Genomic DNA, 144179 nt, shown 5'->3' on the forward strand with positions numbered 1-144179 from the left:
AGGGTCAAAGTCTTGGACGCTCTCTCCACCTCACTACCCCTTCAGGTGACGGCAAATCTGATCAGTTATGAAGAATACTGGAGACGTTGTTGTGTTGAACGTTGGCCTGTCTGTGACGTCTCCCGCTATGGCTCTAGCTGGAAAAGGTTATTCTTCGAGAGACACCTGGAGAACCTCATTGAACGCTTTATACCTGATGTGACCGAGATACGGACCATCTGTGAGGCTGTTGAGCTCAGCAAGGACTATGTGAAGAGGTTGGACATCCAGCAGCTGCTGCCACCGGTGAGGGTGGAGATCAGGAGGGACGAGGAGTGTGATGAGATCTCTGATGAAGGAAGTGAGGTCGGTGGTGACCTTCCCTCCATGGACCACTTTGATTTCAACCTCATAGCCAATTCACTACATTGTCTAGAGGAACTGCACCTTGTCTATGGGGTTAAAGGTTGTGGCATGAACTTTGAGTGGAACCTCTTTAGGTTCACAGAGCGGGACTGCAATCTGCTGGCTGACACCTTCAAGACCTTCAGAGACCTGAAGGTAAGCGATTGGCTCTGAGGAGCTGCAGCACACCCCTTTTCCACACCTAATAGTGTTTCCAATCACACTTGGACCAACAGTTAAATGTGGAATGTGGCTTTAGGATTCTGAAAGGCTCTGCAATCTTGTTCTGGTAAGGTTATGAGAACTTTGACAGACCTACAACAGCAATAACTGTCCTGGGAGGGTAGGATGGAGCACTGGCAGGGGCAGCTAGTGAGATATATAAACAACAATAATAATAAAAGAAGTCCAGTTAGTATTTGGAAGCTAAGTCCATTTCCTTCTGGATCCAGCCCTGTAGATCTTTCGAGCTTTTGGGGCTATCATGGCATTCTGAAAGCTAACTGATCATGTGTTCTTCACAAGTCCTCCTCCACTTATATTTAATAAAATGGGTTCTAGCTTCCCTTAGAGCAGGGGTGTCAAACTCGTTTTCTTCACGATCCGTATCAGCAATACGATTGCCCTCAAAGGCCCAGTAGCATTTGTAAGACCAGATGTCCAGAGCACCCCAGTCCCCTTACATCAGATGTCAAGAGCCCCTGCACCATGAGAAGTAAAGGGTCCCCCACCATCCCTTACATCACAGCGCACCCCCCTTACCTTGTGCTGCTGCTGGGAAGAAGCTGGGGGGGCAGAGTTGGGAGGCAGAAAGTGCAGGGTCTGCAGGAGGACTAGAGGAGGGCTGAAATCAGCTGCCAGAGTCTGCTGAACGCTGAGACCAGGGGAGACGGGGGGTGCTGGGGTTGCACAGAGAAGCACAGGATCTGTAGGAAGAGTTCTGTCCTCCCTATGCTGCCAACTACAAGGTGGGGGCAGAGACGAGGGGGTTGCCACAGTTGCAGGAGAGGTGCGAGGGCCACATGAAATGGCCTGGTGAGTCAGATTTGGCCCACAGGTCTTGTGTTTGACACATGTGCCTTATAGAAACCCAGAGAACCATTAATAGCATAGAAGTGGTTTAAATAAAAGAAATGCTGGTTTTAGAATGTAATGCCTGGACAGAGAAATAAAGAAATGATGCCTCGGCCCCCTCACCTAAAGGGCCCAGGGACAGCTGCACCCTCCAAACCCCAAGTGTTGGTATAACCTAGGTTAGATATCTAGTATGTGTTTGAGAATGGTAAGCATGCCTTTTTCTATTTTTTTGCTGTAAGCACAGCTCTCTTTTTGTGATTGGTTGCTATAAGCATGACTCTCTTTTTCTAACGGGTCATTGAAATCATTGCTCTCTTTTTCTAATTGACTGTTGTAAGCACAGCACTCTTTTTCTGATTGGTCGCTGTAAGCACAGCTCTCCTTCTCTGGTCACTGTAAGCACAGCTCTCTTTTTCTGATTGGTCGCTGTAAGCACAGCTCTCCTTCTCTGGTCACTGTAAGCACAGCTCTCTTTTTCTGATTGGTCGCTGGAAACACAGCTCTCTTTTTCTGATTGGTCGCTGTAAGCATGGCTCTCTTTTTCTAATTGGTTGCTGTAAGTTTGGCTCTCTTTTTCTCAGCTCCATTTTTCACAAACATCCTCCCTCCTACTAATTAGTATTACTATTACTATCACTAATTAGCATTACTATTAATATTACTAACTAGTATTACTATTACTAATTAGTATTACTATTACTATTAGACTGGGTTCACACATATGCAAATTGGATGTGGGTTTCCCCGCAACTAATTGGCATGACATGCGAGTGTGACTGGCTCTCAATGGAGCGGGTTCACAAATGTCGGGGGGGCCGCGGTCAGGATTGAAGAAGGGTTCTGTGCGTGTTTGGGTTCGGTTCAGGTGTGAATTCAGGACAAAAATTTGGAATTGAATCGCCGCACCTGAATCGGTGAACAGACACGCATCGAACCCCAGGCACGAACCCGCACATATGTGAACCCGACCTTACTAATTAGTATTACTATTGCCTTTTCCTACTAACGATTCTCCCCACATATTCCAGGTCTTCAGGTTGCACAAAAGTAAAGTGGATGATGACAAGGCCCGTATCCTGATCAGGAGTTTACTAGACCATCCATTTCTGGTTCACCTTGACCTGTCACACAACCAGATCTCAGACCGCGGAGCTCGTGCTATCGGCAAACTGCTGAACCAGAGCCAGCTTCAGGTCCTCAACCTGTGCAACAACAACGTGGGTCTGCATGGAGCTAAGGCCATTGCTCACGCCTTGTCCAAAAACACCGTCCTCAATACGCTGAATCTACGCCTGAACCACATCGGGGATGAGGGTGGCCAGGAGCTCTCTAACGCTCTGCTGAAAAACACCACCCTAGTAACTCTGCATCTGGGGAGCAACGAGCTGTCTGAACCCACTGCAACTGTCCTGGCACACGTCCTCACCCAGAACACCACACTCAAGAGTATCAGCCTCTCCAGCAACCGCATTGGATTGGTATGTGCCCGACTCAGCCTTACCTGGTGGTGATCTGCACTGCAGATATATAGGTGCATGTGTCTTTGAAGTTCAACCAATCCCAATAAATATCCTCCCAGAATCCCCAAAGACAGTTAGAACAGTTCCCTGTAGACAAATATTTTAGTAATTAAAGTGGTTGTAAGTCCTTACATATACCCAGTGCAGTGACTGGCCTCAGGTGATACACAGAGATGAAACAAATCCTCCTACGTAAGTTGTACCTGTTTATCTGCAGTCTTCTCTTCTCTACAGCTGTTCAAAGTGCAGAATTTATAAAGCTTGTCTGAGCTGTCAGAATTCAGAGAGCGGAGATCTGAGGTTACCTCTGCAGAGCTCCTTGGGGGGAAAAATAATGGAAAAAAAAAAAGATGGCAGCTCCTTGACTGTAAAAGATAGAAGGGTTAAGTTCCACTTTAACTTGGCATAAGTAAGAATTAAAACCCCTGTCAGCGTACACCAGAAAAGGTAACTCTCCGCATACCGCTTCAATAAACTACAATCTGTGTGATGTTGACAGTCACTGCAACAGTCCCCACCCCCTGGGACTTCACTTCTAACGCATTTCACTCTAGAAGTAAGCCCTTTCGAGTGAAACGCATTCGAGGAGAGGTTCCAGGGGCGGGAACTGTTCAAGTGATTGCACCTGTATTGCTTAATTGGTTGATGCGTATTGTGGTACCTATGCCCTTTCTTTTCAAATAGCTTCTCAGCGAGTGCCCACACTCCAAAAATAGATCCTAAGGGCTTGTTAAATGATCTCTGAAGAGTGATCCAAATGCGGAACGCTCTTCAGAGATCAAAGCGCATATAAACGAGCCCTAAGCGAGAGTCCACGCTTTTACAAGGAGTGTCCATGTTTCAAAAATAGGTCCTAAAAGCTTGTTCACATGTGAGGTTGCGAGCCAACCTGCTGTTTAGCCACACTTTGATCTGACCCCCCCACCCCTAACTGCTTCCCCTTTGCTGCAGAGACAGTGGCCAAGGGTGTATACATGACTCAGCAGCAGCAGGAATTATAACCCCTGTCTGTTGTGGCGCACTAGTGCAGGGATCAAGCGGTTAATGCAAGCGGTGAGGAGGAAATACAGCGCCTCCTCGTGACAGAATCCAGACACCCTAACTGAGTATCTCGGCCAAGAAGCTGCTTCCCAAAGCTCTGGAACACAAGGCCAATGAATCTGGCTATAGTCACCCCAAGAACTAGACAACATCAGTTTTGGAGTAAACCAGAATAAGAACTGTTTATTTGAACAAGAATGCACCCCAGGAGGACATTCCCCCCTCCTGATCATATTACCCTAACAATACAACCTGCACACAGGAAAATAATTACAACAACCGACATATACTACAAACATGACCTTAATTAGACACCCGGATGTCTCCATGCCCACCCAGACTATTCAGGTCAGACTTGCCGTCAGCTAGCTCAAAAATTACAATGTACATTATCATAAGTATAAACACATCCCACAAGGGTAGTGTGCTAGTAGACAATAGTTGAGTTAAAGCAGAGTTCCACCCAAAAATGGAACTTCCGCTTTAAGGGAAGGTGACCCCCTGACATGCCACATTTGGCATGTAAATTTTTTTTGGGGGGAGGGGGGGGAACCCTCTTTTTAGAGGGTACCAGCTCCCACTTCCTCCCGGGGCACCGTGGCGCCGGAAGGAAGATCACCTCTCCCCCTTCCCTCTCGGCAATCATCTGGGACACGTCACAGATCCCAAATGATTGCCTGGCCAGTTACAGCGCACAGCGCGGCTCGCGCATGCACAGTGCGTGCACAGCCGGGCGCCCACAGTGACAATGCCGGCGCTGCAGAGAGGAGGGGGCGACGAGCAGGGCTTCGTTCCCCCGCATCGCTGGACCCTGGGACAGGTAAGTGTCCGATTATTAAAAGTCAGCAGCTGCAGTATTTGTAGCTGCTGACTTTTAATTTTTTTTTTTCAAGACCCTTAAGAGGCACACTAGACCTACTTGCAATAAACACATTATAGCAGACAACCCCAGATAGGTGGCTTGCTGATGACATCCGCATCTGCTATGAGTCACACAGTGTGAAGCCATCCTTGCTGGAAATGTGGCATATAGGCCCTTAAAATGGATCCCAGAGTCTGTGTGTCTTGGGGAAACATGGACTTGAATCCAAAGTAACATTACTCCAAGCGTCCGCAGACATACGCCTCACAAAAAGTAGTGTTCCCTTAAAAGCCAGGGCAGTAGGCAAGAGGCTAGCATTCAGTCCCCTCCAAAAGCCTCTGTCCTGGGTAAGTCTATCACACGCCTCACCGCCTTTTATATCATCTCTGCAGAGTGATCCAAATGCAGAGCGCTCTTCAGAGTTCAAAGCGCATATGAACGAGCCCTAAGTGAGTGTCCACGCTGCAAAAATGGGTCGCCAGTGAGCAACCACGCTGTATAAAATAGGTCCTTAGTGAGTGTCTACGCTCCAAAAATAGGTCCTCAGTGAGTGTCCATGCTCCAAAAATAGATCCTCAAAAAGTGTCCATGCTCTAAAAATAGGTCCTCAGTGAGTGCCCACGCTGTAAAAATAGGTCCTCAGTGAGTGTCCACGCTGTAAAAAATAGGTCCTCAATAAGTGTCCACGCTCTAAAAATAGGTCCTCAGTGAGTGTCCACGCTGTAAAAAATAGGTCCTCAATAAGAGTCCACGCTCTAAAAATAGGTCCTCAGTGAGTGTCCACGCTCCAAAAATAGGTCCTCAATAACTGTCCACGCTGTAAAAATAGGTCCTCAATAAGTGCACATGCTGTAAAAATAGGTCCTCAGTGAGTGTCCAAGTTCTAACTTTTTATCGTTAGTTAAGAAAATAGAAGAGGAGATCAAACTGTCTTTAGTTTGATGTGTCCTGACCAGGCTTCACCTCCCCCATATTACCCCCATTATTACATAGGCCCCTCCCCCATACTATCCCCATAATTACACAGGACCCCATTCCATCCATCCACAGTCCCCTGCATTGCCCCCCCCCCCAGTGGTCTCACATTGATAGTGTCCAAAGGATGTCATGCGAACACCAGGCACACCCTGAAGAACCGTCCAACGAAGAAGTTCTTCGGTGGGCTGATGGTCTGCGGCTTGTCGGACATGACGAGGGGTTAGCGTGACTGTGCTTGGGACTGACAAGACCTTTCCCTGGACAAGAATTACCTTACCAAGCTGGCCAATCACCGCACAGGCTGCTGACATAACACTCAACCTGTTACCAGCACCCCCCAACATTTAATTCCACCCTCGTCTCCTGAGTAATAGCCAAATCCACTTATCAACTATTTGATAAGTGCGGGCTCAAGGGACAGCTGCTTTGAGCCCCAAATAATGACTGGGCCAGGGACAGCTGCCCCTTCTGCCCCACGTTGCACAGAGTTAGGGCTGGAGGAAAGGGGTTCTTTCAAGTAAACCTGTCACTGTATGCATGTAAAGTCTCTGTAACCTTCTGCCCTATGGAATCAGATGTGACCTCATTGTGATGCATGAGCAGGATTAGCCTACATGGTGATGCTCAATGCACCAGATACGCAGTACATGTTATTACATACTTTACCTTGAAGCATCAGCAAATTTTATGAGTCTGATGAGAGCTTTGGAGTTCCTGTATGTCTGGCATCATATGATCTCCATTGTGTCTCCAGGATGGCGGGAAGCAGCTGCTGGAAGGGATGTCAGAGAACAAGACCCTGTTGGAGTTTGATCTACGGCTGACCGATGTGGGACAGGAGAGCGAATTCTTCATAAACCAGGTTCTGAGAAGCAATCAAGAGCGGGCCCGACTACAGAGCCAACCAAAACCAGCACCAAGCCAAACCCAGGCTCTGCCCCAGATGTACTAAAAATTATGTTTTCATCACTAGGGCACAAACATTCTGAAAATCCTCCAGTGTGATGTCCAGTTAGAGACAACCAGAGGGGTAAGGGGTCACAAACATACATACATTTACCAAGTATATAATAAATTATATGCACAAAAAATGTACAGTGTTGTTGGATTATTTAGAGAACATTTTCACATGGGGTAATGATAATACATGTACAGAAGATAAGGTAATCCCACAGGGGGGAATAAGGTAAAGGGTAGCAGTACATACTTCCATAATGATGGGAAGCACTGGAGTGGCACTATCTCCATCTTTATAAAAATCTGTGACAAAACAGGCTAAAGCAAAACAAGCCACGCCCCATTGTCTGAAACCAATCCCCAGAATACTTGACCCGCCTATTTCATTTTCCAAAACATGAGGCAGCAGCCATATTGTCAGTGATGGAAAGAGACGCCATGCTGGCGTAGCGCAGAGGAATAGAGGGACAGTGTTAAGAGTAGAAATAAGCACTGCTTCTTCCAACGGGCTGCAAAAATAAGCTGGATTTTATGGATATCGCTGGTAGGGTTTTCTGTGCATTTCACCTCTCTGATGGCTTAACACCGTGGTCCCCAAATATGGGGCCAAATGTGGCCCTTTATTTGCCTTTATCTGGCCACTATACTTCCCACTGACATCAACAATGGGGCATAATTCCTGCCACTGATACCAACAATAGGGCACTTTTCCTCCCACTGACACCAATGATGAGGCACTATTCTTTGCCTTGATACCAATGATAGGGCACTATTCCTCCCACTGACACCAATAGGGCACTATTCTTCCCACTGACACCAATGACAAGGCAGTATTCCTTCCCCTGACACCAATGATGGGGCACTATTCTTCTCACTGACACCAACAATAGGGCACTATTCCTCTCACTAACACCAATGATGGGACACTATTCCTTCCAATGACACCAATGATCGGGCACTATTCTTCCCACTGACACCAATGACAGGGTACTATTCCTTCCACTGATACCAACAATCAGGCACTATTCTTCCCACTAATACCAATGTTGGGTCATTGTTTACTCCTGTTGACGCCATTGCATTTACTACTCACACTGGTCACAGCCCGGCCCTCCCAAAGTCTGAAGGACAGTAAACTGGCCCTTTGTTTGGAACGTTTGGAGACCCATTGACTTAACAGAAAACATGTTGGTAAAGCACTGGACCCCGAGGTAGGAATAATGAAGCTTGAAATCCAAATTTTGAATATAAGAGGCAACTCTTTGTCAGTTGGTGTATCTCTGGGGGTCTCTGGAGTGGTCTCTAGAGTATAGTGGGCACAATACATTTAGCATGAATCTAGTAAGTCTCGATTGCACATGATAGGAGGTCGAATAGAACAGCCAGCACATTTTAGGAGCTCAGAACCTTCATCATACTAAATTGTGATGCTCTCATCTTTTCTTGACTCTTCAGACCTCTCTGATGTCAACATATCGACTTACATGGGATTGATTCCTGGTCTTCATCATTCTTATCAATTTGAATGCTCTGTCCAGCTGCAAGACTTTCTGCAGGTTGTAAAAGACAAAAAAAATCTTTTGAAGCAACTTTTTCGTGAGGTCCACGTTGTGAGCTGGACAGTAAGCTATATTAGGTCTAGGGACCTCTCATATATTGATGAGAATGAATGTGGAATCGTGAGTGCTTCACTCCATTTAGAGGGACAAAGCTTATAGTCTAAATGAGTGAAGAATTTAAAAGAAGCAGCGTTTCCCCAATTAGGTTGGATATTTTATTGAAGATCTAGTGGTAACTAGATGTGTTTTGGGGATTCCCTTCTTCAGGGCTAATTTATGTGTGTACATGGAGAGCAGCAGGAAAAGACAACATATAATAAAACAGCTTTACGGCAGAGATTCAGCTGGGACCAAAGTAATGATTGTTCAGCTTCTGTAAAGTGACCACACTCTGCTCAGGAACCCTGTGACTGTGAGCACATGCTTTGGCAAGATCTTTCTGCCTATCCTCCACCAAGAGCAGGAGGCAAGCCTCATCATCGGTGTCACATGTTTAAGGATTAGAAGACCTCTACTGAATTGTTGGCCTTGGGTTTAAATTGGTTAAGACCCCCTAATTCATCTTTGGAAGGGAGACCTATTCGAGGAAAATATTTATCAGACAATACCTTTAACCAGCTTCCTGCAGTATAAAATGAGGGGTCTCCTGGACAGAGCTGCAGGGGCTAAAACACTCTTTTACGGCCTCACAATCCAGGTCTCATAGCCGTACAGTCTTTTGCTGGAGCCCTGTCTTCAGCAAATACAATTTTTGGCAGATTAAAAAAAAAAAAAACATCATACATTTGTACATTATATGGCCAAAAGTATGTGAAACCCCTCCAAATGATTACGTCCAGGTGTCTCCAGTGAAGGGCACTGTTAATACTACATCATACAAAGACATTCTAGACTAGGGTTTCTCAACCAGGGTTCAGCGGAACTCTAGGGTTTCTCCAGAGGTTGCTAGGGGTTCCTTGAGAAAGGAGAAATTTCTGCCCCTCAGATAAGTTCCCACTGACACAATTGATCCTTTTAGCTATCTGTAAAGGGGGATTCTTCCCAATGATTACAAGTGTAAGGAGCATTCTTCCCACTGACCTTCATACTAATGTATTATAAGTTGTAGATATAGTCATTTTGGCAAGGGTTCCCTGAGATTGGAGAGTTATTTCAAGAGTTCCTCTGTGTTGAGAAAGGCTGTTCTAGACAGTTGTGCTCTTCTAACCTTGTGGTAACAGTTTGGTGAAGACTCTTTCCTATTCCAGCATTACTGTGTCCATGTGTTCAAAGCCAGCTCCATAAAGACATGGTGTGGCCAGCTTGGTGTGGAGGAACTTGATTGTGCTGCACAAACCCCCGACCTTAACCCTACGGAACACCTTTGTGGTGAAGTGGAATGCCAATTGTGAGCCAAGTCTTCTTATCCAATATCACTACCTGACCTCACAATTGGGCACAAACTCCCGCAGACACCCTCCAAAATCTTCTGGAAAGTATTCCCAGAAAAGTGGAGGATGTCGTAGATAGAAGGAAGGGAAGAGTTAGGTACCAACTCTATATTAATGCCCATGGTTTCTAGTGAAGGGTACTTTGAAAGCTACAGCAAAGATATTGTAGACAATTGTGCTCTTACAGCCTTGTGGTAGCAGTTTTGGAAAGACCCTTTTCTGTTCCATCATGACTGTGCCCCAGTGTACAAAGCCAGATCCATAAGGACATGATGTGACCAGTTTGGTGTGGAGGAACTTGAGTATCCTGTACAGAGCCCTGACCTCAACCCTACGCAATACCTTTGGGATGAACTGGAATGCAGATGGGGAGTCAGGGCTTCTCATCCAATATCAGTACCTAAACCTCACATATGGTCACAAATTCCCACATACAACCTTTCAAAATCTTGTGGAAAGCCTTCTCAGAAAAGTGGAAGAAGTTGAGGCCACAAAGGTAGGGAATTACATATTAATGGCCTTGAGGGGAGTGCAACTCTATATTAATGGCCATGGAGGGCTGGAGGTCATTGGCTCAACTCTTTATTAATAGATATGGAATGTCCAACAAACTTAAATAGGTGTGATGGTCAGATGGTAAGTATTTGATACAGTTTTCCATTTTCCTTACCCCACTGAACACTGCAGCCCACACCACCATTCACAGCTTATACCAGCGACATATTGGATTGATTCTCGGTCTGGCTTCCTTGTTGGTCTCTTCCATCAACATCACTCTCCAACTCTGTACATGCGTGGCAATGGAGAGCCTCACAAGTGAAACACGATATACTGGGAGCAGCAAGGGCATCACCAGAACACAATCCCAGGAAGGTGCTCAAAGGATTCAAGCACTGGGGAGATTTCGACAATGTGGCAGACCGCGTGTATGTACTAGTGACATCATAAAGTGAAAACAAAGAAGAGATACATTTTAATGACCTGACAGCTATCCATGGATACTATTATATAGTATTTTATGTTCATTTTCAGATGGAACACGGTTTTATTGGTAAGTTTAATTCTATTGTAGCATCCTTCTTAGAAACGGTTCAGGCAAATGTTGTTTTTGGCTCCTCTGTAAACAGTGGAGCAGTGTTTAATTAGTTTTGGCTGCTCTGGATCTCAGACTGCAGGCTCAGCTACTTCCCCCTGTATTATAGTAGGTTCCAGAATATGGTGGGCTGGAAGAGACTTAACCTGGGTTTGAATATTTATGACTTCCCAGCCAGTCCCTGGGGGGAAGTGCTTAGTAGGTGGCTGAGAGGGAATAAATAGATTAAGGCAGAGAACAGCAGGGCTCTTGTCCTGCAGGAGGAAGATATCCCAGCCTGAAGGGCTTCTGCCCCTATGGGCAAGTCAGTTGAATCCTGCAGAGAATTAATTGAGGTCCCAGCTATACTAGAGCTGGGGAGGCGTATTTTCCTAGAAGCAGCTTAGAGCCAAGTAAGGGGGTGCACTGAGGATCTGACCTGGAGATTCACGGTACAGTGTCTAGCCAGTATTGGACAGGAGGTATCTAAGTGTCTGCAGACAATGAGTAGAGGCCTGGAAGTGGGATCCTAGTGACTTCTGTTAACCCATTATGTCACTGCGTCAGTGCTGCCCCAGTGGGATTTGTCCAGCTGGGAGTCCCAGAAGTGCTTGTGTCTCTAGTCTCTGCAAAGAGTTGGGTTGCCTCCCTAAAGAGAATAGAAAAAGTCCCTCATATGTTTGTGCAGTAAATTCTGGAGTATGCCAAAGCTTTCCTTACACCACATCCATGTTTAACCAGCAATAAAACCAAGAAAAGGCATCCACTGCCTGGTTATTGTGAGAGACTATGCAAGTGTTGTGTACCTGGCTGCCTGGGGACCCAGAAGGGAATATAACCTGGGACAAATCAGCAGGACCAGTCAGAGGGTTTGCTCTACACCATTTAAGATAGGAAATCACTTGAGCTGTCCATTGAACCATTCTGTGCATGGTATGGCTTACCTCAGTGGCTTAGTGATTAGCACTTATGCATTGCAGCTCTGGAGTCCTCCTCGGTCCTGGTCAGGATTCTATTTACATGGAGTTTGCATGTTCCCCATGTGCTTGCGTGGGTTTCCTCCTACATTCCAAAGACACGCTGGTAGACTAATTGGCTACAGTCTAAATTGGCCCTATTATGTGTATGTATGTGTAGCCAGGTACTGGTTAACTTTGCCTGTGTCAAAGTGGGACATTTTGTAACACCAGCTGCAGTGAGCCTGTTTCCCCTCTAATACTCAGCCCGGACACTGTGTCATCATCTCCTGAATGCAGAGCAAGCAGAGACAAAATCTGAGAGCAAGGGATCATGGGATATGTTGTCCGAGGAGCCAGGATTTGCATTGGAACCAGACTGCTGCAGACTACAAGTTCCAGCCGGCTGGGAGAGAGAGAAGAATGCTGGGTGAGGACATAAATAGCCCAGTCCGGGGAAGAGTTTTTCTCTTGAGACCACAGCCTTCAGCTGAAAGCAGGGACCCAGCCGCTCCGAGGGATGCGAGCAGGTGCCATGGCCTAGGCAGTGCGGAGAGTCTTCATCAAGTGAGCGAGCAGATCCACCATTGCCAGCTCCCTGTCGGCCGAGTGACTGTCGGGGGTCACTCTTATTGTCACCAGTACAGTTACAGCTGAATCCCAGTGCCGCGGGTGCACGGCCAGGCACCCTTCACTGGTTGCAGATCCTTCAAGAGCCTGTTCTGGGACATCCTATTCCCTTGAGCCTTGGTATTATCAGGTTTGGTGAGCGGGCAAAAGCCCACTCTGTGAACACCCTACAAAGACACTGCATGTAGACACCTTTATCCCATCTCTTTACATCCCCGAAACCCGCTGGATTGCAGGAAAAAAACAAACTGTAGTGTGTACCCGGCTTTAGAGTTTAACACTGAAAGTTATCTCCCTAATTTATTCTTGTTCTTATCTGTTTTAAGAATCTTAAGTAAAAAACTTTGCTACAGTCTGGTGCCTGTGTGATTGCATTATCACTTTGAAACATGTTCGAACCCAGGGTGTCAGAGCTGTCGGAAGGCTTGCAAGGTCGGGGCAACCCTCTAGGTCGGTCATCTTCCAGCGACCCTCAAGGGGGCAGAGGTACATATGGATGTGAGATACAGGCAGTCCCCGAGTTATGAACACCCGAGTTACAAACAACGCCTACTTACGAATGGCCTCAAACGCCGGCCACTTGTGCTCCACGCTGGTCCTGGATACCCCCGGACACATCCCATACTGCAGTACTACATTTGTACTGCATGGCCAGAAGAGCCCCAGATAACATAACAAGCGCCCGGATCATTCCACATCCATGCACAGGCGGACGTTACACTTATGAATGCAGTGTTGCGACTTACGAACAACTTCGACTCACGAGCAAACCTACAGGTCCCTATTGTGTTTGTAACTCGGGGACTTCCTGTAGTGACTTTAGTCTGTAGGCTCCTTGAGGGCGGAGCCTGATGAAAAGGTACAGCCTGTCTCTGCGCAATATAAATACCTGTAATAAAGAAAAATCAATAAAGAGTTCAGAGTCCGGCTGTGTTTGTGAACCGTCTGTGACTTTATTACACAGATGTCATTTACAATCTTCAATATTGCAACCAAAAGGCAACATTGTGGTAAAAGCTATATACATATATATATGTGTATATATATATATATATATATATATATATATATATATATATATATATATATATATATATATATATATATATATATATATATATAATAAGAGAAGTAAAGAAAACACATAAAAAAATTGTCACAAAACATATTGTAAATCTGGATGTGCAGTGCAGAGACTACGGTGCCAACCCTCGCTGAATGGTTTGGGTCACATGATACTGAGAATGACGGGGGTGGGGGTGATATGTAATGACGGTACTGGCCTTCTGAGTGAAGGCGTGATATGGTGGTCACCATTGCTGGGTCCCTCAATCCAAATACATACAGGAGAAGGCCAGCTCAGGGTGTCAACTCTCAACTGCCAGAGGAAGGTGTCATGGGGATGCTCGGTAAGGCCTCATTCGCCCTGGAACCATCTGAATGAAGAAGCCTGTGAATGAGCCCAGCAGTCAGATTCTTGTATACAACACATCATCCCGCTATTAAAGAGTCACTCCTCCCCAACCTATTTTGAGGGGTTCCCAACATCCCTGTGCTGAGTTCCCAGGTCTGTTCACCTGCTGTGCCCATTATGAAGGATTCCCACCATCCCTTACCGAATTCCCGGGTCTGCACACCTGCTGTGCCCATTATGAGGGGTTCCCAGCATACATGTGCTGAGTTCCCGAGTCTGCACACTTGCTGTGGCCATTATGAGGCATTTCCATCATCCCTGTGCTGAGTTCCCATGTTTGCCATGCCCATTATGTATGATTTCCTCCATCCCAGTGCCAAATTCCCAGGTCTGTACACCTGCTATGCCCATTATGAGGGGTTCCCACCATCCCTGTGCTGAGTTCCTGGGCCTGTACACCTGCTGTGCCCATTATGAGGGGTTCCCACCATCCCTGTGCTGAGTTCCCGGGCCTGTACACCTGCTGTGCCCATTATGAGGGGTTCCCACCATCCCTGTGCTGAGTTCCCGGGCCTGTACACCTGCTGTGCCCATTATGAGGGGTTCCCACCATCCCTGTGCTGAGTTCCCGGGTCTGTACACCTGCTGTGCCCATTATGAGGGGTTCCCACCATCCCTGTGCTGAGTTCCCGGGTCTGTACACCTGCTGTGCCCATTATGAGGGGTTCCCACCATCCCTGTGCTGAGTTCCTGGGCCTGTACACCTGCTGCGCCCATTATGAGGGGTTCCCACCATCCCTGAGCTAAGTTCCTGAGTCTGTACACCCGCTGTGCCCATTATGAGGGGTTCCCACCATCCTCGCTAGATTTTTATTAGGAAAGATGTAACCGGAAGAGTAGGAACACCTCAAGCTGGCCAGAAACCAAACCAGGAACTGGGCTTGGAAGATCTCACCTCTCGCAAAAAAAAAAACAGCTATGGAGTGATTTGACCCATTAGACTTCGCTTGCAACTGAACTATTAGTCAGTGAACTGGCCCTTTAATACAGTTTTATGGCGGCACTCCTCCCTGGATCGGGGCGGCACGGCTCCTGTTGGATCGTAGCGGTTTTCGCTCAGACATCACTTTATTACCATCTGCAATACGTTTTGTAAATAAATTCAGTGGAGCTCTGAAGTCATGGCGGTGATGTGATTTCCCGCCAGTGACCTGAAACGCACCGTTCCCCATTCACACTCTGGTCAGCTCTAAGTGATAAGTCCCAGCGCTCGTTCACCATCCATAAATACTACAAACGGGGTCACCAGGACCGTCTATAGCAGACTCGACTTTCTGGGACAGAACCTTTTCCATATATATCTGGAACTGTGGGGGGAAAAAAAATCCATTAACGCTCCCTTCACACCTCAACGCTCTGGTTCATGGCGGTAATGTGACACAACATGCATTATCCTGCGTTGGATTAAGGCAGCTCATTCATCTTGAATGGGCCGGCAACAGACCACAACACAGGAATAAGAACTGCAGCTAATGTTTATTACAAGGCATGGTATGAGCAATGTAGCATCAGCTCCTACAGAGTGGTGTGCATTGCCATGGGATTCGTATATATGTGCAGTACAATGCCTTGTATACTGTGCCTTAAAGTGGTTGTAAGCCCTTCCATATACCCAGTGAAGTGAGCCGCCCTCAGGTGATAAACAAATCCCCCTACATAAGTTGTACCTATTTATCTACAGCTGTCTTTCCCCTACATCCATTCAAAGTGCAGAATTTACAGAGGATCTCTTACAGTGGCGGCTGGTGGTACATTTGGGGGGTGGGGTCAGCAAACAATCCCCCCCCCCAGTCACTCGGTCACAGGTAGCAACCCCAACCCCCCCCCCCGGTCGGTTACCAGCCCTGCATTTACCCATCTAGGTCGCGGGCAGCCAGCACTTCCCCTGGGTGCTGAGCGGCGTCTCCTCCTCCAGGTGCTTCACGGCTGCTTCCCCTGCGTCTCCTCCCTCCTCCTCCTTGGTGGCCAATAGAATCCCTTCTCCTCTCGGCCAATCGGCTAATGGGTCTCAAGACCCGCTTCCTGATTGGTCCGGCGCCCTGTATGTAGATTAGGGGCCGGACGCATGGATTAGGGGGCCGGTGCCCCTACACCCTGCATTACGGGTCGCCAATGATCTCTTAGCTCTGAAAAGCAGGGGGCTGTGAGTTACATCAGTGAGGAGAGCTCTGAGAGCTGATTGGAGGGAGCTGACACCCCCCCCCCCTTTTTACACAGCTTGAAGCTGTCAATCAGCTGGAGGTCCCTCCCCTTTCTTGATGTCAGGAAAACTTGTGAGAAGTGACTCGTTTTGATAGCAGATGAAGAAAGCAGCAGACAGAAATGACGCTTAGTGCTCTGGACTGAGACAAGCACAAACTATAGAGGGATATGCTTTGTTCATTTTTCATGTTTACAACCACTTTAATACAACGCATAGGTAGGTAGGTAGGGTGGCAGCCTAAAGGAAACCTTTCCTGAGAGACATTTGGGAGCTGCCACTGTGCACCCCTTTTTGAAGATGCTGCATGCCTGGCTACTACACTGACCAGCTAAGTTTAAACCTCAACCATCCTTATCTGCATGCTTGTTACAGGTAAGGGACACAAAGTATTGAAGCCAGTAGGTAAGACGGGTAGGAAACCAGCATTACAGCGTAGCAATGGCTACCTTCCATGTCTTTCTTGTATGTATAGCCAAAACTTTTATTTTTGCATTAAAGCTGAAATCCAGGTACAAAAACTTTCACTTAACTATATGCCACAAAAAAATATAAATCCACTGTTATCAAATGCCTTTGCAAACCCAGCTATTGCCTTGTAAAAGTAGCAGTGACATCATCACTGGGCTGCACACAGCCTGTGCAGAGAGCAGAGCTGTGGGAGGGGCCCAGTAGGCTCCACCCACTTCAGGCTGCCTGTAGAAAACTACAGGAGGGGGCGGAGACAAGACCAGTTACCCTGGAGAAGGAGAGAGAGCAGCACACCAAGATTCAAAGAAGAATACACATGGCTCTTGCGTTTGGATAATATTTTCTTAAACTGGAGTTCAGCTCTAAGTAGTGGAGGGCTAAAAAACCTCTCTGTTCAAAATTTTGTGTCCCATTGGGGAGATTTTGCTTTACTTCCTGTACCAGAGACACAACAGGAAGTGAGAGGGATTTTTTTGCAAAATGAGAAGAATTCCCCTCTCTGGCACAGGTGTCCACATTGGAAGATTTCCCATCACCTTCCGTTCTGGTAACACCTGTAAAATTTTATATTCCTTTTTTTTTTATGTTTCGAACTCAATGGTTTTCAGGACAAAAGGCGGGGGTGAATCTCCCCAACAGGGGCACAGACAGCAATAAAAAAATGACCAGAGTTCTAATCTTCCAAAACGTTAACCAAAATTACAATAAAAGTTTTGGCTGTACATATACTTTAATGACCTTTGGCCCATATTTCCCTCATGCTCACTTCTATCCCATATAGTCTGCTCCTGAACGTGGTTTTGAAATCCTAAATACAGTGAAATGACCATCAGATCTCTTGTTTTGCTCCCCTAAAATTGTTAACTTCAGGATATCAGCATTGGGGGACCATCAGAATCCATCCTAGAGCACCCCAACATCCCTCTTTCCAGGTTCCGTTCCTTCTTTGGTACTGAATGTTTAAATGTTGGTCCCCATGCCATGACATCGGATCATGAGGGACCCCAATCTGAGCACTCCAAAGCTACGGTGGCGGACCTCCTGACATATCATACTCATTACATTGTCTAATAAAAGCACTTAATAACAGATAATCCCTCTGTGCCGGGATTTTATAAAACATTCAGTAGTGATCTCACATACTACGTGATATCTAATAACCAGAATTCACAATAATCTACAGGAATCCAAGGTCACATAAATGATAAACTGGAACACATTACTGCATCAGTCTGTATACCCTATCCATCGCCTGACCTGGATCCTGGTATCCATCAAAATGCCCATACCCAGAATGCTTTGCTGTGTCACCATATGGAGTTCCTGTGGGAGGATAAACTATGGAGCTATACTCACTGCGACCGATGTGTTGTATCCTTAATTCCCTTATACTGGTTGATATTGTGGCATACGTTTCTGGGTACTGACCCCAGGAGGCCCCCACAGGTAGCCCTCCTATGGGTCATATATGGGTCATGGAGACTGCGTAGAAGTAATAAGGACACCTTCACCTTGAGACTCCCAACCCACTGACCAGCCAACTCAAGACTCCTAATCCACTGACCGGCAAACTCAAGACTCCCAATCCAATGATCTGCCACCTTAAGACTCCCAACCTGCTCACCTGACACATTGAAACTTCCTACATGATGACGTGCCACCTTGAGACAACCAGCTCACTGATCTGTCACCTCGAGACTCCCAACCCACCGGCTTGCTACTTCAGGACTCCTAACTTACTGACTTGCCATCTCAAAAATTTCAGCCCACTAATTCAAGACTCCCAACCTGATGACCTGCCACTTCAAGACATCAAACACATTGACCCACCACCTCAAGACTCTCAAGTCAATAACCTGTCATCTCAAGATTTCTAACCCGCTGCCACCAGCTCAAATTCCTGGTCCGTTGATCTGCCACTTTAAGACTCCCAGCCTGCTGGCTCCCAACTTGCAGCCTGCTGACCTGACACTTTGAGATTTCCTACCTGATGACCAACCATGTCGAAGCACCAAACTCACTGGTCTGCCACCTCGAGACTCCCAACCCACTGACCCACCACCTCAAGTTTTCTAATTTGCTTATTTGCCATCTTGAGAATCCCATCCAGCTGAGTTGCTATTTTGAGACTCCCAATTTGATGACCCACCACTTCAAGACATCAAATCCACTGACGCACCACCTCAAGACCCTCAACTCGATAACCTGCCACCTCAATATTCCTAACTCACTGAGCTGCCACCTCAAGACTCCCAGCTCACAGACTGGCCACCTTGAGCCTCCAAACCCGCTGACCTGCCACCCAAAGACTTTCAAGCTGCTGACCCACCACCTCTATATTCCCAGCCACTGCCATGCTACCTTGAGACTTCCAACCTGATGACCCAACACTTCGAGACTCCAAACCTACTGATCTGCTACCTCAATATTCCCAGCCACTGACTTGCTACCTCAAGACACACAACCCACTGGCCTGCAGAAAGTTAGCCCCCATTTGGTTGGCATACACAGCAACTTCTGGAGTTGTTTGTTTTAATACATTTTCTGTAACTTTACATGATGTTGTAGAACTAGAGGAAGGGTCTCCCAGTGTGACCATCAATGACCGATCTGCAAATCATGTTCTAGATAACCAGGCAGGGACCACATTCATACGTATCACCCTACTGCAATACAAACTGAAAGGATGTTATTTTTGGGTATGCAGTTGCAGTCACTGTGTACATTGGTCGCTGGCCAGACTTAAAGGGAGACTATAGCCTTTTTTCTTTTTGGATACACATCGGAATGTAATAAGCCTAATGTCCATAATCCTATCAGTCTGTGTTAATGTACCAAGAACTGTGCTTCCGTGTTTGTTTATTTTTTAAACCTTTTTGTCTACAGTGCCATTCATATTGTTTTTTTTTTAATATATGCAGCATTTGCTTCCTGCCTATTGCACAGGGATTGCGCTTTACTGTTCCTCCCTGTGATCTAATTATATGAATACAATTTCTCAGCACTGATTGATCAAGGAGGATGATCTCAGAAAAATACCAGATGGATCATCTACATATCTGAGTTTGTAGTACAGTAATGAAAATGTGGCATAGCAAACATAAAGATTTAGCTTAGACATTATATAGTATGTTCTCACTGAAAATATAGTTTCCCTTTAAATACTGAGTATAATATGCTAGGTCGGGGGTCCCTGCTGTCCATCGGGCAGTGCAGTCTGCATTATGCTAGACCAAAGGGGACGAGAATGAGAGATAGTATTAAAATCTTGCCATGTTGTACTCTAAGTGAAATATTTCTGCAGGCAGTGAGGGGGATCCACATAAAATGTCTACACCTTCCATAGTAAATAAATGGAGTCCTCCAGCACGAGGGACCTCTGTATGGTGTGATTAGGTCTACAATGTCTTATTTGAAGGCCCTATTCCATCTACCATCCCCATATTTCTATTACATCTACTATATATACACATAGGAAAAAATATAAATTTCCCAACAAAAACATTCATTTGAGTCTTTATTGACATTTCATTATCTGTGTACACAGGAGGGAAGTGCGCCACCTGCAGGAGAGGCCAATAGGGCCTAGGTGGAGGCCACTGGAGGGGCTGATGGGACTTGGGCGGAGGCCACTGGAGGGGCTAATGGGACCTGTGAAGAGGCCACTGAGGGTGGGTGTAGGACCTGTTAGAAAGCTGCCGGATGGGGGTGATAGGACTGAGTCAATGGCCATCGGAGGGGGTGATGGGACCCAGGGAGAGTTTATGAAGAGGCTGTAGGACCAGTAAAGAAGCTGCTGGACAGAGCTGATCAGACCTGGACAGAGGACACTGGAGGGGCTGATGGGACCTAGGGAAAATTGATGGGGCGGCTGTAGGACCAGTGAAGTTGAGTCTTTAATGACATTTCATTATCTGTCCACACAGGAGGGAAGTGCGCCACCTGCACCTCCAGAGGCCAATAGGACCTGGGCGGAGGCCACTGGAGGGGCTAATGGGACCTGTGAAGAGGCATCTGAAGGGGGCTGTAAGACCTGTGAGGAATCTGCTGGATGAGGGTGATGGGACTACGGTGGAGGCAGCTGATGGGACTGACTGGACCTGAGTGGAGGTAGCTGATGGGAATGACTGGACCTGGGTGGAGGTCTCTAGAGGGGCTGATGGGACCTGGGCAAAGGCCACTGGAGGGGCTGGTGGGACCTGGGTGGAGGTTGCCAATGGATCTGACTGAACCTAGGTGGGGGCCCCTGGAGGAGCTGATTGGACCAGGACGGAAGCCACTGGAGGAGCTGGTGGAGCCTAAGACAGAGTTGATGGAGGGGCTGTAGGAGAAGAAGAAGCTGCTGGATGGAGCTGATCAGATTTGGACAGAGGCCATTGGAGGGGCTAATAGGATCTAGGTAGAAGCTGGGAGATGTAAATTATACTGTATGTGTATGGCGGGGGTTCCAACTCAGAGTCATTCTTGAACCAATGCCTCTGTAAAGTGAATCAGTCATGACAGAATTATGAGCTACTGCCACTGCGGACTTCTTTTGAGAGGTGCAAGCTTTGGAGCTGTCATCCTCATCCTTCTTTCATTACTTGATAGTTACAGCATATTAGATGTCCCGACAATTCACTGGCTGCATGCTTGTTCCAGGTGATCGACTCACTGACTAATTAGGCAAGGATGACAGACCTGGACCTCATGTCCCTGACTGTTGGAGGCAAGGATGAAGACAACAGACCTGGACCTCACGTAACTGACTAGTGCAGCAAGGATGATGATGACAGACCTGCAGTTGCGGCGATGACAACCCCCATTTTCTAGCCTGATAATGTATGTGGACCCAAAATTACTATAGAAGGTCCTTGCTGTGGCATCTTGCACTGACATTATTTTGAGGGAACGTTCCATAGCTCTGTAAGGACGTATAAAATGTCTCATCAGCATTTTCTAGGTCTGAGATGTCTCCCTCGGTAGATCTCAGTGTAGAAGAGCGAGTGCTCAGCAATGACAAGATAAGGGATCCCCTTACAGGTTAGGGTTGGTCTTAGGTGTCATAGTTGGGGTTACAAGGGGAAAAAGTTAGGGTTAAAGCTGAACCCCAGGCAAAGATTTAAAAAAAAAAAACACACAGTTTATTCCAGTTATGTATTCATTGAATACACACTACTGGAATGTGTAGCTGAATCCGTCTTGACATCAGCCTGCTGTAATCCTCTGCAAAGCTGGGATCGGGAGAGAGCGGGTACTCTCAGCCAATCAGAGCTTTGTTGCTTTGCATAGTAATGTCAGTCTAACGCTTATAGGAGGGGTGAGCACTTGGATGACCCCATCAGGCATGCTGCTGCTTCTTCCTTGTCCAATCATAGGCTGTGGGTGGAGGGCAGACTATGGAAGTAGCAGTGAAGCAACCATTTTTTTTCTGTAGTCACCCATAGGTTTTCGGTGGGGGGGGGGGGGGGGGTATTGAAGTGTGCACACAGAGGATAGTCGCAGCTATAAAAGTGAGGTAGGGCATATAACTGAGAACCTGAGATTATGTTTTTGCCTGGAGTTGATAGGGGAAGTATTGGGGTTAGGTTAGGGTGAAGCCTTACTTTTAGGGGTTCAGGTTTTAAGGTTGGGTTATTTTTTTTACATATGATCACCTAAAACAGGCATGTCCAAAGTCCGGCCCGCGGGCCATTTGCGGCCCGCGTTCCGGTTTGATGTGGCCCCCACTTGGAATTTACATATGCATCCATCTGTGGCCCCCCAAGCTCGAGCGTGTTATGTTTTTTTTGCTGTGAATATATCTTCTTTAGCTGAACAAATCCCTGAGCGCCGGGCTAATTGTTGATGAGCCGGGGGGGGTGTGGCTGGGCGTGTTCAGAAATCAATGTGCCCGAGCCGCTATGAAGCTGACAGCGCGCAGAGCCAATCACAAGCACTATGACTATTCCCGATCTCTGCATCTGCAGTCCGCAGATCGGGGAAATGTCACAGTGCCTGTGATTGGCGGTGGCGCTGTGCGCTGTCAGCTTTCTTCCTTGCAGGCTCGGGCACATCGACTTTTAACAATGAACACGGCGCTCGGGGATTTGTTCAGCTAAAGAAGATGGGTATATTCACAGTAAAAAAAAATAACATGCTTGAGCTTGGGGGCCACAGATGGATATACTTGGGGGGGCCACAGATGGATATACTTGGGGGCCACAGATGGATATACTTGGGGGGGCCACAGATGGATATACCTGGGGGGGCACAGATGGATATACTTAGGGGGGCACAGATGGATATACTTGGGGGGGCACAGATGGATATACTTGGGGGGGCACAGATGGATATACTTGGGGGGGCACAGATGGATATATATGTAAATTCCAAGTGGGGGCCACATCCTTTCAGTCAGTGAGAGGCACTGGTGGATTAGGCTGGCTAAAGAAAAGATTATTATTTAAAAAAATAATAAACGCTCAAGCTCATCCTTTACACCGAGAGGTGCTTGGGGATTGGTCAGAGACTAAAGAAGAGATATATATATAATTTTTTTTTTTTAAACATGACACGCCTGAGCTCATTGTTACCCTGAGAAGAGAAGATATATATATTATATATCATCATATATTGTCATCAATGTTACGACATGAATAGTATTCCATTTGCAATAAACTTTGCATAAAATATTTCATTTGCATTTAATTTTAAAAGTCAGGCAAAATGGTCGGCCCTCACGCATGTTCACTTCATGAAATCTGGCCCTCTTTGAAAAAAGTTTGGACACCCCTGACCTAAAATCACCAACCTACAATTGTATTCTTTTTAGATAGGTCATCAATAAACATGTAATCCTCCCATTGATCTTATAAGTCGTGATTGGATGGACAGACACTTGGAGTGGTCACATGGTGGTGGTGGGGGTCTCGTGTTAGGGATTTGGAGCGTGCACAGGGCTAGACATGTGCAATTAGTTTTGTTCCAAATTCGTTTTTTTAACGTATTTCGACAAATTCGTTAGTTCGAAAGTATCCAAATTTTCTAATTTCCGAATTTTTCCGAATATTTGGAAATTCTAAAATTTGGAAATTCGAAATTTCGGAAATTCGAAAATCCGAAAATTCAGAAATTTGAAAATTTGAAATTTCGGAAATTCGAAAATCCGAAAATTCTGAAATTTGAAAATTCGAAATGCGAAAATCTGAAAATTTGGAAATTCAAAAATAAGAATGAAAATCCAAAAATTCAAAAGAGCAAAAATACGAAAATAAGAACAAAATCCCGAAAACTCTAAAAATCTGAAATAATTTGGCTGTTATTGAACATAAAGAATATGAATTTATTATTTATATGAATTATTATTATCATTGATAAAAACTTTTTTATTATTACTATTATTATATATATATATATATATATATATATATATATATATATATATATATATATATATATATATATATATATATATATATATTTGATTCCATTTGTTTAGATGTGCCATTTGTTATTTCGGATAATTCGTAACTTCAGATAAATTCGTATTCGTTATGTTCACTAATAGCCTAATTTGAAAGGAAATTCCAATACCTATAATTTAATAGTTATTATTAGTTATTATTTGGAATTTTTGGATTTTCTTTCTTATTTTAGAATTTCCGAACTTTAAAATTTTCTGATTTTCAGATTTTCGAATTTTCGGATTTTTGAGTTTACAAATGTTTGAATTTAAGAATCTTTGAATTCCGAATTTTCAGATTTACGAATTTTTGGATTTTCAAATTTTTTGAATTTCCGAATTCAGAATTTTAGAATTTACCAATTCCGAATTTCTGAATTCCGAATTCCGAATTTTCGAATTTATGAAATCCAAATTTTTGAATTCCAAATTCTGAATTTTTTGAATTCCGAATTTTTGAATTTATGAATTCCAAATTTTCGAATTCCGAATTTTTAAATTCTGAATTCTGAATTTTTGAATTTACGAATTTTCGAATCTATGAAAAAAAAAAAAACAAATGAAACAAAAACAAATTTTTCGGCAGTGCACATGTCTACATAGGGCTCCTTCTGTTCACTCCTCCTCTTAAAGCTGAACTCTGGGCACAACAAACTTTATTTAAATACATTCCTCAATTGCCGCACTGGCTATATATATATATATATCCACTTTCTGTGCACTAATTGCCTTAGGGAACCCAGTTATAACCTTGTGAAAGTAGCAGTGACATCACTGTTCTGTAACATCAGCCTGTGCAGGGAGCAGAGCCATGGGAGGGGCCCAGCAGGCTCCACCCACTACAGAAAACTACAGGAGGGGGCGGAGACAAGACCGGTCCCCCTGCCCAAGGAGAGAGGACAGCAGTGAGCGGTCTTTATTACAGGAAGTCTCACACTGGATTATTGCCCAGATCTGGAAGAAATTTACAAAAGTTCAGCGAGATCCAAGGAAGGATACACAGGTCTCTTGTATTTAGACAATATCTAATAATCCCCGAGTTCGGCTTTAGGCTGGGTTCACACTGTGTGCGGACGTGGCAGGGGTCCGGTGTGTCCCTGTTCTCCGTTTCAGGGACGAATCAGCCCCAAATGTTTTTTTTTTATTTTTAAATTCGGACCTGAAACGCAGAGGACCCCCTGTGCAACGTGCCCCGCGGCTGCCCCGGAGATGTGTGAACCGGCTCTATTGATAGCCAGTCTCCCGTCATGCGAATTGTGGGAAACCCACATTCAATTCACATCAGTGTGAACCCAGCCTTAAGGAGGGTTCTACCCACTGCGGGTGCCGCCATTAAGGTGAACTTGTTGCTTTACTCATCACTTTAAGGACAGGATCACAATTATTTTTATTTTTTCGGCTAAAAATCACAGCGTGTATGTTCACAATGGAGCTGATGATCCTAAATCATATTGATGGGACTGCGGGAATGAAATCCCGTCACATGACCCCAGCCAGTCCCTTTAATACCTGCACAGGTCAGTCGCAATGATGGTGGAGGTCATTGGCAGGTAATTACAAAACAACACTGAATTGCATCATTGGGACAGAAGTTAGAACGGAGCACAGGGTCACTCAGCACTCCTGCATGTCAGAGATTGGCCAGAAGAGCCAGTATGATCAATGCAGAACCATGGCCAATGCAGAACCATGGCCAATGCAGAACCATGGTCCATTGAGAACCATGGCCAATGCAGAACCATGGTCAATGCAGAACCATGGTCAATGCAGAACCAAGGCCAATGCAGAACCATGGTCAATACAGAACCATGGTCAATGCAGAACCATAGTCCATGCAGAGCCATGGCCAATGCAGAACCATGGTCAATGCAGAACCATGGCCAATGCAGAACCATGGCCAATGCAGAACCATGGCCAATGCAGAACCATGATTAATGCAGAACCATGGCCAATGCAGAACCATGATCAATGCAGAACCATGGCCAATGCAGAACCATGGCCAATGCAGAACCATGGTCAATGCAGAACCATGGCCAATGCAGAACCATGGTCAATGCAGAACCATGGTCAATGCAGAAACATGGTCAATGCAGAACCATGCCCAATGCAGAAACATGGTCAATGCAGAACCATGGGCAATGCAGAACCATGGTCAATGAAGAACCATGGGCAATGCAGAACCATGATCAATGCAGAACCATGGGAAATGCAGAACCATGGCCAATGCAAGAACCAGTGTGGCCAATGCAGGGAGACTACAAGACCTAAATCAGGGGTAGGCAACCTGGGGCCCTCCAGCTGATGTGGAACTACATTTCTCATGAGGCATTGCAAGGCTGGAAGTTACAATTACTCCCAGAGGCATGATGGGACTTGCAGTTCTGCAACAGCTGGAGGGCCCCAGGTTGCCTACCCGTGTCCTAAATGATGAAAAATCTGCTTCAAATTGCGCACACTTCTAATTCTGTCCCTGCTCTTGTTGTGTATGACCTCATCAGTTGTATTATTTGCCTAAATAAATCATAAGCCAGTCCCAACTTTGACGACCCAGAACTGCAAGAATCAGCATGTCCACTGCAGAAACACTACAATAGTAAAGTCAATGCAGGGACTCTACATGAGCCAGCTGGTCAACTGCAGAGACATTACAAGAGCCAGCATGGCCAATGCAGGGAGACTACAAGAACCAGCGTGGCCAATGTGAGACTACAAGGGCCACCTGGTCCACTGCAGAGACACTACAAGAGCCAGTATGGCCAAGGCAGAACCATTACAACAGCCAGCATGGCCAGTGCAGGGAGACTACAAGAACCAGTGTGGCCAATGCAGGGAGACTACCAGAACCAACGTGGGCCAATGCAGGAACACTACAACAGCCAGCATGGTCAATGAAGGGACACTACAGGAACCAGCATGTTCAATGGGACACTACAAGAGCCAGCTGGTCCACTGCAGAGACAATACAAGAGGCAGCATGGGTAATGGAGAAACACTACAAGAACCAGCATGGTCAATGCAGGGAGACTACAAGAACCAGCATGATCAATGCAGAAACACTACAAGAGCCAGCATGGTCAATGCAGAAACACTACAAGAGCCAGCGTGGCCAATGCAGGGAGACTATAACAGCCAGCGTGGTCATTGCAGGGACACTACAGGAACCAGCATGGTCAATGGGACACTACAAGAGCCAGCTGGCCCACTGCAGAGATAATACAAGACCCAGCATGGTTAATGCAGAAATACTACAAGAACCAGCGTGGTCAATGCAGAAACATTACAAGAGCCAGAATTGCCAATGCAGGGAGAATACAAGAACCAGCGTGGCCAATGCAGGGACACTACAAGAACCAGTGTGGCCAATGCAGGGAGACTATAACAGCCAGCATGGTCATTGCAGGGACACCACAGGAACCAGCATGGTCATTGCAGGGACACTACAGGAACCAGCATGGTCATTGCAGGGACACTACAGGAACCAGTATGGTCAATGGGACACTACAAGAGCCAGCTTGCTCACTGCAGAATCACTGCAACAGCCAGCATGGTGAATGCAGGAGCACTTCAGGAACCAGCATGGTCAGTCAAGAGACACTACAAGAACCAGCATATCCACTGCAGAAACACTACAACAGCCAGTATGGTCAATGCAGGGACACTACAAGCAGCTGGATAACATTTTGTCTGTACTGGAACCCCTTACTGATTAAAGGGAATCTTTTTTTTTTTCAGATAAAAGGGAATTTTTTTTTTTAGATAATATGTGGAAGGATCAAATAAAAACAGTGTTATAAAATAATCCACATTTAGACTAAATTACTACACCAGACAGCGCTAATGTTGAGCAATTGAAACTTGTGGCCAACAGCACATAGGGACAGTCTTATAGCAGAAAAGAGTCCTTTAAAAGAAATCCCTTATAAAGGGAAGTGATGAAAAGTCCAGGGTATAAATGAGAAAATCTACAGGTGATCTTTAAGAGAAAATCCTCCACAAGCACCTTCCACCGATCACTTGTAAAATCCACCCGGTGACAAGCACTCGCCCCCTAGGGGGTTAAACTCACCAGAAAAAGGGGAGTAATAAAGCCTTCAGCGATAGTAGGTTGTCATCATCACTATAAACAGGGTCACAGGCTAGCAGGGCTCATAATGAATCAAAAAACAAAAAAGAGATGCACATAGCGTAATCCTATTTAATGATTCCTGCCTGTTTGATTGCTTGCTATATATTTTATCTGATGTACGTATATTTATTGAAGGGGGGTTTGTGTCTGTATACAAGGGGTTTGAATCATTAAATAGGATTACGCTATGTGCATCTCTTTTTTGTTTTTTGATTCATTATGAGCCCTGCTAGCCTGTGACCCTGTTTATAGTGATGATGACAACCTACTATCGCTGAAGGCTTTATTACTCCCCTTTTTCTGGTGAGTTTAACCCCCTAGGGGGCGAGTGCTTGTCACCGGGTGGATTTTACAAGTGATCGGTGGAAGGTGCTTGTGGAGGATTTTCTCTTAAAGATCACCTGTAGATTTTCTCATTTATACCCTGGACTTTTCATCACTTCCCTTTATAAGGGATTTCTTTTAAAGGACTCTTTTCTGCTATAAGACTGTCCCTATGTGCTGTTGGCCACAAGTTTCAATTGCTCAACATTAGCGCTGTCTGGTGTAGTAATTTAGTCTAAATGTGGATTATTTTATAACACTGTTTTTATTTGTATTTTTTACTTGGTTCTTTTGGTATGAGACAGCTGCTGCTTATTAGATTGTCTCTCTGCCTAGACAGACACAGTAGAGTTCAATCATATTTTTAGTTTGTAAGTGTTTACTGATGTATATTTATGGTAACCACCTTTAATTATTCTTCTTAACTCTATCTACATCTTGGGCTCTTTTGGGTGTTTGGCGCTGAGTAGTGGTTTCTGCAAGCCTGGTGAAACGCTATTTTTTTTTTTTTCTCATGTGGAAGGATCAGCTTAAAAAAAAAATTCTCACTGATGTGTTTTTGTGGTAAAACTTATGTTTCTGTCTGCATGGAGTAATGTTTCTGTCTGCATGGAGTATGTATATAGACATCTATGGGGGCGGCCAGGTCCACTCATTAGGTATGAAGTGTTTCTTTTTGGGGGAGTTGCACGTGGACTGGTCATAATCTGCCATCCCCCTCTCTTATCGCAAGTCAGATCTGACTGATGGAAAATAATAAAACTCTCTATAAGGCTGTCTCGGCTATCCTTAAAGGGGACCTGTTAGCATAGGAATATGGGGGCTGCCACGTCTGACTTGTGTTCAAGGTGCAGGCTCCTGGGCTGTCCCCATTATCCCGGCGTCTCTGACCTAGAACAAGCATGCATCCACTGAAGCGTCTGGAACGGCTGATATAACTGACGCGTTTTGCCGGGCCAGTGACTCGCTAAGCGGTGGATGAAGGATGGGGATGAAAGCGCCAAAGCTTGAACCTTCTAACAAAAAATCAGAAGCACCATCTTCCCATCCTGGTAGATCCCCTTTTAACCAAGGCAGCCCAATCACATTCCCTGATATACAAAATGCCCCATCCAAAAAGGAAGCATTTACACATCTGGATATGAAATACAACAATTAAAAATATGAAACAGCAAAAAATAAATAAATAAATAAATAAAAAAAGTGAAAGTCACATCAAACCTTACAGTGATAACGCAAGAATGTGACTCACTGAAATACATTATAGTTTCCCTTTAAATTGCCAATGGTAAGGCATGCTGGGACGTGTAGTTCATAAGCCACCATAAAGGATTCAATGGAAATCTATCCCCGTTTATCCATCATTGATCTCCCTATATACAGAAATCCGGTATTGACAGCCATACCTGTGGTGGAACTCTAACCACACAAATGCACGCCTCCAGTTTGCTGACTCCCGCGGCCTGCAGTGTATGGTGACTCTGCACTTTGTTGCAGCCCCTTTTGGAGAGTGAAAGGGTTAAGGCAGCAGAGAGACATTTGGTAGTGATGGTAATTCCACACACTGCAGCCCGGGGAGGGGGGGGGGGACACATGACACCCAAGTAGAGGAGTGTCAGCGTTTCATGTTACATAACTGAGGGGAGGGAAATGGGTGACATGCAATATGAAGCTCAATAACAATGTTGTAAGAGGTGAGATAATTCTTCGTAATCTGTGTATATACAACCTGAACATTCTCATGCTGAATATACTGTGAGTGGATGAGGGAGTAATAACCACATGTGAAAAGAAGAGAGAGAGAGGTCCGCAGTGATCCATTAATCCCACCAACTTTCATCCCGCTTATTGGCCTCCAGGGGCCGGTGACGCCTCCATTAACCATCGTGTAATGGAGATATTGCACATTCGTCAGTGAGAAATGCTGAGTTTAGTGTCTCCTCTTCTCGGAATCCAGTTCCTGGCCCACAATTCCCTGCGCTATCCCGTGTACAGCTCACTGGTTGACCATCGAGGGCAGACCCGTCCCGAGAACATGACTAAACACCTTGGAAGATGATCCAATGGATGGACAGGAACTAATGGATGAACTATTGCCTAATTTTCTGCTACTGAATATCAAATATCCAGTCCTGTGATGTCCACCTGGTGCCACATTCAACCCTCATCCAGAGTATAGCAGACAAGAGCAAGTGGAAGAACTTTCCTTGGTCACCTTTGTCCTCCAATGGTCCGTGGTTTGTATTCTTGGCTTTGTACATCATTGTGGACATTGTACAGGACCGTTATGGCTCAATCCATCAAAGTCTTAGTGTATAAATGTCTTCATGTGTCTCATCCACATTCCACCCTTAGCCGCCAGTTTGGCAGCTTCCTCAAGATCTGTTTGCTTTTAGCACCTGTACTTCATTGATGCCATGATCCGTTGGCGTTTTCCGTGTGCCATTGGTATTTTTGCATGTTACTGGGCTCCTTATGACCATAACAATGAAGTCATCTCCTCTGTGTTTTGTGATGATAACACAACATTTTATTTTCAGCTTTTTTTTTTTTTTTTTTAAACTCTATCACAGTGAGGTTTCTACACAAGAACCGTTGCGGTGGAGGCGTCGGTGGTCGTGATTTGTGCAGCCTTCATTGCGGTGGACAATGAGGATAGGGAAATAGAGAGCATCCTGGTATGGAGGTGGCTCCTCCTCTTCCACCGTTACCTGGCTGGACAGCCTGGTCTGCTCAGTAGGAGCGCTTTGCTCATTGAGGCTTTCGCTGCGGCTTTGCCACAGGCAGCTGCGGCGGGATCCGTACAGGCGCCCAAGGGAGAAGCGGCTGCTGCTGAACGGAATCCTGGGGCTGCCGTTACATATGCTGAGAGCGCTACGGGAAAATATGGAGGAGCTGCTGATTGTACGGTGGCACCTATCGCAGTTCTGGCGATAGCCCTGGGTATATCGGCAGGCAGTGTAGTTACTGTTAGTAGACATGCCCGCCAGATCCATGAGAACAGCTTCGGAGTAGCTGGGCACCAGCTGCTGGTTGGACCGTATGTGCCACTCCAGCTCGGTGCTATCGATGGTGTTGACCCGGGGCATTCTCCGGCACAAGGTCCGGTCATCGGCAGGCGTGACCGGTGTAAAGTCAAAGCCAAACAGCTTCTCCACGTGATAATGGACACACGATGTTCGGTACTCGTTCAAGACTCTTAGTGGCCAGGAGAGCGTTAGAAGAGCCGCCACCCAAAATACATAGTGGGAGACGTACCACGGAAGGTTGTCAGGGTCAGAAAATGCAACCATATATTCCTTGAAGTCCACGTTTTTTAAGTGCATTCCCTCCCGAGCTTCCATGTAATCATCCAGGCCCTCATTCTCCGTAAAGAACCTTGCCCTCTGGGTCAGATAAGAGTTCTCAGACTCCACATTTGCAAAGCTAAAGCACTTTGTAAAACGCAGCCGTGTGACCGGATAGCTGTCGAGGCCTGCCAGTTCTTTCGAGACATCCTTTACTCCGCAATTGGTATAGTCAAATTCTGATTCCGCCACGTGGGTGTTGACCCGCTCGTGGTAGACCTGGGTGGTGGTGTAGGCATCTCCATTTCTGTAACGGGTCACCTGCCGAGTCCGACGTACGTAGTGGTAGCTGATGGCCTTCCACCAAATACACGGTGTGGCTTGCTGCATCCTCTGCACACGTTCCTGCACGCTCTCCAGGTCTACTTTATACTGCATCTCATTCCGCGTGTAGCAGTGCCAACATTCCACCAGGTAGACCACGTACAGCATGACCAGGAAGGCCAGGGGGATGTAGACGTAGCCATTGGAGCAGGGACTGTCATGATACATCATGGAGTTGCCTTTGTAGGCGGTGTCGAAGGTCAAGCGGGTGACTTTGGTAACGTGACACCAGGTCATGGCACCCATGCAGCTGTAGATGAGAAGCGACAGAAGTAGACATTTCCAGTGGGACTCCCGGCACAGCGACTTGCTGAATGACTGCTTCACCGGCGTTTGCTGCGGAGATAAGAAACAAGAGAAGACTGTAAAAAAACTGATCATTTAGAATTATCAATTTGCAGATATTCTATATCTATGTGTTCTTCTCAGCACTATCTGTAAAATCAGTCTTTATTCATCTTCCTATGCTTGTAAATCATAAGGAGCACCTACTGCTGTCTTCTGAAAACATCAGTGATAGGATGTAATAGAAGCACACTGGGAGAAAGGGGAAGGGTCCAGCTCAGTGCCAGGAGCCAGTAGTTTGTCAGGAGGAGGAGTGGAGTTCTATGTACTCAGGTTACATGCTCCCCGTTCATTCTCATTTTGGCTTTCCTATAGGATTTGCACCCCATATATACAGGCAGTTCTGTTTCTCTACTGAATAGCTCCCAACTGTCCCTGATTTGGAGCAATGTCCCTCTGTCCCTCTTTCCCCCTCATTTTGGTCTGATCTTGTATATAAAATGCACTTTTTATCTTTCAAACATTGTTTCCCAGCGCTAAACCTTTCATCCAAATTCTAAATTGCTGCATTTGTAAATGTTAAAAGCCAATATAAAAGGAATAGTAGTGGTAAAAAAAGCCTTTGTGGATTTACTGAACCTTTTTTTTTTGGTTAATTCTCCTTTAAGGGGGGTGTGACAGGGGGGCGTATCCTATGCCTACATCGTGCCCCAGATTGACGTCCGGTGTGGCGAAACGCGTGGGGAGGAGCGACGTACTGACGTCACCGCAATACCCGGAAGTCCCGGAATCACGGGCTGTTACAGAGAGCCGGCCGGCTTTATTCTTTACTCTGCCTTGATGCATGTACTCTGCATATGATGTTTTTACACAAATGTAAGTGCAATACTTTTTACTTTTTTTATAAAATAAATACCGTATGGTTTTACGCTATGGAAGCTCTTTTATCATTTTTTTTTCTGGGGAAATATCTGCCACTATCCTCCTGATTGAGCCACATACTCCTGCACAGGCGCTGGGATCCTGACTGTGGGCAACCAAAGGCCTGGGTTGGGTATCAAGCCACAGGCGCACATGATCTCCTATAATTAAGAGATCTATACGAGTTGGTAAGCGGCAGTCTGTGTGGAGGTGGAAGACAGATCCTTTTCTTTTATCACTACTCTTGGGTGTTGTGTGTGATAATTGCACCGAGGATATCGATTATCAATTTGAATGGACTATTAATCATTCACTATTTGATTAGCTATATTTGACTGTTTCATTTTGTATAAAGTCACAATATCATATGTGTCACTTGCTTAGTTTACAGCGTGACTTGATATTGGAAAACTATGCCTACATATGTTTGTGTCCCTCATTCCCATCTCAAAATGTTGGGAGGTGTGCTACTGGGTGGTGGAGCCCTGACTCTATGGAAATGTCCAGACCCCAATTCATTATCTATTAGACATGTGCGCCGTCAATAAATTAGTTTAGTTTCGTTCCGTTTCGTATTAGCCGTTAATTCGTATTTCGTAATTCGTGTCCGAAATTCAATTTGGATTTGTACGAAATATGAATTTTCGTTAGGTTCGTTAACTTTTCGTAACAATTACGAACGTTCGTTATGATGGATTTAAAAAGCAAAAAATACCTTTCTCAATATGGCAGTCGTCGACTCATTATGCTCATTATGAGGGGCTCCTCCCATCCCTGTGCTGTGCTCATTATGAGGGGCTCCCACCATCCCTGTGCTGTGCTCATTATGAGGGGCTCCCCCCATCCCTGTGCTGTGCTCATTATGAGGGGCTCCCCCCATCCCTGTGCTCATTATGAGGGGCTCCCCCCATCCCTGTGCTCATTATGAGGGGCTCCCCCCATCCCTGTGCTGTGCTCATTATGAGGGGCTCCCACCATCCCTGTGCTGTGCTCATTATGAGGGGCTCCCCCCATCCCTGTGCTGTGCTCATTATGAGGGGCTCCCCCCATCCCTGTGCTCATTATGAGGGGCTCCCACCATCCCTGTGCTGTGCTCATTATGAGGGGCTCCCCCCATCCCTGTGCTCATTATGAGGGGCTCCCACCATCCCTGTGCTGTGCTCATTATGAGGGGCTCCCCCCATCCCTGTGCTCATTATGAGGGGCTCCCACCATCCCTGTGCTGTGCTCATTATGAGGGGCTCCTCCCATCCCTGTGCTCATTATGAGGGGCTCCCACCATCCCTGTGCTGTGCTCATTATGAGGGGCTCCCCCCATCCCTGTGCTCATTATGAGGGGCTCCCACCATCCCTGTGCTGTGCTCATTATGAGGGGCTCCCCCCATCCCTGTGCTCATTATGAGGGGCTCCCACCATCCCTGTGCTGTGCTCATTATGAGGGGCTCCCCCCATCCCTGTGCTCATTATGAGGGGCTCCCACCATCCATGTGCTGTGCTCATTATGAGGGGCTCCCCCCATCCCTGTGCTGTGCTCATTATGAGGGGCTCCCCCCATCCCTGTGCTCATTATGAGGGGCTCCCCCCATCCCTGTGCTCATTATGAGGGGCTCCCACCATCCCTGTGCTGTGCTCATTATGAGGGGCTCCCCCCATCCCTGTGCTGTGCTCATTATGAGGGGCTCCCCCCATCCCTGTGTTCATTATGAGGGGCTCCCCCCATCCCTGTGCTCATTATGAGGGGCTCCCCCCATCCCTGTGCTGTGCTCATTATGAGGGGCTCCCACCATTCCTGTGCTGTGCTCATTATGAGGGGCTCCCACCATCCCTGTGCTGTACTCATTATGAGGGGCTCCCACCATCCCTGTGCTGTGCTGACTTCCTGGGTTTTTAACTTCATCATAATGAATAACCGTAATTGTTATGACAATAATAAAACGATATTAACGAACACTCTTATTTTGTCCGATTCTGAATCTCCCATCGACTACCAGTACCAGTCTCCCACTCCCATATTAAAAAAGGCCATTTTCCCAACCCTCACTCAGCAGCAGAAGAAAACCTCTGATTGGTCAACAAAACACCAGTCACGTTTCCGTTGTAACGGAATTTGGATCCGAAATTCGTCAACGAAATTTCATATTTCGTATAAAATTTGGAAGCATAGTAATTCGTATTTCTTTTAGTTTTTAATTTGCCTTTTGCTGTCACTTTTTAAATAGCTTTTTTTTTTTTTTTTTTTTTCTTGTTTCATCAGTCTATCAATTAAGGGGTGTGGTTAATTGCTCACAGGTGCCTATTTAACTTGTTGTAGGACTCAGTCTGAGCGTGCTCAGTTTGAAGCTGTGGAGCTTGGTGTAAGTGGAGCTGGATTAAGTGGGAGTTAAAAACAAGTGTTTAAAACAGGAGGTTATAACAGGGGTCATAGTACCTGTGTAGTGTGAGTATCTGAGTGTTGTCTGAGTAGTGTGTGTGGATTGTTAGTACTTGTGTATTGTGTACCTGTCTATTGTCTTGTCGTGTACCTGTGTATTGTCTTGTTGTGTACCTGTGTATTGTCTTGAGTATTAGTGCCAGGAAGCTAGTTGTTAGGTAATTTGGACAGGGTAAAATCCCCAAATCCGGGTGTGGAGAGGCGACTCTTTGTACATCTTGCCGCATGTATGCGTTCCTTGATCATCCGATCGAGGGCGAATACTGCTGTGCAAAATGTAAGCACATTGTTTCCCTGGAAGCCCAGGTTCTGAATCTGGGGAAGCAACTGTCAGCACTGAGAAGTCCCTCCATACTAAAGGTGAGCCAGGAACGTACACGGCAGGTGCCGGCAGGGGCCAGCACAGAGGCGGGTGGAGACAAAGAGGCGCAGGCACTAGCAAAGAGTAGATGGGTGACAGTCAGGAGGGGTAGAGGGGGAAGTGCCAGGGAGGCCGATCCAGGACTGGAGCATCCCAATAAGTACGCTCCATTGAGTGACATTGGTGTAACCAGTCAGGGACCAGCACTGCTGGAGATGAGGGACTCTCCTAGCTGCCAGGGGAAGAACTCCTCCAGTGAGAGTGGGGGGGCAGCAAAGGGAAAGGAAAGACAGATTCTGGTGGTAGGGGACTCAATTCTTAGAAGGACAGAGAGGGCAATCTGTAACCAAGACCTGAAGCGCCGAACAGTATGTTGTCTACCGGGCGCTCGGGTTCGGCACATCACGGATCTTGTGGACAGATTACTGGGAGGGGCTGGGGAAGACCCAGCTGTCATGGTGCACGTTGGCACCAATGACAAAGTCAGAGGCAGATGGAGTGTCCTAAAGAACGATTTTAGGGACTTAGGAGCTAAATTGAGGAAAAGGACCTCCAAGGTAGTGTTCTCAGGAATACTACCGGTACATCGAGCCACACCAGAGAGGCAGAGGGAGATTAGGGAAGTAAACAAGTGGCTGAAGAGCTGGTGTAGTAAGGAGGGGTTTGGGTTCCTGGAGGACTGGGCCGACTTCTCAGTCGGTAACCGGTACTATAGAAGGGACGGACTGCACCTAAATGAGGAGGGTGCAGATCTGCTGGGAATGAAGATGGCCAAAAAGTTAGAGGGGTTTTTAAACTAGGCGATGGGGGGGAGGGTCCAGAGACAGTGATAGCCAGCGCGGAAGATATTCCAGAGGGTAGTATTGGGGGCATTAGTGGTAGGTTAACCAAAGCACAAAAACACAAGGTGAGTATAGTAGCAAGTTTAAGTTGCAATCTTCAAACACCCAATACGAGGACAATATGCGACCGGTCTAAACTATGTGGCATGTTCACCAATGCCAGGAGCCTGGCGGACAAGATGGGTGAACTAGAGATACTGTTGTACAAGGAGGATTTGGATTTTGTGGGAATTTCAGAGACCTGGTTCAACAGCTCTCATGATTGGCTGGCAAACATTCAAGGGTATACCCTATACCGCAAGGACAGAGAGGGTAAAAAAGGGGGAGGGGTATGCCTATATATCAAGAATAATGTACAAGTGAATGTGAGAGATGACATCACTGAGGGGGCTAGGGAGGAGGTGGAATCTTTATGGGTAGAGCTCCAAAGGGATGAAGCTAAGGGGAAAATAATACTGGGAGTATGCTATAGGCCCCCTAACCTGAGGGAGGAAGTGGAGACGGATCTCCTATCACAAATTGGATTAGCAGCAAGGATGGGAAGTGTTATCATAATGGGGGATTTTAATTATCCAGACATAGACTGGGCGGAGGGAACCGCTCATTCATTTAAGGCTCGCCAGTTCCTTAGTGTCTTGCAGGACAATTTTATGGGTCAGATGGTAGACGCACCAACTAGAAATAAAACATTACTAGATCTACTGATTACCAACAATACAGACCTGATAACAGATGTGGAAATACGGGGCAATTTAGGTAACAGCGATCACAGGTCAATTAGTTTCAGTATAAATCACACAAATAGGAGACATGAAGGGAACACAAAGACACTGAATTTCAAAAGAGCCAACTTCCCTAAACTACAAACCTTGCTAAAAGGCATAAATTGGGATAAAATATTAGGAACAAAGAATACGGAGGAGAGATGGGTTTGCTTTAAGAGCATATTAAATAAGGGCATTAGCCAATGTATCCCATTGGGTAATAAATTTAAAAGAGCGAACAAACATCCTGGATGGCTTAACTCCAATGTAAAAATGCATATAAAAGCAAAGGAGAAGGCCTTCAAAAAATACAAGGTTGAGGGATCATCCACAGCATTCAGAATTTATAAAGAATGCAATAAGAAATGTAAGGGTGCAATTAGGATGGCTAAGATAGAACATGAAAGACACATAGTGGAGGAGAGCAAAAAAAATCCCAAGAAATTCTTTAAGTATGTAAACAGTAAAAAAGGGAGGACAGACCATATTGGCCCCATAAAGAATGAGGAAGGACATCTGGTTACAAAGGATGGGGAGATGGCAAAGGTATTGAATTTATTCTTCTCCTCAGTCTTCACGAGTGAATCGGGGGGCTTCAGTAACCAAAACTGCAGTGTTTATCCTCATGACTAGGGATGAGCTTCGAGTTCGAGTCGAACTCATGTTCGACTCGAACATTGGCTGTTCGCAAGTTCACCGAACAGCGAACAATTTGGGGTGTTCGCAGCAAATTCGAATGCGCGGAACACCCTTTAAAAGTCTATGGGAGAAATCAAAAGTGCTAATTTTAAAGGCTAATATGCAAGTTATTGTCATAAAAAGTGTTTGGGGACCTGGGTCCTGCCCCAGGGGACATGGATCAATGCAAAAAAAAGTTTTAAAAACGGCCGTTTTTTCAGGAGCAGTGATTTTAATAATACTTAAAGTCAATCAATAAAAGTGTAATATCCCTTTAAATTTCGTACCTGGGGGGTGTCTATAGTGTGCCTGTAAAGGGGCGCATGTTTCCTGTGTTTAGAACAGTCTGACAGCAAAATGACATTTTGACGGAAAAAACTCATTTAAAACTACCCGCGGCTATTGCATTGCCGACAATACACATAGAAGTTCATTGATAAAAACGGCATGGGAATTCCCCAAAGGGGAACCCCGAACCAAAATTAAAAAAAAAAAATGACGTGGGGGTCCCCCTAAATTCCATACCAGGCCCTTCAGGTCTGGTATGGATATTAAGGGGAACCCTGGCCAAAATTTAAAAAAAAAAATGACGTGGGGTTCCCCCTAAATTCCATACCAGACCCTTCAGGTCTGGTATGGATTTTAAGGGGAACCCCGCGCCAAAAAAAAAAAAAAACACGGCGTGGGGTCCCCCCAAAAATCCATACCAGACCCTTATCCGAGCACGCAACCTGGCAGGCCGCAGGAAAAGAGGGGGGGACAAGAGTGCGGCCCCCCCTCCCTCCTGAACCGTACCAGGCCACATGCCCTCAACATTGGGAGGGTGCTTTGGGGTAGCCCCCCAAAACACCTTGTCCCCATGTTGATGAGGACAAGGGCCTCATCCCCACAACCCTGGCCGGTGGTTGTGGGGGTCTGCGGGCGGGGGGCTTATCGGAATCTGGAAGCCCCCTTTAACAAGGTGACCCCCAGATCCCGGCCCCCCCCCTGTGTGAAATGGTAAGGGGGTACATAAGTACCCCTACCATTTCACGAAAAAAGTGTCAAAAATGTTAAAAATGACAAGAGACAGTTTTTGACAATTCCTTTATTTAAATGCTTCTTCTTTCTTCTATCTTCCTTCATCTTCTGGTTCTTCTGGCTCTTCTGGTTCTTCTGGTTCTTCCTCCGGCGTTCTCGTCCAGCATCTCCTCCGCGGCGTCTTCTGTCTTCTTCTCCTCGGGCCGCTCCGCACCCATGGCATGGGGGGAGGCTCCCGCTCTTCTCTTCTTCTCTTCTTCTTTTCTTCTTTTCTTCTTTTCTTCTCTTCTTCTCTTCTTCTCTTCTTCTTCATTTTCTTCTCCGGGCCGCTCCGCAATCCATGCTGGCATGGAGGGAGGCTCCCGCTGTGTGACAGCGCTCCTCGTCTGACAGTTCTTAAATAACGGGGGGCGGGGCCACCTGGTGACCCCGCCCCCCTCTGACGCACGGTGACTTGACGGGACTTCCCTGTGGCATTCCCCGTGACGTCACAGGGAAGTCCCGTCAAGTCACCGTGCGTCAGCGGGGGGCGGGGTCACCGGGTGGCCCCGCCCCCCCCCGTTATTTAAGAACTGTCAGACGAGGAGCGCCGTCACACAGCGGGAGCCTCCCTCCATGCCAGCATGGATTGCGGAGCGGCCCGGAGAAGAAAATGAAGAAGAAGAGAAGAAGAGAAGAAAAGAAGAAAAGAAGAAAAGAAGAAGAGAAGAAGAGAAGAGCGGGAGCCTCCCCCCCATGCCATGGGTGCGGAGCGGCCCGAGGAGAAGAAGACAGAAGACGCCGCGGAGGAGATGCTGGACGAGAACGCCGGAGGAAGAACCAGAAGAACCAGAAGAGCCAGAAGAACCAGAAGATGAAGGAAGATAGAAGAAAGAAGAAGCATTTAAATAAAGGAATTGTCAAAAACTGTCTCTTGTCATTTTTAACATTTTTGACACTTTTTTCGTGAAATGGTAGGTGTACTTATGTACCCCCTTACCATTTCACACAGGGGGGGGGCCGGGATCTGGGGGTCACCTTGTTAAAGGGGGCTTCCAGATTCCGATAAGCCCCCCGCCCGCAGACCCCCACAACCACCGGCCAGGGTTGTGGGGATGAGGCCCTTGTCCTCATCAACATGGGGACAAGGTGTTTTGGGGGGCTACCCCAAAGCACCCTCCCAATGTTGAGGGCATGTGGCCTGGTACGGTTCAGGAGGGAGGGGGGGCCGCACTCTCGTCCCCCCCTCTTTTCCTGCGGCCTGCCAGGTTGCGTGCTCGGATAAGGGTCTGGTATGGATTTTTGGGGGGACCCCACGCCGTTTTTTTTTTTTTTTTTTGGCGCGGGGTTCCCCTTAAAATCCATACCAGACCTGAAGGGTCTGGTATGGAATTTAGGGGGAACCCCACGTCATTTTTTTTTTTAAATTTTGGCCGGGGTTCCCCTTAATATCCATACCAGACCTGAAGGGCCTGGTATGGAATTTAGGGGGACCCCCACGTCATTTTTTTTTTTTTAATTTTGGTTCGGGGTTCCCCTTTGGGGAATTCCCATGCCGTTTTTATCAATGAACTTCTATGTGTATTGTCGGCAATGCAATAGCCGCGGGTAGTTTTAAATGAGTTTTTTCCTTCAAAATGTCATTTTGCTGTCAGACTGTTCTAAACACAGGAAACATGCGCCCCTTTACAGGCACACTATAGACACCCCCCAGGTACGAAATTTAAAGGGATATTACACTTTTATTGTTTGACTTTAAGCATTATTAAAATCACTGCTCCTGAAAAAACGGCCGTTTTTAAAACTTTTTTTTGCATTGATCCATGTCCCCTGGGGCAGGACCCAGGTCCCCAAACACTTTTTATGACAATAACTTGCATATAAGCCTTGAAAATTAGCACTTTTGATTATTAATGTTCGTGTCCCATAGACTTTAACGGTGTTCGCATGTTCGAACGAACTTTTTTCCTGTTCGCATGTTCTGGTGCGAACCGAACAGGGGGGTGTTCGGCTCATCCCTACTCATGACACAACACAGGAAGCACCTACATGGTTAACAGAGGACGGAATTAAAATTAGACTTGAGAAACTTAACATTAATAAATCACTTGCATCCGAGGGTACTTAGGGAACTCAGTCAGGTGATTGCCAGACCGTTGTTCCTAATTTTTACAGACAGTCTATTGACTGGAATGGTACCAGCTGATTGGAGAAAAGCCAATGTAGCACCAATATTTAAAAAGGGCCCAAAAATACATCCCTGGGAATTACAGACCAGTTAGCCTAACATCAATAGTATGTAAACTCTTGGAGGGGATGATAAGGGACTATATACAAGATTTTAGTAATAAGAACGATATCATTAGCAGTAATCAGCATGGATTCATGAAGAATCGTTCTTGCCAAACCAATCTATTAACCTTCTATGAGGAGGTGAGTTGCCATCTAGATAAAGGAAGGCCCGTAGACGTGGTGTATCTGGATTTTGCAAAAGCATTTGACACAGTTCCCCATAAACGTTTACTGTACAAAATAAGGTGCGTTGGCATGGACCATAGGGTGAGTACATGGATTGAAAACTGGCTACAAGGGCGTGTTCAGAGGGTGGTGATAAATGGGGAGTACTCAGAATGGTCAGAGGTGGGTAATGGGGTTCCCCAGGGTTCTGTGCTGGGACCAATCCTATTTAATTTGTTCATAAACGACCTGGAGGATGGGATAAACAGTTCAATCTCTGTATTTGCAGACGATACTAAGCTAAGCAGGGCAATAACTTCTCCGCAGGATGTGGAAATCTTGCAAAAAGACCTGAACAAATTAATGGGGTGGGCGACTACATGGCAAATGAGGTTCAATGTAGAAAAATGTAAAATAATGCATTTGGGTGGCAAAAATATGAATGCAATCTATACACTGGGGGGAGAACCTCTGGGGGAATCTAGGATGGAAAAGGACCTGGGGGTCCTAGTGGATGATAGGCTCAGCAATGGCATGCAATGCCAAGCTGCTGCTAACAAAGCAAACAGAATATTGGCATTAAAAGGGGGATCAACTGCAGAGATAAAACGATAATTCTCCCGCTCTACAAGACTCTGGTCCGGCCGCACCTGGAGTATGCTGTCCAGTTCTCGGCACCAGTCCTCAGGAGGGACGTACTGGAAATGGAGCGAGTACAAAGAAGGGCAACAAAGCTAATAAAGGGTCTGGAGGATCTTAGTTATGAGGAAAGGTTGCGAGCACTGAACTTATTCTCTCTGGAGAAGAGACGCTTGAGAGGGGATATGATTTCAATTTACAAATACTGTACTGGTGACCCCACAATAGGGATAAAACTTTTTTGCAGAAGAGAGTTTAATAAGACTCGTGGCCACTCATTACAATTAGAAGAAAAGAGGTTTAACCTTAAACTACGTAGAGGGTTCTTTACTGTAAGAGCGGCAAGGATGTGGAATTCCCTTCCACAGGCGGTGGTCTCAGCGGGGAGCATTGATAGCTTCAAGAAACTATTAGATAATCACCTGAATGACCGCAATATACAGGGATATGTAATGTAATACTGACACATAATCACACACATAGGTTGGACTTGATGGACTTGTGTCTTTTTTCAACCTCACCTACTATGTAACTATGTAACTATGGATCCTTCCGAATGTACGAATTTTAGGAAAATTCTTAAGAATTTTCGATTCGCACGAAACAAATCGCACACGTCTATCATCTATTATGTCCTATAATATCTTGGCTAGATGTTGGCACATGCAATGTTTAAAGGTCAAAGTAAATATTCCTTACTGAGCCTTAATATGCATCAGGAACAATACAGGAACTCACAATTAATATAGAATAAAGTTACATCATACAAAAGGGCAGTATTTTTTTTCAACTTTTCATCTATTAAATCTTCTGCCCTTGTTGTTGTTGTTTTAACTTTGGATAGTAAAACATTTTTTTCTGCCAGTAAATCTCTTATACAGCCCACTTCCTGTTTCTTGTCTGGTCATTAGCCTAGGCTTATAACATCATGCACAGCTCTCTCTCTCTCACTCTCTGGAGTTTGCCAGGAAGGGAGGGGGGGGGGGGGTGAACCATAAAAGGGCCAATGAGAGCTGCGGAGCTGGAGGCATTCCACTGTGTGTCTGCGTAAATCCAGGAAGTGAACAGGCAGCAGCTTCAGCTGCCCACAGTTAAAATGGCTGCAGCCAGACTCGGTGGAGGGAGATTTCTGCAGTATATTTGGCAAGTACAGAATCACAGTATATATAAAATAATATGCAAAGTGGTTGGGGGGAAGCTTCAGAATGGCAAAGATGTTTTTTATTACAAATTAAGTGAGCAGACTGCAGTTCCTCTTTAAAGTGTTACTAAACCCAGGACTCTGCATTCAGTATATCTGGTCTCCCACAGTACACAGAACATGGAAATTCAATCATTTTAGTAAATATAAACTGCTAAACACCTTTTCTCATCAGCAGTATATAGCAGTCTTGTGACTTCTATCAGTGTCTGGTTAAAGCTTGTAGGAGGAGTTTTCATACTGCACTGAGCTGTCCTATCAGGGTCCAGGACCTCTGACCCTCTGTCTGACCCTGTGCTGATCACATACACTCTCCCAAGAAAAAAAAAAAAAAAAAAACAACAACAACTCTCTAGCAATATACACCCAACTGAGCATGTGCAGAGTGACTCCATAGACTCTGTCTTATCAGGACCTGTTTTGGAGTCAGTGGAAGAAGAGGAGGATCTGTGCATACAGGATCAAACAGCCTTTTTACACAACGCGGAGGACTGACCCATTAGGTTCCACAGTGAGTATAACAAGCATGCTTTACTGCATATACAGACTGATTTTACTGTTGTGGGTCTAGTAAAACTTTAATAAAGTGACCACAAGGTGGCAGCATAACCAAAAACAATCAATTAGTGAAAGGGCATAAGCTATCATGTTTATCAATATTATCAAAATGCAAAATAGAGAGTCTCCATTTAATCGACATTTTGATGAGAATTGGGAGATTTTTTGGCAATATTTTGGCAACATGCATTGGAATCAATGGAGAAGAGAAAGTTTGATGTTTTTTTGGTTGCTTTTGAGGTAGGGTTGCCACCTTTTCTTCAAGTCAAACCCGAACACTTTAACGGCAAACTGCAAAAAAAAAAATTATAGTATAAACTATACATATATTTTGATATTAAATAACATTTGTAATCATATGAAGTTAATTACAAGAGTCTGTCTTTACATCAGAGTCCCCAGAGTTCCCCTTTTACATCTGAACTCGCAGAGTTCCTTTCCACTGTAAGGGGGGGACTCTGCAGACTCTGATGTAAAGGAGAACTCTGGGGACTCTAACATTAGGGATCCTCTGGGAACCCTGATTTAAGGGGGGACACTCTGATGTATGGAGAGGACTCTGATGTAAGGGGGAACACTGTGGCCTCTGGTGTAAAGGGGAACTCTGATGTAAGGGGTGCTCTGAGAACCCTGATTTACCTTAGTGTACTCACTCATAGGCAGGAGAGAGAAGGGGGGAGGCTTCAGTTACAGACAGAGATGGATGGTGAGCTCACTCACCCCTTGGCACCTCTCATCCAGATGTATCTGAGGCTGCTGGACTTCAAATTTCTAGCCCCCATGTTCCTTTTCTGAGGCACAACGCTGCGTATTGGAGTGGGGTGGAGTGGGGTAGAAGGAAGAGGTGCAGATCAAGCCCTCTCTCCTCTCCCACCTGTGTGTGTTTGGGGGGGGGGGGGGATAGTTAGTGGTAGCTTTGGGCAGTGTGAAAGAGAGTGTAACAGACACTCTCAGCTTAGACAACTGCAGCCAGCAACCCTGCTGGGAAGCCTTAGTGCAGTCTGAAAAATGTGTCTGGGTTTCAGGCAGTCTGAAACCTGGACGCACGGTTCCAAACCCGAACTGTCCGGGTGAATCCCGGACAGGTGGCAACCCTATTTTGAGGGCCAATCGACACTCCCAAATTGCAGTAATATGCCTAACCTACCTGTAATGCGACATGCCGCAAAGTATAGTAGTGCATTGAGTTTGAAAAAAGGGTCATGTGCTTTCTCAGACATGTTAGGGTGTGTTGGCAGCCCATCGACTGCTTTAACGCAACATACATTAATATGCAACATAAGGCACATTGACACACATGCAGTAATTCACTGCAAAGAAGTAAATGGGCCCTAAGAAAGGAGTTCTCTGTTCCCAGGTTACTGGTTCATTCTCTCCAGCTGCCTCCAGCAGTTATATGGGCAATGCAACTGCATCTATGTGTATAGCTTATGCTCTTTCGCTAGTTGATTGCTTTTGGTTATGCTGCCACCTTCTGGTCATTGCATTGACTACATGTAGTTTTTTGTAACTCCTTCCCTTTTGAATGATGCAACTTCCTTCCTTGTTCATTGAGAGTTCCTGTAAGATGCATATTAAGGCTGGGTAAGAAATATTTCTTTTGACCTTTAAATATTGCAGATGCCAACATCTAGTGCATTCAATTGTTTTCTTCAACTCTTTTGCATGCAATAAAGATATTCATGGCTGCCAAGTGTCTGCTACGTTCAGGCCAGGCATGGAGGACTCAGGAAGGCATAAGCCAATATTACGGCTGGAATCAGAATTAAAAGAGCAGACTTGGCCCAACCTATTGCATTCATTGAAAGTCACCTGCTATTGGAGCTTGATGGAAGGCAGCCTAATTTAATGGAGGCTGCCTTCCGCCATTGTTATTGGAGGTTGATGGACGGCAGCCTTATCTAATGGAGGCCGCCTTCCGCCGTTGCTATTGGAGGGTGATGGAAGGATGTCTTATCTAATTAAGGTTGCCTTCCACCATTGCTATCGGTGGATAAGGCATACGCCAATATTACGGCTGAAATCAGAAATAAAAGAGCAGACTTGGCCCAAGCTGTTGCATTCATCGAAAGTCACCTGCTACTGCTATTAGAGGTTGATGGAAAGCAGTCTTATCTAATGGAGGCTGCCTTCCACCATTGTTATTGGAGGGTGATGGAAGACAGCTTTTTCTAATGGAGGCTGCCTCCAGCCATTGCTATTGGAGCTTGATGGAAGATAGCCTTTTCTAATGGAGGCTTCCTTCCGCCATTGCAATTGGAAGGTGATGGAAGGCAGCCTTATCTAATGGAGGCCGCCTTCCGCCATTGTTATTGGAGGGTGATTGAAGGCAGCCTTATCTAATGGAGGCCGCCTTCCGCCATTGCAATTGGAAGGTGATGGAAGGCAGCCTTATCTAATGCAGGCTGCCTTCCGCCATTGTTATTGGAGGGTGATGGAAGACAGCTTTTTCTAATGGAGGCTGCCTCCAGCCATTGCTATTGGAGCTTGATGGAAGACAGCCTTTTCTAATGGAGGCTGCCTTCCGCCATTGCTATTGGAGGGTGATGGAAGGCAGCCTTATCTAATGGAGACTGCCTTCCGCCATTGCTATTGGAGGGTGATGGAAGGCAGCCTTATCTAATGGAGGCTGCCTTCCGCCATTGCTATTGGAGGGTGATTGAAGGCAGCCTTATCTAATGGAGGCCGCCTTCCGCCATTGCAATTGGAGGGTGATGGAAGGTAGCCTTATCTAATTAAGACTACCTTCCACCATTGCTATTGGAGGGTGGTGGAAGCCAGCCTCATCTAATGGAGACTGCCTTCCGCCATTGCTATTGGAGGGTGATGGAAGGCAGCCTTATCTAATGGAGACTGCCTTCCGCCATTGCTATTGGAGGGTGATGGAAGGCAGCCTTATCTAATGGAGGCTGCCTTCCGCCATTGCTATTGGAGGGTGATTGAAGGCAGCCTTATCTAATGGAGGCCGCCTTCCGCCATTGCAATTGGAGGGTGATGGAAGGTAGCCTTATCTAATTAAGACTACCTTCCACCATTGCTATTGGAGGGTGGTGGAAGCCAGCCTCATCTAATGGAGACTGCCTTCCGCCATTGCTATAGAAGGGTGATGAAAGACAACCTTATCTAATGGAGGCTGCCTTCCACCACTGTTATTGGAGTATGATAGAAGGCAGCCTTATCTAATGGAGGCCCGGGGTGAAGATCAGGACATGCTTAAAGTTTCAGTAAACCTGGAGTGGAAATCCCATCCAGAGAGAAGAGAAAACCGCTCCGCATGCCATAGTGTCGGGAATATCCCGGGGATCTTTGCTTTCACCTCTACAGTTCTCGGTCCCCACCAACGATCAGTAGCTGGCAGGACTGGATCCCTATCATGTGACCACTGTGACAGCCATTTACAGTAGTCACATGATCTCCGATTCTTCCCGCCCCTGGGGGTTCAGAACTTTTTAAAGGGACACCTGGGTGGGCGGGGATTAACCTGTCACTTTTTATGGGTTGTTATGCAGGTGAAGCTTTATGGCCGTCCCACTTGAACTGCACAGCCAGGAACCTATTGCTCTTGTTATCCGCAGCCTTGAAACTATCCAGTTCTTTGCTGGCATGAGCCACTTTACAGCTTTTTTAAAGCCACTCAAAAAAACATAAATTCATATTTATTGCTGGTATGTGAGCAATAACATAACAATCACTGAGGTGTTTAGAAGTTTAAACTATCAGGGATGAAGGAAGAGGGAAGCTTGTTTGGCCTGAGCTGCCTGCCTACCAACATGCAGGGAAAACACAAATCTTTATCTGTCCTTTATGAAGAGGTTCAACGGAGGCTGAATAACTATACAGGAGAGCTAAAACCTTCCCCATATAATACTATAGATTCATCTCCTGATACGATACTTCTGTGAAAATATGATGAGCGACGGGAGAATCGCTGTGCATTAAATTCCTAAATTCCTTAATTACTCTGCTTAGTCCCGGGCTGTAATCCAGCCGGTAATCCATTAAAATGGTTTAGGATTAACGAGCGGATTGTGTGGATGTGTAAAATAGGCAGATGTGACGCCTTTCTCTCACATACAGTGGGGCAAAAACATATTTAGTCAGCCACCAATTGTGCAAGTTCTCCCACTTAAAAAGATGAGAGAGGCCTGTAATTGTCATCATAGGTATACCTCAACTATGAGAGACAAGATGTGGAAACAAATCCAGACAATCACATTGTCTGATTTTTGAAATAATTTATTTGCAAATTATGGTGGAAAATAAGTATTTGGTCAATATCAAAAGTTCATCTCAATACTTTGTTTTATATCCTTTGTTGGCAATGACAGAGGTCAAACGTTTTCTGTAAGTCTTCACAAGGTTGTCACACACTGTTGCTGGTATGTTGGCCCCATTCCTCCATGCAGATCTCCTCTAGAGCAGTGATGTTTTGGGGCTGTCGCTGGGCAACACGGACTTTCAACTCCCTCCAAAGGTTTTCTGTGGGGTTGAGATCTGGAGACTAGCTAGGCCACTCCAGGACCTTGAAATACTTCTTACGAAGCCACTCCTTCGTTGCCCGGGTGGTGTGTTTGGGATCATTGTCATGCTGAAAGACCCAGCCACGTTTCATCTTCAATGCCCTTGCTGATGGGAGGAGGTTTGCACTCAAAATCTCAGGATACATGGCCCCATTCATTCTTTCATGTACACGGATCAGTCGTCCTGTACCCTTTGCAGAGAAACAGCCCCAAAGCATGATGTTGCCACCCCCATGCTTCACAGTAGGTATGGTGTTCTTTGGTTGCAACTCAGCATTCTCTCCCCTCCAAACACGACGAGTTGTGTTTCTACCAAACAGTTCTACTCTGACCATATGACATTCTCCCAATCCTCTTCTGGATCATCCAAATGCTCTCTAGCAAACCTCAGACGGGCCCGGACATGTACTGGCTTAAGCAGGGGGACACGTCTTGCACTGCAGGATCTGAGTCCCTGGCGGCGTAGTGTGTTACTGATGGTAGCCTTTGTTACGTTGGTCCCAGCTCTCTGCAGGTCATTCACTAGGTCCCCCCCCGTGTGGTTCTGGGATTTTTGCTCATCGTTCTTGTGATCATTTTGACCTCACGGGGTGAGATCTTTCATGGAGCCCCAGATCGAGGGAGATTATCAGTGGTCTTGTATGTCTTCCATTTTCTAATTATTGCTCCCACAGATGATTTCTTCACACCAAGCTGCTTGCCTATTGCAGATTCAGTCTTCCCAGTCTGGTGCAGGTCTACAATTTTGTTTCTGGTGTCCTTCGACAGCTCTTTGATCTTCACCATAGTGGAGTTTGGAGTGTGACTGTTTGAGGTTGTGGACAGGTGTCTTTTATACTGATAACAAGTTCAAACATGTGCCATTAATACAAGTAATGAGTGGAGGACAGAGGAGCCTCTTAAAGAAGAAGATACGGGTCTGTGAGAGCCAGAAATCTCGCTTGTTTGTAGGAGACCAAATACTTATTGTCCACCATAATTTGCAAATAAATTCTTTCAAAAAATCACACAATGTGATTGTCTGGATTTGTTTCCACATCTTGTCTCTCATAGTTGAGGTATACCAATGATGACAATTACAGGCCTCTCTCATCTTTTTAAGTGGGAGAACTTGCACAATTGGTGGCTGACTAAATACTTTTTTGCCCCACTGTATATCAGGATGTGTGGTTATGTGAACCCAACAGGTGCCAGCAGGGGAGACGGCCACATCTGATTGGATAGAGCAACACCAGCAGGTGACCAGAGAGGAGATGGTCACATGTGATTGGACATAGGTGATTATAGAGGAGACAGTCACATCTGATTGGATATAGCAACACCAGCAGGCGATTGAAGAGGAGATGGCCACATCTGCTGTAATTGGATAGAGCAATGCCAGCAGGTGACCAGAGAGGAGAGGGCCACATCTCATTGGATACATGAACGCCAGCAGACACTCTGGAGAGGAGGCGGCCACATCTGATTGGCTGTGTAACCTTCTACTTTCCACTGTCCAGCAGTTGTGTTTCCCACCATCTGTGCCGGGTGGTGAAGCCTGGATTCTGCGGCAATGTCCAGGCCCTGATCCTTCAAGTGGAGACATTGCTTATGCCCAATGGCTTGTATACACCTGATACAGTTGAAGGCATTTTCAAGAAAAATGAATGTCTTTTTCACTATTGTGGTGCTTTTAAGAAAAATACAGCATGCACTGCAAATGCAAATTAGGAAAAATAAATAAATAATGGCAACAAAAAAATCACCACAACCGCACCACAGACACATCAATGTGCATGTTGAACCACACGCCGAACGCGGAGATTATGTTATATAGGGTATATTGTGTAGTGAAGTAGCACTAATATAGCACGTACGTGTGCCACTTCACTACACGATATACATTTTTAGAGGTGTTGGTTACACTATAGAAGTTTAGCTGCTTTTTTCATTTAGCACTTTATATGTATGCACTTTATTAATTAGCACTTTATTTGTATTGATACACTGTTGGTAGCGCATTAGTGCTTTGCCATATATGTTATATAGGGGCCTAAAAAGTGGTCTCTCGATACTACCATTAGGGATAAGCAAAGTTGGGAGTTTCATTGCAATTTTTTAAAAAATCAGGAGATTTTTGGCAAAATTTTGCCATTTTGGCAAAATGGTTTGGAGTTATTGGGTGAGCGAAAATTGGAAGTTTTTTTTTGTGGTCCTTTTGACACTTCTGCATAGCAGTAAGGCCATGTGCACACGAGTGCTGCGCTCAGAGCTGCTCCTCCCCCACCCACATGCCTGTCAGATTGGGAAAACTGGCTGTGTGTCATGGCAGTGATGTCATCCCACGCCTGCCAATCGAGACGCCCAAAGACTGGCACCCAAAAGAAGAAGGCAGGGAGAAGATGCTGCCGCTGGCGAGTGACGGTGCGGGCATCAGACTGTTGTAACAAAGGTAAGTATTTTTCCATCAATTAGGAATTCTGTTGGTGAAATCCCTGTGCTGAGTTCCCGGGTCTGTACACCCGCTGTGCCCATTATGAGGGTTTCCCACCATCCCTGTGCTGAGTTCCCAGGTCTGTACACCCGCTGTGCCCATTATGAGGGGTTCCACCATCTTTGTGATGAGTTCCTGGGTCTGTACACCTGCTGTGCCCATTATGAGGGTTTCCCACCATCCCTGTGCTGAGTTCCCAGGTCTGTACACCCGCTGTGCCCATTATGAGGGGTTCCACCATCTTTGTGATGAGTTCCTGGGTCTGTACACCTGCTGTGCCCATTATAAGGGGTTCCCACCATCCCTGAACTGAGTTCCCGGGTCTGTACACCCGCTGTGCCCATTATGAGGGGTTCCACCATCTCTGTGATGAGTTCCTGGGTCTGTACACCTGCTGTGCCCATTATAAGGGGTTCCCACCATCCCTGAACTGAGTTCCCGGGTCTGTACACCCGCTGTGCCCATTATGAGGGGTTCCACCATCTCTGTGATGAGTTCCTGGGTCTGTACACCTGATGTGCCCATTATGAGGGGTTTCCACCATCCCTGAACTGAGTTCCTGGGTCTGTACACCCGCTGTGCCCATTATGAGGGGTTCCCACCATCCCTGTGCTGAGTTCCCGGGCCTGTACACCCGCTGTGCCCATTATGAGAGGTTCCCACCATCCCTGTGCTGAGTTCCCCGGTCTGTACACCCACTGTGCCCATTATGAGGGGTTCCCACCATCCCTGTGCTGAGTTCCCGGGCCTGTACACCCGCTGTGCCCATTATGAGAGGTTCCCACCATCCCTGTGCTGAGTTCCCGGGTCTGTACACCTGCTGTGCCCATTATGAGGGTTTCTCACCATCCTTGTGCTGAAGCCCCCACTCCAGGGGAATCTCTGGTCCCCGGTTCCAGCAGTGAAACTTTTTCAAATACTTTAAAGGAATGAATGAATTCTGCTCTGCTGTAAGTGCGTTCTCCGAGGACTCAGCACTCCGTGTGCCCACTTACAAAATGCATTAAAGTAACCCGTACATCTCTTCCTGCATGGTAATGCTGCCCATTAATCTCTATACATAATGTATAACAAGGCGTACATCTGGCTGGTATTATTCCGGGACTCTGCTGGTGAGGATGGACATAGAGGGACATTTCCAGGGACAACACTTCCCAAATAAAGGGGCACCAAGTTTTATCTATAGGGAGCCATTTGTGGGGCTGAATGTTTATTGCCCCCGTCATCCCTTCCCTACCTTCCCCTTATAATATCTGAGATATGACAGACAACCTCCTACCCCCAATGTCTGACAATAACTGCAGACATCCTATAATATCAGATACCAGGCTGGAGGGTCACATCATTATATGACAGCCCAGTCCCTCTTTATATACCAGCATACAGCATTATATAAACACTCAGTCTACCATGTAATCATATAACACCTGATAGTGGCCACACACTGGGGGCGATTTTTATATACGAGCGCATTAACTATCGATCTTATTTATTAAGCGAATGTCACAAACATTCGCCCAGGCTGCTCGAAATATTCCTCTTATTTTCTTTAATATTTTGACTCCCTATGTACGTCGGCTCCATCTAGTGGCCAAAATGTGGTACATTGTGTACTATTCAGAAAAATATACCGCATTTTGACCACTAGATGGAGCCGACGATCATAGGAGGTCATAGTAAAATGGACAAATGCTTGTGACATTCATCCAACAAATGTTTTTAAAATAGACCCCTAACTGCCTGGGGTAAAAAAAATACAATCGGAACATCAATCAGCCACCGAGTAGAGTGAATCAGAAAATACAGCATATATATATATATATACCATCTAGTGTTCATATATACCATATATGACTACTAGATGGAGCTGATGATCATAGGGAATAAATATTTATTAAGGTTGTTAGCTGCACCCAGCGGTCATAATGCGGTATTTTCCTTATTCAGTATCAGTCTGTTCTTTTGAATGGGGTGTGCCTTCAGAGGTAAACAAAGCCTCTAATTGGCTACCTCATTGACAGCGAAACCACTGACTGGTCAATAAAGGTGCTTTGCGGGGATGGGCCTTGTGTTGGAAGCTTTGCTGCACCCATTGCAAGGCACACCCCCCCCCCCCCCCCCAGAGCATGTGGACTGGTATGGTACAGGACTAGGGATGGGGGATGGGGAGGGTGCATGCTCACTGCTCATGTTGGAATATTAAGGGGTCTCCAAACTTTCTAAACAAATGGCCAGTTTACTGTCCTTCAGACTTTTGGGGGGCCGGACTGTGGCCATTGGGAGTACAAAATGTCCCAGCATTAGTGGGAGTAACCAATCCCCCATCATTGGTGTCAGTGGGAGGAATAGTGCCCCATCATTGGTGTCAGTGGGAGGAATAGTGCCCCATCATTGGTGTCAGTGGGAGGAATAGTGCCCCATCATTGGTGTCAGTGGGAGGAATAGTGCCCCATCATTGGTGTCAGTGGGAGGAATAGTGCCCCATCATTGGTATCAGTGGAAGGAATAGTGTCCCATCATTGGTGTCAGTGGGGGGAATAGTGCCCCATCATTGGTGTCAGTGGATGGAATAGTGTCCCATCATTGGTATCAGTGGGAGGAATAGTGCCCCATCATTGGTGTCAGTGGGAGGAATAGTGCCCCATCATTGGTGTCAGTGGGAGGAATAGTGTCCCATCATTGGTGTCAGTGGGAGGAATAGTGCCCCATCATTGGTGTCAGTGGGAGGAATAGTGTCCCACCCATCATTGGAGCACAGGTGTGTCAGGAGGAAGCTGTCTGGAGCTGCTGCAGGTGATCGGTGTGAGAGGGGACTGGTGAGGAAATCTATCCCAGCTCTCCTGGCCCCTTTCTGGGGAAGCCATGGAGGCCAGCAGGGCCTCTCCTGCTGGAAGCTCACAGCCATCTCCTGGGCCATCAGGTAACATACCTGCCCCTATACAACCCATGGTTGGTGATCTCTCTGCCCCTGGTGAAGATGAAGGTTCCGGGGCCATCCGGGAGCGAGTGGTGGCCGGGATTAAGGTCCTGAATAGGGAAAGAGACAAGCTCTACAAGCTCAGAGCGGAGCTGAAGCGCCTGAGAAGGCAACGTGAGGGCTTGCATAGCCAGAAACGTGGATCCATGGATCCGGAGATCCAACTGGCCAAGGTTCGGGTGGAACACCAGGAGACCATTGTGGCCATGATGGAAGGCAGAGATGGGCCATTTAAAGAAAAGTTTTGTAACGATAAAAGATTTGCGAGGATGACAAAGATGGAGGTGGAGGAGGAGACCCCCAGTTCTGACCCCCTGCCCCCTCAGGGAGAGGTAAGCAGCCCCATGCCTTCCCAGGACTCAGGAGGCATGCTCAGGGCCATCCAGGTAATGGAGTCTCCTATGCGGGGGGATCAGCTGGCATTTAATGATGAGGACATTACAGACAATGTGCCTGACAAGGTAAAGCCTGTCAAGTCCCATATTGTGGATAAAACAATTTTTGTGCCATTCAACACTGTGACTGATACAGACAATGTGCCCAGTGAGAGTCAGGCTGCTAGTCCTATGTGTAGTAATGCTGTGCCTGCTGATGCTGCAGTACAGCAAAGTTTGCTTTTAAAAAATGACATTCCTGCAGATGAACTACAAGATTCAGCAGAGCCTATTAACCCCCCTTTGGCTGAAGCTGTTTGCCCCACAGCTGCTGAGGACTCTACAGCACAGCTTCAGGAGACAACTGGTATTGCAGCAGAAACTGTGATTATTCCTGATGGGAATGTGAAGTTTTGTGTGACTGATAAAAATCATCCCAGTACCAGTGTGATGAACAATGGTCCCAGTTCAAGTGTGGACAGTCCTACCAACTCCGTTCAAGCAGTGAATAATAATAGTAATGTACAGACTGCTGTGACTTCAGTGTGGGGCCTTGGCCCTGAAAAACTTACCTTTGCTCAGGTGGTACGCTCTGCTCCTGGTAGCTCTGCCCCCAAGCGGGGTTTTCCCCTACAGGCTACCACTTTGAGCACCCCAGGATCTGGTCTTGGGTCTCTGGCTTCTGCTGGGGGTCCCAGACGTAATGTTGTTATTCTGAAATGGGAAGGTGGTGCGATCCCTCCAGCACGGCGTGCAGTGGTGGACATGATTTTAGAGATGGGTTTTGGGGCAAATGATCTGTATGCCTTTATACATGTAGCTGGGACACGGGATTATACAGTTAGCTTCACCAGGCCAGAGGGTCTTGACCTGTTCTGGGAGAGATATGAGGCTCGTTGCAGGTCAAGACCTGAATGGGAAGGTCTGGCCCCAGTTGCAGTTTCTCAGAGGTCTACAGTAAAAAAATCACAATTATCCTCACTAATGAGAGTGTCCCTGCCCGGGATCTAGAGGTTTGGTTAAGGAACTATGGGGAGGTTTTGACCAAGCCCAATAAAATCCTTGATGAGCGTAACATCTGGACTGGGGGTTGGTCAGTTACAGTCAGGTTGGCCAGGGATGGGAATGTTGTCCGTCACCTGCCCTCCTCAGCTTTTATAGGGAGGGATAGGATGACTGTTTTTTACCCTGGTCAGCCGAAGCTGTGTCACCGCTGTGGAGAAAAGGGGCATTTGAGTTCCTCCTGTTCAGCCTTGATATGTTCAGTGTGTCGGGGTCAGGGTCATATGGCTAAGGACTGCACCGAAATGATCAGGTGCAACCTGTGCCTGCGCCTTGGCCACCCCTACAGCAGATGTCCTGAAGCCTGGCACAATATGGAGAAGGAGGTAATTGATGACATGTCAAGGCTGGACAGGATGGAGGGTGAGGCCCCTGGTGTACCATCCTCCTCTGCGGTGACTGACTCCCCTGGTCCTGCTCAGGATCCCTCTCCAGTTCCTGTGGCCACCCCTCATGTGTCTGTAAGTATTCCTTCTGTATCTGTATCTGTCTCCCCCCAGCCTACTGTACCCTCTCCTCTTGTGTCTGAACCTTCCAAGTCTGTGCCCCCTGAGTCGGTTACCCCCCAGGAGTCTACCCCTCCTCAGTCTGATTCAAAGGGTGCACCCCCCCCACCAGCAGTGGTAGTGGGTACTAAAAAGGTTGCTTCTTCCTCTGTAAAGAAGTCTTCTGTAAAGACTTCACAGAAAAAAGTAAGAGATGAGGGCATCTCTGAAGCTGACCTGCAGTACCTGGAGGAGAGAAGGAAGGTTGGGAAGCGGAAGAAGCAGGTGGTGAGGACAGAACAGGCTCCAGTGCCTGTCTCCAACCGGTATAGGTCCTCCAATTGGGATATCTCTTCATCTGGAGCTTCTTCGGAGCGAAGTTCTGATTCTGAAATGGAGTTTGAGGCGGCCTCAAGAAAGAGAGAGGCTTCTGGTGATGAGCAGCAGAGGGGAGCTAAGAAGCAAACCACCCAATAACCCAAATGGCGGTTCCCCCTCCGTTAAAAGTGGTGACAATAAATGTCGCCAGCATTAAGTCAGTAAGAGCTCGTTCTATGGCCTTCTTTTTGTTCAGCCAATTAGATGCTGAAATTTTATTTTTGCAAGAGACTAGGCTCACCTCCTTGGCAGATATTCATATGGCCAAGAGAGAGTGGAGGTATGGTCCATCTTACTGGTCTCTTGCGGCCGAGCCTTACGGCGGTGTGGCGGATAATGTTTAAAACCGGCATGGTAACTGTCCGGCGGGTTATTGAGGTGGAGATTGGGAGATGTATGGTCTTAGACGTCCTTGTGGGAGGGCAGGACCTGCGCCTAATTAATGTTTATGGACCGCACACAAAGTGGGACAGGAAATGCCTTTTTACAAGGATCAAGCCATTTCTTTTTACATCCCGGCAAGTGGTCTTTGGAGGTGACTTTAATACAGTAACTAGGCCCAAGGACAGGAAGGACTTCAAGGACAGGCTGGGATATGATAGCGTTTTTTTAAATAGTATGGTTAGGGATGCTGGTCTTGTGGATGTGCACATTAAGCACCTCCCGGATGACACTGGGTTCACCTTTCATCGAGGTAATAGTCAGAGTAGAATAGATAGGTTTTTTTTGAAGGAGACCTCTGCTTTCTCACCCCCAGTGGTGCAGGCAGTAGAGTTCTCTGATCACTGTATGCTATCTGTGGTCCTGAATGCTTCAGACGCCCCTCAGAGGGGCAAGGGCATCTGGAGATTGAATTCGACTCTACTCAAGGAAGAACATGTTAGACAATCCTTTGAGGAATTCTTTCAGGCACAGGTGACCATCCTGGACTTTTGTAGCAGCAAGGCTGAGTGGTGGGAGCTGACCAAAAAGAGGATCGCTGGATTCTTCAGGGGCCTAGCCAATAGAAAGCAGTTTAATAAATACATGACCTACCAACGTTTACGGAGGAAGCTGGATATTCTTGTCTCGAGAGGAGGAGATCCTGGGGCAATCTCCGAAGTGAAACTCCTTCTCAGGAAGTGTCAATATGACCGGCATGCCTCTTTGGTTCTGGAGAGGGACTATGGGAAGTACCACTCGCCTGACCCTTACCAGAACTGCAAACAAGGTGTAGCTGTTAAAACGGTCGTTGGCCTTAAGGACAGTACAGGTTCCTTGACAAAGTCCAGGTCAGGGATTCTGGAGGTCGTGAGGTCCTTTTATGCTGACCTTCTTGGGAGGAAAGAGCTTGACCGTGACAAGATGGAAAGCTTTTTGGACTCTACTCCAGGTCTAAATGATGAAGATGTCCCATTGATGAATTTGACAGAGGAGATCACAGTTGAAGAGGTGATAAGGGCAATTGAACAGCTTGCCATCAAAAAATCACCTGGACCGGATGGCTTGACGGCTGAGTTTTACAAAGCTTTTAAGTCTATTCTGGCCCCACATTTGGTAGAGGTTTTTAACAGTTGCCTTGCTGAGGGGGTACTTCCTTCTTCCATGAGGCACTCAGCTGTGATTCTTCTTTCAAAGGGTAAAGATCCTTCGATGATTGAGAATTGGCGCCCCATCAGCCTTCTTAATGTCGATAGAAAGATACTGGCAAAGATCATTTTCTGGCGCCTATCGTCAGTAGCAGAGTCTTTGCTTTCTCACCATCAGCACTGTTCGGTCCAGGGTAGGTGCACCTTCACAGCAGTTTTAGCTGTCCGGGAGGCCTTGGAGCGGTGCAGGGCTGCAGGCTGGGGAAAGTATTTGCTGACATTGGATCAGGCAAAGGCTTTTGATCGTGTTAACCATGAGTACCTGTGGTTGCTCCTTAGTAAGTACGGTCTGCCGGGTGGTTTTGTCGATTGGTTAAAAGTCTTGTATGAGGGGGCAGAGAGCTTTCCTCTTGTTAATGGTTGGGTTGGGCAGTCCTTTGAGGTTGGCTCCGGGGTGCGCCAGGGTTGTCCCCTGAGTCCCCTGCTCTATGTGTTTGCAATCGACCCCTTCATCAGGAGGCTAGAGAGCGGCATGTTGTGTGGGGTGCCAGTGGGGCTTCCGGGTGAGCCGCCTTTGAGGGTTGTTGCCTATGCGGACGATGTGTCGGTGATTGTCACTGGGGCGGATGAAGCAGAGGAGGTGGTCTCTCTGACATCACGGTATTCTGAAGCATCAGGCTCCAAGATCAATCAGGAAAAGAGTGAAGTTTTCTGGATGGGAAAGGAAGGTGAGGGGTTTGATCTCCCGGACACCTTTCCAGTGCCCCAGGAAAGAATTAAGATTTTAGGCATTGAATTTGGACCTGGCGATTATGGCCTCAAAAACTGGGAAGGCAGACTGGAAATTGCCAATACTAAGGTGGTCAGCTGGAAGAGATGGAAGTTATCTATGAGGGAAAGGGTTGATCTGATTAAGACTTACCTGATTCCGATCTTCTTGTATGTCAGCTTTGTCTGCATCTTGCCAGTGTCTCTCTATGCTAGGGTCAGTAGTGTGTTCTTCCAGATGTTGTGGGGGAACAGACTGAACCCCATCAAGAGGAATGTCACCTATCTATCCAGGAGGGAGGGTGGCTTAGGTATGGTCAACCCAGTTCTTTTCTTTTCACTGCTTTTTCTCAAGTTTAATATTGGTAATATGCTTGCAGTGGAACCTCCTGTATGGGCAGGCATATTTAGATCTTGGTTTAGGCCTTTTCTACGACTTTGGGAAGAAGGTGGCCAAGTGAAGAATCTCAGGGGTCATCGTGGTCAGCTACCAGCCTATGTCGCTCCGTGCCTGAAGTTACTACGGCAGTGGCGATTGTCGGCTGAAGATCTCAGATCGGTTCCGAGGAAAGTCCTTATGAGTCGAGTCGTGAGCGAAGTCTTTCATGACCCACTGGCCTTAAGGGATTGCCCAGGCCCAGTTTTGAGGGCAGGGTTAAGACTTATTAATTTGGACAGAGTACCCCCTAAATTCAGGGATCTGGCCTGGTTGTGCTTCCATGGGAGACTCTATGTTAGGGGCAATTTGAAATTCCGCAGTGGGGTGGATCGTAGCTGTCCTCGGGAGGAGTGTACAGGTGAGGAGGAGACTATGGACCATTTTCTGCTTCATTGCCCTTTTAACATAGAGGTGTACAAACAGGTGGGACGGGCCCTCGGTGTCCCTTTCCTCTCCAGGCTGGGTTATGCTGAGTGGGTGTATGGAGCATTCAATACTGGTGGGGTTTTTTGTTTAGATACACTTTTTCTAGTTAGCCTAGTAGTCCGTTATTTCACTTGGAACGCACGGTGTCAGGTCTGCATTCGGCGTAAAATCCTTCCTGTTCAGGTGGTGGTGTATGACATTCTGCATGAGGTGGAGAAGATTCGGGTGCTCGAGAGAGACAAGCGGAGTCAGGGGGCTTGGTTGAAGGCGTGGAGGGGTTTCAAGCCTCCCTGACTGCCAGGAGTCTCTTTCCCGGGTGTGGCTGTCTGTCTCTTATCACCCTAGATTATTATTTTTTTGGATTAATTTTTGATAAATGGCTGCGTACATAGGTGATGGGTTGTGCCTCTTAGGCCCTCTCTGCTGCTTTATGTAAATAATTTTGGTAGTGGATTATGTATATATTGTATATATTCTGAACATGGATGTGTATTCCTTGGATTTCTGTTGAAGTTTTGTACTATGGTTTTGTTTTTTACTTTTGTATAAAATTGGTTGCTTGATTCTTTTAATAAAAGATCAATAGTGTCCCATCATTGGTGTCAGTGGGAGGAATAGTGTCCCATCATTGGTGTCAGTGGGAGGAATAGTGCCCCATCATTGGTGTCAGTGGGAGGAATAGTGCCCCATCATTGGTGTCAGTGGGAGGAATAGTGTCCCATCATTGGTGTCATTGAATAAAATAGTGCAACAAAGCCCAGATAATAGCAAGCAAAGGGCCGCATCCGGCCCCCGGACCTCAGGTTGGAGACCCCTGCACTATACCCTCCACATCTGTGGGCCAAAGTCTTGTTGGTGACTATGTATGTATTGCTGAATTCTGTACCAGCCCTGTAGCGGTTTAATAATTTAATAATGTAAATACCCCCCCCCCCCTTGCTGAGTTTAAAGGGCCACACACACAATTATATGTGCATTATTCCTGCCATATACATAGAAATAAGCACGCTGCGTGGCTTTCATTCAGAAAAAATGGTTGCTTATACAGTGGCTTGAAAAAGTATTCACACCCCTTGAAATTTCCCACATGTTGTCATGTTACAGCCAAAAACGTAAATGTATTTTATTGGGATTTTATGTGATAGACCAACACAAAGTGGCACATAATTGTGAAGTGGAAGGAAAATGATAAATGGTTTTCAACATTTTTTACTAATAAATATGTGAAAAGTGTGTGGGGGGGGGGAATTTGTATGATGCCCCCTTTACTCTGATACCCCTAACTAAAATCGGAGAAAGAATCTGCTGGCGCCGGATGGTCACCAGTCATCTCTATGACCTTCGGAGGCCCGGGCGCGCCGTTATGACGTCACGCCCGGGTTCCCGGAAATAAACAAAGCCGCGATCGCGGCTGTCGACATGAATATTTTTTCTCGATCTCATGCTTTCCAGCCTGGAGGAGAGATGTGAGGTCTTATTGACTCCGAATCGCTCCATAAAGAGGACCTGTCACAATAGATTCCTATTACAAGGGATGTTTCAAAAAAAATATATAAAAAAAGTGTAAAAATAAAAAAATTAAGTAGAATAAAAAAAAAATTTAAAACGCCCCTGTCCCCGGTATCTTGCGGTCAGAAGCGAACACATGCGTAAGCCCCGCCCACATATGTAAACGCCGTTCAAACCACACATCTGAGGTATCGCCACGTGCGTTAGAGCGTGTGCAACAATTCTAGCACTAGACCCCCTCTGTAACTCTAAACTGGTAACCTGTAAAAATTTTCAAAGTGACACCTATGGAGATTTTTAAGTACCGAAGTTTGGCGCCATTCCATGAGTGTGTGCAGTTTTAAAGCGTGACATTTTAGGTATCTATTTCCTCGGCGTAACACCATCTTTCACATTATACCAAAAAATTGGGCCAACTTTACGGTTTTGTTATTTTTTAATTTATGAAATCTTTTTTTTTTTTTTTTTAAAAAGGCGTTTGAAAAATTATTGCGCAAATACCGTGCAAGATAAAAAGTTGCAATGACCGCCATTTTATTCCCTAGGGTGTCTGCTAAAAAAAACATATATAATGTTTGGGGGTTCTGAGCAATTTTCTAGCAAAAAAAATGATGATTTTTACATGTAGGAGAGAAGTGCCAGAATAGGCCCGGTATTGAAGTGGTTAATCTCAGTATACATACAGCTGTTCTGTGAAGCCCTCAGAGGTTTGTTAGAGAACCTTAGTGAACAAACAGCATAATGAAGACCAAGGAACACACCAGACAGGTCAGGGATAAAGTTGTGGAGAAGTATAAAGCAGGGTTAGGTTATAAAGAAATATCCCAAGCTTTGAACATCTCACGGAGCACTGTTCAATCCATCATCAGAAAATGGAAAGAGTATGGCACAACTGCAAACCTACCAAGACATGACCGTCCACCTAAACTGACCGGCCGGGCAAGGAGAGCATTCATCAGAGAAGAGCCAAGAGGTCCATGGTAACTCTGGAGGAGCTGCAGAGATGCACAGCTCAGGTGGGAGAATCTGTCCACAGGACAACTATTATGCCCCGTACACTCGGTCGGAATTTCCGACAACAAATGTTCGATGGGAGCTCGTTGTTGGAAATTCCGGCCGTGTGTAGGCTCCATCAGACATTTGCTGTCGGAATTTCCAACAAAAAAAAAAATTGAGAGCTGGATCTCAAATTTTCCGACAACAAAATCCTTTGTCGGAAATTCCGATCGTGTGTACACAATTCCGACGCACAAAATTCCACGCATGTTCGGAATCAAGCAGAAGAGCCGCGTTCGGAATTTCCAACAAGATTTGTGTGACCGTGTGTATGCAAGACAAGTTTGAGCCAACATCCATCGGAAAAAAATCCAGGGTTTTGTTGTCGGAATGTCCGATCGTGTGTACGGGGCATTAGTCGTGCTCTCCACAAATCTGCTCTTTATGGAAGAGTGACAAGAAGAAAGACATTGGTGAAAGAAAACCATAAGAAGTCCTGTTTGTAGTTTGTTTGTTCGGACTTTGGTGTGATTGTGTGTAGGCAAGTCCGTTCATTCGGAAAGTCCGTCAGACCAGTCCGGTCGAAACGTCTGACCGTGTGTACGGGGCATTAGAGTTGGCGAAAGACTTGAGACTGGAGTGGAGGTTCACCTTCCAGCAGGACAACGACCCGAAACATACAGCCAGAGCTACAATGGAATGGTTTAGATCAAAGCTTATTCATGTGTTAGAATGGTCCAGTCACAGTCCAGACCTAAATCACATTGAGAATCTGTGGCAAGACCTGAAAATTACTGATCACAGACGCTTTCCATCCAATCTGACAGAACTTGAGATATTTTACAAAGAAGAATGGACAAAAATGTCCCTCTCTAGATGTGCAAAGCTGGTAGAGACATCCCCAAAAAGACTTGCAGCTGTAATTGTAGAGAAAGGGGGTTCTACAAAGTATTGACTCCGGGGGGCGCTATACAAATGTACTCCACACTTTTCACATATTTATTTGTAAAAAAAAAATGAAAACCATTTATCATTTTCCTTCCACTTCACAATTATGAGCCACTTTGTGTTGGTCTATCACATAAAATCCCAATAAAATACATTTACGTTTTTGTTTGTAACATGAGAAAATGTGGAAAATTTCAAGGGGTGTGAATACTTTTTAAGGCACTGTAACTGTAAAATTTACAGTTATAATCAAAGTGTGTAAAAAAAAAAAAAAATAAATAAATAAAATCCTCATCACCTCCCCAGAGTAGTGCATTGTTACTATGGTAACACTGTATTGCTCTGGTTACTGTATGTAAAAAAAAAAAGAAAAAAAAAAACGTAATAAAAAATAAAAAAAAAGTTAAAATAATAATTACATTTTTTTTTTTTTACATACAATGACCAGTCAGTGTCCCTGATCATCGCCAAACCAGTTCTATGGTGAGGCTGCACTGTACAGCGAATGATTGGGAAGTGCTCTATTCTGAGCGGCTTCCTGTTCATTCACAACCTGAAGCATAGTAAACACGCCCCCTGCACACACCTATGTAGTTATATATAAAATGCACTTTTTTTTTCTTTCAAAAACTGTTTCCCAGTGCTAAACCTTTCATCTGATTTCTAAATTGCTGCATTTGTACATTTCAAAAACCAATATAAAAGAATAATAGTGGTAAAAAAAGCTCTTGTGGGTTTAACTAATCATTTTCTTTTTTGTATAATTTTCCTTTAACCGTTTCAGCCCCGGAAGAATTTACCCCCCTTCCTGACCAGAGCACTTTTTTGCGATTCGGCACTGCGTCGCTTTAACTGACAATTGCGCGGTCGTGTGACGTTACACCCAAACAAAATTGACGTCCTTTTTTTCCCCACAAATAGAGCTTTCTTTTGGTGGTATTTGATCGCCTCTGCGGTTTTTATTTTTTGCGCTATAAACAAAAAAATAGCGACAAGTTTGAAAAAAAAAAAAAACGCATTATTTTTTTACTTTTTGCTATAATAAATATCCCCAAAAAATATTTAAAAAAACATTTTTTTTCCTCAGGTTAGGCGTATTGTTCTACATATTTTTGGTTAAAAAAATTGCAATGAGCGTTTATTGATTGGTTCACGCAAAAGTTTTATAGCGTCTACAAAATAGGGGATAGTTTTACGGCATTTTTATTGATAATTTTTTTTTTTTTACTAGTAATGGCGGCGATCAGCGATTTTTATCGGGACTGCGACATTATGGCGGACACATCGGAAGCTTTTGACACATTTTTGGGACCATTGTCATTTTTACAGCGAACAGTGCTATAAAATTGCATTGATTACTGTAAAAATGACACTGGCAGTGAAGGGGTTAACCACTAGGTGGCGCTGTAGGGGTTAAGTGTGTCCTAGGCAGTGTTTCTAACTGTGGGGGGGAGGGGCTGTGTGTGACACGACACTGATCACCGCTCCCGATCACAATAAGCAGAGATCAGTGACACTGTCACTAGGCAGAACGGGGAGATACTTGTTTACATCAGCATCTCCCCGTTCGTCAAAAAAAGCACTTGTGAGTTTAACCAATCTTGTTTTTTTTGTACAATTCCCCTTTAAGGGGGTGTGGCAAGGGGTGTGTCCTATGTCTGCATACTTTTGCTGATAGGTAATCCTCATTCCCATCTCAAAAAGTTGGGAGGTATGATATATGTGAACCGAGCCTAATACATACCTCCCAACTTTTTGAGATGGGAATGAGGATTACCTATCAGCAAAAGTATGCAGACATAGGACACACCCCTTGCCACACCCCCTTAAAGGGGAATTGTACAAAAAACAAGATTGGTTAAACCCGCAAGTGCTTTTTTTTTACCACTACTATTCCTTTATATTGGCTTTTGGAATTTACAAATGCAGCAATTTAGAAATCAGATGAAAGGTTTAGCGCTGGAAAACCCTTTTTGATAGATAAAAAGTGCATTTTTTTATATACAACTATATGGATCAGACCAAAATGAGGGACAAATGGTGGGGAAAGAGGGACAGAGGGACATTGCTCCAAATCAGGGACAGTCCCTCGAAATCAGGGACAGTTGGGAGCTATGCCTAATACAGTGATCAGTGATAATACTATACACTGTCACTGTACTAATGACACTCACTGGCTCGGAGGCTGACCATTAATTTCTATGGAGGGGCCACTCTATTCTGTCCCAATACTGGGACACTCCGCTGGCATATGGGACAGTTAGGGGTGCTCATGGGTAAGATGATATCCTTATGCTACAGTTCCAGTGTTTGTTGGCTGGAGCCCTTCTCACACCAGCAGCATGCACTACTGCGCTACCACCCGGGTGTAATGTGAAGGCAGCGGTGCCCATGATGCACATCACAGAGACGCCGGTGCCTCCAGAATCCCCTGTATTCCTGTGACTGCCCCCCGCACTCCTCTACCTCCAGAGACTGTTACACCTGTGATTGGGGTGCCCCCAGTCAGTGTCTCCAGGGACCCCTGTACTTCTGTGTTCCTCCTGTGTTCCTGGCGATCTTTGCGACTCCAGTGACCCTAGGGTCTCCAGGGACCTCTGTGTCTCTATTGGTATCTCTATTGATTCCAGTGTCTCCAGGGACCTCCCCAGACATCTCTGTGACCAAAGTATCTCCGGCAACCACGGTGACTCCAGTACTGCCTCTGTCTCCAGGCATCCCAAAGTCTCCAGTGTCTTCTGTCACTCCCAGGACTAGGACTAGGGACCTCTTTGTCTCCAACGACCTCTATGGCTCCAGTATTCTCCAGTGACCCCTGTGCATCCCAGAGTATCCCGTGTCACCCTGTGATCCCAGAGTATGCCGTGTCACCCGGTGATCCCAGGGTTTTCCATGTCACCCAGTAATCCCAGAGTATTCCATGATCCCAGAGTATTCCGTGTCACCCGGTGATCTCATATTATCCCGTGTCACCGGTGATCTCAGAGTATCCCGTGTCACCCGGTGATCTCAGAGTATCCCGTGTCACCCTGTGATCCCAGAGTATGCCGTGTCACCCGGTGATCCCAGGGTTTTCCATGTCACCCAGTAATCCCAGAGTATTCCATGATCCCAGAGTATTCCGTGTCACCCGGTGATCTCATATTATCCTGTGTCACCGGTGATCTCAGAGTATCCCGTGTCACCCGGTGATCTCAGAGTATGCCGTGTCACCCGGTGATCTCAGAGTATGCCGTGTCACCCGGTGATCTCAGAGTATGCCGTGTCACCCGGTGATCTCAGAGTATGCCGTGTCACCCGGTGATCTCAGAGTATGCCGTGTCACCCGGTGATCTCAGAGTATGCCGTGTCACCTGGTGATCTCAGAGTATGCCGTGTCACCTGGTGATCTCAGAGTATGCCGTGTCACCTGGTGATCTCAGAGTATGCCGTGTCACCTGGTGATCTCAGAGTATGCCGTGTCACCTGGTGATCTCAGAGTATGCCGTGTCACCTGGTGATCTCAGAGTATGCCGTGTCACCTGGTGATCTCAGAGTATGCCGTGTCACCTGGTGATCTCAGAGTATGCCGTGTCACCTGGTGATCTCAGAGTATGCCGTGTCACCTGGTGATCTCAGAGTATGCCGTGTCACGTGGTGATCTCAGAGTATGCTGTGTCACGTGGTGATCTCAGAGTATGCTGTGTCACGTGGTGATCTCAGAGTATGCTGTGTCACCTGGTGATCTCAGAGTATGCCGTGTCACCTGGTGATCTCAGAGTATCCCGTGTCACCTGGTGATCTCAGAGTATGCCGTGTCACCTGGTGATCTCAGAGTATGCCGTGTCACGTGGTGATCTCAGAGTATGCCGTGTCACGTGGTGATCTCAGAGTATGCCGTGTCACCTGGTGATCTCAGAGTATGGCGTGTCACCTGGTGATCTCAGAGTATGCAGTGTCACCTGGTGATCTCAGAGTATGCCGTGTCACCTGGTGATCTCAGAGTATGCCGTGTCACCTGGTGATCTCAGAGTATGCCGTGTCACCTGGTGATCTCAGAGTATGCCGTGTCACCTGGTGATCTCAGAGTATGCCGTGTCACCTGGTGATCTCAGAGTATGCCGTGTCACCTGATGATCTCAGAGTATGCCGTGTCACCTGGTGATCTCAGAGTATGCCGTGTCACCTGGTGATCTCAGAGTATGCCGTGTCACCGGTGATCTCAGAGTATGCCGTGTCACCTGGTGATCTCAGAGTATGCCTTGTCACCGGTGATCTCAGAGTATGCCGTGTCACCTGGTGATCTCAGAGTATGCCGTGTCACCTGGTGATCTCAGAGTATGCCGTGTCACCTGGTGATCTCAGAGTATGCCGTGTCACCTGGTGATCTCAGAGTATGCCGTGTCACCTGGTGATCTCAGAGTATGCCGTGTCACCTGGTGATCTCAGAGTATGCCGTGTCACCTGGTGATCTCAGAGTATCCCGTGTCACCTGGTGATCTCAGAGTATCCCGTGTCACCTGGTGATCTCAGAGTATGCCGTGTCACCTGGTGATCTCAGAGTATCCCGTGTCACCTGGTGATCTCAGAGTATCCCGTGTCACCTGGTGATCTCAGAGTATCCCGTGTCACCTGGTGATCTCAGAGTATCCCGTGTCACCTGGTGATCTCAGAGTATCCCGTGTCACCTGGTGATCTCAGAGTATGCCGTGTCACCTGGTGATCTCAGAGTATGCCGTGTCACGTGGTGATCTCAGAGTATGCCGTGTCACCTGGTGATCTCAGAGTATGCCGTGTCACCTGGTGATCTCAGAGTATGCCGTGTCACCTGGTGATCTCAGAGTATGCCGTGTCACCTGGTGATCTCAGAGTATGCCGTGTCACCTGATGATCTCAGAGTATGCCGTGTCACCTGGTGATCTCAGAGTATGCCGTGTCACCTGGTGATCTCAGAGTATGCCGTGTCACCGGTGATCTCAGAGTATGCCGTGTCACCTGGTGATCTCAGAGTATGCCTTGTCACCGGTGATCTCAGAGTATGCCGTGTCACCTGGTGATCTCAGAGTATGCCGTGTCACCTGGTGATCTCAGAGTATGCCGTGTCACCTGGTGATCTCAGAGTATGCCGTGTCACCTGGTGATCTCAGAGTATGCCGTGTCACCTGGTGATCTCAGAGTATGCCGTGTCACCTGGTGATCTCAGAGTATCCCGTGTCACCTGGTGATCTCAGAGTATGCCGTGTCACCTGGTGATCTCAGAGTATCCCGTGTCACCTGGTGATCTCAGAGTATCCCGTGTCACCTGGTGATCTCAGAGTATCCCGTGTCACCTGGTGATCTCAGAGTATCCCGTGTCACCTGGTGATCTCAGAGTATGCCGTGTCACCTGGTGATCTCAGAGTATGCCGTGTCACCTGGTGATCTCAGAGTATGCCGTGTCACCCGGTGATCTCAGAGTATCCCGTGTCACCCGGTGATCTCAGAGTATGCCGTGTCACCTGGTGATCTCAGAGTATCCCGTGTCACCCGGTGATCTCAGAGTATGCCGTGTCACCTGGTGATCTCAGAGTATCCCGTGTCACCCGGTGATCTCAGAGTATGCCGTGTCACCTGGTGATCTCAGAGTATGCCGTGTCACCGGTGATCTCAGAGTATGCCGTGTCACCTGGTGATCTCAGAATATCCCGTGTCACCTGGTGATCTCAGAGTATCCCGTGTCACCTAGTGATCTCAGAGTATGCCGTGTCACCTGGTGATCTCTGAGTATGCTGTGTCACTGGTCATCTCAGAGTATGCCGTGTCACCTGGTGATCTCAGAGTATGCCGTGTCACCGGTGATCTCAGAGTATGCCGTGTCACCTGGTGATCTCAGAGTATCCCGTGTCACCTGGTGACCTCAGAGTATGCCGTGTCACCTGGTGACCTCAGAGTATGCCGTGTCACCTGGTGATCTCAGAGTATGCCGTGTCACCGGTGATCTCAGAGTATGCCGTGTCACCTGGTGATCTCAGAGTATGCCGTGTCACCTGGTGATCTCAGAGTATGCCGTGTCACCTGGTGATCTCAGAATATCCCGTGTCACCTGGTGATCTCAGAGTATCCCGTGTCACCTGGTGATCTCAGAGTATCCCGTGTCACCTAGTGATCTCAGAGTATGCCGTGTCACCTGGTGATCTCAGAGTATGCCGTGTCACCTGGTGATCTCAGAATATACCGTGTCACCTGGTGATCTCAGAGTATCCTGTGTCACCTGGTGATCTCAGAGTATGCCGTGTCACCGGTGATCTCAGAGTATGCCGTGTCACCTGGTGATCTCAGAATATACCGTGTCACCTGGTGATCTCAGAGTATCCTGTGTCACCTGGTGATCTCAGAGTATGCCGTGTCACCTGGTGATCTCAGAGTATGCCGTGTCACCGGTGATCTCAGAGTATGCCGTGTCACCTGGTGATCTCAGAGTATGCCGTGTCACCTGGTGATCTCAGAGTATGCCGTGTCACCCGGTGATCTCAGAGTATGCCGTGTCACCCGGTGATCTCAGAGTATGCCGTGTCACCCGGTGATCTCAGAGTATGCCGTGTCACCGGTGATCTCAGAGTATGCCGTGTCACCCGGTGATCTCAGAGTGTGCCGTGTCACCCGGTGATCTCAGAGTATGCCGTGTCACCCGGTGATCTCAGAGTATGCCGTGTCACCGGTGATCTCAGAGTATGCCGTGTCACCCGGTGATCTCAGAGTGTGCCGTGTCACCCGGTGATCTCAGAGTATGCCGTGTCACCCGGTGATCTCAGAGTATGCCGTGTCACCCGGTGATCTCAGAGTATGCCGTGTCACCCGGTGATCTCAGAGTATGCCGTGTCACCCGGTGATCTCAGAGTATGCCGTGTCACCCGGTGATTTCCATGCACACTGTTCACCTCCATGAGATCTGTTCTCTATTTCCTGGACGGTCTCTCCCTGTGGACACGAATTGTCGTCCATAATAACCACTTTGTATTCAGGAAAATTTTAATTGTGCAACCCTCCATAAAACTTTAGTCTGTATTAGGATTTGAGCTGAGCGTCTCGGTCATTTTTGAGTCTCCGCCATTTCCAGTTCTTGGGGGACCCCTGAGAAAAGTTTTCTGACCCTCAGCTCACAGAATATACAACGTAACAATCCAAAAACAAGGCCGGTGAGGAAGTCGTTTTATTTAGGGATTAGATTGAGTTTAGCTGAGTCAGCAGAAGTCGGGATATCTGGGAGGTCATCTGTAAGACGACTCCGGAGAAATTTGGGGGAATATTGTCCGCATTACGGCGTCACCTTAGCCGTGCGCAAAGGAGGCGTCTGCCCGAGATTCGCAGAAGGTGGTGAAAAGAGACAAGTAGGGTTACTTGATGTCAGGAGCCGAGGAGGCCCCTTCACAGCAGCGGGGGCGTGCGTTATGGTGCGCCTAATGCGCCCGTGTGTTGTGCAATGTGTTGCAGCGTTTCCTCTTTTTTATCTTTAAAAAAGTTAATTCAAACTCTATGCACAGCAGTCCGCTAATAATGCATTTTGCGTCTTCAGTGCGTTTTCCATGTGTTGCTATTGACTAACGTGTTGCATACACAGTCCCATCATCCATTGACTTGGATCTGTAAATGGAAGACTACAAGTCCCATCCACCTCCAGGGCAGAGAGATTGGCAGGGCTGGCACATGTGGTCCATTGTGTACTTCTCTAGTCCCATAACGCCCATTCCATACCTTCAATGCCATTCCAACGCTCTGCAGGCTTCAGTTTTTATTTTTTTAATGCGGCTGCATTTTATACATTTTTACAAAAGGTGGACTGTACCTTTAAAGAAGAACTCCGAGCATCACCAGCATCTGCCTGGAATAAAGGAACTCTGTATATATCGTATTTGGCCAATGCCACTGGAAGCTGGAAATTACTGTAGTAGACACCGCTACTATACTGCCACTACATCATTACTACTTTGCTACTATACCGCTACTTCACCTAAACCACTGTTACATCGCTACCACACTGCCAGTACGCCACTACTAGATGGCCACTATACCGCTACTACAGCTAAATTACTACTACATCACTACTATAGTGCCACTACTACATCACTGCTACATGGCCACTATACCGCTACTACACCTAAACCGCTACTACACCTAAACCACTACTACACCACTACTACATGGTCACTATACCACTACTACACCTAAACCACTACACATTGCCACTATACTGCTAATACACCTAAACCACTACTACACCACTGCTACATGTCCACTATTACACCTAAACCACTACTACATGGCCACCATATCACTACTACACCTAAACTACTACTACAAGGCCACTATACCACTACTACACCTAAACCACTACTACATTGCCACCATATCACTACTACACCTAAACTACTACTACAAGGCCACTATACCGCTACTACACCTAAACCACTACTGCATCACTGCTACATTGCCACTATAACACTACTACATGGCCACTATACCACTACTACACCTAAACCACTACTACACCACTGCTACAGTGCCACTATACCACTACCACACCTAAACCACTACTACATCACTGCTACATGGCCACTATACCACTACTACACCTAAACCACTACTACATCACTGCTACATGGCCACTATACCGCTACTACACCTAAACCACTACTACACCACTACTGCATAGCCACTATAGTGCTACTACACCTAAAACACTACTACATCACTGCCACAGTGCCACTATACTGCTACTACACCTAAACCACTACTACACCACTGCTACAGGGCCACTATACCGCTACTACACTACTACTACATGGCCACTATACCGCTACTACACCTAAACCACTACTACATGGCCACTATACTGCTACTACACCTAAACCACTACTACACCACTACTACATGGCCACTATACTGCTACTACACCTAGACCACTACTACACCACTACTACATCACTGCTACATGGCCACTATACCACTACTACACCTAAACCACTACTACGTGGCCACTATACTGCTACTACACCTAAACCACTACTACATCACTGCTACAGTGCCACTATACCGCTACTACACCTAAACCACTGCTACAGGGCCACTATACCGCTACTACACCACTACTACATGGCTACTATACCGCTACTACACCTAAACCACTACTACATCGCTGCTACATTGCCACTATACCACTACTACACCTGAGGCTGGGTTCACACTGATACGACACGACTGTTGTACGACTATCATCCTACTTTGCCCTGCTACACACCGGTCCTACTTTGGTCCTACTTCCATCCGCCTTGAATGAACAAGATAAGATTTTGCTCCGACTTTGAGATAGTCTGACTTGTCTTTTGACCAATCAATACAATACCAGTGTGAGATAAATTCATTTTACTGCTACTATAGGCCGGGTTCACACAAGTACGACACGACAGTCGTACCCCTTTGGATCCGACTTTGCCCTGCGTCTTGAGGTCTGACATGCGTCCAAATTCAATGAACGGGGATCCGACTTTGATCCCTACAATACCAGGGACTGTCTGGTATGAATCTTTAGGGGGAACTCCAGGCACAATGTAAAAAAAAAACGGCATGGGTTCCCCCTCCAAGAGCATACCAGGCCCTTCGGTCTGGTATGGATTTTCAGGGGAACCCCCACGCTGAAAAACGGCATTGGGGTTCCCCCCAAAATTCATACCAGACCCTTATCCATGCACACAGCCCGGCAGGTCAGGAAAGGGGGGGGGGACAAGTGGGCGCCACCCCCCCTCCTGAACCGTACCAGGCCGCATACCCTCAACGGTGGGGGGGGAGGATGGGAGTCCTGTGCCCCCCACCCCAAAGCACTTTGTCCCCATGTTGATGAGGACAAGGGCCTCTTCCCGACAACCCTGGCCGTTGGTTGTTGGGGGGGCTTATCGGAATCTGGAAGCCCCCTTTAACAAGGGGGGCTCCCAAATTCAGGCCCCCCACCTTATGTGAATGAGTATCAGGTACATTGTACCCCTACCCATTCACCTGAAAAAAAATGTGTCAAAGATAAAACACATTACACAGGGTGTTAAAGTAATTTATTAGGCAGCTCCGGGGTCTCTTCCGATCTCTTCTCCCCTCTCCGGATCTTCTCCGCTCTGTCCGCTGTCTTCTCCCTCTGTTCTCCTTCCGATGTTGACTCGACGCTCTCTCCCGCTCTAATGCCGGGTGCGCGGTTTGCCACTACTTATATTGGCATGGGGCGGCGTCACCGTGTGACAGCATCCAGAGGCCCCGCCCCGTATGACGTCACCGCCCGGGGCATGATGGTTGGTGATGCCATAAGGGGCGGGGCCTCCGAATGACGTCACACGGAGATGCCGCCCCATGCCAATATAAGTAGTGGCAAACCGGGCACCCGGCATTAGAGCGGGAGAGAGCGTTGAGTCAACATCGGAAGAAGAACAGAGGCAGAAGACAGCGGAGAGAGAGGGAAAAGAACCGGAGAGAGAGGGGAGAAGAACCGGAGAGAGAGGGAGAAGAACCGGAGAGAGAGGGGTGAAGAACCGGAGAGAGAGGTAGAAGAACCGGAGAGAGAGGGAGAAGAACCGGAAAGAGAGGGGAGAAGAACCGAAGAGAGAGGGAGAAGAACCGGAGAGAGAGAGGGGAGAAGAACCGGAGAGAGAGAGGGGAGAAGAACCGGAGAGAGAGGGAGAAGAACCGGAGAGAGAGGGAGAAGAACCGGAAAGAGAGGGGAGAAGAACCGGAGAGAGAGGGGAGAAGAACCGGAGAGAGAGGGAGAAGAACCGGAGAGAGAGGGGAGAAGAACCGGAGAGAGAGGGGAGAAGAACCGGAGAGAGAGGGGAGAAGAACCGGAGAGAGAGGGAGAAGAACCGGAGAGAGAGAGAGAGGGGAGAAGAACCGGAGAAAGAGGGGGAGAAGAACCGGAGAGAGAGGGAGAAGAACCGGAAAGAGAGAGGGGAGAAGAACCGGAGAGAGAGGGAGAAGAACCGGAGAGAGAGGGAGAAGAACCGGAGAGAGAGAGGGGAGAAGAACCGGAGAGAGAGGGAGAAGAACCGGAGAGAGAGGGAGAAGAACCGGAGAGAGAGAGGAGAAGAACCGGAGAGAGAGAGGGGAGAAGAACCGGAGAGAGAGAGGGGAGAAGAACCGGAGAGAGAGAGGGGAGAAGAACCGGAGAGAGAGAGGGGAGAAGAACCGGAGAGAGAGAGGGGAGAAGAACCGGAGAGAGAGAGGGGAGAAGAACCGGAGAGAGGAGAAGAACCGGAGAGAGAGGGAGAAGAAACGGAGAGAGAGGGAGAAGAACCGGAGAGAGAGGGGGGAGAAGAACCGGAGAGAGAGGGAGAAGAACCGGAAAGAGAGGGGAGAAGAACCGAAGAGAGAGGGAGAAGAACCGGAGAGAGAGGGAGAAGAACCGGAGAGAGGGAGAAGAACCGGAGAGAGGGGAGAAGAACCGGAGAGAGAGGAGAAGAACCGGAGAGAGAGGGGAGAAGAACCGGAGAGAGAGGGGAGAAGAACCGGAGAGAGAGGGGAGAAGAACCGGAGAGAGAGGGGAGAAGAACCGGAGAGAGAGGGGAGAAGAACCGGAGAGAGAGGGAGAAGAACCGGAGAGAGAGGGGAGAAGAACCGGAGAGAGAGGGGAGAAGAACCGGAGAGAGAGAGGAGAAGAACCGGAGAGGGCTAGAAGACATCAGCGGAGAAGAGCCGGAGAGGGGAGAAGAGATCAGAAGAGACCCCGGAGCTGCCTAATAAATTACTTTAAAGTGATTGTAAAGGATCGTTTTTTTTTTTTTAAATAACAAACATATCATACTTACCTCCACTGTGCAGCTCGTTTTGTACAGAGTGGCCCCGATCCTCCTCTTCTGGGGTCCCCCAGCCTGGTACGGTTCAGGAGGTGAAAGGGGGTGGCGCTCGCTCGTCCCCACCCCCTTTCCGGACCTGGCGGGCTGTGTGCTCGGATTTTGGTATGGATTTGGGGGCGGGGGGACTCCCACACCATTTTTTCGGCACGGGGGGTTCGCCTTAAAATCCATACCAAACCGAAGGGCCTGGTATGCTCTTGGAGGGGGAACCCACGCCAGTTTTTTTTTTTTTTTAATTTGGCGCGGAGTTCCCCTTCAAGATCATCAGAGCACAAGTCACGTGCCAAAGTCAGATCAGTTAGGACGGCGATCGCCATTTTATTCTCTGGGGTCTCTACTAATAAAAAAAAAAAAAGTATATATGGTTTGAGGGTTCTAAGTAATTTTCTAGCAAAAAAAAAAAAGAAGAAAGATGATTTTTACGTGTAAACAAAACGTGCCAGAAAGGCCGGGTCAGCAAGTGGACAGAGTGGAGTGGGATTAGACCCCCTGTCAGGTTTTTACTGTCTGTGTCCCCCCATTACGGAGGGTCACCCCTCTTTATTCACCCCGTTTACTGTTATCAGTGAGGGTGAAAGAAAAAAAAAATCCCAACTTTTTTCTTTTGTCACCAGAAGAGGAACAGAGGAGAAATCTTCCAATGGGGACACTAGTTCTTGTATTTTCCTCACTTTGGAGGTATTTCCTCTCACTTCCTGTTTTGGCTATGGGACAGGAAGTGAAGGGAGATCTCCGCAATGGGGACAAAGATGGCAAAAAAATAAAACCTGACAGGGGTTATAGCTCTTCCTTAGTAAAAAAAGTTTTGCCTTTAGTTCTACTTTAATATAAAGGGGATGCCAAAGCCAAGGTGGTCCTGAATGTGAGAGGACTAATGTGGGGCACAGATGGGGATCACTGGGGGTCACCCCGTCCTAATGTGACACCGCAGAGATCCAATGAAGTGGACCTGTCATCAGATATATATATTAGTACTGTATGCTGAGTAATGTGTCATTGTAACTCTTCCAGGTATTTATCACCTTTCACAGAGATCACAACACTGCCCCCGACAATGACATCATCTGATCTTTCTCTCCAGAAGGACGGCGCCGACTTTGTTCAGGTATTACCCAGGGTCACCATCTGGTGTCTGTACAGTTCTCGGCTGTGTTCACAAATGTCTTGACACAGATCAGCCCCTGCTGCAGCCTCTCATCTTGTGATTTGCTGCCAAGTTACAATGTACAGTCTGATCACTGGGGGGAGGAGACTGAGGAAATTACTCCTCCCCCTTCTACAAAGTTACAATGTACAGTCTGATCACTGGGGGAGGGGAGACTGAGGAAATGCCTCCTCTTCCTTCTACAAAGTTACAATGTACAGTCTGATCACTGGGGGAGGGGAGACTGGGGAAATGACTCCTCCTACTACAAAGTTACAATGTACAGTCTGGTCACTGGGGGAGGGGAGACAGAGGAAATGACTCCTCCCCTTTCTACAAAGTTACAATGTACAGTCTGATCACTGTGGGAGGGGAGACTGAGGAAATGACTCCTCCTCCTTCTACAAAGTTACAATGTACAGTCTGATCACTGGGGGAGGGGAGACTGAGGAAATGACTCCTCCCCCTTCTACAAAGTTACAATGTACAGTCTGATCACTGGGGGAGGGGAGATTGAGGAAATGACTCCTCTCCCTTCTACAAAGTTACAATGTACAGTCTGATCACTGGGGGAGAGGAGACTGAGGAAATGACTCCTCTCCCTTCTACAAAGTTACAATGTACAGTCTGATCACTGGGGGAGGGGAGACTGAGGAGATGCTCCCTTCTGCTTGCAGCAGACTGATCTCAGCCTAGGCCAAGTCAGCAGCTGGAGCTGAAGTCAGGTTCTCTTTACTGTATTTTTGTACTGATATCAGATTGCCCCTCCCACAAGCACCTCGCCCTCTGGGGATGATCTGATTGGTTGTTCTGGCGCTGTGCTGGCGGTGTGATCCTCACCTGGTGAGTTAATAATAAAAATGACGCTGAATATATTTACAGCTCTATAAATAGTCAGCACTGTGTATAGTGAGGGCGTTCGCACAGCGCCACGTCCCGTGTCCCACAGCCATCGCGGGGGGGGGGGCAGGATAGGGGTGATGTATGGGCACCTGGGTGCAGAGTGTGCGTTGGAAGCTGTATCTGATCCTTTCTTTTCTTTTCTGTGTGGGAGATGTAAATCCTTCCGGAGAAAAATGACATTTCTTCTTTTTATAGAAAATTCACCCTGAACAGAGTGGTGAGCCTTGAAATCTGCCCTATCAGGTCCAGCCGCCAGGGGGCGCCACAAGACCATGTTATGTTCTGAGGAGCAAATGGTAAAATCTGAAGAGTCTGATAATAATACAATGTAGAGATCTACAGGAACTGTACAAAGGTGAGATACTGGGAGGAGTGGCCTACAGAGATACAGTGCCTTGAAAAAGTATTCATACCCCTTGAACTGTTCCACATTTTGTCAGGTTATAACCAAAAACATAAATGTATTTTATTGGGATTTTATGTGATAGACCAACACAAAGCGGCACATAATTGTGAAGTGGAAGGAAAATGATAAATGGTTTTCAACATTTTTTACAAATAAATATGTGAAAAGTGTGGGGGGGGGGGGGGCATTTGTATTCCGACCCTTTACTCTGATACCCCTAACTAAAATCTAGTGGAACCAATTGCCTTCAGAAGTCACCTAATTAGTAAATAGAGTCCACCTGTGTGTAATTTAATCTCAGTATAAATACAGCTGTTCTGTGAAGCCCTCAGAGGTTTGTTAGAGAACCTTAGTGAACAAACAGCATCACGAAGGCCAAGGGACACACCAGACAGGTCAGGGATAAAGTTGTGGAGAAGTATAAAGCAGGGTCAGGTTATAAAAAAATATCCCAAGCTTTGAACATCTCACGGAGCTCTGTTCAATCCATCATCCGAAAATAGAAAGAGTATGGCACAACTGCAAACCTACCAAGACATGGCCGTCCACCTAAACTGACCGGCCGGGCAAGGAGAGCATTCATCAGAGAAGAGCCAAGAGGTCCATGGTAACTCTGGAGGAGCTGCAGAGATCCACAGCTCAGGTGGGAGAATCTGTCCACAGGACAACTATTAGTCGTGTTCTCCACAAATCTGCCCTTTATGGAAGAGTGACAAGAAGAAAGACATTGGTGAAAGAAAGACATAAAAAGTCAAACATGTGGAAGAAGGTGATCTGGTCAGATGAGACCAACATTCAACTTTTTTGCCTAAAAGCAAAATGCTATGTGTGGAGGAAAACTAACACTGCACATCACCCTGAACACACCATCCCCACCGTGAAACATGGTGGTGGCAGCATCATGTGGTGGAGATGCTTTTCTTCAGCAGGGACAGGGAAGCTGGTCAGAGTTGATGGGAAGATGGATGGAGCCAAATACAGAGCAATCTTAGAAGAAAACCTGTTATGCCCCGTACACACGATCGGACATTCCGACGGGAAATGTTCGATGAGACCTTGTTGTCGGTAATTCCGACCCTGTGTAGGCTCCATCAGACAATTTCCATTGCAATTTCTGACAAACAAAATCCGTTGTCGTAAATTCTGATCGTGTGTACACAATTCCGATGCACAAAATTCCACGCATGTTCGGAATCAAGCAGAAGAGCCGCACTGGCTTATTGAACTTCATTTTTCTCGGCTCGTCATACGTGTTGTACATCACCGCGTTCTTGACGTTTGGAATTTCCGTCAAGATTTGTGTGACCGTGTGTATGCAAGACAAGCTTGAGCCAACATCCGTCGGAAAAAAATCCATGGATTTTGTTGTAGGAATGTCTGTTCGTGTGTACGCGGCATTAGAGTCTGCAAAAGACTTGAGACTGGGGCGGAGGTTCACCTTCCAGCAGGACAATGACCCGAAACATCCAACCAGAGCTACAATGGAATGGTTTAGATCAAAGCATATTCATGTGTTAGAATGGCCCAGTCAAAGTCCAGACCTAAATCCAATCGAGAATCTGTGGCAAGACTTGAAACTTGCTGTTCACAGACGCTCTCCATCCAATCTGACAGAGCTTGACCTATTTTGCAAAGAAGAAGAATGGGCAAAAATGTCCCTCTCTAGATGTGCAAAGCTGGTAGAGACATCCCCAAAAAGACTTGCAGCTGTAATTGTAGAGAAAGGCGGTTCTACAAAGTATTGACTCCGGGGGGCGCCATACAAATGTACCCCACACTTTTCACATATTTATTTGTAAAAAATGTTGAAAATCATTTATCATTTTCCTTCCACTTCACAATTATGTGCCACTTTGTGTTGGTCTATCACATAAAATCCCAATACAATACAGTTATGTTTTTGGTTGTAACATGACAAATTTCAAGGGGTATGAATACTTTTTTCAAGGCACTGTATGATGGTTTACAGAGGTAGGTCTGTAGTTGGTATATACAGATAGGTAGAAGATGTGCAGAGATAGCTAAATATCTCTGCACCTATAGTATACAGAGGTAGGTAGGAGGTATATAGTGGTAGGTGTAGATTTATCCACAGCTCCCAACTGTCCCTGATTTGGAGCAATGTCCCTCTGTCCCTCATTCCTCCTCATTTGTCCCTCATTTTGGTCTGATCTATAGAGTTGTATATAAAATGCACTTTTTATCTTTAAAAAAATGTTTACCCAGTGCTAAACTTTTCATCTAATTTCTAAATGGCTGCATTTGTAAATTTTAAAAGCCAATATGAAGGAATAATAGTGGTAAAAAAAAAAAGCACTTATGGATTTAATTAACCTTTTCTTATGGTTAATTCTCCTTTAAGGGGGCGTGTCCTATGCCTACATACATTTGCTTGTAGGTGTCCCTCATTCCCATTATAAAATGTTGGGAGGTATGGATTTAGCTAATCTTCAGAAAGAGGTGAAGGTAGACAGTATACAGGGGGAAGTGGATGGTATACAAAGGCAGGTGGTATACAGCGCTAGGTAGGTAGGTGGTATGCAGAGGAAGGTAGGTAAATAGTATACAGAGGAAAGTAGGTATATGGTATACAGAGCTAGGTAGGTAGGTGGTATACAGAGGAAGGTAGGTAAATAGTATACAGAGGAAAGTAGGTATATGGTATACAGAGCTAGGTAGGTAGGTGGTATACAGAGGAAGGTAGGTGGTATACAGAGGAGGGTAGGTAAATAGTATACAGAACTAGGTAGGTAGGTGGTATACAGAGGAAAGTAGGTATATAGTATACAGAGCTAGGTAAGTAGGTGGTATACAGAGGAAAGTAGGTATATGGTATACAGAGCTAGGTAGGTAGGTGGTATACAGAGGAAGGTAGGTGGTATATAGAGCTAGGTGGGGAGATGGTATACAGAGGAAGGTAGGTGGTATACTGAGAAAGGTAGGTGGTATACAGAGCTAGGTGGGTAGATGGTATATAGAGGTAGGTAGTATACAGAGGTAGGTAGGTAGTATACAGAGGTAGGTAGGTAGTATACAGAGGTAGGATGGTAGGTGGTATACAGAGATAGGTAGGTACATGGAATACAGAGATACATAGCTGCATAGGTGTGCACCCCAAAGCTCCAACACATATATGCTATGCGTTTGACATATTTACCGGCCTCTTCCCCACTTTCCACCCTGAAACAATGGGAGGAAGGGGGAGCCAGGGAGCACATGGGGGGACCCGGGCAACAGAAGGAAGAGGAACAGGGAAAGGAGGGACGGCGGGGGGTGGCATATATTGGTTCAGCTACCCCCTGTATTTTCCTCCTGTGGCAGCTGAATGTTAATGAGAGGGAGATTAGAAGAAGCCTACTTTCAGCTGCTGCAGGAGGAAAATACAGATTGGTTCCACTAAACTCCACCCCTCTCCTGTCCAGCTTCTGAGGGTCAGCAAGGAAGGATTGTGGTTTACCTGTCACCTACCTGTCCTTGGCGGGTTGCCAACCACAGGATTAGGGTGTGCCCAGGCACACCTGGCACACCCCCTGCGCACACCTATGCATAGCTGATATACAAAGCTAAGTAGGTGGTATACAGAGGTAGATAGGTAGATACCCTGTTTCCCTGAAAATAAGACCTAGCGTGATTGACGGTGATGGCTGCAATATAAGCCCTACCCCCCATATAAGCCCTACCCTGTTTCCCCGAAAATAAGCCCTACCCTGAAAAGAAGACCTACAAGGACTTTAACTAGGGCTTATTTGGGGGTAGGGCTTATATTGCAGCCATCACCGACAATCCCGCTAGGTCTTATTTTCAGGGAAACAGGGTAGTAGGTGGTATACAGAGGTAGGTGTAGAGTTAGGTGATCTTCAGAAGTAAATGAAGGTAGACAGTAAACAGGGGGAGGTAGGTGGTATTTAGTGATAGGCACATGGGTGGTATATAGAGGTAATTGGTATACAAAAGTAGGTGGTATGGGGAAGTAGGTAGGTGGTATAGATAGGTAGCTGGCATATGACATATACAGGTAGGTGATGTACAGAGGTTGATGGGGGTTAAAGGAAGTTAGATGATATACAAAGTTGGTGGTGTACAGTGATGGGGGGGGCATATAAAGAGGTAGGTAGGTGGTATATAGAGATAGTATATTGTACACAGAGGTCATTGGTACACAGGGATAAATGGTGTACAGTGTTAGCTGTACACCATTTATACCTGTGTACCATTTACCTCTACCTATATAGAGGTAGGTAGGTAGTGTACATAGGCTGATATGTGGTATATAGAGGTAGGTAGTGTACATAGGCTGATATGTGGTATATAGAGGTAGGTAGTGTACATAGGGTGACATGTGGTATATAGAGGTAGGTAGTGTACATAGGCTGATATGTGGTATATAGAGGTAGGTGGTGTACATAGGCTGATATGTGGTATATAGAGGTAGGTAGGTAGTGTACATAGGCTGATATGTGGTATATAGAGGTAGGTAGTGTACATAGGCTGATATGTGGTATATAGAGGTAGGTGGTGTACATAGGCTGATATGTGGTATATAGAGGTAGGTAGTGTACATAGGCTGATATGTGGTATATAGAGGTAGGTAGTGTACATAGGGTGACATGTGGTATATAGAGGTAGGTAGGTAGTGTACATAGGCTGATATGTGGTATATAGAGGTAGGTAGGTAGTGTACATAGGCTGATATGTGGTATATAGAGGTAGGTGGTGTACATAGGCTGATATGTGGTATATAGAGGTAGGTAGGTAGTGTACATAGGCTGATATGTGGTATATAGAGGTAGGTAGTGTACATAGGCTGATATGTGGTATATAGAGGTAGGTAGTGTACATAGGGTGACATGTGGTATATAGAGGTAGGTAGGTAGTGTACATAGGCTGATATGTGGTATATAGAGGTAGGTAGGTAGTGTACATAGGCTGATATGTGGTATATAGAGGTAGGTAGTGTACATAGGGTGACATGTGGTATATAGAGGTAGGTAGGTAGTGTACATAGGCTGATATGTGGTATATAGAGGTAGGTAGGTAGTGTACATAGGCTGATATGTGGTATATAGAGGTAGGTGGTGTACATAGGCTGATATGTGGTATATAGAGGTAGGTAGGTAGTGTACATAGGCTGATATGTGGTATATAGAGGTAGGTAGTGTACATAGGCTGATATGTGGTATATAGAGGTAGGTAGTGTACATAGGGTGACATGTGGTATATAGAGGTAGGTAGGTAGTGTACATAGGCTGATATGTGGTATATAGAGGTAGGTAGGTAGTGTACATAGGCTGATATGTGGTATATAGAGGTAGGTGGTGTACATAGGCTGATATGTGGTATATAGAGGTAGGTAGGTAGTGTACATAGGCTGATATGTGGTATATAGAGGTAGGTAGGTAGTGTACATAGGCTGATATGTGGTATATAGAGGTAGGTAGTGTACATAGGGTGACATGTGGTATATAGAGGTAGGTAGGTAGTGTACATAGGCTGATATGTGGTATATAGAGGTAGGTAGGTAGTGTACATAGGCTGATATGTGGTATATAGAGGTAGGTGGTGTACATAGGCTGATATGTGGTATATAGAGGTAGGTAGGTAGTGTACATAGGCTGATATGTGGTATATAGAGGTAGGTAGGTAGTGTACATAGGCTGATATGTGGTATATAGAGGTAGGTAGTGTACATAGGGTGACATGTGGTATATAGAGGTAGGTAGGTAGTGTACATAGGCTGATATGTGGTATATAGAGGTAGGTAGGTAGTGTACATAGGCTGATATGTGGTATATAGAGGTAGGTGGTGTACATAGGCTGATATGTGGTATATAGAGGTAGGTGGTGTACATAGGCTGATATGTGGTATATAGAGGTAGGTAGGTAGTGTACATAGGCTGATATGTGGTATATAGAGGTAGGTGGTATACATAGGCTGATATGTGGTATCCTGTTTTCCCAAAAATAAGACCTAGCGTGATTGTCGGTGATGGCTGCAATATAAGCCCTACCCCCCAAATAAGCCCTAGTTAAAGTCCTTGTAGGTCTTATTTTCAGGGTAGGGATTATTTTTGGGGAAACAGGGTAGGGCTTATTTTGGGGGGTAGGGCTTATATTGCAGCCATCACCGACAATCACGCTAGGTCTTATTTTCGGGGAAACAGAGTATATAGAGGTAGGTAGGTAGTGTACATAGGCTGATATGTGGTATATAGAGGTAGGTAGGGGATATACAGAGGTTGACAGATGTTATACAGATAATGTACATTAATGGTAGTATGTAGAGAACGATAGGTGATATATGGAGGTAGGTATGTGCGTGGTATACATAGGTAGTTAGCGGTATACAGATGTAGGTAGGTGCGTGGTATACATAGGTAGTTAGCGGTATACAGATGTAGGTAGGTGCGTGGTATACATAGGTAGTTAGCGGTATACAGATGTCGGTAGGTGCGTGGTATACATAGGTAAGTAGCGGTATTCAGATGTAGGTAGGTGCGTGGTATACATAGGTAAGTAGTGGTATACAGATGTAGGTAGGTGCGTGGTATACATAGGTAAGTAGTGGTATACAGATGTAGGTAGGTGCGTGGTATACATAGGTAAGTAGCGGTATACAGATGTAGGTAGGTGCGTGGTATACATAGGTAAGTAGCGGTATACAGATGTAGGTAGGTGCGTGGTATACATAGGTAAGTAGCGGTATACAGATGTAGGTAGGTGCGTGGTATACATAGGTAAGTAGTGGTATACAGATGTAGGTAGGTGCGTGGTATACATAGGTAAGTAGCGGTATACAGATGTAGGTAGGTGCGTGGTATACATAGGTAAGTAGCGGTATACAGATGTAGGTAGGTGCGTGGTATACATAGGTAAGTAGTGGTATACAGATGTAGGTAGGTGCGTGGTATACATAGGTAAGTAGTGGTATACAGATGTAGGTAGGTGCGTGGTATACATAGGTAAGTAGCGGTATACAGATGTAGGTAGGTGCGTGGTATACATAGGTAAGTAGTGGTATACAGATGTAGGTAGGTGCGTGGTATACATAGGTAAGTAGCGGTATACAGATGTAGGTAGGTGACATAAATAGGTATGAAGGTAGTACACAGAGGTAGGTAGGTGGTGTATATAGCATACAGGTAGGTAGTCAGTGTATACACAGAGAGGTAGGTAGCTCACCAGTTCCCGCACGGCCTCGGGCTCCTCTCGCGGTACGGATCCGGTGCTGCTCTCGCTGGCCGCAGACGCCGGAGGGGACATGACCGAAGTCGGGAGCAATCTGCCCAATCCAGGGGCAAATCCAAGCTGTGAGAGGCAGAACCCAGCAGAGAATCATACCCCCACCTGGGGCCCGGGGCCCTCACACACCTGAGGCCTGCGCCCCGCGCTGCGCTCCATGGATGTGCGGTCACACGTGTGTGCCGGTGTGCGTGACATGAGGGGGGGGACAGACACACACGCCTGTCACACGCACCAACACACATGCAGCGTGCGACACCGCCTGACACCGACGGGGGATGTAAACACACCGCGCTCATATACACACACCGCACACACACGTATGTACAGATAAACACCCCGTATACACACTGTATACACTCACAGTATATCACATCGCACACACTGACTCCATACACCACACAGGTAAACAAACACACAGACTGACAATGGCACACCGCGGTGTCACACCGTCCTCACACACACACATAGACATACATACAGACATACAGACAGACGGATGGATGGACGGACGGACGGAGCGGTGCGGGGGCAGGAGGGAGGGGGACGGGGTAAGGAGGGAGTGGAGGGAAGGATGCTGCAGGAGCCGGAGGATGGAGAAATTCCCGGGGAAGATGGGAGGGAGAGCGAGGACCAGAGGAGGAGGAGGAAGAGGAGGAGACCAACCTGACCTTCACTCATCCCAACACTGCCTGCCTCATCCCACAGCATCTGTCTCATCAGCATCTCTGCCTGTCTCATCTGTCTTCTATCATCTCTGCCTGTCTCATCTGTCTTCTATCATCTCTGCCTGTCTCCTCTGTCTTCTATCATCTCTGCCTGTCTCATCTGTCTTCTATCATCTCTGCCTGTCTCATCTGTCTCATCATCATCTCTGCCTGTCTCCTCTGTCTTCTATCATCTCTGCCTGTCTCCTCTGTCTCATCATCATCTCTGCCTGTCTCCTCTGTCTTCCATCATCTCTGCCTGTCTCCTCTGTCTTCTATCATCTCTGCCTGTCTCCTCTGTCTTCCATCATCTCTGCCTGTCTCATCTGTCTTCTATCATCTCTGCCTGTCTCATCTGTCCTCCATCATCTCTGCCTGTCTCATCTGTCTTCTATCATCTCTGCCTGTCTCATCTGTCTTCTATCATCTCTGCCTGTCTCATCTGTCTTCTATCATCTCTGCCTGTCTCCTCTGTCTTCTATCATCTCTGCCTGTCTCATCTGTCTTCTATCATCTCTGCCTGTCTCATCTGTCTTCTATCATCTCTGCCTGTCTCCTCTGTCTTCTATCATCTCTGCCTGTCTCATCTGTCCTCCATCATCTCTGCCTGTCTCATCTGTCTTCTATCATCTCTGCCTGTCTCATCTGTCTTCTATCATCTCTGCCTGTCTCCTCTGTCTTCTATCATCTCTGCCTGTCTCCTCTGTCTTCTATCATCTCTGCCTGTCTCATCTGTCTTCTATCATCTCTGCCTGTCTCCTCTGTCTTCTATCATCTCTGCCTGTCTCATCTGTCTTCTATCATCTCTGCCTGTCTCCTCTGTCTTCTATCATCTCTGCCTGTCTCCTCTGTCTTCCATCATCTCTGCCTGTCTCCTCTGTCTTCTATCATCTCTGCCTGTCTCATCTGTCTTCCATCATCTCTGCCTGTCTAATCTGTCTTCCATCATCTCTGCCTGTCTCCTCTGTCTTCTATCATCTCTGCCTGTCTCATCTGTCCTCCATCATCTCTGCCTGTCTCATCTGTCTTCTATCATCTCTGTCTGTCTCCTCTGTCTTCTATCATCTCTGCCTGTCTCATCTGTCTTCTGTCATCTCTGGTTGTCTCATCTGTCTTCTATCATCTCTGCCTGTCTCATCTGTCTTCTATCATCTCTGCCTGTCTCCTCTGTCTTCTATCATCTCTGCCTGTCTCCTCTGTCTTCTATCATCTCTGCCTGTCTCATCTGTCTGTCTCCTCTGTCTTTTATCACCTCTGCCTGTCTCCTCTGTCTTCTATCATCTCTGCCTGTCTCCTCTGTCTTCTTTATTCTCTGCCTGTCTCATCTGTCTTCCATCATCTCTGGTTGTCTCATCTGTCTTCTATCATCTCTGCCTGTCTCCTCTGTCTTCTATCATCTCTGCCTGTCTCATCTGTCTTCCATCATCTCTGCCTGTCTCATCTGTCTTCTATCATCTCTGCCTGTCTCATCTGTCTTCTATCATCTCTGCCTGTCTCATCTGTCTTCTATCATCTCTGTCTGTCTCCTCTGTCTTCTATCATCTCTGCCTGTCTCCTCTGTCTTCTATCATCTCTGATTGTCTCCTCTGTCTTCTATCATCTCTGCCTGTCTCATCTGTCTTCTATCATCTCTGCCTGTCTCCTCTGTCTTCTATCATCTCTGCCTGTCTCCTCTGTCTTCTATCATCTCTGCCTGTCTCATCTGTCTGTCTCCTCTGTCTTTTATCACCTCTGCCTGTCTCATCTGTCTTCTATCATCTCTGTCTGTCTCCTCTGTCTTCTATCATCTCTGCCTGTCTCCTCTGTCTTCTATCATCTCTGATTGTCTCCTCTGTCTTCTATCATCTCTGCCTGTCTCATCTGTCTTCTATCATCTCTGTCTGTCTCCTCTGTCTTCTATCATCTCTGCCTGTCTCCTCTGTCTTCTATCATCTCTGATTGTCTCCTCTGTCTTCTATCATCTCTGCCTGTCTCATCTGTCCTCCATCATCTCTGCCTGTCTCATCTGTCTTCTATCATCTCTGCCTGTCTCCTCTGTCTTCTATCATCTCTGCCTGTCTCCTCTGTCTTCTATCATCTCTGCCTGTCTCATCTGTCTTCTATCATCTCTGCCTGTCTCCTCTGTCTTCTATCATCTCTGCCTGTCTCATCTGTCTTCTCTCATCTCTGCCTGTCTCCTCTGTCTTTTATTATCTCTGCCTGTCTCATCTGTCCTCCATCATCTCTGCCTGTCTCATCTGTCCTCCATCATCTCTGCCTGTCTCATCTGTCTTCTATCATCTCTGCCTGTCTCATCTGTCTTCCATCATCTCTGCCTGTCTCATCTGTCCTCCATCATCTCTGCCTGTCTCATCTGTCTTCTATCATCTCTGACAAGAAATCAATGCACACCAACTCTATTGGTCCCTGGCTTTGAAGATGGCCCGTTGGGGCTGCCCTGCCTGGTAAGGTTTTCCTCTGAATGCATCTGATGCAAGAGCGACAGTAAATTTCCACCTCAGTTCTCATGGACGGCCAGTAAAATCTATCCATAACTAACTTGAAGGTTCTATCTGGGCCTAAGTGACCATGATCATCATGAAGAGCAGTCAACACTGTTAGTCGGTGTTTCTCAGGTAGGAACAGTTGACGAACACCTGCTGGTTCTTCAGATGGACTTCTCCTGTATATGACTCCATCTTCCAACCGCATTCGTTCCCACTCTCTATGGACTACTTTGGCCCCCTAAAGGGGGCTTTTCAACAGTATCTGGGGGTCCTGGGTGGCTAATGATTTCCTTATAAGACTCCCCAACGGATCTTCTCGTTGGTCCAGTCTCATATCCTCTCTTATCAGCTGAGGCAATTCTTGGCTGAGCACTTGAGTCAAATCACAGTAATTTCTTGGTACTCCCGCAGGGGTGACTCCCACAGCTTTGGCCCCTATGGCCCCTCTGTGTTTATGCTCTACTCCTTGACACACAGCCCATACTCCTTCCAAGGGTAAATGGACCCAACTCTTCTGACCAGCGTTGGTGAAATGAGGCCTTTGGGAAAGAGCGTCAGCGTCTCGATTTCCCATTCCTGGTCGGTATTTAAAACTGAACTGGAATTCAGACAGAGCTGCCAACCACCGATGTCCAGTGGTATCCAACTTGGCAGTGGACAGTAGGTAAGTCAAGGGGTTGTTGTCAGTCTTCACCACTAAGGTAGCTCCGTACAAATAGTCACGTAGCTTATCTACCACAGCCCACTTGAGGGCCAAGAACTCCAATTTGTGTACAGGATAGTTCTTCTCAGGGGGGTGAGACTGCGACTCACATAGGCCACCGGGCGGAGTTTCAACTCCGACTCCTGGTACAACACTCCCCCAAGGCCATCTCTACTGGCATCCACGTGCAATTCATAAGGTTTAGAGATGGATCAGCGTAGGCCAACAAAGGTGCTTCAACAAGGCTCCTCTTCCGTCAGTCAAAAGCCCTTTCACCCTTCACCGTCCACTGCTCTTGAATAGACTCACGGGGCTTCCTAAGGCCTCCCTTCTGAACTCTTTGCTAATCCCCCTTCGTTTGTTTCTGTAAAAGCTTGTTCAACGGCCGAGCAATCTGTGAGAAGTTCTTCACAAATTTTCTATAGTAAGAGCTGAAACGACCTCAACTCAGTGACGGTGTTTGGGCAAGGCCAGGAAGTAACAGATTCCAACTTCTGGGGATCAGTAGAGACTCCCTGTCACTACATGCCCAAGATACGTGACCAAAGTCTTGTAGAATTGGCACTTCTCCAGTGACAGCTACAGCCCCTCAGTGTATAATCGTTGGAAAACTTTCTCCAACGGAGCTTCATGCTCCTCCAATGTTCTGCCAAACACGATGATATCATCAAGATACACTAGCACTTCTACCAAATTCATATCACCCACAGTGTTCTCCATCAGTCTCTGGAAGGTGGCAGGAGCCCCTGTCAATCCTTGTGGCATTCGGTCAAACTCGAAAAAACCCTAGGGGGCTGATGAAGGCTGTCTTTTCTCGTCATCCAGATGCATGGCTGTCTAGTAGTATCCACTCTTTAGATCCAGCACACTGAACCATTTAGCCCCTGATAAGCATTGCAGGGCCTCTTCTATGCGGGGGTTTGTGTACTGATCTGGGAAAGTCCTTTGGTCAAGGATCGGTAGTCAATACACATCCGGAGGGACCCATTCTTTTTTCTCACTACCACAATCGGGGAAGCATAAGGGCTCCGGAATTCCTTAATGACCCCTGACCTCTTCACTTCAGCCAACTGTTCTCTGAGATCCTCCAGATCACACAAGGTAATCCGCCTGGCCCTTTCACAAAAAGGCTTATCTTCAGTTAGCCAAATTCAATGTTGAGCACTCCTAGCACAGCCCAAATCAAAGTCATTTTTGGAGAACATTTTCTCCCATCGGGCTATTTGAGCTTTGATCCTCTCCTCCCAGCCAGAGGGCAGATTTGGGCAGTGGACGGTAGTCCCTCTTCCATCATCCTTCTGAACGAGCTCATCCCCCGCCACTGGGGTGGCAGCACTCACTTTCCCAATCACCAACTCGGGGCTTCAGGCTGATTGGGTGATTAGTGACGTCTGACACTGGAATTCGGTCCCCGCTTCTTAGTAAGGCCCTAGTGGGTATGAGCTCCAGGACCAGTTCTATTCCAACCTCCTCCTCTGCTGAATCAGCTTCCACAAATCACGTAAGGACCCGGCTGGTCCAACGACAGCTTAACCGTGGCTTTTAGATAGGCCCTCTCACCAGACTTCAACACCCTTTCATGGGTATCCAATGGCCACAGTCTTCCTACTCCTTCTGCGGGTGCCTTCTGCTCCTACAACATTCACTGGAACGCCTGCCTCAGCTGAGGATGGATCTTCCCTACTGGGGCACCCTCCAAGGCCAGTGGAGTGAGTAGCCTCCTCACAAGGTTGGTGTTAGTGCCTATCAACAAGGATATTCGGCCTGCCCCAGGAGGTCAGGGGCAGACAACAGTCAATTTATCAAAAGTTTCTGGTTTTCCAGCCAGGGCAGTATCAAAGGTTGTCTTGATGGGTATGTATCCATTGTATGGGCACTTCTAAGTCCCTATGCCCCAAATCTCTAACTCCTCGAGCTTGCAAAAAAGGGATATGCTTCAAGTACTTGTGGTAAAAGTCTCAATACAACAAAGTAACCTGAGCTCCTGTATACAGTAGGGCTTCAGTATAGGCTCCCTCTACTTGTACCAATACTATAGGGGAGGGCCCCACTAAGTTCTTTGGCAGGTTTCCAGCTGGTGACTCTATAGTTTGTGCTCTAAACAGCCTCTTTGAAATCAGTGGAGTTGGTCTAACTACTCGCTCAGTAAGGTGTGCATTGATTTCCTGCCCTGGTCTTCCCTTCCTTGAGGGTTTTGTTTCTTTTGTGCTTCTGGGTAAGGAGGGTGGAGGGGCAGCAGATGGCTTGTGTCCCTTTTTCTTCTTATATCTTTTCTTGGTTTTGGGGCGCAGTTTTCCCTCGGACTCTCAACTAGCTCCTTCACTGATGTCTCCTGAAGTTTCCCGCCGGCTTTGGGAAGAGTAATTTTTGTAAGGCTCTCAGAACTTCAGTGAGTAATTGAGGGCTGATGCCAGTCTTGGGGCACTCAGCTCGGAAGTGTCCAACCTCTCCACACCCGTAACATCTCTTATCTCACCCTTGAGACAATTTTTGCTCCCCTTGACGAGTCCCTTGTCCTTGAACCTTCGCTTGAGTCTCCATCACTCGCATCAGAGCATGATATATCTGGGTTTGTGCCTGAGCTACCTGGGCCATCAGTTCGGTTTGCCCAAGTTCAGTCACTGCCTTATTAGTGTCAGGAATGGCTAATCCCACCGTTTCAGACTCAGTTCCACTATCCTCATCCGAGAAACCCATTTCCGCATGAACAGCTCAAGCCACCACTTTCTCTCTGTTGCCAGCAGTAGGGCCCGATTCTCTTGATCTTTGGTTTTTCTCTTCTAATAAGGCCTCCTCCTCTCGTACTTTTCTTATCAATGCAGGGTACGTGGGCACGACCTGGGTTCTCTCCAGTAGCACCTTTAACACAATAGGATGGTTTGGCCGAGCCTCTTGCAAAACCCATTCTAGGCGAGCTTGGTCAACATCTTTGGGGTCAATACCCCTCTTGAGGATGATTTGATGCAGCATTCTGTCTACGTGAGATGTTTATTCAAACAGATTCTCTCCCTTTTGTTGCAGAGTGTGGTTGAACTTGTACATCATGTCTGCGGTAGTTTCTACCCTCCCAAACACAGCATACAGAGCATCTATATGGTCCATGGAAACACAAGTTTTCTTGCCCATCCTCAGATTACGGATCACATCAGCCACCAGGCTCTCACTAAGCCGTTGCCGTTTCACAGCCTCTGAAACACTCCACTCTTCCATGGCCTGGAGGGCCTGACTCATCCAGGTTTCAAACTCATCTTTCCCCACAGGAGTCTGCAACTGCCCTGAGAAAAATCCGAGTCTTCGATAGCTCTGGTTGGCATTTCCAGACCCATTCTTTACTAAGCTATCAACTAGCTGGTTCATATCCGTGTAGAACAGGGGTCTCAAACTGGCTGCCCTCCAGCTGTTGCAAAACTACAAGTCCCATGAGGCATTGCAAGGCTGACAGTTACAAGCATGACTCCCACAGGCAGAGGCATGATGGGACTTGTAGTTTTGCAACAGCTGGAGGGCCGCCAGTTTGAGACCCCTGGTGTAGAAAGAGAGGGGGGGGGAGCATTGGCCCCTTGAGAGTCGGCTCCCACAGATACATGATTTCCTGCCCTGGTCTTCCCTTCCCTGAGGGTTTTGTTTCTTTTGTGCTTCTGGGTAAGGAGGGTGGAGGGGCAGCAGGTGGCTTGTGTCCCTTTTTCTTCTTATATCTTTTCCTGGTTTTGGAGAGCAGTTTTCCCTCGGACTCTCAACTAGCTCCTTCACTGATGTCCCCTGAAGTTTCCCGCCGGCTTTGGGAAGAGTAATTTTTGTAAGGCTCTCAGAACTTCAGTGAGTAATTGAGGACTGATGCCAGTCTTGGGGCACTCAGCTCGGAAGTGTCCAACCTCTCCACACCCGTAACATCTCTTTTCTCGCCCTTGAGACAATTTTTGCTCCCCTTGACGAGTCCCTTGTCCTTGAACCTTCGCTTGAGTCTCCATCACTCGCATCAGAGCATGATACATCTGGGTTTGTGCCTGAGCTACCTGGGCCATCAGTTCGGTTTGCCCAAGTTCAGTCACTGGCTTATTAGTGTCAAGTATGGCCAATCCCACCGGTTCAGACTCAGTTCCACTATCCTCATCCGAGAAACCCATTCCTGCATGAATAGTTCAAGCCACCACTTTCTCTCTGTTGCCAGCAGTAGGGCCCCATTCTCTTGATCTTTGTTTTTTCTCTTCTAATAAGGCCTCCTCCTCTCGTACTTTTCTTATTAATGCAGGGTACGTGGGCACGACCTGGGTTCTCTCCAGTAGCAACTTTAACACAATAGGATGTTTTGGCCGAGCCCCTTGCAAAACCTGGTCTAGGCGAGCTTGGTCAACATCTTTGGGGTCAATACCCCTCTTGAGGATGATTTGATGCAGCATTCTGTTTACTTGAGATGTTTATTCAAACAGATTCTCTCCCTTTTGTTGCAGAGTGTGGTTGAATTTGTACATCACGTCTGCGGTAGTTTCTACCCTCCCAAACACAGCATACAGAGCAGAGGCATGATGGGACTTGTAGTTTTGCAACAGCTGGAGGGCCGCCAGTTTGAGACCCCTGGTGTAGAAAGAGAGGGGGGGCATTGGCCCCTTCAGAGTTGGCTCCCACAGATACGGAGTCTTTCTCCTGAGCCCTGGTCGATGGCTGTCTCTCTGCATGCTCTCCCCCCACTTTGAGTGGGATCACTTTAGCAATCACCCCTTCAGCGAGACGTACCTCTTACTCCTGAAAACACACAGGTATCTCTTCCTGCCACTCCAGTAGTACCCTGACTTGATCCAAATCATATGTGGCTTCAGTTTCCACTATGTAGGCCCGGTGGGGCCAGAGCTCTCAGCCACCTTCTGAACTCTCTCTCAGTGTGCTCACTTCCTGAGATCTCCAGAACAGTGCTCCTCTCCATTTGAGCTCCCTGACTTCTGCTCCAAGCAACCGCGGCCGCTGAAGCAGCCTTCCACATAGACTGTGGCTCATGTCTAGGTTGACTAGGGCCGGCTTCAAATGGCATCCCGGACGAGCCCCCAAATGTAGCATGACCCCCTTGAGGATTGCTTGGATTTACCTGCTCATCTGCACTGTCATGACCTTGTGAACATTCATCTCTACCTGTCTCATCTGTCCTCCATCATCTCTGCCTGTCTCATCTGTCTTCTATTTTCTCTACCTGTCTCATCTGTCCTCCATCATCTCTGCCTGTCTCATCTGTCCTCCATCATCTCTGCCTGTCTCATCTGTCTTCTATCATCTCTGCCTGTCTCATCTGTCCTCCATCATCTCTGCCTGTCTCATCTGTCTTCCATCATCTCTGCCTGTCTCATCTGTCCTCCATCATCTCTGCCTGTCTCCTCTGCCTGTCTCATCTGTCTTCTATCATCTCTGTCTGTCTCATCTGTCTTCTGTCCGTTGATTGGGACAGGGCACACAGACTGTAGATTGGGACATGGCACATAGACCGTAGACTGGGACACGGCACACAGACCATAAACTGGGACACTGCACACAGACTGTAGACTGGGACACGACACACGGACCATAGACTGGGACACGGCACACAGACCGCAGACTGGGACATGGCACACAGACCATAAACTGGGATAAGGCACACAGACCGTAGATTGAGACATGGCACAAAGACCGTAGACTGGGACACAGCACAAAGACCGTAGATTGGGACAGACTGTTGACTGGACTAGACCTGTTTTTTTTACATGTGTCGCCCATTCACGTGCATAGGCCAGTTATGATTGAGGTGGTTGCCATTTGTGCTCCTAATAACCACTGGTCTTTCCTCTCTGGAGGACACGGTGTTCCAGGCTATGATGAAAAAAAAACATTATAACTATAGCACGACCCCCTTAAGGATTGCTTGGATTTACCTGCTCATCTGCACCGCCATGACCTTGTGAACATTCCAACCCACCTGACACTCTGGGTTCAGACATCTTTGCACGACCTTAAAGTAATAAGTCAAACAACTCAACAGATTTATATTCTACTAACGTTTACTGAAATAACTCAAACAGGATATTGTTACACAGAGGGGGTGATAGATCCACTGAGCTTTGGATAACAGTTCCAGCTCAGCAGAGGAATTCCTCTACAATAACACAAGTTAAGATAATTTGGGTTGTAAAAGTAAATTATATACATGTACAAAAGAATACCACTGGTATATAACCTGAAATGATAAGCAAGAGTTAAACATTAATGCTGGCAAAACCTCTAAAGGGGGAACCCAGGCCAGCCTATTCAACCTTTAATCCTAATGAGAGATCAAGTTTAATAGGAATGATATGAGGGCCCTTTAAGTAGTAATGACAGCAATGTCCATGTTGCAGGCCTGATGGTCTTCACCGGCAGTCGGAGCTCATTTACTATATCCAAAGAGGTGCAGAAACAAGCCAATGGTATTTCTTGAAATGGATGCAGCTAAAGATGTCTATGTACAGTGTTCAAAGATAAGTGTAGAAAAGCATTCCCAAGGTAGAGCTGTCTGTACACAGTGTCCCAGTGAAGTAATAAGAAAAAGTGGACAATTACCCTCCCACCAATGACCAGGGCGATTCAATGCCTTCTGGACAACAGCTACTGGACCAACGTCTCTGCATCGGGTCCGCTGTGACGATCTCCCAATGTGAAGCTCAAAGTACGAGTGTTGGTTGACCAAGATGGTGCTGGATGGATGTCGGACGAACAGCAAGCAGTGTTAGGCCCTTCTCATCCGGGTTGGAATGTTGTACCCCGCCGTGGTAGGCCGCGACCTCACCCTCCCTGCGCGGAGAGGCCTGTCACGCACGAGGCCCAGGAGGAAGAGAAAATGTGGGGTGGGTCTCTGGCTTCTTTTATAGCTCCTCCCAACAATCTCTCTGATGATAGCAAAGATCCCTGGGATATGTAGTCCAGGTGTATAGTCATGCGGAAGAAATTTCCATTCTGAGGAACTACCAATCCCACAATCCCTTTGGTTTGGCTCACAAATATGATGTCAGTTAGTGATACTGGGCACTAGAGGGACAACACGATATACAGAAACAACGAAGAATCAATTGTAGTCCACATTGCTACATCACAATTTTAAAAATTCGATATATATAAAGTATATAATTTTTTAATAGAAATAAAAACACAAAGTATATCAAAATCGAAGAACAAAATTTTTTTTAAATTTTACAGCTTACCTTTTCTTAGATGGTGGTGGCTGCATTAGTTTTCACTTTTCAAGCAAGTACAAAAAATACAATGTTATCAACAGTGGCAGTTCTACAAAACCCCTCCTCCCTTTGTAATGGAGATAGGGAGTAGACATGTGCACAGCCAAAAAATTTGTTCATTTTCATTTTCGTTTCATTAGTTTATTATTTTTTTAGTTTTTCGGGTCATTCGTTATGATCGCGATTCGTAAATGCGTTCATTCATACAATGCGTACATTCATAAATTCGAACATTCGTTCATTCGTACATTCGTACACTTTTACATTTGTACATTTGTAAATTCGTACATTCGTAAAATCGTACATTTGTAAATTAGAAAATTCGGAAATTTGTAAATTCGAAGTTTGAAAATCCAAAAACCCGAAAATTAAAAAATCTGAAATAGTAACTAAGTGTTAAATTACAGGTATTGTAATTTCCTTTCAAATTTGACTGTCAGTGAACGTAACAAATACGAATTTATCCGAAGTTACGAATTATCCAAAACGAATGGTGCATCTAAACAAACGGAACGGAACAAATTAATAATAAATGATAATAATAAAACATTGGTATTATTATTATTGTTATTTATTATTATTAATTAATTACGTTCCATTCCGTTTTTTCGGATCATTCATAAGATATTATTAGTTAACTATTATTTCAGATTTCCGAATTTACAAATTTACAAATTCACTAATTTCCGAATGTACGAATGCCCGAATTTACGAATGTCCAATTTTATCGAATTTCCGAATAATCGGAAAAAATTCATTAAACGGGTTTTCGTTAATTCGGATATTCGGTTAAAAAACGAATTCGGAATGAAACGAATTTTACATGCCTAATAGGGAGAGGGGGATGCTTGTAGTTCAAGCAGAGAGTTCTAGGGTAACAGTGCTGCCCCTCATAGAGAGCAGTCAGTGAGCTGTGTCACCCTAGCACAGGAAGTATCTTACTGGCAGGGTCACCAAGTGAAAATGAAGGGAAAAAAGCCTGCAAAATGAAAACGAATGCAGCCACCACAACTAAGGGAAAGTAAGTTGCAATAAATGACATTTCTGTTCTTGGGTTTAGATGGGCTTTATCTTTTAGTTACTTCTTAAAGAGGAGGTCCAGGCTCCTTCAGAAAAAAATAAAAGCAGCAGCTACAAATACTGTGCTGACTTTTAATATTAGGAAACTTGCCCGTCCAGGGATCCCGCGATGATGATCGGCTCTTGGGTGCTGTCGCCGACATTGTTTCTAAGGGAAACTGGCAGCAAAGCCATGCGGCTTCACAGCCGTTTCCCTACTGCGCATGCGTGAAACGCACTGCGCTTTCTCAATGGCGCGGCAGTGGGGGAAGGAGGAGGGGGCTGCAGCGAGATCACCTGTAAATGGTAGCTGGTACCTGTCAAAACTAGGTACCCCCTCCCCCCCCGAAATGTGCCAGATGTGGCACCGGAGGGGGGGGGGGGGTGACAGATAAGCAGAGATTCCCCTTTTGGGTGGAGCTCCGCTTTAATAAGTCGTAATTACCTCTTTCCCCCTGTTCTTCCTATTTTTGTATTTTTATTTTTTTTATCATTCATACAAACAATTACAAAATAAATAATAATAATATTAATAACAATAAATAATAATGAAATAATCAATGAGAACAATAACAAAATAAATAATAATAATAATAATAATAATAATAAAATAATCAATGAGAACAATAACAAAATAATAATAATTAATAATACTAATAAATAATATTAATTACTAAATAAATAATAATGAAATAATCCATGAGAACAATAGCAAAATAAATGATGATGATAATAATAATAATAACAATAATAATAAAATAATCAATGAGAACAATACAAAAATAATAATTAATAATACTAATAAATAATATTAATTACTAAATAAATAATAATGAAATAATCCATGAGAACAATAGCAAAATAAATGATGATGATAATAATAAATAATAATAATAATAATAATAATAATAATAACAATAATAATAAATAATAATAAAATAATCAATGAGAACCATAAAAAAAAATAATAATTAATAATACTAATAAATAATATTAATTACTAAATAAATAATAATTCAATAATCCATGAGAACAATAGCAAAATAAATGATGATGATAATAATAATAATAATAATAAAATAATCAACGAGAACAATAACAAAATAATAATAATAATAATAAAATAATCAACGAGAACAATAACAAAATAATAATAATAATAATAAAATAATCAGTGAGAACAATAACAAAATAATAATAATAATAATACTAAATAAACAATATTAATTAATAAATAATAATAAAATAATCCATGAGAACAATAGCAAAAGTGCAGATCTCAGTGGTGACAGGTGATAATGACGGGGGGTCTCCGGGGTATTCAGATGACGCAGCCGGGGACTCTGATTGGCCTAATTAATTGCAGTTCTCAGCTGGACGCTGATAAATTAGACACGTCTAGTCAGTGTGCAAATCTGCAGATAATGATCTCCAGTTCTCTGGTTCTCATCTCTATTATACCATCACTACGACACCGAATTACTGGCTGCTACTATTAACCCGCCCCCAGAAGGTCTGTGTATCTTAAGGTGGCCAAAGATGGGTGGAAATCTGGCCTATTCAGCAGGGAACGGTCGAATTTCAAACCATGTGCGGCCACTGAAATATAGATCGACTTTCTGTTCAACTGCCCTGTCAGATCATGGCTGTTCAATCAGCACTGCAGGCAATAGGCTGCAGCGCTGATCTGTGTTTTCTGACAGAGGAGTCTCCCTGCTGTCAGGATACAATCGCTCAGTGGGGAGGATTCCCTCATGCACTGTAAATGGGGGAATATATGGTCAGCTTTAGACAGGTTCTCTTCATTGACAGGACAGGTCAATGCATCACTCCTAGGGTGGCCGCCTGCCCGGGATTCACCCGGACAGTCCGGGTTTTGAATCATGTGTCCGGGTTTTCAGTCCACCTGAAACCCGGACACATTATTCAGACAGGAATGTGTCTCAGAACAGGTCCTGACAGGAGGGTGAGGGGGGGGGCACTATGTGCGCCGCATTAATATTCTCTTTGGAGCGCCCAAAGGTGTCTCAGGTCTATAATAATCCTATAGTGTACATTAGAACAAAAATATTCGATGTGCTCCTCTAAAGTGTTCGGGTTTGGCTTGAAGAAAAAGTGGCAACTCTAATCAGTCCCTCCAAATAAATCCTCTCAGTGCCGTCATCCACTTCATTGAGGGACTTATTCTCTAAGAGCACCATAGATTTCCTAACGGAGGCTCTTTACCACGTGATCAGCCGTGTCCAATCACAGCTGATCACGATGTAAACAGGAAGAGCCGGTGATTGGCTTTTCCTCACTCGAGTCTGACAGACGCGAGTAGAGGAGAGCCGATTGTCAGCTCTCCTGACAGGGGGGGTCTGTGCTGATTGTTTATCAGCACAGCCCCCCTCGGATGCCCGTCCAGGACCACCAGGGAAGCCCCCAACATGTGGATGGCCAGGTACATCCTCCATGGCCATCCACATGTGCAAATTAATTCCCAATCTATGCCAATTAGTGCCCACAAAAGGGCACTGATTGGCACCATTATGGAACAAATTAATTCAGTGATGCCCAGCAATGCCACTTATCAGTGTCATCAGTAACACCCATCAGTGCCCATCTGTGCCACCTATCAGTGCCACCCATAAGTACCCATCCGTGCCGCCTATGAGTGCCCATCAGTGCCGCCTATGAGTGCCCATCAGTGCCGCATACCAGTGCCCATCAGTGCCGCATACCAGTGCCCATCAGTGCCCATCATCAGTGCCCATCAGTGACACCTCATCAGTGCCACCTCATCGGTGCCCATCAGTGCAGCCATATCAGTGCCACCCATAAGTATCCATCAGTGATGCCTATGAGGGCCCATCAGTGTCACCTATGAGTGCCCATCAGTGCCGCATACCAGTGCCCATCAGTGCCACCTCATTGGTGCCCATCAGTGCAGCCATATCAGTGCCCACCATTGAAGAAGAAAACATACTTATTTACAAAAAAATTTAACAGAAACAAAGAAAAACTTTTTTTTTTTTTTTTCAAAATTTTTGGTCTTTTTTTATTTGTTGCGCAAAAAATAAAAATCGCAGAGGCGATCAAATACCACCAAAAGAAAACTCTATTCGTGGGGAAAAAATTATAAAAATGTGTTTGGGTACAGTGTTGCATGACCGCACAATTGTCATTCAAATTGCGACAGCGCTGAAAGCTGAAAATTGGCCTGGGCAGGAAGGTGTATAAGTGCCTGGTACTGAAGTGGTTAAAAACGATCGTTTTGTTTTCTCATCAATCTCTTCTGTTAGGAATAATTGATTTATAGTCAGCAACCCATTTGATCGATATGCCACACAGAGAGAAGTGGATTTCAATCCAGGCCAATCAACAGAGTTTGATTGAATCTGATCAAAATTCAGTCTAAATCGATCCGAAGGGAAGTTATGGCCTTTCAATTAGACACGTGCACTGCCAAAAAGTTCTTTCGTTTTCATTTCATTTGTTTTTTTGTTTTTTTGTTTTCGGTGATTTGATATAATCGCAATTCGTAAATTTGAAACTTCGGAAATTCTAAAATTCTAAAATTCGAAAGAACGAAAATCTGATAATTCTAAATAATAATAACTAACTGACTAACTAATAATAATTACTATTAAATTATAGGTATTGGAATTTCCTTTCAAATTTGGCTGTTAGTGAACGTAACAAATACGAATTTATCCGAAGTTACAAACTATCCGAGATAACGAATGCCGCATCTAAACAAATGGAACGGAACAATTATTATTTTTATTAATTATTATTATTATTATTATTATTAATTTGTTACGTTCCATTTGTTTAGATACAACATTCGGTATTTCGGATAATTTGTAACTTCGGATAAATTTGTGTTTGTTACGTTCACTAACAGCCAAATTTTAAAGGAAATTCCAATACCTATAATTTAATAGTTGATAATACATAAGTTATTATTAGTTAGTTATTATTTCAGATTTTCAAATTTTTGGGTTTTCGAATTCCGAATTTTAGAAATAACGGAATTTTCGAAATTTACGAATTTTTGAATATTCAGAAAAATTTGTTAAACGGGTTTTCCTTAATTCGGATAATTTGTCAAAATTTGTTAAAAAACGAATTCAGAACTAAACGAATTGCACATGTCTACTTTTGATTGTTTCCCGATTTGATTGTTTTTAGACATGTGCGGTTCGTTTCGTTACGAATTAAAATTCGGATGAATTTTGGTTATTCGGAAATTCGCATGTATCCAAATTTCCGAATTAGAATAGTAACGAATTTAAGCTAATCCGAAATAACTTCCGTAAATTCAAATAGTTTTCGAATTCAAATCGTTTTCCAAATTCCAAAGAGAATGAAATAGAATAGAAAATAAAGGAATAGAATAGAAAAAAAAAATATTCCTTTATTTTCTATTCTATATTATTCTTTTTGGAAATTGGAAAACTATTTGAATTCGAAAACAATTCGAAAACTTTTCAAATCGATTAGAGAAACGAATAAACAAAACGAATCCTGAAAACGAATTAAACGAATGAAACTAATTTAACTAAACGAATTTATGTAAATAACGAATCGAAACAAAACCAATTTTTTCATTCTGCACATGTCAATTGTTTATATCAATGCGTATGTATATATACGCAATTTACTAATATACCTATAAATATCTACTGTGTATAAACGGTATATAAATATAGATATATATATCTATAGATATAGATATATAGATATATCTATATCTATATATATAGATATATATATGCACACTGTATATCCATCAGTATATGTATATGACCAGTGAGGTTTAAGTACATTGCTGGATTTTTGGTGGTCATACCGGGATGATGTCTGCAGCCTGTACCGTTTTCTTAGAGCCGGCATTCGGTTCTCTTGTAAAAGCAATCCCAGTGGCTATCTAGCCACTGGATTGCTTTTACAAGCAGCATGAGGGGACGCTCCACTCCCCCTCCCACGGCTTTTTCGGGCTCTCCCATCCCACCGGAAGACCAGAACAAAGTCCGGATTGGCTTTAATCTGCTCTTAAATATAATAACCCAGATGCAATGACCTGACATCACTTTTGGTTTACTTTTGGTATATAAGTATATATATATATATATATATATATATATATATATATATACATATATACACAGTATCTCACAAAAGTGAGTACACCCCTCACATTTTTGTAACTACCGTATTTATCGTCGTATAGCACGCACTTTTTTCCCCTTAAAATCAGGGGAAAATCGTGGGTGCATGTTATACGCCGATCCCCTGCGATCCCCCGCTGACCATGAGCGGAGCGATCGCCGGCCGCCGATATACAGATAGCTGAGTTTGAAAATGGCGCCGCGGGCGCCGAAATACATAGCCATGACTTGCGGCCGCTCTCGGCCACTTTTGGCTCCACTCGTAGTCCCGCCCGGGATGGGCGTGACTGTGAACGGAGCCAGCGCCGCCCATATGCGGATAGCCGAGTGTACTCGGCTAGTTTCGGCTAGCTCCGCTCACAGTCACGCCCAGTCCCGCCCTATGATGGACACAGGGACTGGGCGTGACTGTGAGCGGAGCTAGCGGAACCTAGCCGAGTACACTCGGCTATCTGTATATGGGCGGCGCTCGCTCCGCTCACAGTCACGCCCATCCCGGGCAGGACTACGAGTGGAACCGAAAGTGGCTGAGAGCCGCCGCAACTCACGGCTATGTATTTTGGCGCCAGCGGCGCCATTTTCAAACTGCAGTGACACTGACAAGTCACTGCAGTTTAACTGCAGCCTGGGGAAGGCTGCAAATGGACACAGACAAAGCTGCAGGGCTGCAAATGACTGCAAGGCTGCAAATGACACTGGACAAGCATGCAGATGGACACTGAGCAAGGCTGCATTGATGGGCATTTAAACGTAAGTTTTTTTCCTTAAACTTCCCTCCTAAACTTGGGGTGCGTGTTATACGCCAATAAACACGGTATTTTCTTCTATCTTTTCATGTGACAACACTGAAGAAATGACACTTGTCTACAATGTAAAGTAGTGAGTGTACAGCTTGTATAACAGTGTAAATTTGCTGTCCCCTCAAAATAACTCAACACACAGCCATTAATGTCTAAACCGCTGGCAACAAAAGTGAGTACACCCCTAAGTGAAAATGTCCAAATTGGGCCCAAAGTGTCAATATTTTGTGTGGCCACCATTATTTTCCAGCACTGCCTTAACCCTCTTGGGCATGGAGGTCACCAGAGCTTCACAGGTTGTCACTGGAGTCCTCTTCCCCTCCTCCATGATGACATCACGGAGCTGGTGGATGTTAGAGACCTTGCGCTCCTCCACCTTCCATATGAGGATGTCCCACAGATGCTCAATAGGGTTTAGGTCTGGAGACATGCTTGGCCAGTCCATCACCTTTACTTTCAGCTTCTTTAGCAAGGCAGTGGTTGTATTGGAGGTGTGTTTGGGGTCGTTATGTTGGAATACTGCCCTGCGGTCCAGTCTCTGAAGGGAGGGGATCATGCTCTGCTTCAGTATGTCACAGTACATGTTGGCATTCATGGTTCCCTCAATGATCTGTAGCTCCCCAGTGCCGGCAGCACTCATGCAGCCCCAGACCATGACACTCCCACCACCATGCTTGACTGTAGGGAAGACACACTTGTCTTTGTACTCCTCACCTGGTTGCCGCCACACACGCTTGTCACCATCTGAACCAAATAGGTTTATCTTGGTCTCGTCAGACCACAGGACATGGTTCCAGTAATCCATGTCCTTAGTCTGCTTGTCTTCAGCAAACAGTTTGCGGACTTTCTTGTGCATCATCTTTAGAAGAGGCTTCCTTCTGGGACGACAGCCATGCAGACCAATTAGATGCAGTGTGCGGCGTATGGTCTGAGCACTGACAGGCTGACCCCCCACCCCTACAACCTCTGCAGCAATGCTGGCAGCACTCATACGTCTATTTCCCAAAGACAGCCTCTGGAGATGACGCTGAGCACGTGACCTCAACTTCTTTGGTGGACCATGGCGAGGCCTGTTCTGAATGGAACCTGTCCTGTTAAACTGCTGTATGGTCTTGGTCACCGTGCTGCAGCTCAGTTTCAGGGTCTTGGTAATGTTCTTATAGCCTAGGCCATCTTTATGTAGAGCAACAATTCTTTTTTCAGATCCTCAGAGAGTTCTTTGCCATGAGGTGCCATGTTGAACTTCCAGTGACCAGTATGAGAGAGTGAGAGCGATAACACCAAATTTAACACACCTGCTCCCCATTCACACCTGAGACCTTGTAACACTAATGAGTCACATGACACCGGGGGAGGAAAAATGGCTAACTGGGCCCAATTTGGATATTTTCACTTAGGGGTGTACTCACTTTTGTTGCCAGCGGTTTAGACATTAATGGCTGTGGTGAGTTATTTTGAGGGGACAGCAAATTTACACTGTTATACAAGCTGTACACTCACTACTTTACATTGTAGCAAAGTGTCATTTCTTCAGTGTTGTCACATGAAAAGATAGAATAAAATATTTACAAACATGTGAGGGGTGTACTTACTTTTGTGAGATACTGTATTTATACCTATATTAAGGTATATTAACAAAAGATATTCAAATGACACAAAAAATAATAATTTTTGTACATTAATATGAATTTTTAGTTCAATCCTAGGACAGAATATTGCTTGGATGGTGTTGCGGGAAGATTGTATTTATACCGATCGTACTTCTGGTGTGTACTCCGACGTATGGCGCCATGTAAGAACCAGGAAAGTGACTGCGAGGAAGAGATTCATAAATACATTGATTTCAGTGTCTCCTCTCCACCTGCCTCTAAATTCACCCCCATCCCCCCGCTCGCCCATCCACCCCCACACACAACTGTTCACACTGCCTTCATGTGACTGGCAGCACACTAACATGGGGGGAGGGGGGGGGGATAATGAGCTTTTTCTCTGATGGGGGTCTGGGGTGTTAATGAGGAGGGGGGGGAGGGTAGATTAACCCTTTATACAATACAATACCAGAGACGCCTTGTAAATAGCACCAACACTGTCCGTAGTGATGTACACGTTTGTACAGATAAATGCTTGTTGTCATTTTAGCTTAAACCGGCAGAGGTTTGGATGAGGCTGGATTTTTTTTTTTTTTGGGGGGGGGTTGCTTTTATACATATGTGCCTTGAAAAAGTATTCATACCCCTTGGAATTTTCCACATTTTGTCATATAACAACCAAAAACGTAAATGTATTTTATTGGGATTTTATGTGATAGACCAACACAAAGTGGCACATAATTGTGAGGTGGAAAGAAAATGATAAATGGTTTTCAACATTTTTTTACAAATAAATATGTGAAAAGTGGGGGGGGGGGGCATTTGTATTCAGCCCCCTTTACTCCGATACCCCTAACTAAAATCTAGAGGAACCAATTGCCTTCAGAAGTCACCTTATTAGTAAATAAAGTCCACCTATGTGTAATTTAATCTCAGTATAAATACAGCTGTTCTGTGAAGCCCTCAGAGGTTTTTTAGAGAACCTTAGTGAACAAACAGCATCATGAAGACCAAGGAACACACAAGACAGGTCAGGAATAAAGTTATGGAGAAGTGTAAAGCAGGGTCAGGTTATAAAAAAATATTCCAAGCTTTGAACATCTCACGGAGCTCTGTTCAATCCATCATCCGAAAATGGAAAGAGTATGGCACAACTGCAAACCTACCAAGACATGGCCGTCCACCTAAACTGACCGGCCGGGCAAGGAGAGCATTCATCAGAGAAGAGCCAAGAGGTCCATGGTAACTCTGGAGGAGCTGCAGAGATCCACAGCTCAGGTGGGAGAATCTGTCCACAGGACAACTATTAGTCGTGTTCTCCACAAATCTGACCTTTATGGAAGAGTGACAAGAAGAAAGACATTGTTGAAATTAAGCCATAAGAAGTCCAGTTTGCAGTTTGTGAGAAGCCATGTGGAGGACACAGCAAACATGTGGAAGAAGGGGCTCTGGTCAGATCAGAACTTTTTGGTCTAAAAGCAAAACGCTATGTGCGGCGGAAAACTAACACTGCACATCACCCTGAACACACCATCCCCACCGTGAAACATGGCGGTGGCAGCATCATGTGGTGGGGATGCTTTTCTTCAGCAGGGAAGCTGGTCAGAGTTGATGGGAAGACGGATGGAGCCAAATTGTCAGGATCACTTAGTGCTCCTGCTACTCATTCCAGCATCCGGGTGTTGGCTGTTGTATTCCCTCTGTCTGTGTTCACCTGGAAGGTGATTGATCTGGTCAGTCACCTGATATAAGCAAACCGAAACACTCTATCCCTTGCTTGTGATAGAGACAGAGTTACCCGCATTGTTCCCAGTTAAGCCTCCCGTTTGTCTGCTCTGCTTCGTTAATCTGGATTTCCCTGTGTATGACCTGGATTGGATATTGGACTATTCCCTGAACTCTGCCTGCCCTTTACCTGGACTGTTATAGAACCACGCTATCTGTCTGCTAATCTGCAGGTATCTGTTTGCTTTGCTCAGTTTGCGTCTGCCTTGTCATGGTGTGGCCAGGCACTATAGCATTGTGTATAAGTTCTGGGGGCAACCAAGTACCGGTAGGCCTGCTTGGCTTAAGGGAAAGGGGGCTGCTATAGGTGAAGCACACAGTAGCTAGCTATAGTGTCTGACCACCTGCGTTGGGGTAGATGTGACATTCGTGACCTTATCACAAGCCTTTAACAAAAAATTTTTGTCGAGATGGACTCTTCACAGGCTCGATAATTTGCTGAGGAACTGTGCAAACTGTCACGTCAAGTCCAGAAACTGTCTGTGAGTGTAAACACACCTCCAGCATAAACGCAGGAGCCAGATCCCAAAGTTAACCCGCCTGACCGTTTTTCTGGTGACCCCCCCGTGTGTTTTCTAGCTTTAAAAATAGTTGTATGCTATATTTTAAGCTTAAGCCACACTCCCCTGGTTCTGAGGCACAACCGGTCAGCCTGATTATTACATGGTTGCAGGGGGACCCCCAGTCTTGGGCGTTTATTCTCCCCACAGCTGACCCAGTCAGAGGGTCAGTTGAAGCCTTTTTCAAAGCCTTAGGTTTACTGTATGATGATCCTGACCGTGCCTGAAGCTGAAGCTAACCTTAGGTCATTACGTCAGGATAAACGCACCGCTGAACAATACTGTTCTGATTTCCGCCGCTGGGCATCTGACTCCATTCCTGGATGGAATGACCCCGCTCTAAGAAGTCAGTTCAGGTTAGGCTTATCAGACTCTATCAAAGACTCCTTAGTACACTACCCTGAACCAAAGTCTTTGAATGAAGCCATGCAAGTAGCCATCCATATAGACAGGCGCCTACGGGAAAGGTGTACAGAGAGATTTGTTTCTTTGCCCCTGAGTACGCTGCCCACCTTTTCTTCATTTCCTGAGCCTTCTCAGCCTCTCCAGGAGGATGAGCCCATGCAAATTGGCGCTACCCATTTATTCTCTGGGGAAAAGGCTAGAAGGAGATCTCAGGGTCTCTGCTTATATTGTGGCAACCACGGCCACTTTGTCACTAGCTGTCCTAATAAGCAGAGAAACGCCAAGAGTCTAGTGCGGGTGGGGTCTGCTTCTATAGACCATACTGTGTCTGTTTCCCTCAGGGATGGCTTATTTGTTCCTGCACAACTTAGTTCTGCCAAGTTCTCTCACCACCATTCCGCTTTCATTGACTTCGGTGCTGCGAAAAATTTCATTGATAGGGACCTAGCACCCCGTCTACAGATTCCGGTGACTAAGGTGCACAGACGCTTCTCAGTGTTAGCCATTGATAATTCTCCCTTGTCCATGGGCCTGGTGACCTTGTGCACTGTACCCATTACCCTGACCACTGGGGAATTTCACAGGGAGACAATCAGCTTCTACCTGATCTCTTCTCCTGCTTATCCTCTTATCTTGGGGTATCCCTGGTTAAAACTTCACAACCCGCACATAGACTGGGCTGCAGAGGAGATGGTCCCAGACCTGCATCCAGAATTGCATTAAAACCGCTGACCAGTTGCCCATTTATAACTCTTCTGTGGCCTATACCAGTCACGTGCCTTTAATCCGGTCCTATTCAGATCCTGATCATGACAATGTTTCAAATTGTGACTACAGTTTACATAACCATGTGCCTTTATATGACTCTGTTATAGCAAAAAGCCACTGATAAGTCTATTGAATTCTCTACAGGTCACCTCTCCAGCCAATTGCCACAGCCTGAACCCTCAACCTCTCCCGCTCTAGTGGCATCTTCCCAAACTCTCTAAAACATGCGCTAGTCACCCCCATACTTAAAAAGCCCTCACTGGACCCCACCAATCTTAACAACCTACGTCCCATCTCCTTACTCGCCTTCTCCTTCAAACTTCTTGGAAGACTGGTCTACAACCAACTAAGCGACCATCTGACCACGAATAAACTTCTTGATCCCCTTCAGTCCGGATTTCGCCCCCAACACTCCACGGAAACTGCTCTCCTTAAACTCTCAAATGACCTACTAACGGCTAAAACCAGTGGACACTATTCTGTACTACTTCTCCTGGATCTCTCTGCTGCCTTTGACACAGTGGACCACCCCCTCCTCCTCAATAAACTCCACTCCTTTGGTCTTTGGTCTCCGTGACTGTACTCTTCGCTGGTTCTCATCCTACCTATCCCACTGCTCCTTCAGTGTCACTTAAACAACTCTACTTCCTCCTCTCCTCTTCCTTTCTCTGTTGGGGTCCCGGGTCCCCCAAGGTTCTGTTCTTGGACCTCTCCTTTTCTCAATCTACTCCACATCCCTGGATCAGTTGATTGCCTCCCACGGCTTTAAATATCTTCTCTACGCTGATGACACCCAAATCTATCTCTCCACCCCCCAGCTCTCTCCATCTGGCTCCTCACGCATTACCAACTTACTAGCAGACATATCAGCCTGGATGTCACATCACTTCCTCAAACAACCTATCCAAAACCGAGCTCATGATATTTCCTCCCTCAGGTGCCACTTTCCCTGATTTCTCTGTCAATATCAACGGCTCAACTATCAATCCATCCCCCCACGCCAAGGTCCTAGGTGTAATCCTGGACTCTGAACTAACCTTTCGGCCCCACATTCTATCACTATCCAAAATTTGCCACCTCAACCTCGGCAACATCTCCAAGATACGCCCCTTCCTAACCAATGTCACCACAAAGCTTCTAATCCACTCCCTGGCCTCGACTACTGCAACTCCCTCCTCATTGGCTAAGCTCTAAATAGGCTATCCCCACTTCAGTCCATCATGAAGGCTGCTGCCAGGCTCATCCACCTCACAAACCGATCAGTGTCTGCTATACCCCTCTGCCAATCCCTCCATTGGCTGCCACTCAGTCACCGAATTAAATTCAAGATACTAACTATAACTTACAAAGCCATCCACAACCTGGCCCCCAGCTACATTTCTAACCTAGTCTCAAAATACCAACCTAATCGTTCTCTTCGCTCCTCCCAAGACCTCCTGCTCTCAAACTCCCTTGTCACCTCATCCCATGCTCGCCTTCAAGACTTCTCCAGAGCCTCTCCCATCCTCTGGAATGCTCTACCCCAATCCGTCCGATTTTCTCCTACTTTATCCACTTTCAGACGATCCCCGAAAACTCATCTCATCAGTCAGCACATCACCCACAGTTATTACCTCTTGTATCTCTTGACCTTCCCTCTGTAAGTTCTAAGGAGCAGGGCCCTCTGATTCCTACTGTATTAAAGCGTATTGTATTTGTACTGTCTACCCTCAAGTTGTAAAGCGCTACGTAAACTGTTGGCTCTATATAAATCCTGTATAATAATAATATTGAATTCTCTACAGGTCACCTCTCCAGCCAATTGCCACAGCCTGAACCCTCTCCTCCTAGAAATCGAGCATATCTGTTGCCTCGTAGCCTTGAGCCCTGTTTGGAAACGTCCTCTAATTCCTCATAAGTCAAGTCCCCTGGATTACCCCTACCTTTGCCTGTCGCTAAACTCCATTGGATGCACAGCCAGGCTAACTTGTCCGCGAGTTCCACCGTCGATACACCTGGTGATGCAACTCAGACAGTCGTTACAACCTGGTGATGCGATTCAGACAGTCGCTACAACCTGGCGATGCGATTCAGACACTTGCTGCGCCTGGTGATGCGATTCAGACGCTACACCTGGCAATGCAGCCCAGTTGGCCACTGCATTAGTTATGCCAGTCCAGTCTATGCCCATTGAACTTCCTGTTTTTTCTTATTCAGGACTTTCTGGTGATGCGATTCAGACAGTCGCTGCGTTTGGCAATGCGGCTCGGTCGGCCACTGCATCAATTGTGCCAGTCAGGCCCATGCCCATTTACCCTCCTGCTTTTTCTTATTCAGGACTTTCTGTAACCTGGCCTCACCCTACTTCTACTACACCCATTCTGACCGGTCTAAGAGGTTCAATCCACCCTTTAGATAAACTGCCTCATTCGGTCAGGTGGGGCTTTCAACCTGTTTTTCAGGGCTCTCTGTATTCCACTCATGTTTCAGCTGTCCAGCTTGACCCCTGTGACACGTCCCCTGCTAACCAGCCTGACCTCATGTATCCACAGACCTCTGCCCAGTCTGATGGTCTTGTGTTGGATGTCCTGCTTGTCTTTGAGGGTCTGGGGGCCCCTCCTCAGAGGGGGGGGGGGGTAATGTCACTTGGTGCTCCTGCTACTCATTCCAGCATCGGGGTGTTGACTGTTGCATTCCCCCTGTCTCTGTTCACCTGGAAGGTGATTGATCTGGTCAGTCACCTGATTTAAGCAAACCGAAACACTCTATCCCTTGCTTGTGATAGAGACAGAGTTACCTGCATTGTTCCCCATCAAGCCTCCCGTTTGTCTGTCCTGCTTTGTTAATCTGGATCTCCCTTTGTATAACCTGGATCGGATATTGGACTATTCTCTGAACTCATCTGTTTGCTTTGCTCAGTTGGCGTCTGCCTTGGCGTGGTGTGGCCAGGCACTATAGCAGTGTGTAAAAGTCCTGGGGGCAACCAAGTACCGGTAGGCATGCTTGTCTTAAGGGAAAGGGGGCTGCTATAGGTGAAGCACACAGTAGCTAGCGTTGGGGTAGATGTGACATTCATGACATTATCACAAGCCTTTAACAAAAAATTACTGTCGAGATGGACTCTGCAGAGAAAGGTGGTTCTACAAAGTATTGATTCAGGGGGGTGCTATACAAATGCCCCCCCCCCACACTTTTCACATATTTATTTGTAAAAAATGTTGAAAACCATTTATCATTTTCCTTTTCCTCTTTCCACCTCACAATTATGTGCCACTTTGTGTTGGTCCATCACATAAAATCCCAATAAAATACATTTACGTTTTTGGTTGTAACATGACAAAATTTGGAAAATTTCAAGGGGTGTGAATACTTTTTCAAGGCACAGACAGCTTTATACATCTCTCATGCCATGTACACACGACCGGTTTTGCCGTCGGAATAAACTCTGAAGAAGTCACACCAAATTCCAAGCATCCAGAACGCGGTGACGTACAACACGTACGACGGGACTAGAAAACGGAAGTTCAATAGCCAGTAGCCAATAGCTTCCGCCTCGTACTTGCTTCAGAGCATGCGCCGTTTTTGGTGTGTCGAAACAGCATACAGACGAGCGTTTTCTCCAATAGTAATTTGTTCCGTCGAAAAAATTTAGAACATGTTCTCTATCTAAGTCCATCTGAATTTTCGATGGAAAAAGTCCGATGGGGCATGCACACGGTCGGAATATACGATGAAAAGCTCCCATTAGACTCTTTCTGTCGGAAATTCCGCTCGTGTGTACACGGCATTAGGGCACAGTGCAGAGTTTCCCAAGTCGGGTCCTCAAAGATCATGAACAGGTCATGTTTTCCAGAACTCCAGGAGTTTGTACAGCGGCCTTTATTAGTCGCAGGGATTATCAGAAGGGATGGACCTGTCGTTCATCTCTCAGGACTGAATTAGGATTGGGTAATGTTCCCCCTCTCTCTGTTTTTGAGGCTCACCAATGGTTTACATCTTGTGGTGAACCCTCTGTATTCACTCTGGTGAAGTCTTCTCTTGATTGTTGACTTTGGCACACATACACCTACCTCCTGGAGAGTGTTCTTGATCTGGCCAACTGTTGTGAAGGGTGTTTTCTTCACCAGGGAAAGAATTCTTCGGTCATCCAGCACAGTTGTTTTCTGGCCGATTGAGCATGCATTTCACTTGCTGAAGACAAAACTGAAGGGAAAATGCCCCAAGAACAAGCAGGAACTGAAGACAGTTGCAGTAGAGACCTGGCAGAGCATCACCAGGGATGAAACCATCGTCTGGTGATGTCTATGTGTTCCAGACTTCAGGCTGTAATTGACTGCAAAGGATTTGCAACCAAGTATTAAAAAGTGAAAGTTTGATGGATGATTAATAATCTGTCCAATTACTTTTGGTCCCTTAAAAAGTGGGAGGCACATATACAAACTGTTGTAATTCCTACACCGTTCACCTAATTTGTAAATACCCTCAAATTAAAGCTTAAAGTCTGCAGTTAAAGCACATCTTGTTGTTTCATTTCAAATCCATTGTGGTGGTGTATAGAGCCAAAAAGATTAGAATTGTGTCGATGTCCCAATATTTATGGACCTGACTGTACAATTCAACACTGCTACAAATTTGTGGCACGTTATCATTGCTATATGGGGAAAATAGTGGGCCCCAGGGGAGCATGACTCAAAATCTTTGGTATCACTAATATAGTAGTGGGCCTCCAAGGAGAATGGCCTCCAAATAATTGAGGCCAATTGGATAGTGGCCCACAGGGAGAATAGCGTCTCAAATCATTAGTCTCTTTGGGAAAGTGGCTCCCAGGAGAGAATGACCCTTAAATCATTGATGTTAGTGGAATAGTGGGCCCCAGGGTAGAATGCTCCCCCAAATAATTGGTGTAAGTGGAATAGTGGGCCCTAGGGGACGAATGGCCCCCCAATAGCATGGGTGTCAGTGGGATAGTGGCCACCCAGAGTGAATAACCCCTCAAAACATTAGTGTAGGTGGGATAGTGGCCCCAGGGGGGAATGGCCTCCCAAAGTATGGGTGTCAGTGGATAGTGGCCACCAGAGGAGAATAGCCCCTCAAAACATTAGTGTAGGTGGGATAGTGGCCCCAGGGGGAAATGGCCTCCCAAAGTATGGGTGTCAGTGGGATAGTGGCCACCAGAGGAGAATAGCCCCTCAAAACATTAGTGTAAGTGGTATAGTGGCCCCAGAAGAGAATGGTCTCCCAAATCATTAGTGCCAGTGGGATAATGGCTACCAGGGGTGAACAGCCTCTCAAAAAGTTAGTGGTAAGTGGGATAGTGGCCACCAGGGGAGAATAGCAATTCAAATCAGTCTCATTGTGAAAGTGGGCCCCCAGAGGAAGTGGCTCATTGATGTCAGTGGGATAATGGGCCCTCGGGAGAATGGTCTCCAAATCATTGGTCTCAATGGAATAGTGGGCCTCAAAGGAGAATGGCCCCGGAATCATCGGTGTCAATAGAATAGTGGCTACCAGTAGAAAATAGCCCTTCAAAACGGTGTAAGTAGGAGAGTGGTCTCCAGGGAAGAATGGCCTCAAAATCATTGGTGTCAATAGAATGGTGGACCCTAGGGAGAAAAGCTCCCAAATCATTGGTGTCAATGAAATAGTGGCTCCAGCAGTGTCCCCAGGGGAGAATGGTCAACAAAGCATTGGTTTCAGTGGTGGTGCTTATCTTATGATAGGAACCAGCGCCACCTCCAGATGAAGACTGACGATCCTGCACGCTGCCGGCCAGTGCCTCCTTTAATGATGTATTTTTATGTGCAGGTGCATCTGCATCGGTATCATTTCAGATCTGTTGGGTGCAGATAAATTTACCCACTGATTCATTTCAGCCAGGGTACTTTCCTACATAAAAAGTAGTAGTAGTAACACCTTGTGTCCTTAATCGGGCTAGTCTGAGCCTGGTGTGACAGATGTAACTGTAGAAGAAGGAGCAGACAGGAAACTGAGGCCTGGCAGGAGGGAGGCCACAGTCCAATGCTTAAGAACCATTGCCCTAGAGCAGTGGTCTACAAAGAGCGGTCTGCGGGCTGGATGCCGACCTTTGTTTGCCTTCACCTGGCTCTTGGAGCATTATTCCTCCCACTGATACTGAGGCAACATTCCTCCCATTGGCACCTCCCACCGACCACCAAGCCTAAAGCATTGTTTAATCTCACCGATGGACATTTACTATTCCCCCTGGTCATAGTCTCCCTGAAGTCTTCACCTCAGTAAACTGGCCCTTTGTGTAGAAAGTTTGGAGACCCCTCCAAGAGAGAGGTCCCGTATCATGGTCAGTGCTCCTGGCCAGCGATTATTTTCCAAGATGCCAGATCTGTGAGGATGGACCATGTCTGAGACGGGGAGAACATGGTGAGATGATGAATGGTCAATATCTTCTTACTGGTGTTCTCAGTAAGATATCTGCTTGTCTATGGTCAGTCTGATGCCCTTAAAAATATGGCTGTAAACCCATCAGAAGTGTACAACATGGCTAAACCTGCTAGTAGTAGCAAAGCACGGCAACACTGACCTGAGAAGATATACCCCCTGCAGTATAGTAGGGACTTGGGATGGTGAGCTAACCCAGTGTTTCTCAACTCCAGTCCTCAAGGCGCCCCAACAGGTCATGTTTTCAGGCTTTCCATTATTTTGCACAGGTGATTTGATCAGTTTCACTGCCTTAGTAATTACCACAGCCATTTCATCTTAGGGGAATCCTGAAAACATGACCTGTTGGGGCGCCTTGAGGACTGGAGTTGAGAAACACTGAGCTAACCCACACCAAACACATTGTGCCCATCACTGGTGTAGGATTGTAAGAAATTAGCTCCGATTGGCTGCTAAAGGTGTGGGCACAAAGCTCTGATATTTCTGTGAATTGTTTGGATTTTTTACTGGTTTTCTACCCGCAATTTCTCGTCTTGCCAAAACAGCCATTGGTAGCTATGACTTGCAGAAGAGCAGTGGCCACTCACAGCTCCAATTTTCTTTTAAATTTCCGTGTGTGTGTGTGTGTGACTGTTTGAACCCTGGGGTCCCCATTGGCCCAGGTCCTGGAGGCCTTTAAATATGGATCATTCTCAAGTCTTAAGTGATTCTGCTATAATGGTTACTAAGATAAGCAGCTACACCTGTGTCCACTAGAAGGAGGAATCCTGCACCCGAGATGCATTGTTTGCTGCAAGAAGTAGAGAAATCTTGGCGTCTGTGCAGTTCTTGGCTGTGTTCACAAATGTCTGACAAAGATCACTTTTGTGACCTGCTACAATGTTGCATTCTGATCATTGGGGATAAGAGACTGGGGAAAGGCTTCCCGCTGCCTGCAGCAGACTGATGACATCTCAGCCTAGGTAAGGTGACTGGTCTGGAGCTCAAAGATGGCTTATTCATTTTTGAAGGAGGAGCTTTTGTGGAAAATGATACCGTTGCTGTATATTGTGAGATGTCAGGAATTTATTTATGGGCGATTTACTGACAGTTCTACTATAGAGGACAATGCAATCTAAAGCCTCGCCCAACACGATCAGATTTTCGGACGACCGTTCGTCCGTTTTTTTGTTGCATGCGAGTCTCATGTCGAAAGTAAAGAGCTTACTCGCCATACGAAGATTCTCGTACGGCAGAATACAACTTCAGAAGTGACGTCATGTGTTGAATAGTTTTATATGGGTTCTTTTGTTTCTGAGCATGCGTAGTCTTACTCTTACGATTTTTTTCGTACGAAAACCGTACTAATGAAACGAAAATCGGACATTGAGTTCACATCTGACAAAAATGTTATAGTCTGCACATCCAGCTTTTGTCTGACGAAAAACCGTAATCGGCCATCGAAAGCACCGCAGATCGTTCGTCGGACGAAATTTTACTTCCGATTTTTGTATGGTGTGTTACGGGGCCTTAACAGTGTCAATAGTGGAGAATTTCTAATGTGAAGATGCCACAGACTGACACTAGAGGGCACCCATAGCCAGCAAGAATATAGTACTATAGTACAAGCTGAGATAGAAAATAATGAGAATCCTCGTTATGTCACTAATATACATCTACAGTGCCTTGAAAAAGTATTCATACCCCTTAAACTGTTCCACATTTTATCATATTACAACCAAAAACGTAAATGTATTATATTGGGATTTTATGTGATAGACCAACACAAAGTGGCACATAATTGTGAAGTGGAAGGAAAATGATAAATGGTTTTAATTTTTTTTTACAAATAAATATGTGAAAAGTGTGGGGGGGCATTTGTATTCGGCCCCCTTTACTCTGATACCCCCTAACTAAAATCTAGTGGAACCAATTGCCTTCAGAAGTCACCTAATTAGTAAATAGAGTCCACCTGTGTGTAAGTTAAACTCAGTATAAATACAGGTGTTCTGTGAAGCCCTCAGAGGTTTGTTAGAGAGCCTTAATGAACAAACAGCATCACGAAGGCCAAGGAACACACCAGACGGGTCAGGGATAAAGTTGTGGAGAAGTATAAAGCAGGGTTAGGTTATAAAAAAATATTCCAAGCTTTGAACATCTCACGGAGCTCTGTTCAATCCATCATTCAAAAATGGAAAGAGTATGGCACAACTGGAAACCTACCAAGTCATGGCCGTCCACCTAAACTGACCGGCCGGGCAAGGAGAGCATTCATCAGAGAAGCAGCCAAGAGGACCATGGTAACTCTGGAGGAGCTGCAGAGATCCACAGCTCAGGTGGGAGAATCTGTCCACAGGACAACTATTAGTCGTGTTCTCCACAAATCTGCCCTTTATGGAAGAGTGACAAGAAGAAAGACATTGGTGAAAGAAATCCATAAGAAGTCCTGTTTGTAGTTTGTGAGAAGCCATGTGGAGGACACAGCAAACATGTAGAAGAAGGTGCTCTGGTCAGAGGAGACCAAAATTGAACTTTTTGGCCTAAAAACAAATCGCTATGTGTGGGGGAAAACTAACACTGTACATCACCCTGAACACACCATCCCCACCGTGAAACATGGTGGTGGCAGCATCATGTGGTGGGGATGCTTTTCTTCAGCAGGGACAGGGAACCTGTTTAGAGTTGATGGGAAGATGGATGGAGCCAAATACAGGGCAATCTTAGAAGAAAACCTGTAATGCCGCGTACACACGGTCGGACTTTACGACCGGACTTGTCCGACGAACGCCAACGAACCAAATCTGGTGGACAATCCGATCCTGTGTGGGCTTCACCGGACCTTCAGTGGACTTTTCTAGTCGCAAATCTGACTGACTTTAGATTTGGAACATGCTTCAAATCTTTACGTCGTAACTTCGCCGGACCCAGAAATCCGCTCATCTGTATGCTAGTCCGACGGACTAAAACCTAAGCTAGGGCAGCTATTGGCTACTGGCTATCAACTTCCTTATTTTAGTCCGGTGTTCGTCATCACGTACGAATCCATCTGACTTTTGTGTGATCATGTGTAGGCAAGTCCGGTCGTTAGAAAGTCTGTTGAGAGTCCGCAAAAAGTCAGTCGAAAGTCTGTTGGACGGCTGTCGGACTTTTGTAGCTGAAAAGTCTGACCGTGTGTACGCGGCATTAGAGTCTGCAAAAGACTTGAGACTGGGTCGGAGGTTCACCTTCCAGCAGGACAACGACCCGAAACATCCAGCCAGAGCTACAATGGAATGGTTTAGATCAAAACATATTCATGTGTTAGAATGGCCCAGTCACAGTTCAGACCTAAATCCCATTGAGAATCTGTGGCAAGACTTGAAAATTGCTGTTCACAGACGCTCTCCATCCAATCTGACAGAGCTTGAGATATTTTGCAAAGAAGAATGGGCAAAAATGTCCCTCACTAGATGTGCAAAGCTGGTAGAGACATCCCCAAAGAGACTTGCAGCTGTAATTGCAGAGAAAGGCGGTTCTACAAAGTATTGACTCCGGGGGGCGCCATACAAATGCCCCCCCACACCTTTCACATATTTATTTGTAAAACATTTTGAAAACCATTTATCATTTTCCTTCCACTTCACAATTATGTGCCACTTTGTGTTGGTCTATCAAATAAAATCCCAATAAAATACATTTACGTTTTTGGTTGTATCATGACAAAGTGTGGAAAATTTCAAGGGGTGTGAATACTTTTTCAAGGCACAGTATATATACAGTGTGTGTGTGTATATGTATATGTGTATATATATATATATATATATATATATATATATATATATATATATATATATATATATATATATATATATATATACACACTATATTACCAAAAGTATTGGGACGCCTGCCTTTACACACACATGAACTTTAATTACATCCCAGTCTTAGGCTGGGTTCACACTGGTCCGACAAACGCTCCGACATTGGGAGCTCATGTCGCATGACGTGTGAAATTTAATGTTTCCCTATGGGAGCCGTCCTAACTGGTCCGACACAAGTCGTTCCGACTTTAGAAATGCTCCCTGTACTACTTTGGTCCGACTTTGATCCTACTTCATCCTATTGACTATCATTGAAGTCGGATCAAAGTCGGATTGCCGTCTCGCATGATCTGACTTCGGCACGCGACTTGTGCTCAGATCATCTTGAGGGGGAACTCCGTGCCAAATTTTAGATAAAAATCCGGCATGGGTTCCCCCTCCAAGAGCATACCAGGCCCTTGGGTCTGGTATGGACCTTGAGGGGAACCCCCTACGCCGATAAAAACGGCGTGGGGGTCCCCCCCAATCCATACCAGACCCTTATCCGAGCACGCAGCCCGGCCGGACAGGAATGGGGGTGGGGACGAGCGAGCGCCCCCCCCCCCCCCCCCCTGAACCGTACCAGGCCGCATGCCCTCAACATGGGGGGGTTGGTGCCTTGGGGGAGGGGGCGCGCTGCGGCCCCCCACCCCAAAGCACCTTGTCCCCATGTTGATGAGGACAAGGGCCTCTTCCCGACAACCCTGGCCGTTGGTTGTCGGGGTCTGCGGGCGGAGGGCTTATCGGAATCCGGGAGCCCCCTTTAATAAGGGGGCCCCCAGATCCCGGCCCCCCACCCTATGTGAATGAGTATGGGGTACATGGTACCCCTACCCATTCACCTAGGGAAGTGTCAATAAAAAAAAACACAGTACACAGGTTTCAAAATTAATTTATTGGGCAGCTCCGGTATCTTCTTCCGACTTCTCCCGGTGTTCCGCCTCTTCTCCCGGGCCCCGCCGCTATCTTCTTCCAGCTCTATTGCCAGCGAGGGGCCCGGTCTGCTGCCGCTGCCTTGTCGCCGCTGTCTCGCCGCTTCTTCTCTTCATCTCTTCTTCCGATGTTGACACGACGCTCTCCCCGGCTGGAATGCTCTCTGTGCGCTCTGCTCTGACTTATATAGGCGGTGACCCCGCCCCCTTATGCCGTCACAGTCTCTGGGCATGCTGGGACTGTGAGGTTTTAGGGGGCGTGGTCATCACCCGATTTTTTTATTGACACTTCCCTAGGTGAATGGGTAGGGGTACCATGTACCCCATACTCATTCACATAGGGTGGGGGGCCGGGATCTGGGGGCCCCCTTATTAAAGGGGGATCCCGGATTCCGATAAGCACTCCGCCCGCAGACCCCGACAACCAACGGCCAGGGTTGTCGGGAAGAGGCCCTTGTCCTCATCAACATGGGGACAAGGTGCTTTGGGGTGGGGGGCCGCAGCGCGCCCCCTCCCCCAAGGCACCAACCCCCCCATGTTGAGGGCATGCGGCCTGGTACGGTTCAGGAGGGGGGGGGGCGCTCGCTCGTCCCCACCCCCATTCCTGTCCGGCCGGGCTGCGTGCTCGGATAAGGGTCTGGTATGGATTGGGGGGGACCCCCACGCCGTTTTTATTCGGCGTAGGGGGTTCCCCTCAAGGTCCATACCAGACCCAAGGGCCTGGTATGCCCTTGGAGGGGGAACCCATGCCGGTTTTTTATTTAAAATTTGGCGCGGAGTTCCCCCTAAAGATTCATACCAAACACAGTGCCGGGCATTGGCGGGGATCCAAGTCGGATCCCCGTTCATTGAAAATCGGACACATGCCGGCTTCATGTCGCAGGGCAAAGTCGGATCCAAAGTAGGACGGCTGTCGTGTCGCACCAGTGTGAACCCAGCCTTAGTCTGTAGGGTTCAATATTGAGTTGGCCCTCCCTTTGCAGCTATAACAGCTTCACCTCTTCTGGGAAGGCCATCCACAAGGTTTAGGAGTGTGTCTATGGGAATGTTTGACCATTCTTCCAGAAGCGCATATGTGAGGTCAGGCACTGATGTTGGATGAGAAGGCCTGGCTCGCAGTCTCTGCTCTAATTCATCCCAAAGGTGTTCTGTCGGGTTGAGGTCAGGACTCTGTGCAGGCCAGTCAAGTTCCTCCACCCCAAACTCGCTCATCCATGTCTTTATGGACCTTGCTTCCATTTGGTGGAGGGGGGATTATGGTTTGGGGTTGTTTTTCAGGGGTTGGGCTTGGTCCCTTAGTTCCAGTGAAGGGAACTCTTAAGGAGTCAGCATACCAAGACATTTTGGCCAACTTCATGCTCCCAACTTTGTGGGAACAGTTTGAGGACGGCCCCTTCCTGTTCCAACATGACTGCTCACCAGTGCACAAAGCAAGGTCCATAAAGACATGGATGAGGGAGTTTGGGGTGGATGAACTTGACTGGCCTGCACATGATGGGGTGAGGTGTTCCTATGATTTGGGGGGGGGGGGGGTTGGAAGGGCAGCACTGTGAGACCCTAACTGACAGCCCGGTGTACAGACATTTCCTCTCTGTGTCGGTGTTGTTTCTCCTATGCTACAGTTACTGCTGGTTTTGGATCACAGTGGAAGTGAATGACCCCCACAGTCTGACTTTGGGACATTACTCCGTTCTGCCCGCGGTCCTCTCACCTGAACATCCTCTGTGTCTGTGTTCCTTGGAATTATTGATATTGTCACCATATTAGTGGAATCTCTGACTCCGGTCCTCCTATGGTATGAGTCAGAGCCGTTTGGTGTGATTACTGACATATTTACTGTCTGGGATCTCCAGACTCGTTTAAGGACTCGTATTTGTCCTGTTTTTCTTTTCTGTGTAAGTCATTCAGTTTAGTCCAGACTTTTCTTAAAGTGACACTAAACTCTAGTCTACTCAAGGTATGTAATCTTGGATTTCGACCTCTTCTTTCAGCGCCATATCCAATCACTGTGCAAACCTCTTGCCTTCACCGCCATAACATTTCTAAAATACGCCCCTCTTTACCAATGGCAAAACCCAACCTATCACATCACTCCCTGGTTATTTCTAGCTCTGTCTACTGCAGCTCCCTCCTCGTTGGCCTGCAGGAGGCAGTAGGCAGGTGATGATGGGCCTTTCCTCCATGCTTCCTGTCAACTTGTTGGGTGCCAAGTTCTGGGTCACATGAGAGGACTACCCCCAGGGTGGGTTCTTTGGCCTACGGCAGGCGGTGTCCCGGGGTCACTCGTCCTAGCACAGGATAACACCTCGCCTGAAGGCGTGCTCACCAATGCTCGGGATCAGGCGGGGGGGCGCCACGGTCAAGACACGAGTCAAACATTAGGGCAGTCCACTAACTTAGAGATGTGCCGCTTGTGTGTATTGGTATTGTATGTGGCGTCCCTCCAGAAGATGTTGTCCATTGTCCTATTTCCTTCTGTGGTTACCAACGGCAACTTGGACGCACACAGGCGTTGCAGAGATATTCACAGACCCCCAATGTGCTATTTCAGAACCCTGGTTCCTTGAAGAGACGCCAGGACCCCACATGTACCCCTTGAGTAACTTCAGACCAGGCCTTGAGCACTTAAGACAACTTTTGGCAGAACATGACTAACATGCAGTAACGTCTTTTCCCTAGCTGAACCTACCTGTGGCTGCCCCAGGTTACCTGCACAAGCAAAGTCTTTTGGAGAATAGTCCAAACTTGACGGTGCTCCAACAGGGAATTCCATGTTCCAGGTTTCTTCCGGTGAATCGGCATTCCATAGCAGACCAGAGGGCCCAGCAAGTCTTTAGCGAAGGTTCCCCATGCGTTTTCCAGTGTTCCCCAGAGCCCCTCTAGGATCCGGACCTCTTCACTTTTATAGAACACGGGAGGGAGGCTGGATCCCAGCGAAAGCCAGCGAACATACCAGGAAAAAGGCAGCAAAACATTAACCCTTTCTTCCTGACCTGGGCAGCAGGGTGCTGACAAGATACACATAGTAGACAACTGGCCTACAGGCCGACCTCTACACCACCTATCACCTCTTCATGAGTTCTGCTGCAGACTCATCCACTTTGGATGTGTCCACCACCCCCTCTCTGCAAAATCAGTCCACTGGCTTCTGATCACCCAACTAATAAAATGTAAGATACATACCACAAAATACAAAGCCACCCATATCTCTGCCCCCAGCTACATTTCCATCCTTGTTTAAAACTGTCCCCCTCACTCTTCCTAAGATCTCCTGCTCTCTAGCCCCCTCATCTCCTCCTCTTATGCTCACCTCCAGGCAGGGCCGGGACAAATGGTGGGCCGGAGGGGCAGCTGCCTTGGGCACTGTCGTATCATTTGAGGTGGGGGGCACCACAAAGAGATTGAGAGGGGAGGGGATTTGGGGGTGTTTGTGATAGGAGGGGGATGGGGAGGATATTTGTGCTAGGAGGGGGAGAGAATATGTACTAGGAAGAGAAATTTGAAGGGGTGGAGTCTTGGGGGGTGGGCGGTTTGGGTTTCTTTGTGCTGGTAGGAGATTCCAGCAGGGGGCAGATTTGTACCTGGAGGAGGGGGAATTTTTGCTTAGGGGGTAATCTTGCAGATTAGTGCCCAGTTTTTTTTTTTGGGGGGGGGGGGGGGGGGATTTTGCTAACACATATTGTATACATCTTGGGGGAGGGGCACAGTTTGTCATGTTCGCCCTGGGCTCTAGGTGATCTTGTCTCGGCACTGCCCCCAGGACTTCTCTATTAACTATGGATTTTGCAAAAGCATTTGACACAGTTCCCCATAAACGTTTACTGTACAAAATAAGGTGCGTTGTCATGGACCATAGGGTGAGTACATGGATTGAAAACTGGCTACAAGGGCGTGTTCAGAGGGTGGTGATAAATGGGGAGTACTCAGAATGGTCAGGGGTGGGTAGTGGGGTTCCCCAGGGTTCTGTGCTGGGACCAATCCTATTTAATTTGTTCATAAACGACCTGGAGGATGGGATAAAAAGTTCAATCTCTGTATTTGCGGACAATACTAAACTAAGCAGGGCAATAACTTCTCCGCAGGATGTGGAAACCTTGCAAAAAGACCTGAACAAATGAATGGGGTGGGCGACTACATGGCAAATGAGGTTCAATGTAGAAAAATGTAAAATAATGCATTTGGGTGGCAAAAATATGAATACAATCTATACACTGGGGGGAGAACCTCTGGGGGAATCTAGGATGGAAAAGGACCTGGGGGTCCTAGTAGATGATAGGCTCAGCAATGCCAAGCTACTGCTAACAAAGCAAACAGAATATTGGCATTAAAAAGGGGATCAACTCCAGAGATAAAACGATAATTCTCCCGGCTCTACAAGACTCTGGTCCGGCTGCACCTGGAGTATGCTGTCCAGTTCTGGGCACCAGTCCTCAGGAAGGATGTACTGGAAATGGAGCGAGTACAAAGAAGGGCAACAAAGCTAATAAAGGGTCTGGAGGATATTAGTAATGAGGAAAGGTTGTGAGCTCTGAACTTATTCTCTCTGGAGAAGAGACGCTTGAGAGGGGATATGATTTCAATGTACAAATATCGTACTGGTGACACCACAATAGGGAGAAAACCTTTTCGCAGAAGGGAGTTTAATAAGACTCGTGGCCACTCATTAAAATTAGAAGAAAAGAGGTTTAACTACGTAGAGGGTTCTTTACTGTAAGAGCAGCAAGGATGTGGAATTCCCTTCCACAGGCGGTGGTCTCAGCGGGGAGCATCGATACTTTAAAAAAACTATTAGATAATCACCTGAACAAACGCAACATACAGGGATATACAATGTAATACTGACATACAGTAGGGAGGGAAAGTATTCAGACCCCCTTAAATTTTTCACTCTTTGTTATATTGCAGCCATTTGCTAAAATCATTTAAGTTCATTTTTTTCCTCATTAATGTACACACAGCCCCCCATATTGTACACACAGCACCTCATATTGTACACACAGCACCCCATATTGTACACACAGCACCCCATATTGTACACACAGCACCCCATATTGTACACACAGCACCCCATATTGTACACACAGCCCCCCATATTGTACACACAGCCCCCCATATTGTACACACAGCACCCCATATTGTACACACAGCACCCCATATTGTACACACAGCACCCCATATTGTACACACAGCACCCCATATTGTACACACAGCACCTCATATTGTACACACAGCACCCCATATTGACAGAAAAACACAGAATTGTGGACATTTTTGCAGATTTATTGAAAAAGAAAACCTGAAATATCACATGGTCCTAAGTATTCAGACCCTTTGCTGTGACACTCATATATTTAACTCAGGTGCTGTCCATTTCTTCTGATCATCCTTGAGATGGTTCTACACCTTCATTTGAGTCCAGCTGTGTTTGATTATACTGATTGGACTTGATTAGGAAAGCCACACACCTGTCTATATAAGACCTTACAGCTCACCGTGCATGTCAGAGCAAATGAGAATCATGAGGTCAAAGGAACTGCCTGAAGAGCTCAGAGACAGAATTGTGGCAAGGCACAGATCTGGCCAAGGTTACAAAACATTTCTGCTGAACTTAAGGTTCCTAAGAGCACAGTGGCCTCCATAATCCTTAAATGGAAGACGTTTGGGATGACCAGAACCCTTCCTAGAGCTGGCCGTCCGGCCAAACTGAGCTATCGGGGGAGAAGAGCCTTGGTGAGAGAGGTAAAGAAGAACCCAAAGATCACTGTGGCTGAGCTCCAGAGATGCAGTCGGGAGATGGGAGAAAGTTGTAGAAAGTCAACCATCACTGCAGCCCTCCACCAGTCGGGGCTTTATGGCAGAGTGGCCCGACGGAAGCCTCTCCTCAGTGCACGACACATGAAAGCCCGCATGGAGTTTGCTAAAAAAACACCTGAAGGACTCCAAGATGGTGAGAAATACGATTCTCTGGTCTGAGGAGACCAAGATAGAACTTTTTGGCCTCAATTCTAAGCGGTATGTGTGGAGAAAACCAGGCACTGCTCATCACCTGTCCAATACAGTCCCAACAGTGAAGCATGGTGGTGGCAGCATCATGCTGTGGGGGTGTTTTTCAGCTGCAGGGACAGGACGACTGGTTGCAATCGAGGGAAAGATGAATGCGGCCAAGTACAGGGATATCCTGGACGAAAACCTTCTCCAGAGTGCTCAGGACCTCAGACTGGGCTGAAGGTTTACCTTCCAACAAGACAATGACCCTAAGCACACAGCTAAAATAACGAAGGAGTGGCTTCACAACAACTCCGTGACTGTTCTTGAATGGCCCAGCCAGAGCCCTGACTTAAACCCAATTGAGCATCTCTGGAGAGACCTAAAAATGGCCGTCCACCAACGTTTACCCTCCAACCTGACAGAACTGGAGAGGATCTGCAAGGAGGAATGGCAGAGGATCCCCAAATCCAGGTGTGAAAAACTTGTTGCATCTTTCCCAAAAAGACTCATGGCTGTATTAGATCAAAAGGGGCTTCTACTAAATACTGAGCAAAGGGTCTGAATACTTAGGACCATGTGATATTTCAGTTTTTCTTTTTTAATAAATCTGCAAAAATGTCAACAATTCTGTGTTTTTCTGTCAATATGGGGTGCTGTGTGTACAATATGGGGTGCTGTGTGTACAATATGAGGTGCTGTGTGTACAATATGGGGTGCTGTGTGTACAATATGGGGTGCTGTGTGTACAATATGGGGTGCTGTGTGTACAATATGAGGTGCTGTGTGTACAATATGGGGGGCTGTGTGTACAATATGGGGTGCTGTGTGTACAATATGGGGTGCTGTGTGTACAATATGGGGGGCTGTGTGTACAATATGGGGTGCTGTGTGTACAATATGGGGGGCTGTGTGTACAATATGGGGGGCTGTGTGTACAATATGGGGGGCTGTGTGTACAATATGGGGGGCTGTGTGTATAATATGAGGTGCTGTGTGTACAATATGAGGTGGTGTGTGTACAATATAGGGTGCTGTGTGTACAATATAGGGTGCTGTGTGTACAATATGGGGTGCTGTGTGTACAATATGGGGTGCTGTGTGTACAATATGGGGTGCTGTGTGTACAATATGGGGGGCTGTGTGTACAATATGGGGTGCTGTGTGTACAATATAGGGTGCTGTGTGTACAATATGGGGTGCTGTGTGTACAATATGGGGTGCTGTGTGTACAATATGGGGAGCTGTGTGTACAATATGGGGTGCTGTGTGGACATTAATGAGGAACAAAATGAACTTAAATGATTTTAGCAAATGGCTGCAATATAACAAAGAGTGAAAAATGTAAGGGGGTCTGAATACTTTCCGTCCCCACTGTATAATCACACACATAGGTTGGACTTGTGTCTTTTTTCAACCTCACCTACTATGTAACTATTCTATTAAATATGGCAACAAACAAATTGATATGACGCGTAAAGATTCTTTGGAACTGGATTTTCCTGATGGTACATTGAATTGAGCTCTTTTACAAGCTCATGAAAGAGTCAGTGTTGATATTCCACGCCTTGCAGAGACAGAATAGCGTTTGTGCTAACACATCACTTTTTACCCGGGAAATGTAAGAAAATCACCAACAGACACAACAACGGTTGTCACAGTAATGTGTGTTCAGAAATCGATCGCTCACCACTTCCTATGTACGATTATACATCTCAGAAGACTCCAATTAAAATACCAGAGAGGAAAGGTTGTTCTAAATGTCATCAATGTAACGTCTAGTGCTTGTATCTGTCGTTCGACATTTTCTCATTTACATTCTGCTCACATTTACGATATTAGGGAGTCTTTTTATTGTAACGCAGATTTTTGTATTTCTTTTTTGAAATGTCCATGTTATTTGGTCTCCCCCCCCCAGCAGACCTTTTAAAGTATATGATCCCCCCCAACGTTTCGTTCAAATCCCTGATATGTGTTGTACCGTGTACTTGTGTTAACTCCTGTTCTCTTTGTATTGTTTCCTTAGAATGAAATACCTGGAGATCCTGCCAGTCCCCCTGCTGCCTTATTTCAAACTGACCACACTAGGCATGAGAGCACCTCCATCCCAGTGTGGTCAGTTTTCCAGCTGTGCTGGGAAAACAGCCTGCCCGTCCTCCAATGGCCAAGAGTTGTGCTGACCAACCCCTCCCCCCTCCCCACAGCCATTTACTGGGAAGATCAGTGCAGAGCTGTTTCTCCCCCCCCCCCCCAGCTCTCTGAGCTTATTATGTAGCTGAGAACAGAGATTATGTTATCACTTTAAAAAAAAAGGAAAAAATTGTTTATATAATATATATGCTGTATATACACACTATATTGTCAAAAGTATTGAGACACCTGCCTTTACACGCACATGAACTTTAATGACATCCCAGTCTTAGTCCGTAGGGTTCAATATTGAGTTGGCTCCGCCCTTTGCAACTATAACAGCTTCAACTCTTCTGGGAAGGCCGTCCACAAGGTTTAGGAGGGTGTCTATGGGAATGTTTGATTATTCTTCCAGAAGCGCATTTGTGAGGTCAGGCACTGATGTTGGATGAGAAGGCCTGGCTTGCAGTCTTCGCTCTAATTTATCCCAAAGGTGTTCTATCAGGTTGAGGTCAGGACTCTGTGCAGGCCAGTCAAGTTCCTCCACCCCAAATTCGCTCATCCATGTCTTTATGGACCTTGCTTTGTGCACTGGTCCAAATCATTTGGTGGAGGGGGGATTATGGTGTGCGGTTGTTTTTCAGGGGTTGGGCTTGGCCCCTTAGACATTTTGGACAATTTCATGCTCCCAGCTTTGTGGGAACAGTTTGGGGACGGCCCCTTCCTGTTCCAACATGACTGCACACCAGTGCACAAAGCAAGGTCCATAAAGACATGGATGAGCGAGTTTAGAGTGGAGGAACTTGACTGGCCTGCACAGAGTCCTGACCTCAACCCGATAGAACACCTTTGGCATGAATTAGAGTTGAGACTGTGAGCCAGGCCTTCTCGTCCAACATCAGTACCTGATCTCACAAATGCTCTTCTGGAAGAATGGTCAAACATTCCTATAGACACACTCCTAAACCTTGTGGACGGCCTTCTCAGAAGAGTTGAAGCTGTTATAGCTGCAAAGGGTGGGCCAACTCAATATTGAACTCTATGGACTAAGACTGGGATGCCATTAAAGTTCATGTGTGTGTACATGGTCAGGAGTGTAATGTACAACATAACGTATATACTCACAGCCATTTTATTAGGTACACCTGTTCAATTGCTTGGTAACACAAATTGCTAATCAGCCAATCACATGACAGCAACTCAATGTATTTAGGCATCTAGACTTGGAGAAGACGACTTGCTGAATTTCAAACCGAGCAGCAGAATGGGGAAGAAAGGGGATTTAAGTGACTTTGAACGTGGCATGGTTGTTGGTGGCAGACGGGCCGGTCTGAGTATTTCTGGGTTTTTCACGCACAACCATCTCTCGGGATTACAGAGAATGGTAGGAAAAAGAGAAAATATCCAGTGAGCGGCAGTTGTGTGGAGGAAAACGCCTTGTTGATGTCAGAGGAGAATGGGCAGACTGGTTCCAGATGATAGAAAGACGACAGTAACTCAAATAACCGCCCATTACACCCAAGGTATGCAGAATACCATCTCTGAACGCACAACACATCGAACCTTGATGCAGATGGGCCACAGCAGCAGAAGACCACACCGGGTGCCACTCCTGTCAGCCAAGAACAGGAAACTGAGGCTACGATTCACATTTTTACTTATTTGTGTATTTAGTTTACATTTATTTATTCACATATTATTACTATTAAAAAAAAAAATTTCATCTGAGCAGAAAATTTAGCCAAAAAAGTGCGCCAAAATGCGTGAACGCGCACAAAAGCGGCAAATCGCGTGTTTCCATTCATTTCTATGGGAATAAAAACGCATTTGGCAGACGTGTGGCTGTGCCAATAATTGTTACTGACACCCCCCCCCCCCCACCACCACCACGCATCTGCAAAAGCATGCGCCAAATTGTATGAACCATGTGCTTCGGTGTGGCGCCTTTTTGGAAAAGAGTCAGGGACTCCGTGCTATAAAATATAATATTTATCTCGGGGGGTTGTGTGTGTCTTCAGCTCCATTTTTCTTAGCGCACACAGTTGCTTTTTTTTGGAGAAAGTGCCAAAATTATCGTCCCTCTATTGTGGTCTTTCGTAAAAAATAAAATGAAGAAACGGATGTTTAAAGGCTAATTCAGCCTTTTGCAAACATTAATAAATGCGCCCAGAGAGATTAAAAAAAAAAGTGTATTTGTTTTCTTGCATTGGAGCCTGCGAAGCGTCGCAACCACCATCAGTGGATCACAGGTGTAATACTCCTCCTCCTCCAGCAGACTATTACTCCAACCTTAAGCGGCAGAGGCCGGTCCTCATCTGGTTCTGTAGAGTGAGATGCTCCGTTGAACCACATCCCAAAGACGTTCTATTGGATGAGATGTGGTGAGTGTGGAGGACATTGGAGTACAGGGACCTCATTGTCCAGTGGTGAGATGATTGGAGCTTTGTGACATGGTGCATTATCCTGCTGGAAGGAGCCATCAGAAGATGGGGACACTGTAGTCACCAAAATCAGACAATAGAAGATTGGAAAAAGTTGCCTGGTCTGATGAGTCTGGATTTGAGGTGCGACATTCAGATGTTGGGGTCAGAATTTGGCGCATGGATCCATTCTGCCTTGTATCACCGGTTCAGGCTGGTGGTGGGGGTGTAATGGTGTGGGGGGGGATATTTTCTTGGCACACTTTGGGCCCCCCCATGGTTTAATCACCACGGCCTACCTGAGTATTGTTGCTGACCATGTCCATCCCTTTATGACTACAGTGTCCCCATCTTCTGATGGCTCCTTCCAGCAGGATAATGCACCATGTCACAAAGCTCCAATCATCTCACCACTGGACAATGAGGTCCCTGTACTCCAATGGCCTCCACACTCACCAGATCTCATCCAATAGAGCGCCCTTGGTATGTGGTGGAACGGGAGAGTCACATCATGGATGTGCAGCCCACAAATCTGCAGCAACTGTGTGATGCTATCATGTCACTATGGAGCAAAATCTCGGAGGAACGTTTCCAACACCTTGTTGTATCTAGGCCACCAAGAATGAAGGCAAAAGGGGGTCCATCCCGTTACTAGCAAGGTGTACCTAATATAGTGGCCGGTGAGTGTATAATGCAGGGGTCAGGAGTATAATGTACAACATAGTGAATGCAGTGCAAGGGTCAGGTGTAGGAGACAAGTGTACAGAGTGGAGTAGTCAGTAATATTGTGCCCCTTATTGCTGGTCAGTGGGAGAAAATACGCCCCAAAGTTGGTGTAAGAAAGTGAAGTAACAGACCCCCCCTCCCCTCCCCCTCCTAACCACTTCTATACCGAAATGTCCCTCTTTGTCCCCGTTTTGGGTGTCTTTGTGGTTCAACGGAGCACCTCACTCTGCAGAACCAGATGAGGACCGGCCTCTGCCGCTTAAGGTTGGAGTAATAGTCTGCTGGAGGAGGAGGAGTATTACACCTGTGATCCACTGATGGTGGTTGTGACGCTTCGCAGGCTCCAATGCAAGAAAACAAATACACTTTTTTTTTAATCTCTCTGGGCGCATTTATTAATGTTTGCAAAAGGCTGAATTAGCCTTTAAACATCCGTTTCTTCATTTTATTTTTTACGAAAGACCACAATAGAGGAACAATAATTTTGACACTTTCTCCAGAAAAAGCAAATTTTTATATGTGTGTGCGCTAAGAAAAATCGTACTGAAGTCACACACAACCCCCCCCCCCCCCGCAGACAAATATTATATTTTATAACACGGAGTCCCTGACTCTTTTCCAAAAATGCGCCACACCGAAGCAAATGGTTCACACAATTTGGCGCATGCGTTTGCAGATGCGTGTGGGGGGCGTGTTATTAACAATTATGGGCAGAGCCACACGTCTGCCAAATGCATTTCTATTCCCATAGAAAATAACGGAAACACATGATTTGCCTCTTTTGTGCATGTTTTTTGCTAAATTTTATGAACTAATGAATTTTTTTTTTTTTTTAATAGTAATAATATGTAAGTAAATAAATGGTAAATAAATACACAAATAAGTAAAAATCCATCAAAAATGAATAATTTAAATAAATTAATAATATGTAATCATAAATGAATGAATAATAATTAACCCCTAACCTTAAAAAAATATGTTAAATAAATTATTAATAATAATAATAATAATAATAAACACCCAAACAAAAAAAATACATTATTAATAATAATAATAATAAAAATAATTTATTTATTTTGGGTTAGGGTGTTTAGTTATTTATTATTATTATTAATAATAATAATAATAAAAATAAATTATTTATTTTGGGTTAGGGTGTTTAGTTATTTATTATTATTTTTATTATTATTATTAATTATTTTTTAAGGGTTAGGGATTAAGGTTAGGGGTTAATTATTTATTTATTACATAGTATTCATATATTGCATGTATTTATTGTTTATTTATGATTCTTTTTTATTCATTTGTTTCTTTCTTTTACATTTATTTATTCATTTGTTATTATTATTATTATTAGTAGTAGTAGTAGTAGCAGTATTAAAGCCCTAACAGAAAATAAATAAATAATAAATAACCCTAACCCCTTTTTCTAACCCCAAACCCTAATCCTAACCTTAAAGGGTAAGTTCCCCCTTACAGAAAAACCTGTAAGAAGAACTCACGCAGGACGCTCTCCTCACCCCTCCCCCCCCCTCCCCCGCTGACCTGAAGTGCAGCGATCACCCGCTAGGAGACATCGGGTCGACCGCCTCACCGGTCCGGGGCTTAGAAAACCCCCCGCAGCTTAATTTCCAAAATGTACCTCGTGTACGTTTAGGAGCATTCTAATTGGCCGGCGCCGACCAATCAGAACCCGTGTAGCCCGTCCTGTCACCGCGGGGGAGACAAAGCCGCAGGGATTTCAAATCCCCGGACCAGTACAGCGGCGATACGAGCTTTCAGTGCAGGGGATCGCCGGACTCCAGATTAGTGGCACCGGGGGGTGGGGGGGCTGTAGCAGTGTGATTTCAGTGAACTTACACTTTAACTCTAACCCCTTACCCTAAGAACAAATAATAATAATAATAATAATAATACATGAATAGTAATAAAAGAAATAGAAATAGAAGCTGAAAAACCTAGCAACAAATGATGCAACAGACGATAGTTTTCTCTATTGGCTAATAAAAAAAAAACACCAAAAGCTCAAAAACACTGTATAAAACTGCCCAAATTGCGCAAAAAAAATGAGCCAAAATTGCACATTGAAAACACGCAAAAAAAAAAAAAACCCGCCAGAAAAAAGCTGACAGACGTTACACTCAGGTGTGAACCTCGCCTTAGGCCGATGGGAATTTATGACTCAGGCTGTAACTTTGTAGAGAATTTGTCCCACAATCTGTCTCCTGTATAGCATTTCCTCGCTGTGTAGCAGAATTGATAAATGTCCCTCATTGTGTTTCTTGGATACATTGTAGCAGTGTGCATGTTCATACCTCAATAGAAAATAATAACATATTCAATTGTTCACTCCAGCAGTATATAATGAGTTGTGAAATTGTAGAGAAATGCTTAAATAATGCATTACAATTTAACTACACCCATTAGATTTTAGATAACTAAAATTATTTTAATCGACTAACATGTCCTGGAGATTTAGTCGACTAAATACGAATAAAACAATTGCAGAAGACTAAAATAAAATGGGACTAAAACTAAAATGCCATTTTAGCCCTAAGACTAAAACTAAATCGAAATGTTCTTCCAAAATTAACACTGGTGATCTGAGGTCACATAGTCACCCAGGATGGGGGGGGGGGGGGAGCGGAAACACATGAGAGCTAGTAGGACTGGAACCAGCTTACAAGTAGCCTGCTATACTGGCTTAGCATCTGCAATCTGTAGATGATCCTTCCCTTGCCATGAGAAAGGCCATCTATTTTGCAGTTGTGAAATAGGAAAGCGCACCTGTGTGCGCTTCTAGTTCTGTGACCTCACTGTTACTGACAGCTGCATAGCGATTGGGAACCAGTTAGTATGGTTGCCAGTTGTGATCACCGGTTCCCATTGGCCAATGACATTGATCTAATATAGTCATGTGGCCATATTAGATCGGTGATGTCTCGAGGCATCCCTTCCCCACAGCAAAGGGGCGGGGATTCTCATGACATCATTGAACTACAGTGCATCTGGAAAGTATTCACAGCGCTTCACTTTTTCCACATTTTGTAATGTTACAGCCTTATTCCAAAATGGATTAAATTAATTATTTTCCTAAATTTGCTACAAACAATCCCCCATAATGACAACGTGAAAAAAGTTTGTTTGAAATCTTTCCAAATTTATTAAAAACAAAAGAAATCCAATGTACATAAGTATCACAGCCTTTGCTCAATACTTTGGTGAAGCTCCTTTGGCACCAATTCCAGCCTCAAGTCTTTTTGAGTTGATGCTACAAGCTTGGCACACCTATTTTTGGGCCGTTTCTCCCGTTCTTCTTTGCAGGACCTCTCAAGCTCCATCAGGTTGGACGGGGAATGTCGGCGCACAGACATTTTCAGATCTCTCCAGAGATGTTCAATCGGGTTCAAGTCTGGGCTCTGGCTGGCCCACTCAAGGACATTCATAGAGTTGTCCCGTAGCCACTCCTTTGTTATCTTGGATGTGTGCTTAGAGTCGTTGTCCTGTTGGAAGATCAACCTTTGCCCCAGTCTGAGGTATAGAGTGCTCTGGAGCAGGTTTTCATCAAGTATGTCTCTGTACATTGCTGCATTCATCTTTCCCTCGACCCTGACTAGTCTCCCAGTTTCTGCTGCTGAAATACATCCCCACAGCATGATGCTGCCACCACCATGCTTCACTGTAGGGATGGTATTGGCCAGGGGATGAGTGGTGCCTGGTTTCCTCCAGACATGACACTTGCCATTCAGGACAATCTTGATGTTTCATGTTCTTCATGGTCTGAGAGTTTGTCAGGTGCTTTTTGGCATACTTCAGGTGGGCAGTCATCTGCCTTTTACTTAGGAGTGGCTTCCATCTGGCCACTCTACCATACAGGACTGATTGGTGGAGTGCTGCTGAGATGGTTGTTCTTCTGGAAAGTTCTCCTCTCTCCACAAAAGAACTGCATGGCATCTTTTAGCCTGACTCGTTGAATATCTCCTTAAACGCTTAGGGGGTACTTGTGGTTCATAGGACAATTCAGCAGAGGAGGGCATGGAGGAGGAGGGGGTAGAGCTGACAGATCTCACATCATCACCATTAGCTGTGTAGAGATGTGGCAGCAAAACAAGCTCCAGCACTGAGCCCTGTCCTGCATCCTTCCTAGTTGCAAGCAAAGTTACCCAGTGTGCTGTAAACTAAATATATCGTCCCTGAACATGCTTGCTGGATCACGTGTCAGCAGTAACATGGACTTTGCGGCTGACTGCCTTGTCCAACATTGCCTTCCACATAATGGTACAGAGCTGAAATGGTCTTATGTGCAAAGAAATAGCAACTGGTAACTTGCCATTGTGATACAGCACATTCTGCAAATTCACGGAAGGGGGCAGAATCCACCAGACAGAAAGGCAGGAGTTGGAAAGGCAGCAGCTTTGACAAGTTTGAATTTAGACACTGGGCATGTGGCTGGCAGTGACTGTATTTTTTTTTTCCACTGCAGCAGCTGGGGCAGAGAAATTTGCCTGCTATACTCTACAGTTGGTGGTGTGCTGCTGGCAGATGTGCTGTAACGACCTGTGACACCATGTGCTATACCATCATCCCTGTCAGTAGAGGCTGCTGAGTGAGAGGTCATGAGATTTAGCGGGGGGTAGAACTGAAAGGTGAGGAGTAAGGAGGAGAAGAGCTGCGTCCTTTTTGTGTGGCTTTCAGGTGCTCTTGCCAATGGGCTGAGTGGTGGGGCTTTGGGTACCACATGCCTTGTGAAGCATGTGGTACCCAAATGCCTGGTGTTTTTGCCACGATTGATCTGCTTGAGGCAAAGTTTGCAAAATTTCAACAGTGCGATCGGCTGCACATGTGCTAAAAAAGACCCAGACAGCTGAGCTGTGGGAAGTGGGCCAGGAGATAACAGCTCCACAATGTGATGCAATAGGGTGGCTGCTCTCTACTCTTTCATGGTGGCTGCCTCGTTGGGATTGTGCCCTCACTTTCCTCCTCTGCTCTATCCAGCACCCACGTCACGTCAGTGACCTCATCATCATCATCATCTCCTCCATCTTCATTACCACTGGAGACAACTTGGCAATACGCTGCGGCTGGGGGAACATGATTGCCAATTGGTGTACCAATGTTCTCTCCTCTCTGTAGGCTCATGTTCCTGCCTTCCTCAACCTCACAACCAACATCTGAATCAAGTAATGCCTGTGCATGGTCAAGGAGCAAGCGGCTGAGGCTGTGTTCAAATAATTCAGCTGACTTTTCCATGCCTGATGCTGGGGCTGTGGCAGGGGTAACTGTGGACAAGGAGGCAGAATAAGCCACTCTGGCAGCTGCGCACTAGTCTCTGCTTGGGTGACGGAGGATGAGGAAGGTTTAGTAGGCCAGTCCACCACCTCCTCTGCATGCTGTGGTTGGATAGCACGGGCAACATCACTAAAAACAGTGGGAATGATGCCCTGCCTGAGGACTGACCACGTCCACCTTTGCCTGTGGACACATACGCTGCTGGCCCCCTTACAGTGCCATGGACACGTCTGCCTATCTTTGTTGTCCTCCCAGACATGATGGAGGAAGTGGGGGTGCATATTAACAAAATGTAATAAAGATGTGTAAATGTGTACATGAATGCACTTTAATCAATGGAAAGTGGTGTTTGGTGCAAATTAACTTGAGGACTGCCACTGACAGAAATGTCAAAACTATAAAAAATGGGGAACAACAGCACCACAGCCAGAAAAACTGCGGCTCACAATTTCGAAAAAGGGGGAAGGCACAGGAAAAAAAACAAAAAACATTACACGCAGCAACCAAAAAAAGGGGGGTGGGGTGTACAGCAGTGTATACAGTATTAAATGTTATGTAATGCTGTGTAAAACACTGTACTACACAGACACAATCCACTGACAAACTACAATATACTGCAGTAAAACTGCACTGATGCACTGCACTATACTGCAGTAAAATTACACTGATGCACTTCAATATACTGCAGTGAAACTGCACTGACGCACTTCAATATACTACAGTAAAACTGCACTGATGCACTGCAATATACTGTAGTAAAATTGCACTGATGCACTTCAACATACTGCAGTAAAACTGCACTGATGCACTTCAACATACTGCAGTAAAACTGCAGTGACGCACTTCAATATACTACAGTAAAAATGCACTGACACACTACAATATACTGCAGGAAAACTGCACTGACACACTACAATATACTGCAGTAAAACTGCAATGACGCACTTCAATATACTACAGTAAAACTGCACTGACACACTTCAATATACTGCAGTAAAACTGCACTGATACACTTCAATATACTGCAGTAAAATTGCCCTGACACACTACACTGACACACAATAGAATCACAATAGCACACTAACTCGCTAGTAGCAATGAACAGAGCCGTGTTCTATCTATCTATCTCCAATCCAATATTACACTGCAAATGGCTCCTCTGGGAAGGAACCTATTTTAGTGTGAGGTGGGTCTATGAGCAATGAGCCATCATGATTGGGCTAAGTCATCGTGACTTTCTCCAATCATGGCACTGGCAGTGCTCTGATTGGGCAAAGCCTTCACTGCTTCAGCCAACCAGGGCTTAGAATGCACTGTGTGGTGCGCAGTGCATTGTGGGGCCTTCGGCAGGCCAAACGAATGGTCAAACGCCCCAACAATTCGGGTGTTCTCTGAACGGGCAAACAACCAATGTTTGGGCCAAACTTATGCTCGGCCCATACTGTTCGCCCAACACTACCGGGCACTTTCACCCCCTTCCTGCCCAGACCAATTTTCAGCGCTGTCACACTTTGAATGACAATTGTACGGTCATGGAACACTGCACCCAAATAAAATTTGTATCATTTTTTCATGCAGAGGTTTCTTGGTGGTATTTAGTCACCATTGGAGTTTTTTTATGTTTTACTAAATAAACAAAAAAAAGACCAATAATATTGAAAAAAAAGTGTTTCAGAGTTTGTTATAAAATATTGCAAACAGGTAATTTTTCTCTTATGATGATGTGCGCTGATGAGGCTGCACTGATAGGCACTGATAGGCTGCACTGATGGGAACTGAGGAGGTCGCACTGATGGGCATTGATATGCTGCACCGATGAGGCTGCATTGATAGGTGGCACTGATGGGCATTGATAGGAGACACTGATGGGCACTGATAGGCAGCACTGATAGGGGACACTAATGAGGAGTTACTGATGGGCACTGATTGGCAGCACTGATAGGCAGCATTAGTGGGCACTGATAGGCTGCACTGATGGGAACTGAGGAGGTCGCACTGATGGGCATTGATATGCTGCACAGATGAGGCTACATTGATAGGTGGAACTGATGGGCATTGATAGGAGGCACTTATGGGCACTGATAGGGGACACTGATGAGGAGTTACTGATGGGCACTGATTGGCAGCACTGATAGGCAGCATTAGTGGGCACTGATAGGCAGCACTGATAGGCAGCATTAGTGGGCACTGATAGGCAGCACTGATGGGACTGCACTGGTAATTAGGAAACTGATAATCAGTGCCCTGATTATCAGTGTAGATGTCTCTTTCACACAAGCCGGTTATCAGCTCTCCTCTCCTCTTCTCACTCTGTCAGCATGAGGAAAGGAATGCCGATAACCGGCTTGTGCTTACATTGTGCTCAGCTGTTATTGGACATAGCTGATCACGTGGTTAAGGGCCGCTGTGATTGGCCCTTTACTCCGATCTGTGATCAGCTGTCTCCTAAGGAGACAGCTGTTCACAGAGTGCGCCGGCCTTGCGCCCCAGCAAATGTGACTACTGCAGGAAAAGTCAATTTCCTAGCACGGGTGTCAGGGGAATGTCAGAATCAGAGCCTGTCAGTATAGCCATTTCCCCATGCGCCTGCGTGGTAGAATTGCACATCAGCGCGTACCGTTTCACAATCAGCGGGTACGAGCGCGTGTCCCGAACGGATCAGCTCACGTGGGTGCACGACGCAGCGCATCAGTACGAATGCGGGCGCGCACATTGGGACGTTCCCCTGGCGGGCCTATATAAAGACAGCTATGTCCTGTGTTTGTTGCTGGTTTGTCTTTTCAGCTCCTGTGATCTGTTCCTGAACCCGTGTACCTGTGCCTGCCCGTTGTGACCCGGATCGACCTTGACCTTGCTTGAACCTCTCTTGTGCTTGACCCTCGGCTGCCTTCTGGACTTCTCTACCTGCCGGATCTACCAGTGTTTGACCCTTGGCCTGCTCCTGGACTTGCCTCTGCCTCATCCTAGTGTGGATCATCTGCCTGCTTGACTACCTGTGTTTGACCCTCGGCCTGCTCCTGGACTTGCCTCTGCCTCATCCTAGTGTGGATCACCTGCCTGCTTGACTACCTGTGTTTGACCCCCCGGCCTGCTCTTGGACTTTGTCTCTGCTGCACCCCAGTGTTGGATTACCTGCCTGTTTGACTACCTGTGTTTGACCCCTGGCCCGTTCCTGGACTTCTGCCTTGTGTTTGACCCTCTGCATCCGGCTTCAGCCTTCATCTCCAGATTCCTGCTCAGTCAGCTTCGGTGAGGTGTCAGCCACCCTGCACGGATCTCTTCTCTACCTGAAGAACCGCCCAGCTACTCTACTACCTGCTGGCGACCCGTGCTCCTTCGTGCCCAATACCCGCTGTGCCACTCCCAGAGGGTATCATGCGCCCAGCTGCACGGGGAGCCTCTCTCAGCAACTCGGCCTTGGTGAGTACCTGTCAACGGGTCAGTTCTCTAGCACCCCCTCCCTCCATATCCCTTTTCTTCTGTGAGTATCTAAATACTGTCTGTGCTGGCCCAGCTCCAATGCCCCTCCTTCTCACTTCTTCATATATTTTATGTAGTTGTAGGGGAGGAGTGAAGATACTATAAAGCGTCACTTTAGTGACAGCCCTGAGTCTGCTGAGATCACATCCAAGATGGCGGCACCCAGCATCAGTCTCAGGGCTTTTGGATGTCTACACAAGCAATACTTTTACAAGTGAATAAGATGCATAAAATACATTATATGCTCATATAATCTTATGGGAAGACAGGGTCTCTTTAAGATGGAATAATAGAAAGGGATGGAGAATTGAAGTATACGGGACGTGGTTTTGGTATCATCCATCTAGAGCAGAGTTTTTCAACCAGGGTTCCTCCAGAAGTGGCTTGGGGTTCCTTGAGCAATGAGTAACTTCTGCCTGTAAGATAAGTTTCCACCACTGATCTTTTTAGCTATCTGTAAGGGGGTAATGCTTCCCAATGTCCACAAGTGTAAGGAACATTCTTCCCACTGACCATTACACTAATGTATCATGAGTTGTAGATATAGTCATTTTTAGCAGGGGGTCCCCTGAGACCATGTTGAAAGGGCTGAGAAAGGCTGGCATAGAAGGCCTTTCCCATGAAGATTGTCCCCAGATGAACTGCCGCATTTCTTAAAGACCGTTATTGGACATGTGCGGAACTAAAAAATGTGTTTTGTTTGGATTTGTTTACTAACAAATTTTGTTTGGTTGAAATCGTTTTGTTTCGAGTCGAATTTTCGGAATTCTACTGAATTTGGAAAATTGGAATCGGTATTTAATTTTGAGTTTTTTTTCAATTCGAATGTGGCTGAAGGATTCCTGTACATTCGTTACTGTTGTAAATGAATTCTAATGCATCTAAATAGCCAAAAATATGCCCGAATTTTGATTCAGAACAAAACGAATCGCACATGTCTAACCATTATCCTGCGTCTGTCGTGTGAAGCATTCAGCCTGACGGATAGTTGCCATCTGTCCTTGTCTGTAGGAGTTGTGAGGTCTTCTGCTGAAGGAACCACAGGCCAGTTTCGGTTGACAGGAGATTTGGCAAACCCAATGGGAGGTCCACAAACCCTGAACTTGGCACCAAACCCCATTGAGGTCTTTGGGAGGCAAAATGCGCTATTTTTTTTTTTCTTGCAATTTTCAAGTTCAGTGGGCGAGATATTGTTAAAGAAAGAGGGACAAGTACCAATGCAAAAATTGCTGGACTCACAGGGAGACAGGATTAGAGGGATATCTCATAGCAGTGGCGGCCCATAATGCAGGATGCAGGGGCGCCGCCCCCCCATCCATGCCTCCGGCCCCCTAATCTACACGCAGGGCACCGGACCCATGAATTCCAATGGGGTTTTTTGTTTTGAAGCACATAATTATAGCCTTAGGCTCTAATTGGCTTCAAAAAAAGGGTGGGCTCAGGGCGCAGAGCACTGCGCCCTGAGCCCACCCACTTTTGTGACAATAGCGAATTAATATTCGTTATTGTCTTCCTCATTCTCCTCGCAGCCAATCAGGAAGCCCCGATTGACCAGGGAGTCTTAGGACTCCTTGGCCAATCATGTCTCAGGACACACTTCCTGTTCCTGTTCTGCCGGGAGGAGAATGTCTCTCTGTGTTCTGCAGAAGATGCAGGGAGTATCGGTCAGAACGGGCCCGGTTCTTCCTCCCCCCCTGCATCCATAGCGCTAAGCCATATGATTGGCACATTTACATTCCCGCGGGGGGTGGGGGGTGGGATGGGGGCAAGGAATCGTCACCGTCCATCTCCTGCGAGGGGAGGTTTGATTGCCGTTGTCCGTCTCCCGCGGGGAGGGGGGGTTTAGTGGGGGTGGGTGCTTGATCGTTACGTTTCTCAGGGGGGGAGGTGGGGGTGATCGCCGCTGTCCATCTCCCGTGTTTGGGGAGGGGGGGGGTAGTTTGCCGCCCCCCAAAAATATTGAGCACCAGCCTCCACTGTCTCACAGCACTGAAATGATGGCCTTACAGGAATACGGGGGTGACCATATGAAACACAGAGGTGCATAGGGGCCCAGAGAATGCAAGTACAAAGAATATCGTTGGAGTTCACAAAGGAGTCTTGGATAGGCCGGATATCTGTTGGGACTGGCGGGGGAACCCAGCTCACCCATCTGTACAGCAAAGGTAATAATAACCTTTAGAAGGGTTGAGGTTCAGAGTTCAAGGAGCCGCTTAGTCTTCACCAGAGATCCTGAAGGTGGAGTTGGGTTTTGCTTAAAGACAATTCCCAGGTTATGAAAATGTATAAAAACCTCGCGCCAAAAAATAGTGTAAAATTTAACTAATTAAGTGTAAGCTGCCAACTCTCTGAACTAGATGAAAATTCTAGTGCAAGTGGAAAAGTAAACTGTGGGGGGCGCTAGGTCTATATAAACGGTGAACTAAATGACACCTAAATTGTTATATTCAAATGTATGAAAAAACACAACAGTGTACCATGCAAAAAATGCTATATGAGTATATAGACTTTATACCACAAGTGCATATGCCAAAAGGATGACAACCGTATGATCCCTGCTTATAAAGTAAAATATTTTCTTAGTGACAACAAAGGTGAATACTAAAAAATTGTATGAATAAAAATAGTCCACATGCAATTGGAAAATAATGAACAAATCAATGTAAATATAAATAAATCTTCCGCTGCTGCAAGATGTATGAATCAAAAAAAATTGTGGATCTTCCTCTGTGTAGTTGCACAACCTCCACCAGCTGTAGTAAACACCCAAAGTGCTCAGAAAGTGGATGTCCGCTTACCAGAAGATGTTGACCTTTTTAATTAAAAAAAGAGCAATAATAGCCTTTGCAAGATTTGGCTTGCTGCCATGGTATGGATAAGCCTTGTAGGCGACCTGTTCCTCTCCCCCAGTGGGACGTCAAGGAATATAAGGAAGGATACAAAATGGACCAGAATAGTATAATCCCATTTATTTAAAAACGATTAAAAACACACAAAGCCGAATGGCTGCTTACATTTAAGAGTGCCCTCGCCCGGCACTGAGGCTGAACCGCTCGTATGATCTGTGGACTCCGCTCTGCGTGTGGTAGCTGGCGTGCGCTTCACCAACAGCTGCCGACAACCACAGACACCGGATAGAGGGATAGAGATGGCGTAACCAAGCACGCCTCGACGTACGTTTCGATTCCTGTCTTCAGGAGGCTCCTGAAGACAGGAATCGAAACGTACGTCGAGGCGTGCTTGGTTACGCCATCTCTATCCCTCTATCCGGTGTCTGTGGTTGTCGGCAGCTGTTGGTGAAGCGCACGCCAGCTACCACACGCAGAGCGGAGTCCACAGATCATACGAGCGGTTCAGCCTCAGTGCCGGGCGAGGGCACTCTTAAATGTAAGCAGCCATTCGGCTTTGTGTGTTTTTAATCGTTTTTAAATAAATGGGATTATACTATTCTGGTCCATTTTGTATCCTTCCTTATATTCCTTGACGTCCCACTGGGGGAGAGGAACAGGTCGCCTACAAGGCTTATCCATACCATGGCAGCAAGCCAAATCTTGCAAAGGCTATTATTGACCCTTTTTTAATTAAAAAGGTCAACATCTTCTGGTAAGCGGACATCCACTTTCTGAGCACTTTGGGTGTTTACTACAGCTGGTGGAGGTTGTGCAACTACACAGAGGAAGATCCACTTTTTTGATTCATACATCTTGCGGCAGCGGAAGATTTATTTATATTTACATTGATTTGTTCATTATTTTCCAATTGCATGTGGACTATTTTTGTTCGTACAATTTTTTAAAATTTTTTTAGTATTCACCTTTGTTGTCACTAAGAAAATATTTTACTTTATATGCAGGGATCATACGGTTGTCATCCTTTTGGCATATGCACTTGTGGTATAAAGTCTATATACTCGTATAGCATTTTTTGCATGGTACACTGTTGTGTTTTTTCATACATTTGAATATAACAATTTAGGTTTCATTTAGTTCACCGTTTATATAGACCTAGCGCCCCCCACAGTTTACTTTTTCAAATTCCCAGGTTATGGCCCTCTGATTGTATGAGCAGCAGGTGAATTATCAGTCTGAAACATGCCTTAAAGGATAATAAGTAACAACCTGTTGTACCAACATGCCTGATGATCAGTGACAGTTCTTTTCATATGGCTTAAAGGGCAACTTCCTTTAAATACCATGCTTGGTGGGGGTGGATGCCTTTAAGCTGCATGTGAAGTTACAGAATAGTACAAGGTTGTCCTTTAAATGTGATCTCAAAAAAGGGGGGTGACAGCATGAGGTTCCTCCTAACATTTTAAGTAGTCCCTTCTCCAGGCAGACAGCCTATGTGTCCAGAAAAGAGAGTGCAGTGAGCATGACACCCCCCCCTCCCCATCCCCCTGTTCCATACCAGGCCATATACCTTTCATCATTGGAGACGCCTCTTCTACCTGCCTTCTCATTGTAAGGCACCTTGTCCTAAGGCCTCTTTTTCACATCCTGTCCCCCAAAGTTATTGTTGGGGAACAGTTAAAGGAATCTGGAAAAACCCTTTATAATAAGGGGGTCCACAGATATCCGCTCCCTCCCAAGGGAATGAGCACAGGGGTGCATTAGTATCTCTTATTAATATTTCCCCAAAACACTGAAAAAGCAAATAAACACACTCCCTAAATAATGATATACATTGCAAAAAATGGATGACAGTGGATGTCCCCCAAGGTAAATCCACTGTCACGTCTTTCCCCACTGCCGAGCGATGTGTCCCCAGGCAGGTAAACTGGCAATGCGCAGAAGATCCAATAGGTTGGGTTTGGGTCAAACTTATATTTGACCCAAACCAATAGCTCATCCTTAGTGGGGACTTCAGACACCCTGAGTGGGCTCCCATACCTTTGTCAAGATCATCACTAGAATAAACTATGATACATCACCCCCCACCCCAGACCTCATACAAAATAGAGAGCTATATTGTCTAGGCAACATGTTGTACTCACACAGAGAAAATACCACT

General features: G+C 46.1%; 2 protein-coding genes across 2 annotated transcripts in view; one reads left to right on the forward strand and one right to left on the reverse strand.

The window, feature by feature from the left end:
* DRC5 (dynein regulatory complex subunit 5) overlaps positions 1-6940 on the forward strand; it is a 40595-nt gene extending 33655 nt beyond the window's left edge. Inside the window, exons 2-4 of the mRNA XM_073628727.1 lie at positions 1-540; positions 2490-2939; positions 6617-6940. The exon at positions 1-540 is cut by the window's left edge and continues 35 nt beyond it. Coding sequence (XP_073484828.1) covers positions 1-540; positions 2490-2939; positions 6617-6814 — 1188 coding nt within the window. The 3' untranslated portion in view covers positions 6815-6940. The remainder of the gene's footprint in view (positions 541-2489; positions 2940-6616) is intronic.
* A 21761-nt stretch (positions 6941-28701) lies between these two features.
* TMEM151B (transmembrane protein 151B) lies at positions 28702-85396 on the reverse strand. The gene is made up of 2 exons (XM_073628728.1): positions 84690-85396; positions 28702-32491 (listed from the first exon to the last, which is right to left on the reverse strand). Exons 1-2 carry the CDS (start codon positions 84768-84770, stop codon positions 31052-31054), a joined length of 1521 nt encoding a protein of 506 aa, XP_073484829.1. The 5' UTR covers positions 84771-85396; the 3' UTR covers positions 28702-31051.
* Between the last annotated feature and the right edge of the window lie 58783 nt (positions 85397-144179).

Source organism: Aquarana catesbeiana, linkage group LG04, assembly GCF_042186555.1.
Source record: "Aquarana catesbeiana isolate 2022-GZ linkage group LG04, ASM4218655v1, whole genome shotgun sequence".
NCBI classification, from domain to species: domain Eukaryota; kingdom Metazoa; phylum Chordata; class Amphibia; order Anura; family Ranidae; genus Aquarana; species Aquarana catesbeiana.

Excerpts from the sequence above, each read along its gene's own strand:
- TMEM151B (XM_073628728.1), bottom strand. The coding sequence starts at position 84,770 with ATGTCCCCTCCGGCGTCTGCGGCCAGCGAGAGCAGCACCGGATCCGTA. Across the intron at positions 32,492-84,689 it reads CCGAGGCCGTGCGGGAACTG|CAAACGCCGGTGAAGCAGTC; the intron begins GTGAGCTACCTA and ends TTATCTCCGCAG.